This window comes from Psittacula echo (assembly GCF_963264785.1).
Source record: "Psittacula echo genome assembly, chromosome: 9".
NCBI classification, from domain to species: Eukaryota; Metazoa; Chordata; class Aves; order Psittaciformes; family Psittacidae; genus Psittacula; species Psittacula echo.
Window position 1 is genome coordinate 10,877,110 of NC_137745.1, and position 144,179 is coordinate 11,021,288.

Sequence of the window (144,179 nt, forward strand, 5' to 3'; positions counted from 1 at the left end):
GTGCAGCAGTGACCAGTCCCACTGGCACTATCGAGGTGTCCACATCCTTTGCTGACCCTGGGAAACGCTTCCAAGCCAAAAGTGAGACATTAATAGCACCTCTGAGAAACAGCTCCTACATGCACAGGGTGCAGACAGGCTCTGCTTGCTGAGGCAGTTGAAATAGCTGTTGAATTTGGAAAAAGATAAATATCTATCCCTTTCTATAGGATTCACATCTTGCTTCCTGGTGAGACCCAGGCTGTATGCACACCAGGGAGGCAGCTATGAGCTGTGAGAAGTCTTTGCAGAAAAGCTCTTCTCTGAGAGGGTAAGACTGTATCTAGAGATACACTGGTGTACTTTCTCCCCCCCCCCCCCCCATCATGTTGCAGCTTGACATATGTATGCATCAGATTGAAAGCAGTGCCTCTTTTTATAAAGCAGGCTTGATAAAACAGAATTAACACACATTCAGTTATATCTCTGCTAAACATATCCCTTTTTATTGCTTTTCAGGAGTTCAAAGCATTAGCATAAAACAATCGCGGAGGTTGTTTTTCCTAAGAGAGCAAGAGCCTGTTTACAAACTCATTTTATTTTCACGATATTCCATTGTTACTTATTTCAGACAGAAAGCTGTCGGATTAATGCACTCCCTCATAACATATATAACCTGACAGGCACTGCCCATGTCTGCATTCCACCAGTGGAAGGCAAATTAAGTAGAAAATGTAGATCTCCAATATGTCTTAGGGCTAAAGTGATATTAGGTTTTAACTCATTTTGTATTCATAGAGGATCCTGTGTGTTCACATCTGAAAGACTAAACTGTCCAAATAAAAAGTGTGGGTGTTTTAATTCTTATACCAGCTACCTCTGAGGCAGTCAGACTTTGGAAGCACAAGGAGGTGTCATTGAGACCCCTCTCATGAACAGTTGTCAGGTAAGAATGGAAAAATCATATTTTAAGCACAATAAACCCTTTAGATAGCAAATCTCAGGAGAATAAGGGTGCAGGGTGAGAAACTTTGAACTTAAAATAACCTCACAAACAGCCCTTGCCCTCCAGATCTCCCAATCCTAAAGCCGAGCACACCTATCGCCTCTGGTACTGGCTTGCCACAGAAGCCATTCTGGCTTCCAGAAGAGGCACAGAGAGTTGCAAACAGATATTTTTTTAGGCTGTTTCAGTTCCTTTTTCTTTGGAGTGTGTATGCAGCTGGTGGCAGGACTCTTGTCTCTTTTCTCCTTTCCACAATGACAATTTGAGTCATTGTCCAAAAAACACCCAGCAGGTTGCCCAGTGTTGTGTTGCGCTTAGTTTGCAGAGAAACCCTGTGGATGCCTCTGTGGTGATGCTGCTGTGGGGGTGCAGCACCCACCTCTCGCCCTACAGGAGCCAGAGAAAGGCTTGGCTCCTCTGTCCTGGGGTTTGCCTGTCCCACTCCCCCCAGCTTCTGTTACTGCCCAGAATGGAGGAATACAGCTACACTTCTAGGTATTGAAAAGAATATACTTTACAATAGTGTTTGTTTCCCTAAAAACTATGACTCAGTCCAACTGTTCTTTCTTACTGGATTTCGCATAATAGCAATTGTAAGTGATAAAATGTTGGCTATTTTTGGGGGCAAGTACAAGAGGAATGGCAGAAATACCCTCCCACCATCCACAGTTCCAGTCACACAAGTGATGTTACTCGCATTTTTCATTATTGTTGATTCCTTTTCTTTCTCCTCCCCAGGACTGAATTGCAAACCTTGGTTAGTTACAGGAGCTGCTCTGGAAAAGCCTGCACATGGTTAGGCTGGCTCAGGAACCTCTCCCCTCATCCTCTACCGGCTGTTCACCTTTTCCTCTATCCTTTCCCAGTGACAACTTACTTTTACTTACAGAATCAAGTCTGTGTCATTACCACAAATAAACATTGACCAAATTAACATAAGGTGAGGAACAGAGAGAGATCAGTGTAAAGGAAGACTAATCTGAACATTGGGGGAAACAGAGCAAGGCTGGTGCCCACCAAAAACCATCTGAAAGGTAAAACCCTCTTGAGAAATTACTTGTCTTGCATATACACTTGTAAATGTGTTGAGATTGCTATTAACCCTTACTGCAGCATTTGGATCAGCTCCCTATTAGGTAGGTAGAAGCAATGCTCTAAAAGCTTGAAATACATAGTTCAGATTTGCCTGTGTTCCCAGTGAGAATGTTTTAGTGCTAGAAAGTCTAAGGCTTTAAAATGGGAAGCTGCAGTATGTAAGGCATAGGCAATCTGCAGGGGAAAACAGTCCCTACGATTTAATACTACAGAGTGAGACACTAAATACATTATTATAAAGAACTAACTCTTCAATAGAATTACATATGTTTTTTTCATTGTAAACAGCCTGATTGGATAGATGGGAAAGAAGTGGCTTTTTGTCCAGTGCAGCAAGCCTGTGAGCAGAGGAAGACCCTCAGCAGTTCAAGCACAACTTTTGGTCTCTGCCCTGTGCCTGCTGCCTCTGGGACAAGACTGGGATGTGTTTACATCCTTACTCTTCCCTTCTCCTTCCTGCCCTGCTTTCTGTACAGGTAGGCCTGGGTATATGGGTTGGGATTTTAGTCTCTTGGCAGCAGAACTACCACAACAGAAGATCTGATCCTGCCAAGAAGCACCAGTTAGCAGAAATATCATGAAGATGCTGTAAGTATCATTTTTAGATGCAGTAAATCCCATGTGTGAAAACACAGAATCCAAACAAGCAATAATCTTTGAAATAGTCGAGTATCCCTCAATGTAATAAATATTTTATTAGAGTAATAGAAAAAAATGCATACAGATAACCATAGGATACACACACAACTTGAAGTTTAAGGATAAATTTCAAACTTTTCAATATGAAACAAGGTACCCGGTACATATCTCATGGAGATATATAACTAGCAATTAACTAATACAATGTAAACTGCGTGAAAATGGCAATACAGGAACTTGGACTAGAATTTTGTGAAACAAGAATAGAAAGAGTCACCCTTTGTTGCATGAAACATAACTATATACTTACTAGTAACACCTGTTTTTCCATCTCCCACCCACCCCCCCCATTTGCAAGTGTCTGAAAACGTCACTGGTTAGCCACATTGAAAAGCAACTAGCCATTTATAACTATGTATGTACAGTATATACAGATCTTGCTTACTTCAACAGTTAGCACGTATTTCCATCTGGATGTGATACTAATAAGGTAATTTGCTATTTGAATGCATATAAGGTATTTTTTTTCTACAGTGCTACTGTAATTTCATTAATCCTGGTTCTCTCCCTTTATAGTTCTGTGTGTTGTAATAGTACTGTGAGACTTTGAAGAAAGATAAGTCTTTAAAAGGATATGATTTATGTCACATGGAACACTTGTGCTCTGCCATGTATGTAGGCAGCTCTCTAAAAGGTGTCTCAAAGGCTGATTTGACTAAATTCACAACTATGGAAGTCAAATGGACCAGGTTTAATGTATCATTAATGTATTGCTATGAAAGAAAGCTTAGATTTCTCCATAACAGCAAGCCTGAAGTGTCCTTGTGTTAATTTTATTATAACTTACAGTATTGCCACAAACTTACTAGAGTCATATGACATTAATGGGGTGCATCAGAGTGCCAGACCAGGTGACATATTCTGAATTAGTTAAAAAGCATCAGCAGGGGAGTTATGAATGAGACACTGAATTAAGGATGCATTTACAGTGTGGTGCAATAGACAAAAGAGCAAAATAATTCAGGGCTGCATGTATTTGGAAACCCAACATGACAAGGTAGAGAGGTGGTAGTAATTCCTTTTCGTAAGGCCATGGTGCAACTGCATTTTAGTAATGCTTACAACTGGGCACTTTTGTTAGTGAAATACACTGACAGGAATTCAGAAAAGGGCAATAAAAATGATTCTGAAGTTGGGGGAATTTGGTTATGAATAAAGAACCTGTTTAAGAAATACAAGGCGGGGATATAAGTAACTAATTTCAAAATCTATTGTTGGAGAGGAAGGTTAGGTATTTGAAAAGGTACATAAATATATGCTGTGATAAAGCAGAGAGCTGTGAAATCATTTCTTAAGAGCAGTAGTGGAAGCCCTGCCTCTCAGACAGCCCAACGTGGACTGTGCAGAACTAATATCCATAGTGTGATTTTTCTCTATCTTCCAGCTTTGATTCCTTGCTGTATTTATATATAATATATATTATAATTATATATAATATTTATTATAATATATAATAATTATATATATTATAATATATAATATTATAATTATATATAATATATAATTGCTTATAGAATGGGCAGCAGGAAAACTGATCCAAATCTACTGGATTCTGACACTGTCTTAAGAACAGCTGCTTCGTGGATGTGTTTGTTACTATCTGATTGAAGTGCTGTGTCTCTGATTTCATCTTTTGTATGTAGAATGTTATCCTAACAATGCAGAATGTACCCAAAACATTGTCACTGCAAAAATGGAGTTTCTCACTGAGCTAAGCTCTCCCCTGAAACTCTGATCACAGTGCCATTGCTCTCCCTCACATTGTATCTGAAGTATGTAATATGTAAACTGCTTTGGTTCAAGTATTAAGGCATTTTAGATTCCTCTTTAAAGGATTTGCTAAACTTCACATGGTATTTTTACTTCAACCTACAGTGAAATACAAAGAATTTAAAAACACGTCAGGAATAGAAGAAAAACATGCATTAACCACTGCAGGTTTCTTTTTGAAAAAGCACTTTTCTGTAATAACCAATTCCTTTTCTTTTTTTTTTTCCACCAAATGAAAATGTATCATCACAACACTGAATTAAGGGTCAGGGAAAACAGCATTGGAAAGAAGCTGGATACACTGAAGATACTCAAGACGGATGGACCAGAACCTCTTGCATCCATACCTGTGACAAAGGAAAAAGGTATGGGTTAAATGAAACCATGAGTTTCGTCTGTCCCAAATTAGTATTCTTTCTAGATACTAAGCAAAAATTTTATTGTAAATTTTTATTTCTGACAAGCAATGAAAATTTAGAATAGATTTACCAAAACTACAGTAAATATTGTAAAACTATACAAATGCCTTGCAAAACACTGAAACTGTACACATGATCCTTACTTTCAAGGTAATACTAAAAAAAAAGGTAAAAAAAATCTAATGTTTTTAATACCAATTTACATTATAATTTACAAATTCAATAGAAGGAAGTTTGTCATGAGTAAGTGCATGAAAAACCGTTAATTGCTTTTCTTTTTATTACCTTATTACCATGCAACATACAAGTATTCTTTTTTCTCCCCATCAGTAAGTACTGAATTCCTGCAAAGACAAGCTGTGACAGCTGCTGAGTGTCAACTACACATTTAGTAATGATTCACTATGCTAAGGCAGAGATGCATCTGTACTATGGCCTGTATAGAGAAGGTTCTGTCATTGGCTGGGGAGCCTATATAAGTAGCAACAAAATAATACTCAGTTTTAACCTACTAGCTAGCCTGGGAATCAGGATCTGATCGCTGCTAGTGCCATCTCCACCCTCCGTTGTTGCTTTTACTTCTATAATGTAATCTTCATTAAACTGGAGCACAAGTTCAGCTGTTGTCTTGTCTGTGTTCAGCACGTTCATATTGCTCTGACTGATGGTCCTGTACAAAACCTGCAATACAAGCAAAGAGCTGTAGTGTGACATATCTTCCAGTAGGACCTGCCCTGCAATTTATATTTGTTTCTTAGAAACAAGGTTTCAGTCTTTAAAAAGATGAGGTAAGAGAAAAGATCTGATTTTTGATTAACACATATACTAGGGCAGAATTGCATTTAAAGAAAGAAACAGCAATCAAGTGCTTTTATTCTAACTTTAATAAAAAATGACACAATGTATAATGACAACACATTATTCATTATATATTTTATATAATTTGTTAGTTATTATGATTATTATTGTTATTATTAAATAATGTAATATAACAGGTGGTGAGTCACTGGCACAGGTTGCCCAGAGAGGCAGTGGCTGCCCCATCCCTGATAGTGTTTCAAGGCCAGGTTGGATGGGGCTTAGAGCAACCTGATCTAGTGGAAGGTGTCACTGCTTATAGCAGGAGTTGGAAATGGATGAGCTTTAAGGTCCCTTCAAACCCAAACCATTCTGTGATTCTACTGACTACAAATGAATAATATATTCTGTTGAGTACCTTAATGTATTGTTCTATAAATCATCCCACTGTTTGCAGTCTGTCATTATCTAGATCAGCTTCATATCACCAATATGTAGTTTGGGAAGGAGGGAACTAATCAGTGTTACAGACTATGTTGCACAATGCTCCCCAACTGCTTAATGACTATTATGTCATGAAACTTCACTGCATTCTCTGTGGCTTATGTAACTGGACTATGTAAAAACATTCAGTAAAATTAACCAGGCTTTATCAAAATTCTGCCTATCCTTGTGTACTTAGCAATGTTTGTTACGCATACAGAACCTCTAATTGTTTTGGGAGACAAAGTATGCAGTTTGAGACTCTTCATGGTGTGGTTTTTGGGTCAGCTACCATCTATGAAACTAGATGGCTCATCTGAGCTGTAAACATGTTGTTCTTGCCCATACTACTCAGAACACTGTATTCAGATCTCCCGCATAACTCTTCTATGCAGGAAGGTATCATGTAGGCTCCAACTGTATGCAGCTCTTGAAGAACATTCTTGCTATTCTCATATTAATTACTTGTATGTTTGTGCACCAATCAGATCTGCAATAGATGGAGCAATGTATCAAGATGATGAGCATGTCCCACAGTAGGTAAGAAGAAAAAAGTTTAGAATATCAGTTAGTTAAATGTGGTACTAATAAATATACTTGGCCAGCAATGGGAATTATACCCATCACCTAAATTTTGGATTTATTTGGTTTCTTTCAAAATATTATACACTTGGATACATACATGTTACACATGATAAGTATTGTTATACGTGTTCTGACAGTCAACTGTTATATATCTGGATAAGTGGAATCTCAAGAGCTGGCAACCAATACCTGCAGCTCCCAGTTTTGTTTGTGTAAGGAGAAGGTATTAAGTGTACCAGTAATGGTAAAAGAGCCACAGCTTGTGAGACACTGTTAGAACATGATGTATAATCTATAAAAAGGAGACACTACTGAAGTGGTTTAGATGTGGTATTGTGCATCCGCTGAACTTGCTGCCTTGAAAAGAGACAAGAACAAGCAAATTGTGGATTGCTTTCAGATAGTTTTTGGGTCTGTTTCACTTACCTTATACCCAGTCACTTCAGACTCATTCTCCATAGCTCTTACTTCTTCCCAGCTGAGGATTACTCTGGAGTCGGTGACATTCCACACAACGTTTCCTGGCGGTTGACTGGGTGCTTCAAATACATACATAATAAAAGCATGACTTTAATTTAATTGGTATCAGTGATATATTCTACAATAATACAATAATATAAATATATGTAAATATATAAATAATATAAAAATAAATATACATTAATATATAAATAATAATATAAATAATAGTTGAGCTAATTGACTGTTACTGCATGTCAGATGCAAAAGCAACTCAAGGGCAGCCTTTGTAAACTTTCTGATTCAGAGATTACATTAAAAAAAAAAAACAAACAGAAGGAAAGAAAACCAGAATGGCACATAGATGTTATTTTTGAAGTTGCATTATCCATTGATGATCCTTCATTAAATACAGCCAGATAAAAGCATGTATCTTAAGACATGGCTGATCAATTAGAACAAACTCTAATGAAACTCAGTGATGGTAAGAGACAATCTGTACCTTTAGTATATTGCCAAGAATAAGCAAATACTTCATAATAAATTGTTAGACAAATGTAGTCTTAGTGAATATTCAAATCTACACGGTGCTGATTTACTGTAACATGTCTCTAATGTAAAAAAATTCTGACAGATTTTTTTTGTTCTTTTAACTCGAGGCGTGATTTTGATATGCGGTTTGTACTATTTCTGTACCTGCAGTCTGAACAGTAGTGGGCTTTGTCCAGGTACATCTATTTGGGTGCTTTTGTTCATTAACAATCTATCTGAGACTGTAATTTGCAAGGGAGGTAGCATGCCTTTGGCTGTACACTTTAAAATATCTTGAAGTTACCTTTGCCTTCCCTGAAAGCTTGGCTAATATGAACCTCTTAAGATGCCTCAAGTTGGTTTCCCAGAAGACGAGGGTCATTTCAGTGACACAATCAATGATTAAAATCTTTTCTAAATGCATTAAGGAAAACAATTTACTGTTGCTGTCACCTAGTGGAGGCAACTGCTGCTTAGGTGGACTGTGCTACACTTTGATGCTTAAGGTTCCAGCATTTAACACTGACTGGTTTTAAACACCCTGTGCATGTTCTTATGTTGTTTTTATATTTTCCCTCTCTCTTTCTCCCCCCACCCCCCCCATTACTTTAAACTCTTTCCTACAGGTAGTTCCCTACCTTCTTTCCTTGAGTAGTCAGATCAAAACCCACTTGATTATACTTCATAAGACACAAAACCTTTAAGAGTGAGACTTAAAAGAATTATTCTAAGTCAAACGACCACTCACAGGTATTTTTTTCTTGCAGCATTTCAGTTGTTCTATATATGAAATAGGATTTAACTTGATGCACTAATAGCCACTTTTTGTAAATGTAAGTAAGTTGTTTTCTACTTTACACCTGAGCATTAAGTATTACAACGTATATGAATAGTTTTCACACTGAGATATTAAAGCTGAATTTCAAAAGAAATGAGTCATTCTTTTAAATCCCCAAAATATTAATATGGTAACTCAGTGCCTGTAGCCTGGTACAGAATGATAACAAGTATCATTCTGTCACTAAGGACTAAACCGACTCAGATTAACTTACATTATCTAGAATTTAACTAGAAATTAACTAAATTCTAGATTTAACTCAGATTAACTTGCATTATCTAGAGTTTATGTACATGTATCTATATATCTAGTTTATATAGATACAGATATCTAGATATGTATAGCTTACATTATCTAGAGTTTATATATACATTTTTATATCCACATATAAACTCTATATGTCTAGATATATCTCTATATATACATATCTATATCGAGAGATATCCAGATATATATTTGAGTTTATATATATATAAAACCTCTATATAGTGTAAGTTAATCTGAGTTCATATAGTCCTTAGTGACACAATACTTATCATATTTAAACATACATGTTATCATATATAAAATATATATATGTCTAGAGTTTATATATAAACTCTCTCTATATATCTCTAGATATATATAAGAACTCTAGATTTAATTCAGATTAATTTACATCTAGAGTTGATGTATATAGATATATTTATATACATATCTTTATAAATTCTAGATATAGATATCTAGAGATACAGATCTATATGTATCTATATATAGCTATATATAGGTATATAGATCTATATCTATATAAATAGAATTTATATATAGATACAAATATAGATATCTAGATATCTATATATACCTAGGTATCTGTGTCTCTCTCTCTCTATATATATATATAAAAAAACTAGGTAAGTTAATCTGAGTGCATTTAGTCCTTTGTGACAGAATGATACTTGGGTTTTGCATATAATAATATTTGATCAAATACCTTATTTCATAATACTGAGGATGTAACTACTTTGGTAGAAGGATTTTAATGACTATTCCAAGGAATTTGACCTTTCAGACAGATTTAATTGTAGGTTCTTGTGAGCCTGACAGAAATACTTCAAGATTGATGACCCTGATTCTGAGCTGTATTACAATACAACAGCATACTGAAAATATTTCCATTTGTAGAAAAATTAGTGTAGCCTTTGACAATCTGTTCTTTAGCTGAATTTCTCCTTAATAATAGTAAAGTTGTGATGCTTCAAGAGGAAACAATGGACATGAAGGATTGCATTTCAAAAGCCATGCACTAGAGAACTTACAAATATGTTACAAAACCCTGAAAAATTCAGGAAGAAGTTTCTGGGTTTTTTTTCCTTCCATATAATGTAAATTTTTCTTTTAAAATTATTTTAGTCACTACAAGAACAATAAAGGGTCAATGCAGAAATTCTGGATCTTACTTCAGCTCCCAGCTCAACTGGCACTGTTGAGTTTTACTTACTCTTCTTGCTTAAGTCACAGAGGGTAGAAAATAGAAGACCTGCGCTGGATTCCATTTTGTAACTACCTCTAGTCTGTGTGAAAATTTAGGTCACTTACACATATTGTGATTCATATTATTTTTCATTTCCCAGCAAGTGCTAACACACCTTTATGTCTCTCTGCACTTGAAATTCAAGATACTTACGTGTCTTTTTTGTGGTAGCATTTACTGTGGTGCTGAAGGGACCTGCTCCAGCACTGTTGTAAGCACGGACAGCTGTGTAGTACGCTAAGTTGCTCTTCAAACCTGTTATTCTTACTGATGTCTCGTTCCCTGCAGCTTTTACTCTGTTTGAAGATTCTTCTTTTTCACCATTATTCCAGTACCTTACCTAGAAATATAAACCAAAACCATGTAAAATCTTGCCTCGAATGGACCATTCATCCACAGCACTGCATTTGACTCCTTTAAGTGCATTTTTTTCTCAGCTGAAAAACGTAGAAATACATTCAAAGTTCAGAAATGTTTACTGTGTAAAAAAATAAATTCTTATCCATCTGCTTCTCACACTTGCTGCTCTTTTAGTGTGACAGTAGGAAAAAGGAAACTGGTATGTTAGATGCTACTTGAATGAAACAGTGACAGGAGGAAAACCATTACTTTATCTTAAAAAGTAAACAAGTTAAAACTGTTTTGATACAGAAACCTGTACCTGACAAAATAGTTTCTTTGGAAGTAAATGTAATTCTGAAAGAATGTCAGTTTGAAAATACTGTTAGACAGACACATGGCTATCGGCACAGAAAGCAAAACACAATTTCATTCTGTGTTCTTTGGTTTCAAAGATACTTGGAAGAAAGTACCTTCCTTCTGGGTGTAGGTGAAGCAGTAAGGAAGTACGGTATCTGTTAATTTATTGTAAATTTGTGCTGCTGTCCTGCAGCCCGCATGACCCTTCTGGCTCTTTTAGAAACAGGAGTGTGTTTTAAATGCGCTTACCTCATAGCCAAGTAACCTTCCACTACTCATCTTCCAAGGAATGGCCGTCCAGGAAACCTCAATGACTGAGGATGACAGACTGGTTGCAGATACACCGGAAGGTGCTATGCTAGGCTCTGTATTCAGAAATCAATAAATGAGAGGTGATCAGCAGCACTGGTGACTGTGGAAATAAACATATCTGTATTCAAACTGATCTCATTTCTATTAACTTGCTGGATTCTCTGATGGAACATCTCAGATTAAATATCTGGAAATAAATCAATCAATCTGGTGATAACTCAATCACATACCTTCTTCAGCTGAAAAAACAGTGGTTACTGAACTAAATGGTCCTTCTCCTTTATTGTTATAGACACCAACTTTGACTTCATATGGTGAAAAGGGCAGGATGCTTTCATTCCTAAAAACGTATCTTGGTGTGTCAGGAGAGGTGACCACAGTCTGTATCCACGTTGTGGTGCCAAAGGGGCGGAAGGCAACGACATAGCCAAATCCTTCTCCATTTTGTAACTCTTCAGGGATGGGCTGTGAGAAAAGCAGCAGAGGACATTAAATCTGTGATACAACATCCAGCACTGAACATGTTTGGCAAAAAGGAAGTACTGACAGACAAACATACACGATAGTAACCAGATTCTGGTACTGCATTTGGGATCTTGCACATCAGCATGTTAGCTCTGATACTGCAGAGCAAAATGTGCTCCTTTGAACCTAGCTTAAGATTTACATTTCAGTATGAGAACAACTTTCACATATATTCCTTGTTTTCCACTAAACAGCCTGGTTTAAGACACTCTTCAGTAATGACAGTTTGTTGGTTTTTCAATTTCACAATCCACAGTTCTTAAAAAATGAATAATTAATTACTGAGTCAACTCTTACAGAATCCTTTATATAGTGGCTTATAATTTCCTCTGATGTGATAAAGACTAGATAGATAGCCACACAGTCAATGTTAGTAACAGAATGCTTAACATTTTTTTAACTCATTAAGACAGGGATACATAATATAAAGTACTATCTGATTGTACTAGCTAACACATACAGACAGAGTTAATGGTAGGAAAGCAAGAACTGCACATTCGCCCTCAAAAGCATAATTTAACCTTTGAGCAATACCCCCCTTCTTCTTCTGCCCCCTTTTAGCATTAACATTTGTTTGAGAACAGAAACAACCTCAAACTCACTGAATTCCCTACCGATTGACACCCAGCACACTAACACCTGAGAGAGGGAAGGGAAACGCACACAGCTCACAGTACAGAATGTTACTGAGCACATATACATCCTAGCTGGGAAGCTGCGGGAGCCAGGGAAATTCATCATTTAAGAGTTCAAATGAAAACAACTATTCTCTGAAGGAACTTGCTTGCCAGAAAACTTACATCCCATGTTATGACCAGTTCAGACCTGCTGCCTCCTCCTCCACTGACTTCCGAGGGGGGAATTTCAGGAACTGTGAAAAGGAAACATACAACTGTCTACACAGTGTCGGTACAAGACATGACATGATATCATATAATGTTAGCCCGGCAGTACTTGTATTGCTTCTACAAATGCAGGCAGGGTGGGCAGTCCTGGAACACCCCAGCCCTGTCCTGCATTCCTCTTGCTGCTCTCCACCACCTGGCAGGCCGATGCTTTCCTGAGCACTCAAAGAACGTTACTAGCTCACAGACTATTCCACTAATGCTTATGAACTTCTAGAAACTGCAGGCCTGCTTCATTTTTTAATAGAGTTAACTTATGCAGAGGTATTGGGCAATGGCCTTATTCCAGCTCCTGGGGTTTTAACTGATGTGTTCTTCTGAGCCACCTGCTTATTACAGGGAAGGTGTACACTGATCAAACACTAGGAATGAAAAAAACCCTATCAAAATTAACCTCTCTCCATCTATTTATACCCTCAGACTCTGCAGCTCTGCCTGAACTGACAGGCTTTGGCATACTAAATACAGTTTAAATGTATTTAGATGTTATGCTTCTGTGATGGTCAGTAATGCAACACAAACTTTCCCACAGCTAAATGGAAAAATCACGAACAAACTGGTTACAGGCTTTTATATTCAGTGTCATTTCCAAGCTTGTCTGCAAAGAGCCAAGATATGAATGCTTTATTTTGTTAATATTCAAGATTCTTGAATTAAAAGCAAATAAAAGAACCCACTAACCTGCCTCTTCAGTTCTTACTTTTTCTGAGGGTAAACTAGGTTCTCCACCTCCTATTTTGTTACTGGCAACTACACGAAATTCATATTCAACCCAAGGATTTAAATCCACTACTGTGGTTGTGAATGTTTTCCCATCGATCACATCTGGGACTATTGAAAACAAAAAGAAAGAAGAAAAAGAAAACTAAGCATATAGTGTCCTTGGTCAAAAACATTGCAACAGAGCCTGTGACAAGGATTGTGTTTTACCTGTTGTAACTCGCTGCCAGCCAACTGAAAAAGGCGTCCTTGCTTGTATGGTGTAAGTGGTTACCGGGCTGTGATTATCTGTGCCTTCTTGCCAGGAGATCTGAGCTGTGGTATCAGTTATTTCATCCACTTTCACGTGTTCAGGGGGCCCAGGTAAGCCTAGACTCAGATTGAAAAACACATGGTCTTTTGTAAAGCCAGTACCCTGGAAATCACTAACAGAGCAGTATAGATTGCCATTTTATCAGTGCCATGGGAGGAAGAAAACAATTCAGCTTGGAATAAGAACACTTGTAATTATTGTTTTACATTCGCTAAACTTAACTCTGATAATCTAATTCTGAAATACTCTGAACTGCAGCACAGGCAACAGAGTTTTGTTTTTTACCAGAACCTTTGTTCAGCATGATCCCTCTATGTTCCCTTTAATCTACTAATACATCTCTGCAGTCCACCGATTTGTTATCTACAGCTGCTTTACTGTACAATGCACTGGAGCAATTTTTCAGCACAACATCTGATCAGCACCCTGAGCAGCAATTCTGTCAGGCAAGCTTTCTATTGCCTTATGGAAAATGCCACTTCTGGGCATCCTGGCAAAAATGTCTCCAGCAAAGACTGAAATAACAGCACATCAGCAATTAAAAATATCTGGCATATTTTAAAATATCCTGAATAAGTGTCAATCATATAATGTGCTTTTTCAAAGACCAAAGCTTTTCTTTTGCAATGCAGCTGTATCATCAGCAAAGAAATCTACGGTTCTGGCTTAACTGTGAGCATTCCAGCTCCCAATGACAAGGAGTAAGCCTGCATTATATGCTTTAAACTACAGCGTGTCCCTAGGACAAAGCCTCTCCAAGGCTGTGGCAGCTGTTGCCCTATTCCGGGCAGGATTCTGGAGTCACCAACCCCAACGGTTCAGTCTGCAGAGGCAGCAACTCACAACTTGCTCACAGCTGCCAATACAGAGTTCCCTCCTGTCAGTGAGGAAAGATGTGTAGTCAAAATTATATCCTCCAGCTCTTAGTTTCTCTGGGAAAAATTAGGCTTCCAATTAAAAACTGAGCTACAGTTCTCCCTAACTGCAAGGCAGAATGATATAATTCACAGTCATTCATCAGTAATTCATGAATTGGGTTTGCAATCTGCATCAGTTGTTTCTGTAATCTACAGTATAAAAAAGTTAGAAAATATGATTCATGGTAACTGAAACTGAAATTTACCTCGTACGATAAGGTCTGCTGCAGATGCTACGCTATCCACTTCTGTCTTCACCATACAAACATATTTTCCACTATGTTTCAGCTGGATGTTTCTAATCATTAAATCTCCCGATGCACTCTGTTGAAAAACACAGTTCTGATTAACGTAAATGTACTACCTTGTAATTTAATATTAACATTGTGTTTGTAAATCGAAAAGAAATCAACCAAAAATGTGGAAGATAAAGTTGCTCAAAAATTGCATTGGCAGACAGCCTGCAGGATAGCAGGTTATTATCAGCTGCTCCATGGTACTGTAAGCATTTGCCTTACAAACATAACATAGTATTCCTCTTTTAGGCGAGAAGCAAGCTACATCATGGTTAGCTCATACTGGGAAGGCACCTACTGACTGCTATTAGGAACCATGAAGAAAGTCAGTGCCCTGGGACCAGCCGTTTCCCTCAAAACCCTAAGGAAGAGAAAAACCTTGTTTCTGTGACCGTTAACCAGTTTTTACTTCTAGACAGAATTTGCATGTCTAGTTATCACAGATTTTTAAGGAGTTCAAATGTGTAAACGGCAAAGCTGAATTTGGTCCATTCCCACAGGCTGTTGCAAGCACATCTTCATTTACAGGTTGTACATTTTAGGCTAAATTCCCCATTTTATAAATCTAAAGTTCTATTCTTTGTTCTTCATGGAATAATTAATCTTTGGTCATTTTTTCCCATTGACTTACTTATGTCATGGCATATGGTTGATCTCCTGAATGAAGGGAAACATCCATAAAACTCAAGTGATAACTGTAACTTCATATCATGTTAAGGCTACTGTATACTATTTGTTTCCTTTCAGACGAAAATCTCTCAGATCTGAATGTTAAAAAGTTTGGTTGTTTTGTTGGTTTTTTTTTTATTTTTTTTTATTTTCTGGAGAAGCAGCATTTCACCTGAGGACAGAACCCTGGTTTGTGGGTATTTTAAGCTACTCCAGCCACATGACAGATTCTGGGGAGCAGAGTAGTTTGGGAGAAAGGGGAAGACACGAATCTGGAGTTTATTTTAGTCTTGGAAAAAAAATAACCACCTTTCCAACCATCTGATTATTTTTCTTTGTTTAACACCCATTATTTCAGCAGTACAATGCCTCACTCTGTTCAACACAAGCTGAAAACAATTCTGCCTGATCCCCTTCCCTGTGTGTATAAACACAATGGCTGGTCTGTGAAAGCACAGATGTAAGTATTTGCAGGACAATTGAGCAGTGATTGTGTACAACACATGAGAAGTTGGGTTGAAGGCAATTTAAAATCCATCTAACTAGATTGGAAGTGGATATTCAGGCAATGACCAACAGCAGCAATGCATACTCACAAGCAAATCATGTTCCACACAAACTTACTTTAGAAAACCAATTCTAAAACAGCTTCACAAAGGTGACTGTCAAATAGAGTAATTTTACTGGAAATAAAACCCCATCAAAGTATTATCACTGCATTTAAATTATTTGTGGATATTTTGGGGAAGAATCCCAAAGTACTGCAGAAAACACAGAGACCTGCAGCAGCAAAAAGCTCCAGTGTAGCCAGCACCCTCACCTCCCATGGCTCTGCAGACCATCAGTGATATCTGCACTCCTGCCTAGCCAGACTGAATCTCTGTCAGCATGGACAAGTCCAGGTGACAGTACGATCACCTTCCGTTCTCCACACTACACAGAATACAAATACAGAGAAGCTCACGCAGTATGAACAGCTACTGAAATTCCTTTTGCTCCTCCTGACTGCGTAACAACCTCAGCCATTGCTGGGCTCTATGTGCAGGTGATAACCTGAAACAGTTTAGAGGCAGTCTGTTCAAAATTTGGCATCTGCTTGGCTTGCCATACTCTGTGTGTAAATCACGTGTCTAACAAAACAAGAAACAACCCAAAAAAAGAGCAGTTAGACACTGTTACATCCTATATTTTTCTGACCATCTGGAAGACCAGGTGGTGGTCCCATAACATTTCTGCTAACTACTACATGTCAGAGACCTCAGGCATGCGTGACAGGGACTTCCAAGACATCACTACATAGAAATCTATCCACTGAAAAACTATTTTCCTTTAGCCATGTCTACAACCAAGAAAGCTGAAGTTACTTTTGCAGAGAGATTCTCATTTAGCAAATACACACAGCAACTATTGGAAGGGTTAGAATATATTTATACTTACTTACTTACTATGACCCACATATAACTCCAGATGAAATTATTCCACTGACCCCAATGTGATACAAAGCCCATAAAATGTTTTTGTGGATCTCTTGGTAACCTATGAAGTTTTCTGCTAACAAGCTGCAATCCCTCTTTACACAAATAAGAGTTTTATGAAAACCCTATAACATCTATATTCCATTTCTATATGTCCCTTATTACAAACTTTCAAGTAACATGTTCTAGATGCAGAGTTCTGAGTCAGGCAATACTCACCCTGGATTTTAATTCAGCACTCACTGAGGATTTGGGGGGCTGTGGTGTGTGGAAATGTGGAAAAAAACCCCACACCTAAACATGACTTTGATTTGGAATTATGTCTGTGTTTGTTTTTAGGAAGAAGATGGAACTTGTAGTGAGAAAAAGCACTGCATTTTCCAATCAGCTTTTGAAGCCTTAATTGAGCCAGTAAAACTGTCACAAGCCAGGTTTGGGTATGTTTTTAACCTTCCCTATCTAATATTACTATTTGTGTACACAATCAGGGTACCACTGGGGGGAAATATTACTAAATAAATAAAGCCCATGTAGCAATACTGGGAGGTAACGGGCTATGAAATCAGAGCGTTCCCATTACAACATGACAGATGGTCAGTTCCTAATTCCCAAAACATTTCTGTGAGAATGTACATGATATATGAATATCTCATGGCTCCTACAAGGAAATCTCATCATCTCCACATGCACTTATACATAATCAATTGCAAACTGCAGAACGCTCTGTGCATTTGGTGCCTGCTGATTAAATGCTAAATCTTCCGAGGTTTTACAGGCAAAAAGAGTTAGGTGCTGAAATGTCAGTTTCAATGGCAGTAGTGTCTAACCCACTGCTATTCCTCTATAGCAGGAGAGGTCTTGCAAGAATATGTGAAAGGAGACTTTATGAAGGCTTATAATGGCCAGTTTCATGCTTGTTTTGTTTTCACTTGGCCATGGCTTTTGCTGTGCAAGATCTTTTGTTGTAATTAATTTCATACTCTTGATACATCCTTTGTCTGTCTTAATGGTTTACTTCTCATCTTTTCATGTTTTGATTAGAAGGCTAAATTCTAAAAACCACTGATGTCACCCTACCTGTCACAGCATCTCTGCGCTGGAAATACTTAATGAGATATATGGCTTCTCACCTTGGGAGGCTCAGGCAGAATATTGAGAGATACAATAGTGATGCAAGTACAGGAAAAATAAGGAAAGATGGGATGGTTTTGTTCAGGTTTAGGCTGAAGTTCACAAAGTCTGTGTCAAGTGCCTTAATTTCTCAGTGCTGTGTTTTATGTGATCTTAGGGAAAATCATGTGGGGTCAGATGCAGAAACAGAGGTAGGAACTTATAATACATCAGGTCTATAATATCAGGTTTCTGAACAGTAGGTTATGGGCAGCAAGCTAGCTCAGAGAATGATTTCCCTCCAACACAAAAGAAAATTCTACAGGCCCAAGAGAGGAGAAACATCCTATTCTACTGCGATGAAAAAAGAAAACAATCAAGCCTTTCTATGCTGAATACATCCATAAGGCAAATGAAGAGAAGGTGTTTGCAACTCACCCCTCCAACCTTCTCAAAATGGGAAGCGTCCTTCTTGAAATCAGTGAGCGTTCCATTGAAATACCAGGTGAAGCTGATGTCCAGTATAGGATCATGCTGAACCTGGCAAGGCAAGACGACACTTTCTCCGACAGTGACATCCATGTTGGAAGGTGCCAAAATAATCCTTGTTGGCTCTGTTGAGAGCAGAAATATCAGTTACTGGATTCCTGTACTGCTGAGCTTTGATTGCTACTAATATCCTACCAAGTCCTTCAAATTTGATTAATGACAGTCACTTCAAATTATGCAGCTGGGATATAAATGCTGCTGCCTGACCCCTCTTGTTGGAGCATTGTGTCCTTGCACATTTACCAGCAGGAGCTACTTGACATTGAAAAGGCAAATTTTGACCTGCTATGTACAGGCCAATATACTTTACAAAGCTAAATGCACTGTAACCCACAGCAATGAAACTGCTATTCAAGAGCGTGTGTGGTTCTCAGCAGCATCACCCACATTTTGGGGCAGGAGCTGTAGCAGCAGCCACTGGGAAGGCTAAGAAGTGGGAGTGAGAGAAGGAGTTAATAAAATCTGGAAACTAGAGGAAATCCACATAGGGTACAACACATTAAATATCTGGGTCTATATATTGCATAGAACATAAGTAGAGTCATTAAGAAAAGCTGCTTTTTATTCCAGAATCACATTAACGAAGAATAATGTCAAGAACCGTAAATACTGTAAATAAAATTTAATTCTAGAGCTCCTTTGTACATAATTCTATTATTTGTATAAAATGGGACATGAATCATTTAGGAGCAGAGTCTGAAAATGTGAAGCTGTTAATTCACTGAACAAAATAACTCTGTTTGGATCTATGAGATAAATAGGATATGTAATGCAGTAGGATATCAGATCATTCTGAGTTTGGAAAATCTTTCAGATATTCCAGTCTTTAAAAAGAAGATAATGAGAAAAAGAATTCTTCAGCTAAACTTCACAGTCTACTGGTCCAGTATCTCAGACAGCAGCAAGTAATGGATGATTTATAGGAAGGGACAAGAGCCCCTTTGAAAATTATGTATACAATTTGCTTTTGAAAGACTTTCTATTTTACTGCTAATGGAGTCCTTGAATGCTCCCTGCAGCTGGAGTTTCCACCACATCTTTTTCCATAAGCAAACAGCGTACAGTTCCTTTGGCCTAAACAGATTTTGGACTGGAATACAGAATTACCTCAAATATTTTTTATATTCCCATATTTCCTTTCCCTAACAAATTAAAAATGCCCCAGACTTAAAAAGCACAATTGCACTATTTAGTACTTAGATAAGGGAGAGAAGGGAGGAAAAGTCTTCAGAACTTCCTCACATCTAAGACGTACCTTTTCAAGGAAAATCCCTCAGTCTCTTTCCTCTCAACTAATAAAAGATTTCTAACAAAGATCTTCTTATCTTTTTATATTGTTAAATTTGCAACTTCTCAATCTTTACTTTCCACCACATTTAGTATCATTTTTCCAATAAGGAAACACAGACTCTACACACACAATTCTGCTGCAGAGTTTGCAGTTCAGTTTACATCACCTCACAGATGACCCTCCGTTCTGGCTCACCTACCAGTAACTATTAAGTTTGTTGAGCCACTGGCTGTTCCAAACTGGTTTGTTGCCAGGCACGTGTAGCTTCCAGCATCAACTTTGGTCACGTTGGCTATTCTTAGTCCTCCATCCTTCAATAACTTGATTCTACAAAATTATGAAAGGATTTTTAAAGTTTCAGCATTGGTTTGTAGACAAAATACTTTATTCCTCACACTGCTACACAGGTATCTGCAACTGCGTCAATCACCAACCTGATGGTTGGCAATCTAAAATCCATCTGACTAGATTGGACTGCACGCCTTGCCCAGTAACTTGGAAATAATCGTTTGCCATTAGGATGATATACAATACAACTGTTCATAAACAATCCACATTTCACTTTTCAGGATTCATAGATAAAGCCTAGCTCTGACTGCACTGAAGTCAATCGCTCATTTGCACAACTGACTCTCTAGACTAGGATTCTGCCCAAGCAAGTACAAACTCCATACTTCTTTAGAAAGCAAACCGAGACTTCACACTGCTGCAGACTTCTATCTCAGTTTACCAGCTATGCTGAGCAGGAGTGACCTGCAGACATCACAGAGGTATGCTTTGTGGAAGGACTGGAAGGAAAGAGAATTCCCTCCACCCTACATAGACTCTGCCAGTGAAAGTCACGCCTAACAGACAGATAGCATGGGACAAACAAGAAAGATGCTTAAAATGTGGACAAAATAAGACCCACAGTACTGACACAGACAGCAGAGCATGACATCCCAACAGCAGAGATGACATCCTAGACAACAGCACTGGAGGATTGCAAAGGTAAGGCTAATATGACTCTCTCTTTCCCTATTTCCAGACCTCCCATCTGTCATATCCTTAGATGCAGAGCCTTCTACCAAGTCTTCCCTAAGATAACCAGGAGCAGCTATATAACTAACTGTATATAAAAACATCCAGATTAATTAACCAAAAAAAGTAAACTTTTTCCTGATACACCTAAGTCAAAAGAGCGTCAGAGCTTCTCTCTCAGAACCCATCACTCCATTTCAAAGGCACCAAATGAATCACGGTGAGGCTATTATGTCAGTTCCCTAAGCATTTTAGCTAAAAGGTATTTTGGAAATGCCCCAGACACCCACATCCAGCTACACAGAATCAGCAGAACAGCTAACAACATTAACACTCCAGGCAAACCTCTAACCACATTAGTTGCAGTCTTACACAGCTGTCAGAGTAACTATCAGCTGAGAAGGCAGCAAATGCCACAGAACGTAACATTGCCATCGTCCCATTCTCAGAAGAGTCAGGAAGATTTCACCTTCTCACTTGCATGTACTTCACTATTAACCTGCTTCTGCATTCAGAGCAAAATTAATTAAATACACACTCCTGCTGCTTTTTGTAACATACTTGAGGCAGATGAGTATTAATGGATCTCCATCATTGTCCCAACTGAGATTCAGTTCTCTATAGTTAAATATGTACTACAAAAAGCAGGTGGGGAAGCCTACTGTGTTAGGTGGGAGCTCGGATCACTGCCTTTCTTCTTGAGGCTTGTCCCGAGCCTGGGAAAAGCAGCAGCCTCACTTGAAAACAACAGATTCCTTCTGATCTTCATGCACTGTAACTAACAGTCCAGTGTAAGCAATTCTCCATATGAAGCTCCACATGTGCTGTGGTAGCTGATGAAGGGTAACAGCTCGAAACTGCTGCAGGGCAAGCCTGTGAAGATGTGCAAGTAGCACAGCTAGGACAGCCCTGATGAATGCACCATCTTAAAAGTTAATTGCATTCCTAAAATAAAAGTTGGCCCCTAAAAGGTATATGCTTCAGTAAGCTGCATTGCCATTAATTATTTATACTGGTATATTATAAATAATACAGTGTTGCAAGGGTATTTTTTTTGAAATAGCAATTCAGCTGAATCTGTATTTCAGAGAATGATTAAGCTGGTAAACAAGGGCAGCAGCACATGACTCAAGTTTGATGGGTTCAGTGATCTCATCTTTCACCCTTAACTTCTCTGATCCTCCAAAGCCATGCTCACTAACTGCAGATCACACCAGTGGGAGTCTATCATGGCTCTGTAGTTATGCTGCTCCCTACCCTTAACAGCAAGTTCACCTAACCCTTATAGCCATGGAGAGTGCATTTTACATGGCTTCCTTCCACAGCTGCACTGCTGTTTACAATTAAACATCCTCTAGGTATAAATGCAACTTTTAGTTGCTTTTCTTAACTATTTTGAATTGAATTTTGTATTCTCTTAAAAAAAGGTGTCGCAACACTTCATGCTGTAGCTGAGATCCACTTCCTCTGGGCAAAGGTGATGCAATAATGACATTAACAGATGCAAATTACAAGATGTAACAAGTCACCTGTTAGAGCAACAGAAAAAAGCATCTTATGTGGGGGAGAAAGAGTTATAAATACATGGTTTAATCATTTGCATTTGAAAGCAACCATCTTTGAATCTTCCAAAGTACTGAGGTACCTGAGCCAACATGGTGGTGTTTGAAGCGTATTTGTGATGTGCTTCACCAGTCTCAGCACAGCCGACCTCCCTCAGGCTCATTAACTTACTTTAGAAAGTACGTAATATTTGGCTGCACTTTATATTAGATGGAACATTTTAAATTAATTAAATCTTACCATATGGTTTATGAGTATTTTAAATGTGTTGGAGACATGATTAATACACTGTACAGGTAATTATAATGACATCTATAAAAGGTGTTAAAATATATCAGTTACTGTTGCAAGCAAGCTACTGAGTTGGTGGACGTTCTAGCTATCGGTATGCTTTGCAAAACCTTGTATTGCAACATCTACTTTGAAGCAGTTTCCAGTAGGAAAAATGCAAAACCAAAGAAAACCCCAACAGTGTTGAGAAAGCCTGAGATCAAACAAAGGAAACACCGGGATCAGGGTATAGACCAGAAAATGTCTATGTTTATGTCTATTGTTTAATTAAACCAAATCACATTTAGAGTTCTCTGAGCTATCTGCAAGTGTAGCTTGCCTAAAATAATTAAGCAACAGGCTTATTAAAACCAAAATATAATTACGAATCAAGTTTTCCTGAAATTAAAACCGACAAAAAAGAACCCAAACAAACACCCCCCCCTGCCAAACCAACCGCCAAACCAGTCCTAGAAAAAAATATTGTCAAAATAAAATCTTCGCTGGTAAATTCCAAAGGGAAATGCTTTACTTTTTCAATTACAAAACAGTGAATGCAGCGCAGAGCCTATGAAAACACTAAACCCAGAAACGGCTCTACCCCTCCTGCTGAAACATTAGGCAAACCGAAGCTTTTAGTATACTTAAAATTATTAGGTATTCACACACTGTGATAAAACAGATGTACTGTGGCTGGCCCGCTGCCAGGAAGCGATCTACATCTCTTAAAGAAACTAACACATCCTTCGGTGTTCCCCGTATCTGCAATCGTTTTTTCCAATATATTTTGCTGAAGGCCAGCAATTCTCAAGCTGAATTCCATTTCCAAAACCTGCACATTTTTGATGCACTGGCAAACGGCACAAACTTTCAGCCCTGTAAACCAGAGATAATTGATGGAGTAATGCTTCGGCACATACCCATTTGCACTACTGGAGACTGATTTAGGACCTGTTCAGTCATCAGATCAAATCATTAACAAAATCATCTCTCCCTAACTCGGAAGCAAAATAATATTCGAGGAGATTTTCTCCATAGTCAAAGGGATGGCATAAACTCCCCCTCCCCCCCTCAACTAAAACCTATAAGCGCCAAATGTCTCAACTCATGCCCATGCTCTTTGAGAACGCGAAGAGGGATTAACCAGCTTCAGGGTTCCTGACATGAGAGGCCCATGTTGGTGTAATTATCAAAGTCTTTCTGTCCCACCCAAACTGGAAGAATGTATTTTGTATTACAGATCTTCCAGACAGCTGAGGGACTTTGATAGGGTTACACTCTCCATTAATTCTGCACAGTCTGTCAGGTTTTATTCGCGACACTGTTATTTGTTATTAGTTACCTTAGTCATAACTGACCACGAAGAAATCCAACTGTGAAATGAGTGCATGTACTTCTCATACTGATAAATTGTTTTACTATTGTCACAACCTGCACCAAATTTTCATATTTGCAGCTACTGAAACGAGTATTATCTGGTACTAGACAGCAAGTGGTGCTCCAGGATGTCAATCCAAGATTTATCAACTTTAGTATCTGTAATGTACGAGTATTCAAGCTATTCTGCATTCGCTGTCCCATATCCACTGGTTTACAGAGCAGGGACCTATCTGTAGGTTTATATAATACTACCTTACCAAAATCCTGTTAAATTGAATTGTTAAGTGCAGTGCAACCACATACACTGCTAAGGACCAGAATATGTCTCAGGATCCAAGACCACAAGACTGTCACTTGAAACTTGGTGTCATTAATTAAACTGTTAATGAATGAAAACTTGTTCCCATTGACAACGCCTTATTACTAAAATAACAAATAATCAAACTAAGTAATCACTGCCTTTTTTATTTGACAGATTATTCAGCAGAAAAGCCAAATATTTTAGATCCTTATTGATATAAGGACAAAGATACTGCTTTCCAGTTCATAGCACTTCAGTACAAAGGAGCAGTTGCAAAGTGGGGTGAAACTGCCTTTTATGTATCAATCAAATTCAAACTAAATTAAACCAGATTAAGTAACAAGAAAGTCAGGGGAGGGGGAAAAAAAGAAAGCTCCCATTGAAGTACTGGTAAGTAAATGCGTTAATTCCCACAATACAGCATTTCAAACTCCAACACAAAATGAAATGAAAATACTTAATTCAAACTGTAGGGAAGATACATCCAGTGACCAATACTTTTAAGAATCACACAGGATTTTATGAATTATTTCACCTCTCCCCCACCCCCTTAATTTGACATCACTTCACCCCAATTAAAGATGCTAAAACTGCAGGGTTTTTTTAAGAGAATTACACTGGAATGTCTTTCAGTTAAGGTTTTCAGCATCTTTTTGTCTTTTTCTAGTCTTGGTAAATCTAGAAACATCTGGGAATAAAGGTGGATTTGTTTACAGCTGAATCATTGCTCCTCCACATGATCTCAAAATCCCTTGTATTAATCTGTGTCCAGACAGGTATTAGAGCCAGGAACACAGGACCCACTACAGCCCACACACAGCAACTGTCCAATATTACAGTTCAGTTAACAATCATATACATATATAAAACACTTAAATAAATCTTTTAGGGGGTTATCTAGGTTGCAGCACATTTTGATATGTCTTCCGGTTTTGATGAGTTAAATGAGCATTGAGTGCATTTAACCTTGGTTAATTGTCTAATCCTCCTTTTCTGGAGAATAAGAGAAACAGAAGTTCATCCATCAAGAGATACACATGTCTTAGGCCAGCTTTTCATCACAGAGGAACACACAGGAAGGCAACTATGGTTTGCATCCTTTGTTCTCTCTACCTGGAGACCCTGGGGACTATGGTCTGCTATGAGTAGAAGCTACTCCAGATTAATTTGGAATAAACAAAGCCTAGGTGTGGCTTAATGACTGCAGATAAGAGATACTTCAGAGAAAATTTTTAAAGGTTTTATAATACAAGATGCTTGGCAATGAACAGCCTGAGTAAGTACAAGATGCTGCAAGTATACACACTATAACCATAATATGGGGTAATAATTGACCTCTGCCAGGTAAGAGAGGAGAATTCTTGCTAATTCTTATTATGCTCATCACCCCAAATTATTTATTTCAGAGGTGCAAAGCTGCATCCTGGTGGGAAGCATTTCTTCTTTCAGTAGGCAATTAATTTAATTCCCATTTTCTGTCTTTCCTTCTGCATGTTCTACAGTGACTCCTATGCTTTCACTTCTCCCTGCATCCCACTGCTCTTCACTGTCTAGTTCTCTTTATTCATGGTATTCTAAAAAACACCCTGAAAATAAAAACTGTCCTATACCTTAAAGAAAGCAATATGCACGCACTCTCCGTACTTACGTACAATGACAATTAAAAACCAACCAAACAACTCCACCTAGACAACTATTTCAATCTACAGACAACACTACTGCACTAAAAGACAGAAACAAGCTTTTTGTAAGATTAAAACAAATAAACCAATGTAACTTAATACCTTTCATTTTCGTGTAGCTGCTCACCTCCCTTCTTCCAGGAACTTTTGGCCTTAGGGAAAGCTCTGGGTCTGCATTCAAAATCAACTGTGCTGCCTATTTGAACCTGAATCAGTTTCTTCATTGGATTCTTGGAAAAATCTGGAGCAGAAGCTAAAAAGAGAAGGTACAGTAACAGTGAAATAAAGCATCTTTCATAATATTAATGCTACTACTATTCAGAGTTTACATGACACTTCTCAGATTCCAAACATAATTAAAAACTTGAATTAGTCAGTTCAAACAGACCTTTCTATTGGAGAATTATGTATTTCTCCTCTTCATACTGGTATTAAATGAAGGTCTCAGTTATGCAAAGTACATCACCTAATGAAGCCTGCACAGAAGATCACAGCAACTTCAGCTGAGGTGAAGCTCAGTGAACCCAACGAGCGTTAAGCATGTGCCTAACATTACGCTTTGCTGAACGTGAGCATACATGAATTGTGTAAGCCCAGGGAGGGCAGTCTACACCAGCAGTCCCATCAAAACTCAGGGTACTGGCTGGCTTCTAGTTTTGTGTGAAAGTGCATGTCAGATCAGGTAGGTTAAATGACATAAAATGACAGCGCAGCACATTCTGAGTGTGTATAGCTTTCATTAACTGACAGTTAGGAAAAGGCACATGGCTTCTACCTATACTAACAATGAACTTCTAAAGGAAATTCAGTATTCTAGGGGAACAAGGCTGAGGGAGCAGTCTGCTGATTGACTGTAACCGTAATGATAGGAAAGAAATAACTCATGTCCCCGAAACATGCTCCTCTTACAGGCTTTGTTTTGAAATCAGACTACACTGGAGGTAGAAATTGCATGAGCATATGAGCATGTAAGGCAGTCCCAAATTCACTGTTTCCCTCAAATGATGTCACTATTTTAGACTGAAGCACACGCTATTTGAATGACTGAGCAACAACCCCTTGTCCCCTCAATTGAGAAAGGCTGCACACAAGAGCAACCTATTGCTTTTAAAATGATGTGGCTGCCCTGGGAGCGAGCACTGGAACTGCAGTGCAGGAGGTGAGTGCAGCTGACTGATGTGTGGAGTCAGGGCTGCCTCCAGACCATGCAAGTGGTTTTAATCTTCAGGCCCATGTCCAAGCTCCCATCTCTGCTCTTCCCCTAATGAATAATTTAGCTGTGTTCTGTTTTAAAGCAATGAATGATTGGACTGCAAATCCTCTGGAAGCAGATGAGACAACTCCTTGGCACTGCAGATAAAGATATTAGGTTGACAAAAATGTTTATTTCAGTGATAACATCTGAGTGAGTTAAATTTGAGATCATAATGAGGTGGAACATAAGGCAGGCGGAGGGGGTGTGGAGTGGGAGAATGAGGCTTGTGTGTTAGTGAAAAAGGAAAATCTTACCTATAACCCTGAGCTCTGCACTGGAATAGATGAGACCATGTTTATTTTCAGCTATGCACTGGTATCTGCCAGAATCTGTCAGATTTAGATTTGATATTGTAAGTGCACCATTTTCAATTTGGATCCTTCCCTGAATATTAAGAAAAATATCTTTATTGATGATATATTCCCTGTGGAAAATTTAAAATAAGTAAGAAATATAAATAGGACAGCATAAACACAAAAAAATGGGGTAAATGTAACAGCCTACTCATGACAACAGCTCTAAAGTAAGTGACATGACTGCACCACGGTATGGCAATGGTGATCAAATATGGAGACTTGGCAACACAGTATGAAATCGATTCTTCGAACTTGCTCAGTTTCACAGAGGCTTTGCAATTGCAAATAGCCTTGTATTTCTCCAGAAATATGGACAAAAATTAGATGAGGCTCCTCATGACAGACCAGAGCATCCAAACTATACAGATGGCATTGGCATTTTGTACTATTTAGAGATTTCACACATGCCATTTGCTAATGAGCTCTCTGTAACACTATGCAGAAAAAATTCCAAGTCATTAAACACATATTTGAGTGCTTTAGAGCCGATAAAGCAACTGAAGAACAGGGAACTTCTCACCTTGTTTATTCTTGGGAAGCTGTATGAATTATGGTAAGAAGTAACTAATTTGAGGATGGAGTGAAAGGAAATGGTGAGAAAAGGAACCAATGACAAAGACAAAACCAAAGGAGCTTCTCCTTTGAGGAAAAACAGAGAAACAATAACTGACAAAACAACAAATTATTTGCTAAAAAAACATTTCCCCATTATTTCTTTTTTCTGTGGATCTGGACATGGCTTACCAGGCCTAATGCAATGGTACTCACTTTCTGCCTTTTCCTAAGGGCATGTACCTAGAGCTGGCTCCACAGCAAAGTGGCTCTGCTTCCTATGGGTAGACAGAACAGCTTAGCTCGGCTCCTTCCCTGACAGGTCCCCTCCCAGTTTAGTGCAAGGTGCTCAGCCAGTTACACCACATACAAAACAATCCCAAAGAGGAACAAGCCTGAATCTCAATGTCCTGATCCTCTCCCTAGCATCCCATGCTGCTCCTCTTTTTCTTCCTTACCAAAGATGGAGAAGGGGAGCTAAGCAGAACAACCTCAGCAGATTTTGGTGGTGGAGACCCAGCATGAAGAATTATTGCACTCAAGGAGCTGAAGAAAACTGATCACTGTACACAGAGAACTCCTCTCTGATGTCTCCTCAATGCCAGCTTTCAAAGAGTTAGTTCTACAGTTTACAGTCCTTAAATATTTCCAGAGTAAGCCACACTAATGCCCAGACATCATGCCAAAAAGCTGAACAGCAATACTCAAAAGTGGAAAAATGTGAAGACTGAACAAGAGAAGATATTTTTGTACTTACCAAGGTAAAAAAGCACATTACCTAAGTGATGCCATAACAATGCACTTAATACTCATCACCAAGATGAGATTTTGTATTTAACCTGTCCACAAAACACTACCATTCCTTTGAGTGAGCATCTAAGTATAACATTCTGACAGGAAACGTTTTTCAGTGCTTAGATCAAATGTCATAACCATCCACTAAATTTATTGGAGCAGTCGCTCATTCTTCTTCACCTGTGAGTACCAATATTGAGGACAATGCACTGGCCAAAGGCAAAAAGCCTTCCTGTGACGGGCTACTGCTCCTAGTTTATATCCCTGATAACCTGAACTGGGAAGATTGAAAATCAATATGGGTATTAGATGCTTTTCTGCATTTCTGATTTGGGAGACCAAGTACCTTATCTTCCAAGTACAACACCTTTTCTCTGTCACAAAATGCTACTCTCCATTAATTTACTTTAACAATTGTATTAAAAAAAAAATAATCTGTGTCACACTGAACTTTAGATTTCATTCTTTGCATCAAGTAATTGTGACCTTGTGAATTTTTAGGATATTTGCCGTTTTTCATCAAGAAGTTTGAATATGTTTTCTCACTACCTTTAACAAAACATAAACAGCAAGTATAATAAAATCATTTAAGTTCTCTATTGATTATTCATGGTTCTTAAGGTATAACTTCAGTTAAACTTCCCTTTCCAGTCTTTCCCTACATACTTACTTTGATGCTTCCATCATTGTTTTTGAATCTGCTTTTAGCTGGGATATTTTTGCCCAACATCATTTGTCTTTGTGCATCTGGTATTGCAATTTTGGATGTTTCAATCTGGATGCTTATTACCTAATACGCTATTAACCAAAATACAAAACCCAGTAATTCAACTAATTACGTGGACCTCTGCAAATTCTCACATAAAGTACTGTTAATTTTACATAGCATCATGTTTTCAAAACACAATGTTACCTCTATTGACAGTTGTTCTCCATTCTTCAGCCACCTATATGATGGTTTGGGCTTTCCACTTGCTCTGCAGTCCCAGTATAAGGTGTCCTCTACAGCAACTTCAGTATCTTTTATTGTCTGGACCCAGTGAGGTTTTGCTGCAGATGAAATACACATCCTCATCAACGAAGACCCTAAAAAGCTATTGTTCCGTATGAAAATCAAAGGGTTAATCTGCATGGCACTCATCAGTTTGCTGTGTAGACTGGTTTATACCAACAAACATTCTCACTGGTTCTGCTTCAAGTCAGCTGCAGAAACAAATTGCTCCCTGTTCCTTTTATACATTTTTATTACAAGCAATAAACCAAAAGAAAACTGAGATTACAGATCAGTAAAGCTGAACTAGTGAAACCAGTATTGAAATCACTCATGATTAAACAACATAACTTTGAAATTGAAGTAAATGTAAGACAAAGAAATGAGTGGTGATACTCGAATTAAAAAATTGATGTAGCTAAATCATCAAATTAATGCTGAAGAGAATCCTTTAAGCCCTAAAAAAAAAATTAATGGCATGCCAGCCTTAGGTCTAAATACCATTTAAATTGTTTTCTAATTCTAGTCAGTACTTAACTGGATGAATATGTGGATATATGAGACTGTTCTAGAAAGCATTAGTTTTATCACAGTATTTCAGTGATGCAAACCAGAATATGACCTTTAAAAAGTCCATTAAAATAGCTAATTTTTATACAAAATCTTGATCTATTAATAGCATACAGCCTTCAGAACTACCTAAAATACAATTACAACTATAAAGATAAAGTTTAAAACATCTGTTACAGCTTTCATAGGGTAAGGGAAAAAAAAAAAGTCATTTGGCAAATAGACATCACTGCATGAAAGACAAGAGTATTCCTTTACTGCTATTTCACACAACAGCACAATACTGTTTTATTGCTAATTTGTGTGAATTTCCTTTGAACTTACTCAATTTATCAAGTATTATATACATTATACACAGATATATAATACCTATATATATTATTTCTCCAAGAAAATGGACGTTGCATATGGAGAAAACAGATAAAAAGTACGATGAAACTTAGTTGAAAATATACAGCTAAGGCCAAAAGAATTTTCCAGAGTCAATCTGATTACCTTAAAGATTTTCCTAAACTGGTAATTTAGGAGAACCTCCTAGCACTCATATCAATATATGTATATAACACATATACGTCTATATAATGTATATATCAATATATAACACTCATCAATATATACACATACACATATGTGTGTGTGTGGGGGGAATAACTGGTGTTACATTAGGAAAAAATATTATTTTATAGACGACTTTTGGGAGCACAGAAGGTCAGATCAATTCCTGTTGAACTTCCTACTACAATGGAGTTACACCAGCAATTATTTCAGACCAGGGAAATTAATGACTTGCCTATGGACACAAGGGAAGTCTGCAGTACAGCTGAGAGCTGAACCTGTTCCATCGCCATAGGTGCAAGACCAGCAGTCCAATGGCTGGATGGAGGTTGGTATTAACTTCATCAAAAAAGATTCATTCTTTTCTAGTATATGAATTTTCTCTCCACCATATATCCTGCAATGCAGCGATAGGATCTCAACATCATCATATACAGTATCATACTTTTATAATTTAATACTATTTTTGATTTATGCATACATACTTAGGATTATCTTCTCATAAAAGAACTTACTAAAATGTATTCATTGAGATATCAATTTAGGAGGTTTTGGAACTCAACCAGTATTTGCTGATAGTGAAACCTTCTGTTCTTTTGCTCTGTATGTCTCTTATACCCCATGTGGGTTAACACATTTCACTGATTTTGGGGATGATCTTTATTTCTTTATCAGTGTCAGGTCTAAAAGACTAGATAACCTGATCTTTGTGTCAGACAAATGTAGTACCTTACTGGTGTTAATTCTGACTCAATCTTGAAAGTTACTGTTACAACACTGGAGTTCAAGAAAGAGCCATTGCTTTATCTCACGTTGTCATTTGCGCCACATGTGTCAAGGTGAGATAAGCCCAGGACTCCATGTCAGCATGCTTCCTGCACTTTGCATACCTAAATATTATGCAACAAGCAACAGTGCTTGAATTATTGATGAATCCCTACGTGTGCAGTATTTCACATCTGCTGCCTGTCTTCACTTGGAAGTAGGTTAACTATAGTCTATTTTCAAGTTCCAGATCTTGGATTCAATTTCATTAATAAGAAAAACATTGTCTACACCATAAATCTTCATTTTAGGACTCTTCATGTCTGTCTCCATAGTTGGGTTTCCAAGGTCTCCATGGTACATATGATAATGCAAAGTGTAGGAAAGACAACCACTCAAAGCAGAAAAGAACAGAACACAGCTTTCTAAGCCACAGTGTGAGAAATTTATGGTGCTTGTTCATTCGCAAGAGTGTTGATGTAGACTTCAGTGATTTCTTGAGGAAGGCTCTTTTTCCTCTTCAAATTACTGATGAAGGAATTCAGCAGAATGAAAAATACCCTTTTCAATCTGCCATATCTCAAAAGTCTTTAAAAAAGGCTGTGAAAGTATTAGAAACTCTTTGAAAAGGAACAATTCAACTAACCAGTTCAAAACTGAAAAAGCAGCTAAACAGGGGCAATTCCAGGTCAGAATATTGCACTGAATGCTCTGAATCTTGGCCAAGATAAACACGGTCCACGTTGCAGCAGCTGAGAAAAGTGCAGACAGGTCATCTATCAGTAGATCTACAAAGCCTCTCAGAACATAAGCATGACATTCCATGCCCAGCAATGTTGTTTTTCTTGAGCTCTGTCTGACTGCACCTAAATGATTTTGAATATACAGCTTTAATCCTCTTGAGGTCTAGCCACTATTAGGCACATTTGCTTAGAACATCTGGTTCCACCACCACTGCCACATCTGTGCTCCTGAAGGAAGACTAATGACTTGGTAACAAAGCCTCATTCTCTCATGGAACTACTGTGTTAGCTTGGTGTGTAAGTTAGATCTTCCTGAGGAGACACCATTCTTCCTCCTTATTAAGCAAGTAATATGCAAGCAGGTAACATGTTTTCATTGAGATGAAAAAAAGATGATATCCTGTAAGTCAAGAGGTTGGAAGTTAATGGAGTTTGTAGTGCAGGATCTAAGAATGTGACAGGAATGCATATTGTATGATAATATTAAAAATTCTTAGGAAACTGCTGTACGATCTTCATAAAAAATTCATATAGAGTGTTCCCTCAGAATGAAATACTTGTAGGTAACTGATTTTCTAAAGGAGGTTATCTGTCATCCTCATGGTCAGTCACTTGGAAAAGCACAAACCTGTATTTTTTTTCAGTTACTTTTGCCTAATATATTCGTTGCAACACTCGTGGTCCCATTGGCAAGAAGTGACACAATGTCGTGGTTTAAGCCCAGGCCGTAAATTAGAACCACGCAGTTTACTTCCCCCCCCACCTTTCTTCCCCCCACTCCTGGAGGGACAGGGAGGAGAATCAAAAGAATGCAACTCCCACGGGTTGAGGTAAGAACAGTTTAATAACTAAGGTATAACACAAATCACTACTGCTACCACTAATAGTAATAATGATAAAGGAAATAACAAGGAAGAGAATACAACCGCTCACCAACCGGTACCTCACCCCCACCCCACAGTGATCCAGCCCTTCCGGGCACTCTCTGTTCTACCTCCTGGGCATGACGTGCTGTGGTATGGAATACCTCTTTGGCTAGTTTGGGTCAGGTGTCCTGTCCCCGCTTCCTCCCGGCTTCTCCTCCTGCCTGGCAGAGCATGAGACTCACAAAGTCCTTGGTCAGGTTAAACATTCTGACCAGTAACTGAAAAAATCAGCTTTATCAGTATTACTCCCAGGCCGAAAGTCAAAACCACAGCACTGAACCAGCTACTAAGAAGGAGAAAAAATGACTGCTACTGCTGAACCAGGACACCCAAGTATGTAACTTCATACAATTTATCCCAGGGAGAAGATTCAGTCATCTTGTTTTTGGTGGCTACAATCACCCTTATCTTCCAGCTAATTAGACCTGGCAGGTCTTCCTGAAGAAAACAAATGTTGTTTCATTCTGCTCTAGGGCATCCCCGTAGGCCGTAAGGAAGCACCATTTTTTCAAACTTTTAAGAAACCCTTTGCAATGACTTTCCGAGGGGGTTGATGTGAACAAAGACCAACTGCAATAAGTGACTGCAATGAAGCTCTTGGAAGCAGCTGAAGGAGTTGACATCAAGATTTAGTTTGCAAACAGTTTGTGGGGTACCACGCACAGTGCACGCCAACACGTGGTTTTATACAGGATTTCATTCAGAGTCAGAAAGTCCAATAAAAATCTCCTTTTAATTTTGTAAGCCACAGAACAGCATGAAGACAAGGCAGAGCTTCAGGCCCCTGACTTTAGTCTAGGCACTGTGCTCTCCCAGAGAGTACTGAGGTCTGCAATGCTTTTGCTTGGAGGTAGAGGACTACGGGAAGCCTTTCCAGAACAGTCCCTAATCGGGGCTTGCACATAAGATGTAGTCTGCTTATGCACATACCTTTACTTTGAAACATACAGTATGAAAACTGGACTGGAAATCTCCTTTGAAAATACCTTTGGATAGCTCAGCAGTTGGGCAATAAATCAGAGTCAAAAGGAACTTTCCATAGTTCAAGAGAAAGCAGCTATGAAGCATACTGGGAAAAAAACCCAAAACAACCAGAAAATTTAACCTTCCTTTTTCTGTGCAGCATATCTGAAAGTCAGGCTATGACACTCATACCGATTACAACAGTGATGAAGCTTATCTTCAAACTCCGAATGACTTTAAGCATGAATTACACTTTTCTAATAAAATTGTGCCTACAGAAGCATCTGAAACATCCCTGAAGATGTCCATTATGTGTATTCAACTCAAAAATAAGGTCTCAAGTTACAGGTAATTGTTACATCATTGAAGAAAGTTTTAGTATGTAAAAAGAGATGTAAGATTTGTCTCTGTAGTAAGGCAATTAAATTATTAGAATCAACAATTAAAATCTATATTGATCAAACACAGAAATTCCTTAATATTATTTAGCCATCTATAGCATTGTAGTTAATGTTTTGAGGACATCTCCATTAACAACAAAAATTACGTATTACTGGGGGGGTCTGCCTCTGCTATTACAGACCACAGCACCAGAACTTTTTTCTCCCTGTTAAACATTTTGCCTTGGCAGTGTCAAGAATGAGTTCCATTAAAACAGCACATACTAATTAAGAATGTCTTCTCTTCAATTATACTTTAAACTAATTGCCTCACATATCTCTAACACGTTACATGTTTAACTGCATCTTAAAATACAAAAATGTAATTGTTTTATCTCTTCTCATTTTCTCATTTTTCCATGCCATGAAACATGTCCACGGAGTCTTTCTTCTTCTGTTATCTCTTTATCGAAATGGCTAATAGCAATAATAATGGAATATACTAATAAAGTGAAAGCAAATAATTTATATATTCAGGTTTTATATTAAATCAAAGTTAGATAATTTGTCCAATTTTTAGCACATTCTGAACTTCCCGGAAGGAAAAACTGGCATTAAACAAATGTTGGAACTGTACAAAGGACAAAAACCTGAACATTTGATGCTTGGCTTTTCTTGTTAAAATGCTTCGTAAGAAAAAATGAAAGATTAATAGCCTGTTAGTTATGGTATGAAAGAACTCAGAATATCTGCTTTAGAGTATCTGTTTTAATGATAGCCTTCAACTATGGATTGAGAGTTCTATTTAAAACCCACAATAAATTAAAACAAAAACCAACCCCACAACTCATTTTATTTTGATGAAGAGAGTTACAGATGTGCACAGAACTTCTAAACCAAACACATTTATACGTATTCTTGAGAAAATTACTATGATCATGAATAAAGTTGAGCCTACGTTCAAGTTATTTGTGGTTTCATGACTGGAAGAAGCGGCAGGACAGTATATCAACATAATAATAACATAATAATAATATCAAACATAAATGGGTTGTTTTGTTGTTTGTTTGCTGTTTTTGTGTGGTTTTTTTGTTTTTTTTTTTTTTTTTAATAAAAAATATTTATGGCCTGAAAACCCCAATTTTCAGATTTCAGATTTTACAGCTTCGGCAAATAAATGGAATCAGGAAAATAAGAATGTTTTGCTTCACAGCAGAGCAATGAAATGTTTCAAGCTTTTGTTTAGGATTGGCTTTGTGTTTCACTGACAAAGAATCTTTCCAATCTGTAAAGAAAGAAAAGCATTCTATTTCTTAATCACATGGAAAATTTTTGCCTTTCTCCTCTTCCCCGATTTATATTTTCCACATTATTTCACTACAACAACTTGGAAAACGTTAACCCAAACTCTTGACTCTTTTTTGGGTAAGCCAGAAACATGCTTTGTTCTACTGAGGACACGAAAATAAATGATGTCACTGTTGAAATAAAAAAAAATTTGTCCATTTGCAATGCTTGTATTTTTCTGTATATGATTAGCAGACATTAGTCGTGCTCTTCTACCAATAAAGTGTTTTAACAGCAGCCAACAACCACTAACATTACCACACAGATTTCTGTCATCTTTGCCAGTACTGGTACCCACTTTCTGGCAGATGGATATTTTTTAGTCTGAGTCTTCAGTATATTGCATTAGTTTCCCCAAATCCTCATCTGCTTTTAGAACAACTTCCTTAAATATTGATCTTTTATTGGATGGCTGAGTGGCATATGGTTAAATTTCTTTACCAGACAGATTTCTGAGGTTTGATAAGAGGCACAGTGACAAGCCGTCAGAAGATACTAACTTCAGCTATACATTATTAATCTATAGACAGAATTAAAATCCTCCAAATCAAAAAGTGTTAAAATGAGCCTATCCTGAATACTGACTCATTGGCATTTTATCTGCAACAACAAAGCAAGTAACAAAATAAGAAAGATTACTTAAATCTACTTAATTCTGCAGAATGGGTTTCATTAAGCAGAACAAATGAAATGAAACAGTTGGAGTGCCATTAATGCCATTACAGGTCTCATTATTCTTTTCAGTATAAACATCCATATAAGGGATGAATCTAATATGGGTAGACATTTATACTGGAATATGAACTCTATTCAAGGGTTCGAATCCCTTTCTGGATTTGTAATGAAAATGTTCACATTGTCACAAAACTGCAACTTGCTGCTTTTAGTGATTAGCAACATCCTTTATTTCAGCTCCTTTATTGAGCAAACAGAACTTTGGAAGCAGACCTAATAGATCAAGCTTGTGCACTATCGTAATTACACCCCAAGGACTAATGAACAAACCTACTCTATTTTGCATGTAGTTAACACTGTGTCTTACAACTGCCCCGATTTAAAACTTGGGTAGAAATACTGAGCCAGATATAAACCACAACTTGTTTGAAACTTTCAAGTAGTTAATAAAACTCATTTTATAGAATCAAATGCATAGTGCCAAGTTTGGAATGACAGATGACAGTGGCAGATGAAGCATCTTCGGTCTTTCACCCTATGTTATTAATAGGATTTCTCAAAAAGCAGTAATTGCAATTAGTATATTAAAAATTTAGGCTACTCAAAGTCCCCTGGTCCAACTCCATGATGGAGCATTGATTCAGTCTAAATATTAATTGAGAAGTTGGGAAGTCTTATAACCTTATAAACCTTATAAAACCTGCTGTGCCTTAAACTAAAACCTTCATTGATAATATCTACATTGCAGCAGTCCCTGTGTTCTAGGAAACAGCAGCTTCCCATATGCATGTAGTAAATGGAAAGCACATTTGCGCAAAGTTGCACAGTAGATATGCTCTGTGCTTTTTTACACAACATAAAAACCATCTCTTTCCTCAAATATTTCTACATGAGGGTAACATTTCAAAGCCCAGTCTGAAACACTCTTAAAATTGCCATTTACCTAAAGAAAATTGTATTTGCTGAGATCTGGCTTTAACAAAAATTGTCAATTACCACTTTGCTGCAAATCACTCTAGCTGTAAAACACTACCAGTGTGCTTTGCTGATACTCATTCCACTTTATAGCCTTAAATGCACAAGAGACCCTGTCTTTTTCCCAGTTATTAAATTTCATATTATTTAATTTTCTATGCTGGATTGTATTATCTCTTTATTTACTAATTTTAAAATATTTAAATTCTTTTGAAAGCAAAGAATTGAGCATATCTATCAGTAACCTTTTCCTAAAGCAAGAAAAATTTGCATTTCCTGTAAATGTGAGGCCTAAATGATCCCTCAAATAAATCCAATAGAGTGAAAATCTAAGGGTTCACCAATGGACCAATAAGTCATTAAAGTAAAGCCTTTCCATCATAGAAAAATAAACAGAAGCACTTCCTGCACTACAGTTGGCAACCCTGTTGAGCCTGGGCATTTATTAGAAATGTTATACGAAAACCTGGTGCAGAAGTTTTCATTCTCTGCGAGTAGTTAAGATGCCATGGATTTTTAAGCACAAAAGCTTGGTAGTATTGCAGAAGCTGTAAATCCCAAAAGTACCCTAGGGTAGTTTGTATTTCAAGTGCAAAGAAGAGTGGGAGAGAGGGAGAAAGAAAGTTTCCTACCGTAGTAAGTGAGACGCCCTCTTGCAATATTTTTTCCTCTTGAGTTTTCAGTAATACATTCATATAGTCCTGCATCCTCCTGCTGGAAATTAGGGATTTCAATCATGCCATTGGATTTCCTCAGCTTTATTTTACTTGGAAATGGCAGACCATCAGTTCTTCTCCAGTTAATCTGAGGCACAGGGCTAAAGGGAAAATAATGGGATTTTAAACAGCTTTGCATAAAGTATGTGATTGTCAAAATTAGATAGTTAACTCAGAAGTGACTAAAAGCTTGTGTTAAAAGTGGTATTCACACTGTATATAACAGATGGGCAGACACTATGGCAACAGACTTGCATACACGGGTTCTGTTTCATGTGCTGTCATTTGTGATACTGACTTTTTCCATGAATATCTGTGTGAATGTCCAGCAATTTCTTGTAACTCTGCACTGGCCCCCCCTAAAGACAGGTGAGATTTACCAGTGACTGCCATGGAAGAAGAATCAAGGCAAGTCTCTTGAAATTCCTATCCTACAACAGTCATCCATTTTCCGGTTTTAAAACATTCACTCACCTAGCTGGGGAACCAAAGCAATAGTATGTGATCAAGTTATCAATCTGGCACTTACAATTACAAACATCTGACAAAGCTGTCTGCAAATAAACCACAAAGTGGTAAGTAAATACATTTACCATAACATAAATGTATTCTCAGATCATTTGTGAAGTAGAAAAGATATAAATTGCGTGTGAAATATCATTCAGAAGTGAAATGCATTTTAATCTTTACTTCAGCTATAAAGGAAGAACAATATTATGACAGCATAAAGCGCATTTAACAGTAAAATAGAAACTTCTCGCAGACTTCACCTCCTTCTACTCAGAGAAAGCTGAGTTAGGTCAAAAGAGATACGCAAAACTGCACTGATATTAACTCAAAATAATTTGAAATTAAATGTAAATTCCTGCATTGGCAACATACATATTTTAGTTCTAAACAAAATCAAGAATTACTCCAAAAATCTGCCCTCTTATTCCAAGACAATAATTATGATGGCCAAAATATGATCTTCAGACCATATATGACTGCCAGAACTCCGTATCTCTTGTGCAGGTGAACTTTTATGTGCTTCAACTTTCAGTATGGATGAAGTTGAAAACTTACTTTCCTAGTGCAAAGCATTCTAGCTTCACAGTTGAGCCTTTAGCTGCAGGAAGCGTCTCAGGAAACTGAACTTCTATTTTGGGTTCATATTCCCCCATCACACCTGTAGAAGACAATTGAAAAAGGTATTTTTTGGTTTTAAAAGCCTTTTTTCTCACTTTAGTATTGCATCACATTAAAAATCAAGTTTACTTCTCTCACACTCCATTTACAGAGAGAATCACAGGAACCTGCAAGCGAACTCACTGTCAGGCTTCACAGAGAAAGAGAAGCATGCAACACAAAATACTTTATCTTCTTATAAAGCAATCACTATTCTGAGAATGCATGAAAAGTTACACTGTAAGAGACAAAAACATCCATAGATGACAACTAGATGTGTTACTTGGTCACAGTGCAGAAGGGAAGTCATACCATCAGTGCGCAGCACTAGAGGAGTTGGTGACCCAAGAACTTGGCTGTTGGTCACAGTGCTGGTTACAACACAAGTGTAATTTCCCACATCTGATGGCTCGACTTTGGCTATGTAGAGGTGACCGGTCTCTTGAGACACAAATCGCCGACTGTCCTCTTGTACAAATGATGGATATTCATTGAAGATCCAAGCAAATGACAGTTCTAGTTGGTAATAAAAAAAGAAGTAAATATGTTTGATAAGGTTTTTCACATTTTTTCCTTCAAAGATTAGGTTTTTCATTACTGTTTTGTAAAATACTGTACTGTGTAACAAATAGGACCAGACAGCTAATGACTGTCAAATCCTGTATCTCCTCCAGCACAAGAAAAAGGTAAAAGGAATTCAGTGCTTTATGCAGAGATATTTTTTTTTTTATATACTATTTGATATGCATGAAAATAAAAGCAGGCAGCAACAATGAGACCAAACTTGGCTAAAATGGAAGCATCATTCATTTGAGGGTTGAAACTAGATGATCTTAAGGTCCTTTCCAACCCTAACTGTTCTATGATTCAGTAGGTACTTAACAACTTAGCTAGATGCTTAGCAGATAGAACAGTGTAGGTGTATGCAAGTGAAAGGAATGTCAAAAGAAGCATAAATTTCCAGTAGGGCTCAACACACAACAAATCTGTATTATTAAAACAAAAATCCATTAAAATTATATTTTAGAACTCCCTATATCCTGGCAAAGCAGCCCTCACTACCCTTCATCATGGTCATTAGAAAAGAAAAACCACACTTCAAAAAGATAAACTAACATTTGGCAAAACTGCATTAGAACTCTGAGCTCTGTATGTCCAATTTTAATTGGCAAAAGCCCCTTCCTGTGTGAAGCCATGTGTTTGTCTCATTCCTATCCTACATAATCAAAGGAAATTAATTTTTAATGGTTTTCCAGGCAAGACATAATTTTTCACCCAAGTGCCACCGAGTTGAAAGTTTATAAAAAGATCACAGCTTTTGCAAGTGCTAATTGGAGACCGTTACAGCTTGATCGACCTGCTGTCATGTTAAAATATCCTGTAGCATTTGCACTGCCCCTACAAAATGGAGAGCGTCTCTCTTTGCACAGGTTTAATTTGAAAGCTCATAAATTTGGGTGCAGCCATGAAATGGAGAACAGGCATCTTCCTAACCCTCAGTGTTGAGTACAAATGCAACACTCAGGAAAAGTGCTAACAGGGCAATTTAACACAAGGTAAGATTGTGCACATGAAAAAAAACATACAATAAATGAAATTATTTAAATATTTATGGACTGGCTAATGCAAAAAGGGCACTAAATAAAATGGCTTATCATAATTGAACTTAATTCTCTTCTATCAATATTTAAACTCTTTCCATTAACATAGTTTCACAGAGGCAGCGTGTACGGACAATTAACAGGGTCAGGACTATTCTGTTGGGAAGCATTTATTGTTGAAAACCAGCTATCTACCCTTCCAGACTTGCAGCGTGTCTCCTCAGTTGAAACTATGACTTTTACTAAAAGTTCCTACATGACAAGAGAAGTATAATTTATTTATGATAAGGAAGGCTAACAAGGATCTGCCAAGTAAAGAAAGGGTAAGTAGCACAGTGGACAGTAAAACCCTAGGATCTAGTTCGACTTCAGTCAGACTTTTGACATGTGCCACAAGAGTCCCATAACAAGTCAAAGAATATTCATACAGTCACCACAACCAAGAAAATTTGTACATCTCTCCTCTCATCTTAGAACACAAACACCAAGATGTAGTTCTCAATGGTTTGCTGTTGAAGGGAGAGGGCACGTTTGGTTAGTCTGTGCAGCGGAGAGGTGTCATCTGGGCATTGTTCTGGCTGTGGTCTGGCATTATCTTATATCTATCAGTCAGTTCAAATTAATTAATAAATAATATATATGTAACAGTAATAATAATAATAAAATAATAATAATAAAGTACACGTGAAGAGTTTGAAGGGGACTGTGACCTCTTTGACAACAAAGACTATATGGTCTTGCTAAATGGGAAAGACCAGAAAATAAAGCATAATTCCATTTCTACAGAGCAGCTGGATGAAGAGTGTGAGCACAAGGCTGAGGGAGAGCCTGTAGACCAAGTCAGGTATCAATTAAAGAACTGTAATTAAAAAACAAATAAATTTACATTTTCAGCTCTACATCAAGCTCAAATATCCACAAGACACAAACGTGTGGGAAGCCAGGCTTTACTGGTTCTGGTATTTATTGACCTACTTGTTTTCCTTTGCTCAAACTATTATTTTATTCTTAAAAAACCAAAAATAAAACAGAAGACATAATTCAAAGCATTCAAAGGGGACGGACATATCTGGATACACAGCAGGAAAATAAGCAGCTTGATTTCGTTCATATTATATTCGGTTAAGTCAAGAATAAACTCACTGAAATCAATCATTATGATTATGAAAGCCATGCAAAGTGTATTCCAGTTTAATTGGAACCTTCAATAGCTTATGAATAAGCACTCCTGGAAACCTAATTTCCCATTCAAGATATATTTTCATCAACTCTCTTAAAAAAGGAGCAGGGTGTTTCTTTACCAGTGCCCCACAGCCACTCTCTCATTTTATATTTATTGTACTTTATGAAATTCTATTCTTATTTTCTAAAAAGAATTCATATTAAACAACTTGTTCTGTGATTTATTGTGTTTACACCATTGGCCCGTTGCTGATTCTAGCGCACCTCAAAGGACATAAACTCACTCCCTTTCTGTCAATTACAACTTTTCAGTTGATTTCCTGTTATAAATGGAAGCAATATGTCTCTCCTGGGCTTCCTCAAAGATCTAAACCTTTGCTTTCCAATGCATTTTTTCCTTATTTGGTGACCATACGTGGATAAGGTATTGGAAATTACAGTTATTACTCAATTTTTTATTTGCTTACTACATCTTGGTTGGCTTTTCCTCTTTATTTTGCATTATTTGATTATTATTTACTGTGAAGTCTACAAGCCACAACACAGCAGCTTCATAGTGTTAAAGGCAATCTGTTCCCCTAAGTGTTCAATTAAAAACTGCTTATAAAATCACCTGTCATTTTTTATCTTAAATTTTTACAAAATTCAACACTTAAATCAGCAAGGCCTTTGAGGTCCACCATGGTCATTGCCTGCCATCTATGAGCCATTAAAAAAAAAACCCCAACACATACCTTCATTTCCTGTGCTGTTAAAGCAACTAAGAGGGTAAGCCCCACACATTCAGTTTTCAACTGGGTTCAAAGTTAGGCCTTAAGCTCATCTCCATGCTTTTGAAAAGACTGCTTTTAATTGTATTACACAATTTCTCTGAAAGGCTGCAACACATCAGTAGGAGACTGCTGATGGAACCAGGGCAATTTCATTACTGTAAACAGAAGGATGCTGGGGAGGGACTCTTCATCAGGGACTGTAGTGATAGGACAAGGGGGAACGGGTTAAAACTTAAACAGGGGAAGTTTAGATTGGATATAAGGGAGAAATTCTTTACTGTAAGGATGGTGAGGCACTGGAATGGGTTGCCCAGGGAAGTTGTGAATGCTCCATCCCTGGCGGTGTTCAAGGCCAGGTTGGACAGAGCCTTAGGTGACATGGTTTAGTGTGAGGTGTCCCTGCCCATGGCAGGGTGGTTGGAACTCAATGATCTTAAGGTCCTTTCCAACCCTAACTATTCTATGATTCTATGGAAATCCAAAACTATAAATTAATTCAGGAATTCAGCAAAGCAAAAGTTTGGGTGTGAGGGGAAGGCATACAGACATATGACCGGAAGGAGAAGGATAAAGTTTTACCCACCAAATACACAAATTTTGAAGGTCATCTCTTGCTCCTTTTGTTCCAGACCATCATTCCTATACACCTGCTTAATAGTATCTGCTAGCCCCATAACTCACATCTAAATTAGATTTCTAAAATAATCAAAAGTAAATGCTGTGAACAATGTTTTTCTGAAACAGATTTAAACTTCTGTTCAAAACTGACTGGGTTTCAGTTAGTAAAGCAGATGTTTCCATAAACAGTCCTCAAAAGAAATTAAATCACTTAAGATTTTGAATGCATCAAGCTCACTGAAGTAGTTAGAGGTTTTATGTTTTTATGTTTCATTTTTTAAGGAAGTTTCATGTCAGTCATTGATACTCAAATCTATATTATTTCATACAGTTATCCTATTCAGATTTTACTATATTCTGTAATTGAGATATAGGGGCAAGCTTAAATATCCTAGTATTTTCTGTCTTCAACTGCCCCTCTGCCTAACTCGCAGGATGTTATATGGCTTCTAAAAAACTGTGTGCAAGAAAGCAATCAGACAAAATTTAGCAATGACAGAAAATGTAATTAAAGACATGGAAATTGGTAACAACCAGCTACTTTGAATTCTGAATTATCTACCTTAGAGTTAAAAGTAATGGAAAAGTAACACTGATTTTGAGAGGATAATGACAGATTTCATAATTAAGGAAGAAACCAATTAGCTCATCATTTGGCCCAATTTCAGCTCAAACTGTGATGAAATGTCAGAAAATGGAGAAAAGCCTCTTGCTTTGTGGATGAACATTACTCAGGAAGGCATAAGCTCAGGGCACAGAGAGAAAGCAATTGGGTACAGTTCCGTGGAGCAGTCACACGTAGTCAATACTGCTGAGGACAGCTCTGCACATCTGTCTGCAAAGGAACCCCTAGGAAAGTGCCAAAGTATTTAAAAGTAGGAAATTAACCTGCATGAGGTGAAAGCTCATCAAAATCCCAGAGGATGCTCTTAACCTTGACACAAACCAGCCTTAGTTCACTGCAGCCTAACCCTCAGTAGGATTACACTATGTTCTATCTTACATACACTACCTTCAAACATATCACTAACTACTTTTCCTACTCGGGCAAACTCTAGCTGTTTTATCCCACTCGGTTCTCTGCCTCAAGTAATCTATCCCTCCTTTGGCAAGCCAGCACAACCAGCTGCAGCTGGACTTTAGCCAAGAAAATAGGTAATACTTTATCTCTGCCATAAAATAAATCACATTTGTTTTTTTTTGCAAACATTAAAGGCTGTTTTCAAATAAAAATCTTACACAATGCAGGCATAAGATAAGGTCAAAATAGGTGTAACATCCTCCCAGCTTGGGGAAAATGATTTGGAGATTTATGCATGCTTCTGAAATTCACCCCCAAACCCTTTAGAACAACTCCCTTCTTTTGGCTGAAGATGTTTTTGTTCATACAAAATGTAAATTCCATGATGGGAATCCAAGTCCAGCTACAAAAAGTAACAAACATATCCTGAGAAACTCACTGTACTCCAGCGTGTAATGGAAACAATGATTGGAAACTAACATAGACCATTAATCCAAAATTTTGGCATAAAAGGTGAATTATTTTATAGATAAAACAGGTCAATATTCAGCATGTTCTGCAGGTAATCAGGCATTAACTTCTGTGTATGGAATAACCCAAACCAACGAGAGCAGTGCAATATACCTATGTAATACCCTGCAATTTCAATCTACACATTTAATGAGAATATTAAAATGTTTTAGCTGAAATTGCAAGGTTCCTACTTCAGGCTAATACCTAATTTTCATTTTTAAATGGAATGTGGTCAGAGTCCACTCATTCTCTCATTTAGAAGTGAGCTGGTGTGATGTAAATAAAAGACGTGATTCTTTACACATAGTTGCAGCATAAAATCTATTTATCTTTACTGCCTCCTACCTACACCCCAACCACAGAACAGGCCCAGGAGCTTGTACACACTGCTCTGTGACCTGTCACTGGTGGCAAAGCTCTGGTGATGTAGAACAGCCCACTGAAGGTCTGCCTTTCTCTACACTGGAGTTTTTACTAAGTCTTTCAAAGCAGCATCAAAAGCAAAGCACAGCACTCTAATTAAAACATAAACATTTCTAAGCTCATCCTCATGAAACAAAGATGTGCCAGCCTGGCAGCATTGTTTTGTTATTAATACCACAAAAACCCTCACAGTAAAGAGATTTCCGTACAGCACATCCACTGGAAAACCAGCTCAGTGTCACTGAGGTCTGCCTGCTGTCTGCCTTTTCACTCCTGCTCTCCTGTCACACAAGGGGATTTGACCATTAGCCGGTGTTGTTTCAAACTGAACTTGACCTTCTAACATCAAAGTGCCCCTTAACTGGCAGGTTAAATGTTCCTTAGTGCTCCAAAGGAAATCCAGATGCTACTGGGAAAGTCAAAAAAAAAATGCTTTTCTACATTTAGTTTTCAGTGCTGAGTAAAAACTCAGTTTTGCTTCCCTTGTAGTTGTGCTGGATGATGATGGATTAGATTCTCTTTATCACACCTCTGAACTAATTGTTTCAGATTAGCTGTGTCATTCAAAGTATACAGGCTCCGATCAAATAGCCTGTACTTTGGAAGTATGCAGCAAAGTAAGAAACTGCTTTAGGAAGCAATATTTAAATACATACCCATTAGCCATATCCATTTCAAATGACAAATTGTTCTTTTAATCACCTCCCTAGAACTTTACATTTAATTGCTCAGAGCATTTCTAACAACTCTGTTGTGCTTTTTCAATAGTTGAAAGTATTTTAAAATTGCTTCCTGCCTGTAATAATTTTGAGGCTAAAAAGATCACAGTTTAGTTTATTGCTCAACTGATTCCTTCTGAATGCTAAATATTAAGAAGATAAACTAAGGGAAACTAATGGAAATCCCCAAGTGTAAATTTTCAAAGGAACGCACTAATGTTGATAGGTGGAAGTAGTAATTAGTGACATATTTTATTTGGTAGTCTTGCACTGACATAGGAGAAGGTACTTGGTAAACCCCTGCAAAAAACAAAAATCATTTTCAGTACTCTTAAGGAGTGTAATGATCAGCCGTGTGCTGGGACCACAGCCATCTCCCTTCTGCCTCTTCCTAATCAATTACTCTGCTTCCAAAGGAAAACTCAAATATTTTATTAGAGAAAATAAAGATGCGGAAGGAGAAAACCCCCTCAGGAACAGTTTAGGATAAAAATAATCTTGGTAGAGGGCCAAACCCAGTTATTTTCTACAATTTCCTCCTCTTTTTCGCAAGGCAAACTTAAGATACCTGGGATGAGCCAAGTGAAAAAGCTTGACCAGAATTTTTCCTTTGCAATTTAGTTCATCCTCATCTACCTGTTCCTCTTTCTTTCAATCCCCAACCCTTTATTCCAACAAACACCCCAACAGCAAGAGGCACAGTTTCCCATTAAAATACTCTAATCCCATACTGATGCCTCTTTCAGTTTGTTCAGGAAAGAGGGCTAATGAGAGCCGGCCTCAGCAACAAAGTGCACACCCCAAAGTCTTTTGAGGTCTTCTGGAGTTCCCATGAACATTTTGTTGATGAAAATTGTGCAGTATTATTCCCACAAAAGCCTGCACTACTCTTTGCTCGCTCTGACAACAGCTACATTATACATGCTACTACTGTATGTACTTAACTCTTGGTGCATCTTTAGTGGAAACCAAATGTACTGCAGACAGGAAGAGCTGATCCAATCTTATGCAAAACTCCTCCCTGGGCTATCGGTGAAACTGGAGCACAGGTTTATCAAAAGAAAGTGTTTTTGAAAGACTGCATTTGATAAAGTGCAGAACAGACAGAGAGTCTCTGTAGTACTGGTTTGTTACCAGTGGTAAAAATAATGCTCTGACAGATAGAAATCACTGTAAAACCCAGCTGTGAATGGGTATTACTGTCCCTCATATGGACAAATGTAAGTGTTTCTTGGGTACCATTTGATTTCAAACTGTCAGCTGAAATTTGTGCAGATGAAGATGACAACACCAGCAGGACTATTGCAGAATATATTTTTAAATAAAAATACCATTTCTCCTTGGCAGATTGAGAACAGCTCGACAGCACTATGGAACCAGTTTTATGGCCATTGCTTTTACAATATTCAGCGTACTAGTCTCTTTAGAATCCATTTTTGTGCAAAGACCTCATAATATGCCTACTGGAAGTATGATTTATTGCTCTTGCCCAGATAGGTGTCATCCACAATCTACAACAAAACAAAAAGTATAAGTAGAAAACCAGGGTGTTTTCAGCCTTCTAAAAACACACTGATGGGCAGCTGAAAAGAAACCGTATTTTGGAATTCTATCAGTTTGGTTTTGCTTTGCTTTAAGGGTATGAGCTGCTTCCTAAGCCAAATTAAGTAAAATTAATTCAATTTACAGGAAAAAAAAACAAACCAAACCCAGTATTCTGATATTCAAGAGTTGCAGAAAAATAATCAAAGCATCAAAATATTTCTGGCACATGAGATACTTTCCACGCCGTGTTATTCGTGAATAGCATAGACTTTGCTGGAACATGTAGGTCTCCAAATGGTGACACAAGAGACATTAGCAAAAATTTGCAAGTCTAAATACTAATTTGCAAGAGACATGACATTATTCATTGAATGACTTGTCATACCAAACAGTGAGCAATAAATTGGGTCCTAGGTTTTCATGATCTAATATTTCCTGTTAGCATGTCACAACTTTAAAATGATATGCTATAAGCTAAATTGATCCCTATCCTTCAAATATGGCCTTGTTTATTAATTAGGTTCACATTTATCAGGGCATGGTAGTAAGATGGAGCACATATTTCTGCTTTATACGTAGGAATATCCTGGCTATGTTGCATGACATAGGAACACTGAGGCTAATCATGAATATAAGGTAAGTAGAATTTCCTTGCAACTTTCAAGCAACAGCTTGTCAGCTCCACAATGTTCTTGCCATTTACTGAAGTTCTTGTGGGTTATGGCCATACTCCATATATTAACAAGGTAACAGGGAGTATATCCACCAACATAAGTCTAATGCTTGTTTTTTCCAAGCCAGCCTTCATTCTTTGAAATAACCAAATAACTATCAAGAAAATCTTCACTTCTACCGTTAAAAAAACCCCCATCTTTTCCTCCATGTATAAAGCAGCTCTCAACCCACCACAGACAACAGAAAAGGACTATGCCTCACTGCTTCTTGCCCTCCTAAAAAGCAGAATATACCTCTTAATCCAAAATTAATGTCAGATCAGTAAAATTGACTATATTAAAGAAATAAATCATAATATAGAGCAAACAGAAATAACTGAAGACAAAGCTACATGATAATCAAGATACACACACAGTAGTAACAGTAGGTAAAACACTAAAGGAACTTGCAGATTTGCTTTACTCTGGGCTTTGTCACTCCTTAGATACTGATTTTGGAACAAATCAGTATCAGAGAAAAATCATTTTTAGATCTCCATATGTCTAGCCTTCTCTGTTCCTGGCAGGATGGAAAAAATTAGCATTGCATGAATGTTTTTTAGCTGGCTGCATGTTAAGTGTGTCCAATATTAAGTTTGGTATGTTGAGATGTTTGTTATAGCAACAGTCCTTTAAAACCATCAAGACATAACAGTAACCCAGTAAAAAGTGAAAATAGCTGTAGAGACTTCAGTAAAATTTAGTGGTTATAACAACTGAAAAAGATGGCAGGAGCTCTACATAAGTAAATTTTAGATGTCAGATTATCTTTTGAGTATGTGGGTGAGAGGATTTACTGATTTGTGGAGAACATAGGGTATTTTAACAGGTTATCTGTAGCAGAATTAAAATTATATACAGAAGTATGGTCATGTAGAACAATGACAGATGACCATCTTCATTATCCAAAACTCACTGCTTAATTATAATACAACGTACACTATCCAATATAAAACCCAGTTGAATTAGTAAGATATTTAGGGGGAAGTCTAAACACAGAGGCAGTCATTTATTCCATCTCCCATACAGCAAATTTCCAACAAGACTGTTAAAAAAGATGAAATGCACTAACTCTAAGGAAACTATTCTTGTGGTTTGCCACACAGGTCATGTTTAATGGCAGAAATGTAAAACTGATCGGAGCACCCTCAACTGGAAATATTGAGCACCATCTTCCTCCCATCGTACACAAACAGCCAACACAGAAACAAAGCTAAAATACAAGCTCAGGATATGAGTTGATGTGTACAAGCTTAAACAATGTTTAATTTTGGTTTAAATGGTAGATGCCCATACCCTGATGGAATTGGAACTGCAACCTTCAAAAGAACAAAAGTATGGCTATGCATGAATAATTTGCTCCCCGTTGAAGGGGGATATTCCTATCACTTATGTAAATACCTGTGGCTAAGATAAGCAAACAAACAAAAAAGCCAAATTGCAGAGGGGAAGCAGTTTCCCTTTTTTCCATACTATGAACTGGTATTTCTTTTGGGATGAACACTGGTCACTATTGTAACTGGGATGCTGTATATGGAGGAATAACCCTCATTTAATCCATCTCTTCTTGAAGACTTCTTACTAAGAATATAAAAAAAGTAAGTGCAATTAAGCTAGAAGGAACTTAGAAATTGCATGAACGTGACAGAATATTAAAGAACAATATTTTGGAGGCTAAAGGGGAAGAGAAAACAAAGTATTTGAGAAGGTTTTTACACTTAGTATTGTCTGAAATTATTCAACAGCTCCATTCAACAAATACAGAATCAAAGAAAAAAAAAAAAATCTGATCAAGAGTCTGGAAAGGGCTGCACAGCCCTCAGGCCAGGTCAGCTGTTCCTAAACCATTCCTGCTATTCCTAACAAACTAGCTTTGCTTAATGGATAGATATTTTATCTAAGGCTTACCAACCTGCATTCTACCACACCAGATCTAAAGGCACTCTATGTTCAATGTCACTGTTGTAGGTACATTTTAGTAAAGAAAGAAGAGGAGGGCATTCTTCCACTTGGCCCCATGTCTCCTGAAAACTTTACTGGTTAATCCTCCATCCCTCAGACGAATCCAAGGACCTTAAATAATTCTGGTACCAACCCTCAATTCCACTTGATAACTCAGGGAGCCCTCAGCTCTCTCCTTTTTTTGCACAAGTAACACAGTGTGGGGGTGTCAATCATACCCCATCTGCTGACTGCAAAATAAATTCTCACCTCTTCCACGTGTTGATTTAAACCACTGTTCTTCGCAATGTGAGCATGTTTTATATCACCTCCTGTTCAACACTTCAAACTTGAACATTGCCAGAGACACAGGCAAAGTTCTAGTCAGTTTGGCAGTCACCTCTCATGGGTGTATACCCATGCAAGAGATGTGAATATACAGAAGGCTGGGGTTATATGGTCTTTAGACTGCACAGAGAAGCAAAATTCAATCATTCTAATTCTTATAGATGGCCGGGAGAATGACCCATTTTCTCAGCAACTGAAAAGACACAGCTGTTGCAAGGCTATAAAGATGATTTAAGAGTACATATCAGTTTAGAGAAAGAAAAATTCTGCAAGCTCAGACAGTTGTAAAATTGCCACTTTATAGCTGTGTCTGCTTGGACTCCGCCAAATTTAAGAGGCCACAATACCTATATTATTCTATTCAATGTTTAGCTTGTATTACCCTGTCTTTGCAATCAAATCTAATGTTTTAACATCACAGCCCTTCAATAATGAGACTCCACATCAATTAAAAACAAATAAACCTAGTTCCTTTCAAATATTACTTGAGGCTCAATAGCAATTAGTCAAAGACTGGAGATGCAGAATGAATGATAAAGTGTACGGGTAATTTCTGGTCCAGCAAGTATCCACATAGGCAGTTTTCTCACCCCCTTCAAGACAGCAGTGTTTTAAATTATGCCAGCATCATTACATTACACTAAGAAACGTCTTGATTGCAAGAACACAGGCAGATACGGGCATAATTAAAAGACAACAATCTACTCTTTGCAATTGTCTAAACACAGAAAAAACTAGATTCATCGAGGCTTGGTAACTGTGACTGGGCAGAATTTAATTCCAGAAAAAACTCAATTAATTACTGGAAATATCATAAAAATCAGACATGTTAAGTGCACAAGAATTACTAGGAACTAGAAAGGCATTTCAAGATATAAGTAAATCCTCTTAAGTACTTCCCTCCCCCTCTTTTGGTTTTATGTTTCTTCTCTGTATTTACTTCACAAACCAGATTTCATTCTTGCTCTCTCTGAAAGATCTCCCTTCTGCATTTCCAGGGAGATATTCCACTTTACAGTCAATCCACTCTGGTTGAAGCATAAAGTCTGGAAGGTCCTTACCTCCCGCTCGGGGGGGTGGTCCGCAGAGCAGCACGACTCCCTGCCCCTCTCGAACTGACACGGCGCTTCTCATTTTCGTCCTGGAGTTTTCAAGATCTGTTTTTGAAAGAAAGGTGAAGTGGATATTAGGAAACAGAAAAGATTTAAATATACAGCAGCTTCAAGTTCTCAAATCCCAGAATCACCTCTCTTTGTGTATGCAACTAAATTCAGCAATTTCAGCTGACTGATTGCAAAAGAAATCACTGATCAACACAAAGGAGCATGACAGAATTAGGATTGAAGTCAACTGATTTATAAGAACACGATTGAACAGATAGTATGGAGAATTTTATTCTTATACTAGGCTTATGCTACTCTAATTTTGATAATGAAAAAGGAGTCATAAGTGTAACTTAATAATAGGTCCATAAGCTGTTTCTTCCAAAATGAAGGCTCTGATGAAAACAGCATCATGAGCCTACTGAGCTCCCGTAGCCAACCGTAAAATAACACTAATACCACAGCTATTCAGGAACCAGATATCTGTCTTTTAAAACAGAAAACCCTCGACCATCTCCCTGCAGCCTAATCCCCGTAACATTGCTAAACTCTGTGAAGGCACGGACTTTGCACATCAGTGTACTAAACAGTGCTCTGCTCTTCCTGGCTCTAGGTCTTCTGTGATCACTTTAAGCTGTGTAAGAGTGGAAACAAATGCTAACGTGCGTAAATAGGCAAATATTTTATCACAAATCTATACTAACTTTCCCTTTAATTGGTGACTCAAGATCCAAGAAAGTATGGCCTCATTACAGCCCTGAATTCAGCTAGATGTGACATGCAATACAAACAGAGATCAAGATTCTACACTAAGATTTTTCTATGAATAAACCACTTCTTTTTAAAATAAAACCAAAGAGAAGAAAATCTAAAAAATGTCTGTTTATAACCTTGTAAAGGACACTAACACATAGCTTTAAAATAAGGCTGTCTTTATAGTCAAGCGTAAGAGAAGTAGTGAATTGAACAACAGTAGCTATTTCCCAAAATACAGTATCTTTTAATATTGAAAAGCAACAGCTGTTACAGTCAGAAAACTGAACAAGAGCGATTAGAATTTCAATGCTCGATTTAAAAAAATACATTTAATGCTGCAATAAGATATTGCTGTATTAGTCTTTGTTACTGCACATAAAGCTCATAAGAGGGTTTCTTAAAAAGGCTATTTCCAGCTTTCCAACTTTATTTCTTTGCAGGTAGGTATCAGGGCCTACCTTTTCATGCACAGAATAAATTGTGAACCTTCTGTTGGACGTGTTGAGGAGGTCACATACAACCACAGCCGAACTGATTTCACCAGATCAAAATAGCATGCCCTGCAATTTGTTTCAGGCCCTTAAGCATCTTTCTCTGCCCTCTATAACAATACAGATTGATTACCCACCCCAATACAATTCCCCTGAGTCAGGAAAGGAAGAACCAAGAGCTGACAGCATCCCAGAGGACACACACTGCTCTATATTAGGATGAAAACAGCTATGCAGTTTGGACTTTAAAATTTACAAAAAGAAAAAAAAAATGCATTTTACATACACAATGAATTGCACCCAAATTTTGCCCCCTCACCTCACAGCCATTGCGAGCTATAAATCTTGCATAATACACATAATCTCTGTAATTAAAATGGAATTATTCCTATCACTGCTTTCTAACCACACGTGTTCATTTACTGCAAATATAGACCTTCAGAAACTCAAATGTCTTTGTGCTGCCCGACACACTGTACAAGCAGGATGGGACTGGACTGGGAGCACCTCCGGAAGGGATGTGACCTGGGAACATGCCGAGGCATTCAGAAAGGCATATCCTTATCATCCCGCAGGTACTCGGTGGGACCAACCACAGCTCTGCAGTTTGATCTGTTGCAATGTTGTACTGCAGAATTTATTAATCACTGATTGCAGGTGAAGACTGCTGTCACAGGGGAACAGATTTTTGGGAAACAAGCAGCAATGCAAAAATCCATCAGAAAATGAAGAATATGAGCTATGCTACAATGAAAAGAGTAATTTTTTACTAATTAGCAGGAAGCTCTCCATCCTAGCTTCTAGAGCAGTGCAAGTACCAGACTAATCATGCAGCTGCAGAAATATCACTTAATTCATTTATATACTTGCATATTCTCTTGACATATTGTCTGGCACCACTCTGAAAATAACTAACAATCACCATGCAAAATAATAATAGAGTTAATTCTCTAGGAGCATTATACAACAAAGTCCAAACCTCTGACCTTGGAAAGTACTTGCTGTTTACATGCAAGATTCTAGTCTGATTTTCAGGCATCTTTGTAGCATACTCAAGTATTAAAGGTCAAAGCCAGTCGTGTTTGGTAGAACAGCAGAACAGATTATTTGGTTCTGGGTTTTTTTTTTCTTGTATTTTTTTTTACTAATAAAGCCAGTGTTCTAACTGCAATAACACCAGGGAGTAGTGCTGTATCTTCTAACAAAACTTGGTATTACATGAAATCACTGGGAAGGAACATTAAGTTCTCAGAAAACTGACAGGGTAAATAAAATGCCACAAAAGATGGGCAAATAATGGAAATGACTGTTTACTTTTCAGAGATGGATTTATATCTCTGAAATCAAGAGGCTCTTACTCTGCTGAAATGTCTTAATAGATAAAATAAAACTGGAAACAAAAGATGGGGATAAGAACAGAATAGAAGATAGTTTTGAGAAGTCATGAGTGACAACAGGACTTGTTTTCCAGCACCCCAAGGGGTAGCAATATCCCATTGTTTTGTTTGAAAGAAAAGGGCAAAACCATATATATAGATATACATACATGGTTTGTCCTATCAGATGTTTAAAATCTCATCTACTTTCTCAAACTGGTCACCTAAATAAAGCTTTTTCATTAGTTTCTCTTGCCTACATTTTTTTACTTCTTGCTTGCAAATTTAATCTCAAATGCTGCCATTCCGGTAGGAAATGAGCAACTTTATAACAACTTTACGTGGCAAAGTCTCTAATCATAACATTGAAATTATTTTGGTAAAAATGTTACAAATACCTGACTACATAAGGAGGAAAAGAAAAAAACAAAACCACCAACTTAAAACCAGTCTAGAACTGTGTAATTTGTAAATTAAGTGGTTTTATTGCCTGGTTCTAGTTTGCCATATAGAAGAAAATTTAAAATTAGCAACTTACACTTTCCTGACTCATGAAAAGGCATTTTCCTTTCCCTTCCCCTGCATATTTGCTTCATTTCTTTAGTACCAAGTACATAAAGTTACATCAACTGAAATACACATACCACTGCAGTAAAATTGGAGCAAGAAAATGTAATTCAGCTTTATTGAAAAGTCTTACATTTTGGGCAAGAAGGAGAACAACAAACATGTTCTTGCACACACAAACAGCAAGGATACGAAAACCACATATTCCAGTAGGTTTTCCCCTTCCACTTCATAAGTTAAGTCTCAAGCACAATGCTAAGAACCATTCTGAAGTATAGAGTAACAGTAACATTAGCATTGTACCCTGTAATACCCATTTTATGTATTTGGAACAGAAGCATTTAAAAGTTCACATGATACTCATGACAATTAAGAGGTACAGGTTTGTGAATTTAAGAGGGGAAAAGAATACATTACATAGAGCATCTGTACAAGGTAAAACAGACCTTGTTCTTGTCTGATATCAACATGTGAGAAAGAATTAAAAACACCTTCTCTTCATCTGCAGAACGCGCACCTGCTGACTGCAATCACTGCAGTTCACTGCAAGTACCTTCTAGAACATTTCTGGCTTCTGCAATCTTGCATAATCAAGGAAGATAAGCAAATGGATCACACAAGATCAGATCAAATGTCATGCCTATGCTTTGAAAAGACACAGAATACCCTGTTAAGAAAAATCCAGAGAAGTTTTGATTACAAAGCTGCTCCAGACGCATGACTTGCAGTTTGTGGCAGCACTGAATTGTATCACATTTCCCAACTAACCTGTCCAATGTTCTACCCCTAGTTACACATATCTCTACATAGGGTTTTCAAAGGATTAGTAGAAGCTACTAAAAATATACCAACTTCTAATTATTTGGTTGTTGTTTAAGTACTGCACATGACACATTCACTCCCTGGAGAGAAAGAGGGATCAGTAGGTTTCCAACTCCAAGCCCAGTGACATCCAAGTATCTTACTGCACTTACATCAATTGATATGTATTGTCAACACACGTTTATTAGCAATCTGACCATGTATTGATAATTGCAGAACAAGGGTTCATGCTCTACGAAATAATCGTCCCAAGAGCCACTAAAATATTTATTTCATTACTTCATTAGACTCATTATTAAAAGCAGCCAAACTAGTTAAACATACTTTACGTATAATTCTGCACTGGTAGGATGTTCAAGTACCTAAATGAGTCAGACAACCAATTCTTAACTGTTTTCCTGAATAGGCAATTCTGATGTAGGGACTTAGTTTGATGTCAGCACCTAATGAAGTACTAATTCACAACCTGCTCACCCTGGTAAAAGTCACATTATTAAAAAGAAATTAAATACCAGTCTCTCAGCTCTTAAGAAAACATAACAGCCTCAGTGTGCTGTAATAGCTACCTTGGTAATAACAACTTCTGGAGAAAATAGAATAAGACAAATTTGTTTCTTCACCACCACCTAAATTGCATATATGCATAAGAAATCTTCTTCCCCAGCGTTCTACCTCCCCAAATTAACAATACAGAAGCAATTCCATGGCTATTTATTTTTATACTACTTTAGACAAATACCAGAAACTGAATGTATACTTGGCATAATTATAAGTTTCCTAAAAATACATGTATCCCCTCAACAGAATAGTTGGAATATGTGGCCTGTTAACCCCAACACATTGCCTGCAGACATACAGAACTTGGAGAAAGCACAGAGCTCACATGAAGCAAGTGAGACTTTCTGCTGCTTTCCCTGAGCTTCAGATCAAGCCCAGGGGAATCATGCTGGGGTGGGAGGGAGGGATAAGACCAAAAATTATCTCTGTAATCATCAATTTCTGGAGGTAGAGAGGAGAAAAATATTAACAGTGCAAAAGTGAACATTACTTAAAGCACGCAAGGAATGAGGGTGATTTGTCACTCAAGAAGAGATTCACTAGCTACTGGGGAACCATCTCCAGCTTCATTTTTGTCAGGCTGGTGTTGCAGTGAAATCGTATCATTTCACAGCAACCTCTACAAAATCTCTTAACGCTGTGACACACTGCTGAACTTCCATTTTATGGTACGACATTTATCTGTATGAAGGCAACAGTACAGCAGGATACACACACACAGAGTGCACTGTATTTTTAAAACCCCATTTTGGAAAGTGGAACATACTTCTGCAGCCCACATGCAAGCAGCAGTGCCCTGTGCCTAGAGCCAAGCATGTCAGAGCCATTCTAAGCCCCAGAAGCTCCAGAACAGGGCAAGCAGAAACAACCTCCCACCCTGAAGGCATGTTTTATTCACAACCCACTACTTAGACAACCGAGTTTTTAGTTTGAAATACTGCTCCTGTCTCTGCTCACATGACGCTAATCTCATTCAGCAAAGCCCATTCAAGACTGTGCTCTCACATCCATAGAAATATTGTCAATAAAATGAAATAAACTTCCACATAGAGAATGCAGGTGAAGGAAGAGACCCTGCAGGTTGTGTCCACTGCATGAAAAGCAGAAATCTAACAAGTGAATCGCTCAGGGCTTAAGGGGCTGCCGGAGCCCTTTACAGGGAACACCACCAAGAACTTGCAACACCTTTAAACTCTTCCCCTCCCCTTAAATCACTTGGGGTGCAGCAAAAAAAGAAAACCAGGAAAGAAGTAAACAGTCTTATACCAATTAAACAGGAATCGTTTGGAAGTCACACAATAAAGCCTGTGTTGTATAAAAACAAATAGGAAAAGCTAACAAGAAACTGGCACAGATGTACCAGAGTGCTTTTGCGGGCTGCGTGGAACTGAAGGAAGAGACCAGAGACAGCAGAGGAAAAAAAAGCAGTAAAGGAACATGAATAGCATGAAAGTTGAGTCAACATCTGATGAGCAGGGAATTCTTTTTTTAAACCTGCTTTGCACCAGCAAAAATGACCTGAACAGAACTGGAAAAAAATGAGTGTTACAAGGGAAATGCATGCTTTCAAAGAAAAACATTCTCCAATAGGTATTTCCAAAAATACACCTTCCATAAATTCATACTATCTGGGTGTCCTGGTTTAGCAGTAGCAGTCAGTTTTTCTACTGTTGCAGCACTGTGTTTTTGACTTTCCGCCTGGGAACAGAGCTGATAACAGCGATGTTTAGACTGACCAAGGACTTTGAGAGTCTCATGCTCTGCCAGGGAGGAGGAGAAGCTGGGAGGAAGCAGGGACAGGACACCTGACCCAAACTAGCCAAAGAGGTATTCCATACCACAGCACGTCATGCCCAGGAGGTAGAACTGAGAGTTCCCGGAAGGGCTGGATCACTGCAGGGTGGGGGTGAGGTACCGGTTGGTGAGCGGTTGTATTCTCTTCCTTGTTATCTCCTTTATCATTATTACTATTAGTGGTAGCAGTAGTGATTTGTGTTATACCTTAGTTATTAAACTGTTCTTATCTCAACCCGTGGGAGTTGCATTCTTTCGATTCTCCTCCCCGTCCCTCCAGAAGCGGAGGGAAGAAAGGTGGGGGGGGAAGTGGACTGCGTGGTTCTGATTTACGGCCTGGGCTTAAACCACGACAGTTCTTTTTGGCGCCCAACGTGGGGCAGGAAGGGTTGAGATAACGACAAATCTGACCAAGGCACAATGCTGATTTATGGGCTCTCAAAGTTGTTTCTCTTGATGTCACAGTTTCAGTATGCTGTAGCTTACTTAGAGCCGGTATTTGCTGTGTTAGTGTTTATCAAGTGTGGGCCTTGGGCTAAGGTTCTTGTTTCACTGTACTTTATGGTAATGGCTTGTAATGCGGGCGGGCTCCGGCAGCAGGGCGGGATGGATGTGGCCGTGGACTTGTACCTGGCCGTCCCGCTGCTCTTCACTGTCCTGGCCCACGTCCTCGCCTCCGTCTTTGTGAGGCTGCGGGGAGCTGAGGGGGAGCAGCCCTGGGAGCCGGCAGCGGCCGAAGCGGCCCGGGAGAGCGGCCCCGGGGACCAAGCGGCGGCGGGAGCGGGGCCGGAGACCGGGAAGGAGGCAGCTGCCGAGGAGGGGAAGGAGGCGGCTGCCGAGCAGCGGGAGGAGGTGGCGGAGGAGCCGAGCCCCACAGCCGAGCCCAGCCCTGCGGCAGCCGAGAGCATCCCCCAGCAGCCGTCTGCCGAGCCCCGTGAGCCTGAGCCGCAGGAGGATGCAGGAGACCACGCAGCATTTCCCAGCAAGGCAGAGGAGGAAGATCTGGACTCAGAAAAAGAGAAGCTGGTGGTGAGAGAGCCTGCAAGCACAGCAGCATCATTTGAGAGTTCTGAAGGCTTTGAATGGCCTTTGGGTACCCTTGGGACCTGCCTGCTGATTGTGATGGGGATCACCATGTTGGCACACACACAGAGTGTGTTCTAACCACGACCATTTTGTCTGATCCTGAGAGTTAAGCAGAGTCAGGTTTGGGTCTTGTCTGGGTTTAGACAATACAGGGGGACCGAGAGGTTTTCCCCAAGGCTGGACAGTCATGAGTGTCACGGTGTGTGGGACAGTACGGGCGAGTATCTAATCCACTGGGCCCCTCCAGTGCTTTGGAAGCGTCGGAGATGGAAGGCAGCTGTGTGGAGTCCCCGACAAGTTGCAGAGACTGCTGCAGGGGAGGGTGAATTATTTTAAGCCTGATGGGCCCATCCATCAGGGCGGAGATGCAACATAGAGATGGACTCATGATCGAGGGGTGGACTTTGCAATGGGCCTCTCCTGCTCTGAAAGACTGTTACAAGAGATGGAGCCCACCATCTTGGACCGAATGGACTCAGCAGCTTTATAGGGATTGGTCTGTGCACTAAGATAAGAGTGCACTGAGATGAGAGTGAGGGTATATTGAAAATGTGGGATCTGAGCATGACGTGAATGGTATGGAATAAGGGGTGGATACTGTCCTGGTTTAGCAGTAGCAGTCAGTTTTTCTACTGTTGCAGCACTGTGTTTTTGACTTTCCGCCTGGGAACAGAGCTGATAACAGCGATGTTTAGACTGACCAAGGACTTTGAGAGTCTCATGCTCTGCCAGGGAGGAGGAGAAGCTGGGAGGAAGCAGGGACAGGACACCTGACCCAAACTAGCCAAAGAGGTATTCCATACCACAGCACGTCATGCCCAGGAGGTAGAACTGAGAGTTCCCGGAAGGGCTGGATCACTGCAGGGTGGGGGTGAGGTACCGGTTGGTGAGCGGTTGTATTCTCTTCCTTGTTATCTCCTTTATCATTATTACTATTAGTGGTAGCAGTAGTGATTTGTGTTATACCTTAGTTATTAAACTGTTCTTATCTCAACCCGTGGGAGTTGCATTCTTTCGATTCTCCTCCCCGTCCCTCCAGAAGCGGAGGGAAGAAAGGTGGGGGGGGAAGTGGACTGCGTGGTTCTGATTTACGGCCTGGGCTTAAACCACGACACTGGGAATCGCCACTTAACTCCAGGCAAACACAGCATTGAACAAAGCAATTCAAGCAACTTGAGAAATATCTCTGGAGGGAAGGATGCTTGCTCAAGGAAATTACACCACAGCCAAGTTCCCAAATGCAACACAGATTCCTTCCCCTCTAACACTTGCCTAAAACAAACCCTAAGAATATCCTGACAGGCTACAAAGCACCTCCATTACTAACCACAAAGCAGGTTCAGTGCTGAAGAACACCAGGTTATTCATGTTTAATAGCTAAACTGATGGCCAAATGCTTTGCCAGATCTAATTACCTAAAGGTTTGCTTATTTATTAAATAAGCAGCAGTGTTTCCAAGAAGACTTCCCTCTATAAATAAATAAACCAATGAAATCCATTCTGTAACAGTTCAGTTTTGAAGAATTGGTAACACGCTGACAACAACAGGGCTTTATTTTCCTGCTACTGACTTCACTCCTTTACCTTTCCAAAGACAGCCACCTTCCTTAAAGAAATGGATGGATTCTCTCACAGATATTACAGAATATCGCTGGTTTGTCACCAGAAAGTATTGCCAGGATATGCATAACCAAAATCTGTCATTTTCCCCATCTCACTTTGTATGGAGCACCTGGCAAAATGCCCCACTGCTTTGATTAGGGCCATGTGGACTGTAACAGATGTAATGATGACAAATAACAGATACAGCAGATGAGTAAGTGTCCTATCAACAGATGTCTTACCACAGCTGCTACTTCACACGTAAAAATACACTAGCTTGTTAGTCAGCATAAAACCCCAATATGCACAGACCTTCACAATGTTTGTAATTCTTATCAAAATGCGTCCTACCCAGGTTAAGCAAAATAATATGAAATACACAAGTTTATATACAGCTGCAAACATAATGAGTTTCCTTATCTCTAACACAGCTGATTAAAAACACAACCCCTGAAGGAAACTATACCACCGTTACGGAGCTGCTTCAGCTCTCCAGAGTGAACTTCCAGTTTTCACAGCCTGGAAGCGGACCACTTCTTTGAGGAGCAGCCTCTCCAAAGCTTTCAGCCACCAGGCACATCCAATACTAGAGTCATTTGCATAGATGAGAGCAAACCTTAACCCATGACTGCCCTACTGAAGTCACCTGTGCCATCCTCTTTTCCAGAATCTGCTGGATTTTATTTCTAGCTCCAGCTATTTTTAACTTGGCAAGTTGGGAATCCTGAAAAGCTAACACCAACAGATCTGGTTTTATGTTAATAGTTGTCCAGTATATTGTTTCTCATGCTAAAATCAGGGGGGTTTCTCAGGTACATCACATCCCTTTAGTTTAATAAACCAAATACAAGGGATCTTAGAGAAGACGCCTAGATCTACATAAGCAATTTCAATAACCTCCTTGAAGTAAGCCATGGAGAGGATAGAGCGCAAGAACAGAAATTAATACTGTACCAAGAACAATATTTACAGAGGAACTCTGAGCAAATTAAAACTTTTACTTTTATTATCCAAGTTCCTGGTAGATGAAAAATGCAGAGGCAGAAGTAAAAGTGATACATTTTCATGGGAGTGCATTTGCCTGGTTCACATACAGGAAGAACAGTTATTTTACTGTATTAACTGTTCGCATCACAATTTTATAAAGGAGGTAAGTGAATTTTCACATTTGACAAATAAAATAATTCTGTCTTAGTATCCTGAATACAGCACATAATACTGACATTAATTACTTCTGTGATGTTCAAATCTAATATTTCTGCACAGAGATATAACACACTCTTCCTTGGGTGCTCCACTACAACTGCAGCAGTATGTAACAAAGACATTCCCACAGCATAAAACAGACCCTGGAAAATTGCTGCAAACATCTATGACTATAAATCTCTTGGGTTACTAGCTAGGATTAGACTACATTAACAGGCTCAGGAGGACAGGATAGATAAGAAAAATGATCTATTTCTTATCCAGGCACCGTACAGCCACACTAAAGTTGTAGCTTAATGGATGTTCAGGAGCACATCAAAGCAAACCAGAATATATTCTGTTCATTTCCTTTACAGTAGCCAGAAGTGGCTAAAGCAGATGGTCTGAAGTTGCTTTCCTTACAGACTCCAGGGGACAGGGATGCAGTGAAATGCATTTCTTACCACGATGTCATTTGCAGCTGACAAGCAAAACTGGTATTTTCTGCTGCAGATAAGGCAGGAAAAAATTAAACAAACTCCACACCATTGTGATGCTGACAGCAGAGATGTTTAAAACAGTAAGAAGTTGCCAGGTTCACATAAAAATGCAAAAATGAAAGATAAAATTTCCTTCAGGAGACAGGACACTGTGCAGTCCAAGTGGCAGAATAATTTCTTGAATGCTGAAGATGAAAGCCAAATGACTAAGCTTTCAATGAAGCCGCATCTCCACCTCGTGTAAAAGCACAAGCTTTTAAAAAACTTAATGAAAAGCCAAAAACCACTCCATAATCTAATTTGGCATTCTTGTGCAAACATATTGCTCTATGGTCTCTAATAAAATTAAAAGAACATAGCAAGGTTGTAAACTCAATTATTTACCACTAGAAAACACCACCCATCCCTTATCCCTCAGTTGTGATCATTACATTAATTACAATCAATTAAACTCTTCTATCTCTTCCCTTTACTTTTCATCCAGATGGATTTCATAGGTTTTGCTGCTGGGTATCTGAACGCAAGACAGACCATCCGATCTCAGTAGAAATGCCAGATTCCATTAGGTGAGTGTTACAGAGAAATAGCAACAATTTGTTGCAAGGGGAGAAATCCAGAGTTTGGACATGCCCCCATGGTAAGACTTCAAGTGGAGAGGAAGACCTAGAAAGGGATTTTCTTACCTGTATATAAGGTATGGAGGAAAAAAGATGCTGTAGTGAAGCTGGGAAGCTTCAGGAAGCAGAATCTCATGAAGGTGTTTCTTAAATAGCAAATACTAAAAGTCAATTCAACCAAAATAGCTTAAAGGCCACCTGGTCTCATTTTGGAGCTGCTCAGAACAGGGAGTTGATGATTTGGACCAGAGTTTCCTGCTATTAGAGCAGCCAGTTTCTTGTCTTATCTGGAATCCTCTCCTTTCCTCAAGTGCTGCTGAGTATATTTAATTAGTTTTCAAGTCTGGATACTCAGTGGAAGGTGTCAAACTATTTTGCACGTATGGCAAGCTACAGCAGGCAGAGTGCATGGTAGCTCTTGCTAAAGACTGGCTACGTGCTCCTGGTAGGATGTTTAAAGGAACAATGAGCAGCTGCGACTAGCAGTTGCTCCAGCACACACAGCAAGACTCACTGCAGCAGCCCTACTTACAGATGCTGAAATATGATTTCACTGTAAGCAACTTGCTTACCCTTGCACCTTCTCATCAACAGACTCGCAGCAGTCAATAAAAGAAATCATTTAGAGTGAAGGCACCCTGGAGGAGTAAACACCACCAGGACCTGCATGCCAGTGCTGCCTTTGCAGAGGCCCTCAGCAGCACACTGCCTCTTCACCTGCCTACTGCATTTTCATAGGGGTTTCTCTTGGTATCATTTCTTAGGTAAGACAGGTAACGTAAGACTGGTAAGTCCTGCCTAAGACTACTTCTTAGGTAAGACAAAGACTGGAGCCAAATAAACTCAAGTTAGCATTAAAAAAACAGTTCAAAAGAAGCTGCAAGTTAGTGCATACAGGATAAGGGCTTCATACAAGTGTTACGGAGTAAAACTGCACTGCAATACGCAGGAGCTCAAAACAGGTAATCTAATAGTTCCTTCTGATCTTTCACCTCACGAAGACATGAATACCTATAGCATAGCTTATTTTCTCAAACCTGAAGTACCGTAAGCACTACCTTTTATTCTAGTGAAGAACCACTCTTACCCAGCTACACAAACACACCCTTTAGACTAACCTAACTATAGACGAAGTCTGCAATTAAGACAAAATTCCATTAGCTCTGTCACACATTTACTTTGGCCCTTCATATCTTCTGTAAGATAAGAATGGCCTTTTCAGTACATCTGCCAGGTAAAAAACCTCTTTTCCAATATTAATCATTGTTTCGACCCAGATATAATAGAGGCACACATTAAAGGAAAAAAAAAGGCAGCAAGCAAACAAACCAACCAACCCAATGCAGTATAATCCCCATGCAGATAAATAATTCCATGCTTTGGTTTATAAAAGCAAAGGAAACAATCGTTATGCAATTAAGCAGAGGGTGAATGGATGATAAAATCACATTCGATCTTGCTCAGAATGAACTGGTATCTGATACTGTGTTGTCTGAAGGTAGAACTGGAGACCCTTGCAAGCCTGACTGGGAATAAATTTAATTCATTACATAAAGCAATGATTTGTGGTAAGAACTCACTCTAATGATCACTTGGACACCTTGTATAGTGACAAATCAATGCAATTCAGGGTGTGTGGCAGACACGTACCACATGTATGGTTAAGCGTCTGGCTTTCAGCTGAAAACAGCTGGATGCATAGCAGCCTTTTTCCAGCTTCCTAGACCAGCATCGTCTTCTCACAGACACTGGGATGCGAGAAATCGATTTTACCCTTGCCATAGTCAGTAAATATTGGAGTCTGGAAGTATGTTTAGGTCCCAGTTTAGACATAAAGCTCAGAATTGGAATCTCTAGACAATTTTTTCAGTAAAAGAGGATTTACTATCAGGCAAACAGGGTTTTAAAAGAAACTAGATAGCAATTCCATTAAAACCCCATCGGAAAAGCTAAGAGAAAGTACAAAATGGATAAGACAGCAATGGCTTAAACAGAAACTAGTCACTTTTAAATGGAAGTGAAAAACAGTTATACAGAAAGGGTAAATAAGAGCATGGCATATATTATTAAGAGCTGAAGTTATGAAATCCTAAGGAGAAAAATGCTAGATTCTGCTAACCAAAAAATTCTTCTGAAAATAATATGAAATAAAACTAGAAAGAACTCAGAGGTTCAAAAATAGCTGCACTTAAAGGAGTGTGAGCAATTGATAAGGAAATGCAAAACACAGCAGCTAGTATCAGATCATTAATAATTATAAGCATCGTACCTCTTTGGTACTTGGGGAACCAGTGAGGAAGCCTACCAGCAAATCACAAACCAGAGTTCAGAGAGCTGATGAGAAGCTGTGGCAGTGCAGACCCAGTCTCTAAACCAAGAAACCCAATAAAAATCACCGACTCATTTGATTGTTTAACTTCACTACTGGGTAAAATAGCAGTACATACAGAAGAAGCAATCAATATAAAAGCATGAAGAAAATACAAATCATTTGACGTTACAACCATAAGTCCATAAAGAGAAACTGCACTCACTGACATGACAGCTGCTGCCTGACATGCCAGGTTTTGAATAGATGTCCCTAGACAGCCCATCATCTACAAGCTCTTTCTATCAGCTCTGCAAGATCACAAGGAAACCCACACTGCCTGCAAAGTGCTAATATAATGCAAACATTAATATAAAGTTGAGAGGATATGTGCCTGTGTTTGCTTTTTGAAATGGTGCCACCTGTAAATGACAAATGTTTACGGACAAAACACTGATTATACTGAAGTCTTCAGTTATTCTCATACACCATTAATATTTAAAAGTGATTTAGCTGGTTTTCAGTAAAGAGATTTTCACTTGCTTATTTCCATGGTAAGTGATATTAGAAAAAAAATTTGCATAACCTTTTAGTATAAAGCTACAAAAATAAAAGTGGAAACAAATGGGTGGAGGGAAAAAGAAACAAACAAATGAAGGCATTTGAAATTCAAGTGGTAAAGAGGGCTTCCACTTAACTGTTGAGTGCATCCTTCCAGTTTACTCCACCCCCCTAAAGCTAGCGCAGATTATCCAGAACACCTTTGCTTTTGCTCTTCTTGCAGCAAGAGAGCAAAAAAAAGAAAATGCAGGGATCATTTGAGCACATTAACCTCCTCGGAAGAGGAGGGAACGGGACAAGTTCTTTAGAGAACTGCTTTCTGTCTGCCTCCACAGTAATGGCATTACACTTGAACGAAAGCAAAATTATGTAGAAGACTGTTAGTTTACTGAAGGGTCAAAGAGATGGCAGCTGTGGCAGGCGGCAGTAAACCTTTAATATGTCATGATGTACCAATGTGCACATCCTTCAATGGATGAATAAATGTGGCTGAACAAGGGATTACACCTGAGCAAGCAGCTGCACAGATTAATACACTCAGCGTCAGACCACTCAACAACAGAAACTGCGGGAGTGGAGAAAAACAACTGCCCAGAAACACCTATCTGTTCTGCTATGCTGTTTGTAAGAACAAGTACTGACGCATGTACATAAGGAGAAAACCCCCAAAACACAGTGGGACCCCAAATCGTGTTGTTGGTATCTAAGCAGAATCATTAAATGACAGATGCTCTGTGTGCAGATTGATCTCCAGCCTAAGCCAAGTTGCTCCACATAGGGTGATGTAAACCTCAAAAGTGTATCATGAACTACAATTTAATAAGCAGCCATGGGCTGAAAAAATACAGTTTCATTAAAAAAAAAAAAAAAAAAAAAGACAGAAGATCTCTCATTGCACAGGGCTGAGAGGTAATAACAGGAAAATAAAGAAAAGGTACTGCACCTCTTCTTGCAAGCAATGAGAATTTCCTTGGTCATTAAATGAGACTCCTCACAATTCACAGCCTGTGCTCTCTGTCACTGCTTGCTACCATGTTCTACTAGAACACTTACATAAATATATTATCAATACAAAGACAGAAGCAATGCAGTCTAATAGGAGTTCTGCTAGTTCCATTGCTTTGGTATTAAGATACCTGCTTTGCTTAACAAGTAGCTATTTCAACAGTAAACATCAGGAGCAAGGTAGGCAACTAGGAGCAAACTGGAGCCCTGAAAAAGTATATTTAAAGTAATAAGATACACATTAAAGACATTTAAATAGCTATTCTCAGTCCCTCCTAAGTCTGACATTTATTGTGTTGCAGCCATGGGTTACTTACACTCCAAGTTCACTACACATTTATATATTCATTGAGGGCTACTGTTATTCGTTACATCACAAGACAGCTGTGCCTGTTATACATCTTTTATCAATGCTATCCTTTCTATATCAGACCTTGTTGCTATAATATGCATTCAGAATTACTATTTTAAATATTTATTCAGTTTGAGCAGGCCCCAAATCCAATAGTTCTAACCATGAAGAGTGAAGTATGACACAGGTAACACAGATGTGTTTGTGTTAACTGAAATGTTTTTTATGTTGGATTTTCTAAGTTGTAAAGCTACAGTTGAAAGATCAAAGCATCAAATTCCTACCAAACATTCCTATCAACATCAATGGGCTTTAGATCAGGCCCTCAATGGAGTGCTAACGTAATATACATGTGTTTAAGCATTATCTTAGTGTTACCTGTAGAATGCTAAATGGGCTAATAAGACCCCATTAGGCCAATGATGACAAATAAAATAAGGTCTGAATTAAAACAAAAACATTTTTGTTTAGAGCTTTACTGGGCATGGGCGCATGCAAGAAATGCCAAACTTATTAGCTACTTATACAAATTCTAAGCATTTCAAAAGGTTCCCGTTAAAAAGATTTCAGAATTCAGGCATAAAGCCTAAATATCTAAAAATAAAATGGACCATACTGGTTTAATCTTTACATATATTGTGTGACTGAAAAAAAGCTTTTAGGTTTTAAAAGTATTTCTCTCTGAAGAAAATCTAAGTTAGCAGAATTATTAAGTCACAAATAATTATTGCCAAAATGTAGATGCTTTAGAAAAATTAACAAGATGAATTACAAGGATGAAACATGAATGGAATAATAAACAAACAGCCCATTCCTCACCCACTGACAATAACACAGTTTTGAATGCATACAGGAAGTTTGGTAGCAAAGCAGCTCTCAGCAGGACTCTGGAAGTAATTAATAAAAGGTGGTGGACAACCAAAATCAGGCAAATATCAAGCTGCATGCAAAACTGCAGCTCCAGAAGACCCTTCTTTCTGTCAGTACTAACACTGATGCAACTGGGCTGCATCTCTGGCTCACAGCAAGCTGTCACTGCCAGAACTGAGGTAGCAGAGAGTTAAAAGTATTTCCATTACAGTTACAGAAGAAGACATTTTGATTCAGATCAATTTACATAACTATCTTCTATTGCACTTTAGTTCAGACACTTATATTAAGCAAGTCCAATCAACTGGAATATGTAATAGGAGAAAGAGATGTACACAGATTAAGCAACAGCTGCTTTTTTTCAATCTGAGTGTCTTACAATGGCAAGTGGATGCAGCTAACAGAGTATGTGAACAATTCTGTACACACTGGTTTTACACTCTCACCTGGTGTGATAAGCAGGATTCAAAGACCTGTCCCAGGCCATCATATTCCCAGGCATGAAGTTTTGGACTGCCACTTATAGACCAATAGGCAGAAGGGCTGGGCATAAAGCCAGCACCCAGGTAAACCTCTGCTTGCACCCAAATGTCTTCCAAGTTACGTGAAGAGCAAAATCACAGCACGTTAAGACTTTTCTTCACTGAAAGTGGCAGTTTTCTTTTGTTACATAAGCCATAAAGTTGCAGGTCATTAAATCTGTATTTTTGGCTGGGCTTGTAGGTTGGCCTTTGACTTCCTGAAACAATTTGGCCCAGACAATCTACTAAAACTGAGTAAGTTTCAGTCTTCATGAAAAACTACACTGAAAAATGATGTAACAAAAATCTCTGAGTTAAAAAGATTTGTATAGAGAGACATCTCTCTCTACAAAACATTCTTTCCCTTACTTCCTGTGCCTGAAAGTCTCTGCTCCCTCCTCACCACACACTCCCCTCCTTCACAAGCTATTCATGCACAAGCTTTGAAAGATAGTAAGAGACAAGCAGATTTACATCAAAAAAGAAAAAAATGAAAGAAAAAAGAGAGAGAGAGAGAGATAAGGTTGCTATGGGAATAAAACAAAACCTGTTACTTAATCCAACATAAAAGGATGAGACCTGGAGCGAACTCCAATGGAATTGAAACCGTCAAGCCAAATGGTGAGGTTACGCAACATCAGTTTTTTCTCCCTCATTACTCTTTGCTTTTACGTAATTTCATTTTCTCCTCAGATACTAATCTACAGAATACCATAATTCATGTTAAGATTCAAAAAACTTTACAAATCAGAAGTAGTAGTTTCCAGTATGTTGTCCACTACTGGCACTCACTCAAACTTTAAAAAGCTGAAATATGCCCACTCTGCATCAATGCTATGGATGTAGATCCAGAATCTGGGATTAGTCTTTTGATTTTACATATAAAATATACATTAAAAATAGATTTAAGCCATGTAATTTCCTTTTAGTGTATGGTCTGAAAGAAAATTTTATATGGGCTAGTAAGTAAATTCAGATATTCGCCCCCACAGCTGTAATCAGAGGCAATTCTTATAAATTCTGAGGGCAGAAAGAGCTGTCACATTCTCCCTCACCCCCCTCCCCCCCCAAAAAAAAAAAAAGTCAAGGCACCATTTATGTCAGTAGTTTATCTCAAAACCCACTGTCTCTTATCAGAGGTTGCTGGATTCACTTCCCAGCTAGCACAGAACATTGCAGGAGGGAATGAATTTGTCTCATTTTTAAGCTGTTGATACAGGATGTTGCTTGGCATTTTGAAAAGCGTAGGGAAAATGTATTTCCTTCCATTACACATCCCCATAGCTGCCTTGACTCATTAAATAACGTATGATCTCCCTACACAGTGAAACTTAAAAATGAGAAATGTGATGAAAACTTAAAAGACCCAATTTATAAAGTCTCTACCGATGGATGATCTCTGGCAACATAAAGACCAGAAAATAATCTCCAATGAAGTAGCTAAAAAATGTCTCAAACATACAGCAGAGCTTTAAAAGATCAGTTTTCAGTTGCACTTCATCTCTTCCAAGCTATGCAAAGGTCTCCTAAAAACGACCAAGGAGCAGATTTAAGATGCCACTGCGAGATTTACATTGGGGTATATTCACATCAGTGTGAATCAAATCCTATGTTTGGTACTAAGGCTGATAGTGTCATAATTTGCCCATTATCTTCAATATAATAAAATTTGCCATTCCGTTGTTTACCAATAGCAACACCTTTATCTGCCACCTCTGAAGTATGGGAGAATCCTTACCTGTACCTAACATTAAACTACTTGGGGATTTTCTACACAGCTTTCAGAGTTATAAATAGTTGTATGAGGAACCAGGATAAAATATACACTAATTACCCTGGACTATGCAAATGATGATGTTTTTAATTCATGTTTAAAACATTGTGAAGTTCTCTTTGCACAATCACCACCAAAGGCAAGTTGACACTACAATTTCTTTGCAGTCCTTTGCCTCTTGCTCTAGAGCACCCCAAGACGCAGTGAATTATTTTACAAAGTGCCTTATGTGTAAGGCAAGATTCACAGTGAGCTGGGGACAAGGTGGCATTTCAAGGCTCTCCAGTTTGTGATGGTGGAGCAGTGGCACAGGAGTCATGAAGTATTCTGCTTTCCTAAAATAAGCTCCTGACATACCCCACTGCCTCTGCTAAACAAATGTGATGCTAATCCACCAATTCCTCACACTTCATACTTAATAAAATGTCACTTCAGAGACAGGAGCAAACCTTGATGCATATTTAGACCACCACAGTAAGTCTCAGCTTTGTAACTCTTCACACAGACCCTTGTGACTGCACAGAAAGTTGTTAAGTGTCAATATACTTATTCCTGGCAATCTGAAAGGAAACAAGCTACCTGGCACAAGGTCACAGCCATTACAATTGGAACCCAGGTCTCCTTAAAACCCACACCCCTTACACCCATTGCATGAAGCTGTTCCAGGTTTCACATTTTACACCACAGCGTAACATCCAGTAGACTTCAGTACAGTGAGTTCCTTACTTCATGTATCATGCATAAAGTTATCCTGCACCTCCCCTACTTCACTAACACTTTCTCTTCCCCTCAGCTGGATTAAAACACTACAAATACTTGTAGTGGCTGGTTCAAATAAAGTGGTTTCTATGTTCAAATGTTCCTCCACAGACTTCTCAGTTCCTAAACGTCTGACCCTTGACTATACAAAAGTAAAGGATAGTCAAGCACAAACATATTTACCTCCATGACATCTTCTGCTTTTCTTCCAAGAGAGCCAGCAGCACTTATCTAGAAAAAGGTTTACTTTCCAGCCAAAAGACATGAAATGCTTTTAAGACTCCTAAAAAGTCAACAAGAAGGTTGTAACTATTTTTTTTTCCATCCACAACATAAAAAAAAAAATCATGCTACATTAGACAGCTATATTTTAATATTCTGTTTATGGTTATGGAAATTTGGCTCATTTTAGCATCAATAAGTTCTGATTGTGCTAATCAGACAAGAATATAAATGAGCTTTTATTTGCTTAAGTTTTTGAACGTGTAAAGTAACATGGTTGAGCTTCAGGTTTTGCTTTACAACCTTGTGGTTTTTACTGAAAACCCAGTGTGAAAATTGTGTTCTAATCCCTGAAATCTCATCACTGATATGTACACCCTGTACTGGAAATGTTAAAGGCTAATATTATCCCATTTGTTATTTGGACAAGAAACTGAAAGGTTAATTATGGCAAAAATAAAGCTTTTGTCCAAGAGACTAGCAGCTGCTTATTTAAAATTACAAAAAATTAAAAAAACTACAGCATTCGAACGTTACCATTAAGAACAACAAAATCAGTCCAGTTTCTTCTGGAAGGCTTTCTAAAATACACTAAGTGTTTATTCTCAGTTCTGTTGTTTTCCTGAACATCTGCCAAATAATTCATTTAATCAATTAAGATGGCAGATAAGCAAGCCGGGGATACTTCTGTCTAGTTTGCCATCAAAAGGTAGAAGAAGAAATAGGATACCTACTCAGATAACATGTGAAAGCTTCATCTTCATTTCATTACACAAGAATAACCAGCACAAGACAGGCAGTTGGGGTGGAAGCCAGCAACAACTTCCAAGACCTCACTTCTTTTGAAGCTCAAGAGCTGCCAATGTTGGACCATGCTAACCCAAACAGCATCTGTAAAGAGGCTCCTGTCTTACCTTCACCACATGCGGTATGCTATGTTGCTATGGTCTCTGGAACAGTAGGCTGAAGTCCCACAAGTAAGTAAGTAGACATATACTAAATACCAGGCAATGATCCAACAAGATATTCGGCAAATGTAATTCCTAAGGCACTGGAGTTACCACCAGTCTTATTTAATATATATTTAGGGTTTATATTTAAGTATTCTGTTAGGGGTTAGTTACTATTCAGTGCAACCAAGCTCTATAAGCTTTACCAAGAAATATATTGGAATTACTTGCTATATTGTATTGCACTTTAAACTGCATTAGACAGAAGCACTGTATAAGTACAGATGTACAGCCTTCATGCTTAATAATATTTGCAGTAACAATTTTATTGCAAGACAAAGCACTTCAAAATTTATTCTCTGTAATTTACGTAAAAATCAGAACTGTCACTATCCCAAATGTCTCCATTCAAACGTCAGAAAATTTGCATTAAGTTTAATTAATGAAGATAAAGACAGCATTTGTCTGTGGCAATGAAGCATTAGTTGTCTGGAGGTGAGGATTCAGCTTTAAGGTTAAACAGTATCTGCAGCAAGAAGCAGCTGCTTTTCAAGAGAAGGTTTTCTTCAGTTTGGAAGACAAAGGAGAAACTGAGGATACTTCAGAGGCACTTAAGGTCTCTTCAAAAAGAGTTTTAATAACTTGGAAAGAGTCCATTACATCAATGACAGCATTTTCACCAACGTGGACCGCGACGGGTTTATATATGGCTAACAACAAAAAAAACCTTCAGATCATGACCACAGCTGGTATGGTGGAAGGTGTCCCTGCCTGTAGCAGGGAGGATTGCAAAAAGATGAGCTTTAAGGTCCCCCCAACCCAAACCATTCTATGATTCTATGAACAAGACACATTTATTCCCTTACTTAATTTCAAGTGAACAGATTAGCATCGTTCTCCACTACTCACCTTACTGCCATACTGACAAGGAATGAAAACAAGCCTTAAAAAAAACCAAAAGCCTTTCTCAAAACAAATATGCTCCATTGGTAGGCTGAAAACAGAAAACTCACAATGCTAAGGCACACACACAAATGTACAAGACTACTACACAAGTCACAGGAACTACAACTACTACACCAGCTGCAGAAAGGCAGAGGAAAGATTTACATGGTTCATAACAAAAGGTAAAACTGGGTCTCCAGTAAGCTACCACCATCTGTCAGTTTATAGGCAAAGATGTCTGCAGCAGGGCAAATTTCCTGCCTCCCAAAGTCTACATACAAGGCTTTTTGCTATATCTTTTCTTCACCATAATAGAGGAGTAGTTAGGCTTGACAGTACAGAATCATATAATGCTGGGTTTAAGTACAAAGGGTTATCTACAATGGGTGCATTTTCAGATTTACAGCAGCAATTTTGTTACCAGGTCTGTATGAAGCACCCAGGACATTAAACAATTTATAGAAAAGCAGAGCTCTAGGATCAGTTCCTCATTTTGTAACTAATTCACTAAGCAAACAGAATTTTCTATCAGTGCAATGAATCTTGTCAGCAATATACAAGCAATTCAAGCTAAACAATTCTGACAGTCACTATTGGCACAGATGCATTTTAACGTTATGACTATGCATGTGTAAAGTACAAAAAGCATATTACTATTAATATGCAAAACCATTATGGATTAAGATACAGACTAGCTCTGTCTGAATGCTGTAACTCTTAATGAAAACAGAATTTTAACAAGAGCAGTGTCATAGTGGTAAGTGATGATAGCTATTTATTTTTCCTACAAATGGGTTCTCACCCATACAGAAACTCCACACTGAAGACTAAATCAAAATTACTGCAAGTTTCTAAGAGCTATATCTGTTTTGCACAAGGGAAGACATTGTTGACATTCTGCCAACATCCAACAAGCCTACACTAGGAATTACATTTATGACTGCAAATATGACTCCTACACAGGATTATTTTCAATATAAGAATTCACCAGAAATGCAGGAGTTATTTCCTCATCTACATTAAATCAACAAAATGTTGATATTTAGTACAGCCCTTGGTTTTAAGAAATAATAAAGCCAAAAATAAATAAATAAATAAAAAGCACTCCTGTGCCTTCAAAAGATGCTTAGCCACTAAGAAACAGCATCTCACTATGTGAGCGCATACCAAGAGGAAGGTAACAGATGCATCCATGTGTATCAGGTGAAAGACTCTCTTAAACAGATAACACACATAAATACAAGGTAACACAGAAAAGAGGACCCACATCACACTGTTTTTCTGTAGGACTCCCTTTTTATCTCTCCAAATTAATATGGGACAGAAGATGTAGGGTCAAAACACTAACCTGACCAAAATCCTTTGCACGTGCTCAAGCAAATCACCCATCAGTTTATAAAATGGTATTCCAGTTGTGGAGAGCCAAGCTTTTCCTCTGAAGAGGATCTTGCTACTTTCCTAACGGCACGATTTAATAGCAACAATATATCAGTAAAAACATGGCAGGTTTCTTTTCATTCTCTTTGGAAAATAAAGAGTAAGAATCAAGGCTTTCCCATCTCATAAGTCTCCTAAATTTAATACTAAGACAGAAGAGCTGTGGATCTGAAACATGACATTGCTGAGCCTGAGGGTTTAACAGAGTTGTTTCTGTATCAGGCAGAGAAAACCAACAGAAGAAAAAATGAAAATGAAAACAGTGAAAACACCTGAATTTACATTACGAAATACATAGAACATGATCTAGTCTTAAACTCAAATAGACTATTAAATAAGGAATTAGAAGGAAAACCTCCCTCTTGGCAAATGTCAGCGTAAAGGGACAGAATAGGAACTAGGCTTCAACGTCCAAAATACTTTCTGCATGCTACAATAGTCTTTTAGGTGGTGGATTTTTGGGTGCATTTCTTTCATTTTGTTAGGGAGCTTTTGTTTGGCCAAGGCTTGTAATGGCTGGGGCAAAAAGTTTGTTTGTTTGGGGTTTTTTTGTTCTGTTTGGATAAAAGTGCAGTCAAGACAGAGTCAAGATACAGTACTTGTGGTGGCAACAAGTTAGAAGTTTACCATAGGAAGTTAGTCAAAAGGGATTCTACAGATGTCACCCTGGTCATGCTGTCGGAGATGTGCCCTTTCATCTCCTGAAGAACAAAATTTTCATGCATTTGCACACATAGTTCTCCTTGTTTCATTTCTTTGAACTTTCTCTTTATTCACAGCTCTCTTTCCCTTCTAACATCCTTCAAAAGTTGTTTTTCCTCTTAATTCTCAGGAGAAACTTTAAAAAGATACCTTTACAGGGAGAAGAAGAGTAGTCCGTTTTAGCAGTATAAGCCAGGTGAAAACAGGAGAAAATTAGGAGAAAGCAGAAGAAACTAGTGCAGTGCAAGCACAGGCATGAGGTGCCGCTGTGAAAGGCTGGGTGAGCAATATGCAGAGCCCTCCTGCCAGCTGGGGCTGCTGGGGGCAGCACTCCCCATGGAGCTTCCTGCTTCCCTCAAGCTGAGCAGTGCAACAAGCTGTAACAGGAAAATTAAGCCAAAATCAGCAACAGTGGTAAGAAAAGCCAGCTGTCATGCAGACTGCAGAGACGTAGCTGACACACTTATGTGATAAGCGTTTACTGTAATTATCTTCAATGTTCACCATATTCACCAGTCTCTGCAACAGCAGCACATACCAGTCTGCAGTACGCTTACCTTCCTGCATTCTGGAAACGTAGGCAATGACCCAGTTCACCAAAAGAGTAAATGAAATCAGGTCGGGAGGGGTGAAAGTCCATACAAGTGCCAGAAGTACCACACCCAGAATCAATTCCTGACTTCACCAAAGCATGGCACTTCAATTGTTCATAGTGTTCTGCATGTTTTACTCATTTCTATCTCTGAAGTTGTTCTTCAGGGTAATTTAAACATAGTATTACTGAAGTGTTTTGAAACTCCTTTCCTAACAAGGTACACATTTTGAAACTCCATACGTATATATATATATTTAATGCTAAGTAACCACCTTTTTGCTCCCCAAGGTAAATGGACAAAAAGACTGCAGGATCATTAGTAATACAGATCTAAGCATACATCAATAAACAAAAACCCAAGGGCCTTTTTTTTTTTTTTTCATTAGATACTCTCACATCCCCACTTTGATGAACTATGAAGATGCACATTAGATAAACAGAAAACAATTCAATAGAGGCTACTGCAATAAGGGAACTAGTTTGAAATACATTATCTGCAAGGACAGAGAATGTCAAGGTTTATAAGTCAAGATCAGCAGTATCTCCATTTCTGTAGCTATGACGTTATTTCATAATACTGAACTTCAAACAGGTCTTAAACAGAACTGTCTTTTTGCTTATAAGCAGAGTATACGACAAATTGTTTTCTATAGAGAGTGTCAGAATACCTGCTGATCTATCTTAATGATAGGCTAAAACTAAAATGCTCAAAACTCTTTAACTCGTTTTATATTTACAATGTGCTCTTAGTAAAATATCTTGAAATAAATTCAACTACCACATTCCCAAGTGAATTTTAGAAGCATACTGTTTCAAAGGTCCACTAATAATATTCAAGCAATTGAAACAAATAGGTAATATTAGCATTAACTACATGCCCAGTCTCCAAATAGCAGAAGATCTGTATGTCAGTATTGAGAGCTTCCATGGAGCTTCAAGTGAGATGTGTTAGGCAGCTGGAAATGCTCCATTCAGGCTGTTCAGCAAATTACACCTGGCTCAAACTCTTGCCTCTGCAAGTGCTGACTGTAACTCCAAGCAACATTCTCAATGAAGGCAATATAACAACATTAAGTCAGGGATATATATCAATTATGGGCACTCAAGGCTTCCAAGCAGTCCTGCTCCATCGAGCCATCTGGCTTTTGGCAACGTGAAAAATAGCTTTTCCTTGACTTCTTGCTGGTCCTCCAGTCTAACTCCCCATGGTTACTAAACTGACATTTAGGAAGTACCCTAACTGAAGGAAGATGACATGAAATAGATGCAAAGAAGAGCTACCAGGATGAACATTGAAAGATGCATTTGCACTTCAAAATATTAGCAGTATCTTCCTTGTTACTGCAATGGTCATTGGAAATTAAGTATTCTACTAGTAATGAGCTAATCAGCAAACATTATTAGCAAACACAATGGTAGTGAAGGTAAACCTTGACTAAGGCAGCCAACTTTGCTACTGAAAATACTGAACTTTGAGAGATGCCAATTGCTGAATTTGCAGTTAACATCATCCCTTTCATTCCGTGTCTCTTTGTACAGCTACATTTCATAAAATCATAGAATAGTTACGGCTGGAAAGTACCTTAAGATCACCTAGTTCCAACCCCTGTGCCATGGGCAGGGACAACACACACTAAACCATGTCACCCAAGACTCCGTCCAACCTGGCCTAGAACACTGCCAGGAATCTGCATAGAACCACTTGCTTATGACTAAATTTTTTTGCAGGAAATCATTTGCTACACTTGGTTTAATACATTTGAACATAAGAAGCCTTCCCGTTCATCCCAGATCCTTAAGACTTCCCTTCTTCACAGGCAGCAAAAACAAAACTTGCTTTCATCTAAGTTGCTTTTAAATCTGACCCAAAAGAACTGAGGTGACATAAAAATCTAAGAGATTAAAGGAGAAAAAAAACCCTTCAACAGATCAGTGAAAATCTTTCATCCTTGTAGGAGGAGGTTATGTACTTCTCCACACAAACCATGACCCGAGCAATCTGAGCAAAGCTTTGAGGGTGGTTCTGCACATGTTGCAGCTCACACTCCAAATATTTGTTTACAACTCTCCAAACACTGATGTTTACAGACTTCTCTATATTACTCCTCATAACAAATCAGCAGTGCCTGGGGGACCAGGAGGACCCTGTGCTTTAAAGTTAGCCTCGCCTGCTGGGTCTGGATGTAAGTCTCATGTAAATCCCAAAGAATTCTATTCCATTTTGAAAAGGAGCATATTGAAATTCAACACATCAAGCCAGAAGATTTGCATGCTTCACAATTTAAAAAGATACAACTTCAGTAAAGTGCTGTTTTTCAAAAGAACATCTTACTGTATGTTATCTATAAATGGAATATTGGGCCTTTCAGCCTTCCTTCTCATACTACCTGTATCTCAGATGTATATTAAAATTCAAAGGATAATAACTATTAAATTGTATGAATGTCACTAAAAACTTCAGCAAGATAAAATTGTTAGTCCTTATCTTCCTTACATTTTACCAATCAAAAAACTTAAAAGAAATTTTTACCCAATTAAAAACAGCCTTTTTTTTTTAGCATCAATACTTATCTGACACTAACATAACCACACCAACATAACCACAAAACATAAGGAAGTCATTCACTCTACTACAAATAACATGCGTAATGCCAATTACCAATATCACATAAAAATTATTCATAATTTACATTGCAATACTTAACTAAAATATAATAAAAACCATACCCAGCAGATCAACACCAGCAAGGCTACACTCTGAGAAAAAGCTTTAAGTAGCTAATGATTTTTAATGTTTTGATCTTACCTGTTGGTTCTTTTTCCCTACAGTATCCTTCATTACATCAAATAAGCACCTGAAAAAAGTTTGGCTTAGTCTAGATTTAAATTAAAAATAATGTATCTCCTTTGAATGACAGCTCTACTGAACAGTCAGCAGAAATCCAGAGTTACACATGAGGGACTCAGAAGCACATACTTACATTCTGCAATAACAAATCATTTTGCTGACATTTATAATGTTGAATTTTGCCAATTCAGATGTGGAGTGGCTAATTGGCCTTGTAAGTAACTCACCAACAGTAACAGAGCTATCGTGGTAGACATTACAGAGAGTGGACTTATTTCTTCCAAGACTTCATTTTAAGACTAAAACCACATCTTCAACTTCAAGTACTTCCAGATACAGCCCAAAAGAGAGGCACAGCCCTGACTGGGACATTTGCTGCTACAAGATGAGAGCTGGAAGTACATGAGTGGCATCGAGAAGTGCAATGTAACACTACCTTTAATCCTCCCATAGGGAAATAGCACCCTGTCACATTCTCCCTCTCTGTTTTGGAATTTTCGCAGGCTCAAAGGAAGTCATAACTTACTGTGTGGCTTCTGCCACAGCAGCAGGATGGGCCAGACTGACACAGGCAAAGCATGGATCCTGCAAGCAAGGCAGGATCTATGAAGACAGGTTTGCTCCCAGCAGTTTAAAGGAGAGAAAAGCTAAGCCCTTCTATTTCAACCAATAATTCTGTGCAAGTCCTGTATGATTGTTTCAGTACCACAAATGGCCAAGACACCTTTCAGAGAGCAATCTGTAAAGTAGTCCTGCGGGAAAAATAATTGGTATTTTTGAGTCTCTCAGGATTTTCTTTTTCTAGAGAAACAGACAGAGACAATTTTAGTGCCTTTCGCTTTACAGATTAGTTTAACAATATGACTACCCTTTCTTCAAAGTTTTTTACTAAGGCAAAAGCAAATCCTGGCCTTCTCAATCTTCATATAAAGCTAAATCCACATATACTACTCGGAACTGCGTTTCTGAGTATGTCATGCAGGAATTCAATCCTCCTGAGGGCAGCCAGAACACAAGCACTGATTACAGAAGAGAAGAGAAGAGGCTGGCACAGCACAGGCTGCAGTATCAGTAATCACAGCTGGGTGACTGCACAGGCCAACCACAGCATCTCTCTATTCATCCCTGCGTTAGAGTTGTTGCAAGGAAAATGCATCTATTCACAACAGACCCAGGTTATAAACTGTTTGATTTACAAGTTTCAATTTAAGAACATGCACATGTACTACCCTTCTTCCCAAAGTAGTGCTGGACTTTCTGAGGAGATGCATGCAGGTAATTTGGGCACTATCAGTTATACCTGCTCTTTGCAACCCTGGCAATGCCAACATGCACTGAATAACAGAGACAGCCTCTGAGAGCAGAACAGGGGCCTCTCCTTTCCCACTCACACACACTTTGGCATTACTAGGGATGCTCAAGCAGAACAGATGCTGAGCAAAGGGATCACTAAGGAAAGCGAGGGGCTTCTGCTGCTGCTTTAAGCATTGACCTCAATAAGGTAATTACTCAGAACAGCTAATGCAGCAGGAAAGAGAAGACCTGAAAAGCAGTGCAAGTTCCAAACACTGAACTGTCTGCACAGCAGGACAAGCAAACCTCTGAACTGCAGAAATGGTGCAGCGATAAGACAGTGCTACTCCTTGTGAATAAGCCCATTTTTGAGTAAACAAAGTTTTGACAAAAGCTGCAGCAATCCTTCCCAGTTCTAGCGACAATTCAAAGTTTCCAGTTAAAAAAAGCACATGATCACAGCTATTAAATCAGCATACCTACAATGCATGCATTATAAATAATATACTTAATGTATTCAAATATCTTCCACTTGCTTTGAAAGCATATCCCTATCTAGTTACTTTGGAAGAAAACTGTTATTTTAATTCATTCAATGTTAACATTTTGGAGTAAGATATATATTGCACACTCGGTTTCTAAACTCTATATAACATTTGCATTTCAAAGCCTCCATGATTTTCTCAAGCGCAACTCAAATCTGGAATCTGGAGGCTTATAGAATCATAGAATAGTTAGGGTTGGAAAGGACCTTAAGATCATCTAGTTCCAACCGCCCTGCCATGGGCAGGGACACCTCACACTAAACCATGTCACCCAAGGCTCTGTTCAACCTGGCCTTGAACACCGCCAAGGATGGAGCATTCACAACTTCCCTGGGCAACCCATTCCAGTGCCTCACCACCCTTACAGTAAAGAACTTCCTCCTTATATCCAATCTAAACTTCCCCTGTTTGAGTTTTAACCCGTTACCCCTTGTCATATCACTGCAGTCCCTAATGAAGAGTCCCTCCCCAGCATCCTTACAGGCCCCCTTCAGATACTGGAAGGCTGCTCTGAGGTTTCCACGCAGCCTTCTCTTCTCCAGGCTGAACAGCCCCAACTTTCTCAGCCTATCTTCATACGGGAGGTGCTCCAGTCCCCTGATCATCCTCGCGGCCCTCCTCTGGACTTGCTCCAACAGTTCCATGTCCTTTTTATGATGAGGACATATGCATGGCTCTAAACTAAAGTTAGAGATTATTGTACTTTGTTACCTCCAAGACAGCCAACAAATGATACCAGGAACAACTGTTGCCACAGCAGCAGCATCTTCAGTCAGCTAAATTCAGTAGTTCTGGTCCAGTCTCAGGTAAACCGTATGTGTAGTCTTTCAGGTGGCAAGGTTTAACCTGTTAAAAAACCCAAACATAAAAATGAATCCTTTGATGATCCCCAAGAACTTGCTTGTTAATGGCGGTTTTAATAAATACAAAGTTGACAGATCATCTGATGTTCGTCTTTTTTCCTGTGATTTAACCCTCAGCAGAAGGGTACGGGTATATATCACCTTTAGGCACATGTATGAGATAGCAGACATTACATTGCCCAGCAGAAGCAGAGCTGACAGATAAGTGGATTTTGCAGTTCCTACCTCCTACCAATCTCCAGCTTTAATTTATTTGTAAAATACACCAGTTTTAAAGGAACCCAGAGTACATGAAGTGCAATCATACGCAAAGCTTAATACATATGTTACAAGAGTAGCTTGCATTGCACTCGCACACATTCATGTTGTAGCTAGCATGGTGTATCCAATGCCATAACTGATTTAATTAAAGCCATGTCTAACCCATTGCTTTTATTTTCAATACTGAATCTGTACTTGATATGCAGAATGGCACTGCATAAGTCTGAAGAGGAAGAAAAACTGACGCCACCACCAGTGAACATGTCGCGCTCTAGTGCGTCAGGTATAACAACATGCTATGAGCTAATTTACCGTCTTCCATTTCTACCTTTGTTACTGGCTAGATGATAAACTGTTTGCCAAGGTCTACCAGCCTGTGTGTGACATGTTATTTTACCTTTATTTTTTCCTAAAAAAGCTTTACAGTAAGTTTTCTGAAGTTGTATGACAACTGCAGCCTTTATATTGTGCGTGTGTTGCTTCCACAGCATCCTCCTTCTTCAGAGGAAGGACAGCCAGGCAAAATGTGAGGTTCTGCAGTACATAAAACCAGACCAAATAGTTCCTTCTGGAATTAGCCTTCAGACAATGCATAGAAGTATTATGGTCAAGAAAGCAAACTCTGAGGAACCAAATCTGAGATGCCTGAACTTGCTTTTTCCACGTGATCTGTATTTCACATTACAGTTACAAGTGTTTGACAATTCTGTAAATTGAGTGTCTGAATTTCAAGCTAAGTACCCCAGAAAAAGAGATCACAGAGAGGGTCTCCTCTGATACATTCCCACCCCATGATTCACCAGGAGAATTTAATCTCCCCCAAAAACCCATTGCAGGGCCCTTTGCCATAAGAACCCTATCTTTTCTCATCCCTGGCTCACCCAGAGGCACTATCAACTTCCACAGCAAGACATACGGTGCTGGCAGCAGCATCCTCTCCCCTGTAATGTCAGAGGTATTGCTTTCTTATTTTCTCATGTGTTTCTACACCAGAAAATAAGCAAAACCAAACCCTCACATTTCTATCAAGTAATAGGTATTGATCGCTCAGCAGGTAGCTGCCAGCAAAGAGGAAAGCTTACTGTAGGGGTACAGCAATTCCCAAGTGACTAAAAAGGGAGGGAATAGCCCACCCTCAAGCAGCTCTCAGGATCAGACAGTTTGAGCAATCGCACATAGTTCTCAGATTTAATCTCTGAACAAGTTTTACCATATGCAACTAACATTATTGGCTTCCAAAGGAAATCATGCAACTACAATCCATTCAGTCAAGCTTGCATGTTAAAAACACCGCAACAGTGCTTTCGCAACATTATAATTCATCATTTCCTTGAGCCAAAAATCCCTAGAGGTCAGACACACATGCTTGAAGAGAACACATAAAGGAAAGTAGAAACTTGTTTTGTGTCAGATTCACAGTTATTTTCTTTTTTTTTTTTTTTAAGGAAAAAAACAAATGACCAACAAAACAAAAAAAAACCCCAAACAAACAGAAAACGAGAAAAAGACTTTTGGTTGAAACAGAAAACTTGGGTTTGGGCATTCCCTGCCTTGTGTTTTCAGGGCAGCCACAGAGGAGCAGTTGGACAACTAAGCACCAGTCCAGGACATAGCCCCAGATACTCCCACAGCCATGCCAGTGCCACACCAGCCTGGTACAGGGACATCTCAGGATACCCCCAGGTTTAGGCTGCAACATTAAATCCTGCACAAGCACTGTGATGCTAGCCCATGGAAATCACTGATTTTAGAGCTGCAATGTTTGCCGCGAGCAGTGAGGATAGCCAGAAGGGCTAGGAAGAGGAGAGAGGAAGAGGTAATACTAAAGTAGGAATACTAAAGTAGGTCACTCTATGTTAGCTTTCTTGCAGTCTTACAGGGAATTAATGAAAAAAACCAAAACCACGGAAAAGCTCAAATTAATTTAATTTTGTTCTTTTAGTGCTCTGGGCAAAGCAGAAAGTAATAGATTCAATTCAGACTGGGGAAAGGGGGCCGGGGGGGGGGGGGAAGTGCTTTGGTAGAAGCTAAAAAAATTGAGAAGTTTTACATGTGGGTATAAAATCATAAAAAAATCCCAACCTCTGCCTGCATTATATGTTAATAAATTTTAATATCTAAAATAGGCCATGCCAGTTACCAGCTAGCAAACATTGTAAGATTTAAATTACTTAAACTGCTTTATTTTCACTCCATTCTGAAAGATTTTGCTAATCTAGGATCTATTCCTGAATACCAAAATCTCATTTTTAAACTGTAACACTTAGTAATGTTCAGATTTATAGCTTTAAGCCATATAAACATTTTTATGCTTAATAACACGTCAGTTCTTTACAAAGGCAGATGCAAATTCACATGCACAGCCATGTAACACCAACCAGACACCAAAGTATAAAAGTCTTGATGTTTATCCTCAGTTTACTGTTGGGCAACAGCCTTCCCACTGAAGAATGGAAGCCAAAGGTGATTTTCTCTGCTGACACCATCCCAGTGCTGCTGATTTGCTTTGCAGCCCTTCAAGTACCTTAGACCCACCATGAGCTCCCTGCCCTCCCCTTGGCACCAAGGTCACCTCTGACACAAGCTGGAAGATGGTATGTGGCTGTTTATAGACCCTCAGAGACTATTTGTAACTGGAGTAAGCTCACTGCTTTACAATTGCTCCAAAAAAATCATGTACTGAGTACCACTGCAGCTCAGCTTTCCTATAACCACTTCAGAATAAACTTTACGAAATGTTACTGTATTAATGTAAAAATTAGATACCCATCAGAAGTAACAGAGGAAAATCCATTATATTACAAAGGCTGCAGTGAGTTACTGTTCATAATATATGTATTCCAATTTTCCAGCACGTGAAAGTAATCTGCATCAAAGTTATTCACTGCCAATGCAGGGATTCAAAATCAGATGACAATGTTGAGCATCTCTGTCACCTTCAAAGCTCCTTAGACAGCCCTGGTTATATTTCAGATCATCCACATTCAGAAAGTGGTGAGGAAGAGAACAAAAAAAGAGGTCCCAGCTCCTTTCCACTTGACTGTAATGCTTCAAATATATCAAATCTTACAAACAGAGATTAATGTAGTATCAATACCAAAGAATAATTTTACCTCCCCCTCATTTTGCAGAACCGAAGGGGTAGATCCACATCATCATTTTGATGGTTTGGAAATAACTGGACTTAAAAATTACCTCCACAAAAATTCAGCACTTTGTATGTAAAGGTGAAAAAGAATAGAAAAGGCAAGCAGCACCTACTGTGGTTGGAAAAGATGGTAAAGAAACAAAGAGAGGAACACTCACAGAAAATATAAAAGGAAATATATTTTTAAAAGTAGAAAGATTCCTAGTATTAGAAAGTGCTCTGGTTTCAAGAAAGGCCAAAGATATTCCAAAAAAGTAAGAAAGCAAAACTGCACAGTGGTGAGAACACAGCAGGAAAAAATAAGATTTAATTTATTATACATTTCTTTGACTTTCAGAGATAAGTAAATTCTTATGAGTTTCTCTGAGCGGTCTGTTGAAGACAACCAAAGCAGGATAGCGAGTAAGAAAAAAAAACCCAAAAGCCAAACAAACCATCAGACAAATTACATACAATGAACACACACCCATAAAAAACCCCATAAAACTAGCTGTCCCAAATCTATGCACTTTCAGATCATACAATATAGCAAGTGATGGAGAGGAATGTCTGAAAGAAATAGAAAGATCAGGTAAGTTCAAGAGTCAGTAATTTTATTCAATGATCTTAATTTGTACTACCCACAGCCAAGTGTAAAAAGCAGTAGCTCCCTATAGGTGGAACTTTTATCTATATATATAGTATAATGGAACTCATCAGATCTAGCTGACAAGTTCAAGTTCGAGTTTGAGCTAGAGGCATTTGTAGCACCACCAAGTCTAAATTTCTCAGAAATCCCTGGAACTTCGGAGAGCTAGAGACGTAGAACTTACTTCTCTGCATTGATCACAAACCACATCACAGAACAACTGATGTACTGACACTAGAGGTCAGCCTATCTTTGCAAAGGGAAAGAATTATTAGAATCTCATCTTGATGAATTATGAGATTAACACTCTAGTTAAAGTCATCTCCATAGGGCATCATAAAAATGAGATGTACTGATTACTGTATAACACCTCTCAGCAACTTCAAGTGTCCCATTTCTACTTTTGAGAGGGAATATACATTTCTTGTTTCCCTCAAAATGAAATTACTGGCTGTGAAAAATTACCCAATATCTTTTGTTTCAATGAAGAATACCTACATGGTGGGCTGTTACCTTCCACATCACTGAATCAAGCCTCTGCCTCTCAGTCCCCACTCTAAGACTAAAAGGAACCACTGCCATGATGAAAATATTGGAGCTTTGTATGGTAACAACACACTTCTCTATGCTCACTTAAAAATAAATAAATAAAAAATGCTACAATTGTAGGCTTCCGAAAATCCAAAAGGAAATACAAAAAACCAACTAGAGAAGTGTTACATTTGCACATAGTTTATCAAGTTAGTCCTTCTCTAATAGCTAACGTCTAGTCTGTTTTGATACTAAGAGAGCCCAGTTCACTTAGATTCATCTCTGTTAAATGCAAGTTAAGAGTGCTAAACACATATGAAAGCATCAAGTCAGGAGCAGATTTATCCAATGCCAGAGTAGACCACAAATTTTATTTTTTTTTAATTATCTTTTTATTCAAACCAGTATCTGTTATTTGTTCCACTGATGCAGACATGGTGGCAGCTCAAGAGAAGATCTCAGAAGGGATTTTTGTCACTTGAAAGAAATAGTTAATTCAACTCTGACATCATCCAACAGGCAAATCTAGAGAGTAAGTTATCCGGGTAATTTGATGTTAGAGATTGGAAAGGCTTTGGAAAAACAAAATACAGAGGAAATATTTAATATTATGGAGCCAGCACTGGCAGCATATTTCTGAAAGAAATGCAAATACATCTAATTTACCTGAAAGACTGTAAATAAGTAAGAATTGACTTGTTAAAAGCGAAGAGCAGAATGATAAACAATAGAGTTAAAAAAAGAAACTGCTAAGCAATACCCATGGCTTGTTCCAAAGAAAAGTTTAAAATGGTGCTCCAAGGAAAACTGCGGTTGCTCTGACTCCTTTGGGGTCTCATTAAATCCTTCTTCCATAGCTGCATGGTAGCACCACTCATTAGGAAGTAGCCTTTGCAGGTAGCAGTTGTGAGGCTGCCTGTGGCTCTTCCACAGCCTTCCCATCCCTACAGGGGCATCAAAAACAAATGATTCTGAAGAAGCTGGACTATAAGGGCAAAAGGAGGAAGAAAGTTTTAGAGAAACTTCACCATTACCAAGCACTAAGTAGGATTAAATTCATCTCCAGTGTGTCACTAGCAGAGATTTCATTAAAAGCATTATTTTAAACAAAATTAATTTGCAAAAGCTTAAAACAGAAGCAGCATGAACTGTTCTGTTGAGAGTTGTAATACAGCTTCTCTTGTCTCACTGCATTTATCGACGTTTTCAACCACAGTCCCCTGCTTCACTTGCCCATCCAACCTTGGCATTTTATCTAAATCTCTCCAGTACATGGACCACACTGGTGGTTCTGGTTTACAGAGCATCTTCCCTAGCCCTATACTTATCTTAGTCCCTCTCCTTTGCTCACTTGAACAATGAATGTTTGTAGTAACTGAATGCCCACTCTCCCTGTATACTAACTAATCTTTCTACAGGGTCATGAGGCATGTCTGCTTTATACCTTCCTATTTGTTACAACCCTCTCTGAATACACCCAAGTTTACTGAACTCAGTATCTGCAGATCTTCCATTTAAGAGCTAGAAGCACTGAAGAAAGCTGTAACTCAGCTGAGTCTCTTACCACAGGGAGTTATTGAACGTTGACAAAAGCAGCAAAGTTGCAAAAAGAAAATAATTAAGGAATGGCATTTATCTTAAATTCCTTGGGAATCCTCATTTATTTTAAGGCCACCACCTTCTACAACTCTGTAACAACAATTTGGGAGGCTCTTTAAATCTAGCCAGAGGTCTTTACTTCCCAACACCTGCAGACACAGTCCGCCTCAATCAATTTTGGGACCCCCATGGGAACACTTCACAGAAGAACCAGCTTTGCATTTTCCCGTAAGATTACAGGAGAATGTTTATCAGAATCTCTTAACTTTTTCAATTAAGCCAATTACGTGATACAACTTAAAATTAGAAAGTCTTTTAAGCGACAGCAACTCCAGGCCCAACATACACGGAAGATCCATTCTAAATGCAGTGAATCAAGTTTGATGACACATTTAGTTACTGTCATTAAAAACTAAATTACACCTATTTTTGGTGTTGGTATAGTGAAGGCATTATGCTGATAGGGTAGATTAATTTTGCAAATTCAAAATACAGGTATTAAAACCCAATTATATTGCTCTGTTCCACATTACTTCATGAAACTTCCACACATTGGTAAACATAAAAGTTGATTAGACGAAGCAGACTGGCAGAAACATTCACTTTTGAGACCTTAAAAACTTATCAACACTATTTGCTTTTTCTATCCTGCCAGTCAGCTTGTGATCAACCAACTTAAAAGAAATAAACAAAAATATTAGATGTTTTCTACCCATAATACTTTGAGGAGTTCTAGCTACATTAGCTGCTAGTATTAACAAACAAACAAGACCTCTCCTCACAGAAGAAACTGAATTAAAGACACCTTTTAGACAAAACACTTGCTATCACAATGGTAACTACACAGACATCAGTCAAGACATTTGATTTCAAATGGAAAAACATGGTCCCCATATGAATGCAAGTGCAGATTCTGTCCTTGCTGTTGAGGGATGGCTCTCATACCCCAAGGAGTAGACTTGGGGGTTTGCTGCAGTGTTCATCTGCATACAGACCCGATGTGCCTTAGTTACCATCAAGCTCACTTCCAGTTTCCAAGCAAAATCTTACTTTCAGTGCCAAAGCTGTACTTCCAAACCATATAGGAGGAAGGGGCGTTTTACAGTGTACCAGAACATTAAGGCTGCAACTTCTTGATCAAATTCTTCACCTACAGTCATCAGGAATCTTGTCTGTTTAGCACAAAGAAAAGTTGGAAATTCCCTACAAGTGTTATTAAAATTTAAATACATATATTCATATTCAGTCATTGCCAACTTCTGCTGCTACTTTAAATACCTCCATTTATTACCCTTACATAAACACATTCCTCTATACTTCAGTAGGTTATTAAATACCTTCCCAACCCATGCTACACAACGTCAGTGCAATAACCTCTTGCATTTCAAAACCCTATGATTAATGTACCACAATGTTTAAAATTGCAATGCACCCTTGATGACATGACCTGCATTCCGTCCATTAATTCTTCCTTTCTTGGAATAATAGTATTTCAATCCAATAACCAACTTCAAAAAGCCTTTTTTTTTTTTTCCCTCCACAAGTGTGACCTGTCACAAAGTATTTCGTCCATTACTTTCAGATCCCCATGCCTATAATTTGTATGCCTGAGGCTTTTCCCCTGTAACTCACCAATTTCAGACACCCTTTTGATAATACAATTGGGTCATCACCTTCAACCAGGCATTCCAAGACAGGTACTTTCAGAGGTCAGAAATTCTTTGAAGCCAGATCACAAGATGTCACAAATCACTTCAAAATAATCCAAGGCTCTAGAATTACGATAAATATATAAAGCTATTGGGGGAAGGAGAGGGAGAATCAAACATGAAGTCAGATGAACTATGCCTTGTGTATCTGCAGTGGTGGGAAACCAACCACCTGTCACAGTTTAACCAATTTCTACTTCCATTTCCATGTGATTTCTATTTCCATAATTTGGACAACTATGTCTGCATTTGCATTGCTACTTCTCCAAGGTTCCTGGAGTACATGCTGACCTTTACCATGGCAAGCCTTAGGATGGCAGATGTTGCTGATGAGCCATTACTTAGTGTCCTAGAATAAGACTGACCTTTGGCAGTCAGGGTTACTTTTATTAGTCATTCCTCATTCTCACATAAGGAGCCTTGGTATTAACATATGCATAGCAGTCTCTGGAGAGGTACAAATAATACAGTATTTCTTTCAAAACACCTTTGGCTCCATCTCCTACAAATCATAACTTCAAAAGCTTCTTGTATGATGGATGGTTGCCTATATATAACTCATCACTTTCCATTGCATGTATAATTTCACTTTGATACTCCTTGGCCAGAGCAAAGTTGATCCTGCTGCACGGCAACACCTAACCTAGCTGCAGAGTACCACAAATGCTCACCAGGGCTTGCTGACCTGGCTCCAAGGGTTACCTACAGCAATTTGTCATCAGTTCCCTCTTCATCAAAAATTTAAAGACTGCTGAATTTCAATAATCCTACTGCCCACAGTAATACCATCTCGTTTCCCCTCACATTTCTCCCACACAAGTGCAGCATCTACATAAAATCAGGGTATAGGACAAATAATGCTCATCCTACCCTTGAGGTGGACTTCAAATCCCAGTAACTGAAATTCAGGTAGTTCCATTTACCTGAACTGAGACATCTAGAAAGCAAAAAAGTACCACAGAGTAATAATAGACTGTCTTCAACCCCTTGCAAAAACAAAACAAAATCCAATACAACCCTCAATCATTTCCTAATCACTGTCCCAACACAAAAGATTACAAAACAAAACCACAGACAGACCAATAAACGCCACCAGATGAAATAGTAATGTAGTCAACCCACTTATAAAAAGTCTTGACATTACTGTCAGGACACTGACAGTACAAAAGCTTATAAAAATCAACACAAATACTCTCAAAACCAGACCACACCAAAATTACCACCAACACAACCCAGTCTTTACCTAACTTTTCCCAGGAAGTTCCTCTGATCTACAAAGCTTTCTGCAACAAATATTGCTGCTTTTAGACCTCCAAAATACTCATTAAAATGTGTGCTTTAGCCTTAAAGGTCTCCCTCACTACAGAAGACCTTAAAGAAACTCGACATTTCTGTCCTGTTAAACTTGCCCTTAAACTGAGAATTTCAACTGCAACACAGGAGAAAAACCATTTTGTGCCCAGTAACTTCATAGCTGATAAACTCAACACTCAGGGCACTCTGGGCTTGAAAAAACTGAAGAGATGTCTAAGTTAAACAGTAAAACCTGTTGCTAGCTGTGTATATGTATACATATATACTTACAGCTATATATATATATATATAAAAAAAATATATGCAACAATCTAATAATATATACTAAACAGAATTGTAGAAAAATTCCTTCCTTCTCACCCTCTTCCCTCCTTTATTAAAATTCAAGTAACTGGAAGAAAATTTCCTCAATTTTAATGTCATTTTTGATATATGCATAACAATACAGGCAAGAAATCCTCAATGCACGACCACTTCCATAGTTACTCAAAACACTCAATCAAATCTTAAACCCATGACCTATGCACAGCATTAAGCAGGCATCTCCCAGAAAAACCAATGCAGTTACTTCTGTTTCCATCAGAAAAGGAAACAAAAAATACTAATGAGATTTGAGGACAAGAGCCTGTACGTGCCTGGGCACCAGCTGTACCTCTCTCATCTGAATACCATCAACCACAGGCCTTGTGGCTTCCCACAAAGGTTTGGACTCAACTTTGCTTATAAATGGAAGAAGTCTCCAAGATTTCCTACTTTAAAGTCTTTAATAATACATTTTAATGTAGGCTTTTATGGCAAATTTACTCAGCAAGAAAGGAGAGCCTTTCCCACACTGTATTTCAGAGGTCTTACAGTAAGGTTTTCTGCAGGGTTTGGGTTGTTTGTTTGCTTACTTTTGGTTTTTGTTTTTTTCAACCACTAATTCCACTTTACGCAACTTAGCGGGGCAACATTAGAGGGTAATATGTCAAAAACCCAAATAAACAATTGTATTAGAGGACTCTAAGGCAGATGATGGGCCCCCCCATGGTCCTCTGGCACCTTTGAACACTTGTGCATAGGTGTGAATTTAACATTTTACTGTTTGTATTTCTATACATTTGTTTCTTATTGACTGATATGAAGAAGAGAAACTCTCTAGACCAAAACTGACATAAAACTGATGTAAACTTGTTGGTGAGACATGCTGTTCCATATGAGCAGTGATGGAAAGTTTCTCTTCTTTCCACAAGCAACACACACAGGGCTCTTTTTTCTTCCTCTGAGCAGACACAAGCCAAGAGGAAGAGATGACCTATAGGCAAGCTGATCTGAGACAGATCCCACAGGCTTTTACAAGGCTGAGGTGTCATATACATCACAAAACCAGCAGTAAATCCTTGTTTTTAAGGTCAGCGAACATTTCTGAGTGTAAAAGTCTAGAAGTGCTGGACAGATTTTATTGAAAATGGCACTCAGTGTTGAGAATGGAGAGTCTGAGTGCAGAAGCCAACATCAACAGGGTCCTCTGGACAGTCTTCTGCTTCAAACCTCAATGCATTCTTCAAGCTACCTCCAATGATGGAGAAGATAAGCATAACACTGGGCATAGCACTCTGTGTCAAGGCAACTACTCACACGGAGTAACTCACGTCAAACCTTTTTACATGGTTGAATGGCCAAAATCAGCACTGGGTGATACACCATTGCACTTCCCCAAGCTGAGATCCCACCCCACAAGCTGAAGGACCAGCCCCACTCCCCACAAGCTCCAACCCTAACACTTGTTTACATTCTGACAACTGACATACAGTGGATAAGGAGATGTATTGTCTCTGTTTACTTGCAAAAGAAAAATCAATTCCCAACAAGGGCAAAACAGCATAAATGCTTCAGGTATATAGGTAAACCAACAAAGGTTTAAAAATGGGAAATTTACATTTTATATACAAATTCATCAACCTTTTCTTATTCTTTTGAAATATCTGTAACTTGGAAATGGAGGAGCTAGATAGAATTCACCAATTTTAGCAAGGAACTGAGCTTCCAGAGATACAGCCACAGGTACCCTTAATGTAGCCTGTCTGTGACTATCTCACTTGAAGTCACATGCAAGAAAATAATTCCCTGCAGCATAGAGCACTGGTGTGAAAGGAAGAAAAGCTCAAAGACACAGCTAAATGGTTACAGCAGAACCCCTTTCAGTAGGTTTTTTCCCCTTCTACTTCTTACTTGAGACCAAGGCAGCTTAACCTGCATTGATGTCTATGAAGTTTCACTTTAAAAGTTATTCAGCCTGAGAGACTTTCCTCTTATGATTAGAAATAAAATGCTCAAATATTTTTATGCATAGCTTTAACAAAAATAAAATAAAAACGATGGGATATTGCCTGAAAACTTAAATACTGCACTTCACTCAAAATTTCAAACTAGTAGCAGAGATATTAACCCCAACACGAGATTTTAACAGAAATGAACCACTTAAACTGACCAGCAGGCAGAATAAGAGCCACTGGAGAATACGATAAAGCCATTACAGATGTTCAGTTGATTAGCAGGGCTGATTAGCTTGCACACCACAATGCACTGTTTAGCAGAACCAAACCATTTTCTGGTTACTATTAAGACCACAGAATATGGTATTTTAAATTATAATTTTTATTTTAATAGAACACTTCTCCACTTCTTCCCACTCCTCATTTTCTGTTTTGCCCCTCACACCACGCTCCCCTTCATTTACTGCAAAAGAAATCTCAGTATTAGCTTAGATTCACACTTGCTTCGTTAACTCACCACTAAAAAAGGACCTCTGTGATGGAAAGTAAAACAGAAGGGGAAAACACAATGAAAACTAAAGTGACAAGAGGTAATCTCAGTTTTGCATAATTACATGTGTCTCCAGGCAGAAACCCAAACCTCAGCATAAGATAATAAAATGGAAAAAAGCAGAATACTAAAAGTTAAAGAGGAACATTAGGGCCCACCCCAAGATTAATGCATGGAACCACAGTTTCCCTATGGCCACAAAAAGCAGTAAAGTACCTACTAGATTTGTTAGCCAAGCAAGTGTGAAGCACCTTTTTAGCCAAGCAAGTGTGAAACACCTTTTAGCCTTCCCACATAATGAGACCTCACTTGAAAAAAAGGCCTTGACAAAAAGCAGTGTTTAAATTACTTAGCAAGATTTCTTTAAATGTCAGTGCAAGGTTAGATTTGATAAAGGCTACACTGGCTTTGCAGGGTAAGTGTGATAGCTTTGGTTTAAAAAGAGCCCAAAGAAAACTGGAAGGGGCAGAGTGCTACACTGAGACAGCATTCAGAGGTGATGAACCCAAGAATATCTGAAGTACTGAAAAATCAATTTCTTAAATGAAGGACTAAATTCAAGTAAGGAAGTCTCTGTCCGACAGAGGTTTGAAAACCACTAAAGGAAAAGAAGATAGGAGAAGATTAATTGGCTTGTAAAGTATTAAGAGCACCTTGATACATGATGCCCTGGCAGGAAAACAAACCTGCAGAAGAGTCATCCACAGAGAGCATGTGGAGCTCGCACCAGGGAAGGGGGATGGAGAAACAACCCCAAATTTAACTTTTGAGGTTCAGAAATTTTATTTCATCATCATAATACTACTATTGCACTGGCATAATCCATGGCACCAAAGCAAGTTTGAACTATCAGCTTCAGGAAGCCTACACTTGAAGCTTTGCTCACCAAAAAGCTCCACTTCCCAAATGTCACTACCTTTACTCCAGACAAGAAAAACTCTTTTCTGCTGAGTCTAACAGGAATGTAGCAACAAGTCCCAGACCCCAGAAGATGCTGTTTTTCTTTCTGATCCCCAAGGTTCACTTCATGTCTTAATGCACTTGGAACTGCTCTCACTATTAATCGTGTACTGCAGACTAAGAGATGGCGCTTTTCCAGAAATGACCTCAGACTAAATTCATAATTAAGAACCAATAAACCCAGCGAACCAGAAAGTTCAGCCCTTCTGCAGTGGGCTACAAGCAGCCAAACTTCTTTACTCCCTACAGCAAGATTCACTACCACCTTTCATTTAAAGCACTGAGTGGAAACTGCCTATACAGTTTAACAACATACCTGTGTTTTGAGCCAGAAAAGGAAGGAAGAGGCCAGAGGCAACTGAAATGCTTTAGGCACAGCTACACTACAGACGTGCTATGTAACTTTGATCTGTCACAAGATTTGTATTTTCCTGTGCTACAGCCAAAGAAGCAGAAGCTCCTGGACAGTCCTACCTAATACTTTTTTTCTAATACTCTAGGACATAGGGAAGCATCCCTTAGCACTTTCCAAACATTCCTAAAGAAATCAGTATCTTCAGCATGACATTTTTCTGGAGTTACCCTCATCAAAAGGAAAGAAGATCCTCTATGAGGAATGAGTATATGTGTGTCTCAACACATTTTATATATATATATATATATAAGCGGTTCTTACTATGCCTTGCAAGGAGAAATGATTCTAAGTTGAATATGAAATCTGAATGGTCAGATCTAGATGCATAGCATGAAAGACTCTTCAATTACTAAAACATTTAGGACATCTCTGCATCCTTCATTTCACAGCAGAGAGAAGGTGAAAATTGGAATTTACGCTGAAACAGGGCCTTAAAGAACATACTATGCCTGGCTTAATTGCTATCATTAAAGCAAGAAAAAGTATATTTATCTGTGAAAAGCCTTGTACAAGAGTACTTGAAGCTGTGCCTACAATGCATATGTTTAAGTCATGAAAAGTAATTTTAATTTTACAAAGGCTTTTGGAGCCTTTTTGACTAATAAGGCCATTAAAATTCACCTGACCACAAACAATGAATCCAGAAAGCAGGATTTTTCAAAGCCTAACATTAAAGGGGGCTTTCAAGACTTCTTTCACATTCCTATAATACTAATTGGATCTACATATATTTGACATAGAAGGGAAGAACACCACCATAATAGAACTTTGACAATTGATGATAAAGCCTTTCTGGGATTTTGTTTCCAGAAGTACCAGCATTTTTTAGACAGACAAGTCTAAGATATGTAAAATATATCCCAGTGAAACAAAGAAGCGTATTCTTTAGAAGTCCTCCACACAATGCAGAGAAAATTTCTGGACTTTATCAGAATAATACATCACTCAGGAGGATCCACAAAGGAACCAGGTAAGTAACAGAAATCACAAACGCAGGCAACTAAATTCTGGGCTTGCCTGTTAAGTAAATAGGGGCTGGCGCCAGCACCTGGTAGATGCCAGAGGCAGAGGGAAGAACCAGCTATGTAGAGCAGTAGCTGTAGACACAGAGATCCTCATGGGGAATGCTGCTCCCTCCTTTAGGTGACTGGGGGTGGGTGTTGGCTCAGAACATCCACCCAAATAAGGGGTGTGACTTTGCGTAACTCAGACTTTGACAGCAAGTGGTGGCAAAAAGCAGTTCTAAGATGACTGGGAAAAGAAAAATCACTGCTATTTTTGTTGACAAAGCAAAACTTAACCTGGTTAGAGACAAAAAAAAAAAAAATAAACACTACCACTTTTCTACCCCTAGTTCAAGTAACACGATGCATTTTCATAAGCCCATTATGGGTTATACTTAACAGGTTAGATATAAGGAAGAAGTTCTTTACTGTCAGGGTGGTGAGGCACTAGAATGGGTTGCCCAAAGAAATGACAAATACTCTATCCCTGGCAGTGTTCAAGGGCAGGCTCGACAGAGCCTTAGGTGACATGGTCTAGTGTGAGGTGTCCCTGCCGATGGCAGAGGTGTTGAAACTGGATGACCTGAAGGTCCTTTCCAATCCAAACCATTCTATGATATGTAAAGTGTAAAAATCTGCTGCATCACAATGTTTCTTTTGTGGAAATTACAAAATAAATAAATAGAATCAGCTCTCTGCTGCAATATCTGTTTGTATCTCAAATGCTTTTCACATGTGAAATTTAGCTGGTTCAAATGACTAAATAATGCTACTGCCCAGGAAGTATAGGGATAAATTAATCTATGAGCACCTTAATTAAGCTTATTGGACAAGTTGCTGAGTCTTTCAGAAATGAAAAATGTAGATCCTTACGAATTCAAGATGCGAGGAAATTCAAATTAGAATTGTAGACAATGAATTGTCTGCAGTGCTTATTCCCCAGACTTTAAGCTTTTCTGAAAACATGGTGGAAATGCTGAACCTTCCCTCCCTGCTGCACAGAACCAAGGACTGGGAGAAGACCGCCTTAGTTACAGTATTGCAAAGGGTCATAAGGATAAGAGGAGATTATTTTCTTCCACTTATTTTGCCAAGATACCTGCAGAGAAAACAGGATTTTCCCCTTCCAGATGATGTTGTATGCATCAACTACAAATTACAAACCTGGTTCTCTCAAAAATGTCACTGCAGATTGCTATCTGCTGGAAAGAGAGCATCCTTAGACACAGAAGGGTAAGTATGTCTAAGTTATTAGTGATTAATGCATGTGAGCCTTTTATGTAATTTTTTTCACACTATAGTGTAAAAAAAGATTCAGGGAGCAGCTGGAAACTTCTACCATGACAGTATTCGAGGTTCCCAGGAAGGCAGCAGATACCCAATGAGGAGTTAAGGGGATCAAATGACCCAGACAAGAACTCATGCTTACTATGCATTAAGCGATCAAGAGTCCATCTAAGACTGAAGTCAGACTAGAGAAAACTTCAGGTGGAACCTCACCAAACTTTACTACGGTTTTCTATCAGTTTCAGACATTTTACCAATATACTTGGCTTTTTAAATCACAACTACATGAGAAGTCTGGGAGCTTTTTTTCTTTCAGGATAACATAAAAGCATAAGCAGCTAACTATGCAAGTTAGCAAAATCTGTAACATTAGGATGTTCAGATGCTGGGGAAGAGAAGATTGTGTGTTAAAATAGCTCAACAGTAGGAAGCACAAGGTGATGGAGCTTTGCAACTTCCTTAAGCTGCTTAGCTTCAGATAAGGAGCTTATGCAACCTTAACTCTGGAGTACATTCAGCAAGTGGTATCAAAATAGTTTTCAAGTTAAGTTACACTTGGGACAGATGCCTCTTGAGTAGTGTCATTCTGCCCTCTTACCAATGAAAGCAGTCAAAAATATCAACACCTCCCCCCCCAAAAAACACCCCAGGAAACACTCACCAAAAGCTAGGCAACATTTAGTAGAGGAGGTAAGTACCATACTTGTTTCCCTTGTTGTTTCCTTTGCCTGACATAGTACATCTGCACAGGAGTCCAGCTTCTGAGCTTTGGCATATAAGCAAGAATGTTTCACAGTTTCTAAGTGGACCCTGACTACAAAGAGGCTGCTTTACAGTCATCTGGAAATACTTGTAGAAATGAGTATAAATAGGGCAGTTATTCTAGTCAGAAAGCAGACTTACAATAAGATGTTAAGAATTCTTCATCTGAAAATAAACCAATCTACCCACAATAGACCTACTCAAGAATATTCTTGGGATGGGATAGGGACAAGGTCAAAATCTTAATGCCTTACAACAGTCTTGATTAAGCTGCCTCAAAGCTGAGACTTGAATAAATAATGACCACGAAAGAGATGCTACACTGCTCTTGGAAGCTGTTGAAGAAAACATAGAAAAAGCTGAGTAAAGTCCATGATCCTCTTCTGGACCCCAGCACCTTATGGAAAGGCGCCAAATGCCATCACCACTTCCAGAGGAATCACAACAGTGGTGTCCAACACCAGGTCAGGGCACACCACAAGCCAGAGCAGATGCACAGGGGCCAGGTCACAGAAAGGCTGGGACCACTTGCCGCTCCAACCAGGCACTTCTGGGGGTTCTGCTTTTGAAAAGGATGGTGTGTTTCTTGATGAAAATTCCCTTATTTCAGCTGTTTTGTAAGACAGATCTGCAGAATGGCTTTCCAGTCTGCAAGTACACTTCATGGAGCTTTCTAGTACCTGGATTTTGGGGTGCCAACCACAGTTACATGGCAGAGAAGAACTTACTACAGAACAAAATGACAAGCAAGACCCACAAATCCTTTGTTATTGTCCAAAGAAGAAAAGAGGAGCAAACCCTACTTGTTCTTCATGTAACAGTCACAGAAGAATAGCATGGTTAGATATAATACCACCTCTGTTTATTTTTTGAGCTTATCAAGGCAGAAAGATGTTCAAGTAGGCTAAGCTAAACGGCTTTTAAACCATTCAAAGCATCAGCTCTGCATACACAGCCATACAAATTTTAATTTTCTTTAGCAATACAACAGCAAAGACAGTCAACATAAGATTCAAAATCCAATAAGTACAACAATTACAGTGAGAAATTGATAAATTGCAAGATCTATAAACAGATTAAGCTAAACATATAAAAGGAAAACTACCACATATATACAACTACTTCAGTAATTGTATTTGATTCTACAAATCGTTTACCAGTTCATAGCTTTTTGTCCCTGCAGCTTCCACAGAGTCTTTAGGAAAGGAAAGATGCAAGAGCAGCTACAAGAGGAACAGCACTATGTGAGAGGCAGACCCTCAAAAGCAGAAGAGGAAAGTAACTCCTATTTACATTAATTTAGCTACTTCTGGGACAAAAGCTAACTCTTGCTTAGTCAAGAGTAGAAAATGGACAACAAGCAAACATCCAAGAATGGAAGAAGTGTTACACATGAGCAGGTGCTGCTCTTCATGTTGTCAAGAAGAAAGACATTTCAGTGCACTGCCATTGCATATGGACAACAACAGCAACAGAGCCCACCAGGGCTGCACGCAGCGGCGCTGGGCTCCAGCAGCTTCTGCAGGCTTCAGCACCACTCCAAGTACAGGTCCAGGTAAACTATTACCCCACCCAATCCTAATACTAGAAAAAAGCTTTCAGCATTAATTTAGCCAGCCACCTTCTACCAGTTTTAACAGAGATGTTTGGTCAAGTAAACGTATATACATCTTTCTTCTTTGGGTATGAACCATGAGATCAATAGCCTATAGCAACAAAACATACATTTTTCTCCAGTGCAAAAAGTCTGGTATACAAATAGAGGCTTTTCTAATGACATGCACACAAACCTAACGAGCACCTAGAACATCTCTGTAGAAGCAATAAATCTTTATCTGGAGGAGGCGCACACTGCTGAAAACATATGCTTAAATGCTCAAACAGATGCTAGGGACTGCACGGTTGAAGATCTCACAAGAAGGACTACAAACCCTAGGAACTTAGGGACTTCTGGTCTTAATAACGGAAGGAAAAGACTCAAAGTGCATGCACATACATGACAGTGTATATGCCAACAGCTCTTGATCACTGTGCTAGGTTTCTTGAGAGCATTTGTTTTTAAAAAGCACTACAAATATTTTACTGTTATTACTTTATTGTCCACCATGTTCCCACAGCATAACACAGTTAGTGGGAAACAGGTACTGGTGTCAAACAGTGACCTAGCAGAAATGCAGTCAACCTATGCTCTGCTTAAAAAATACCCTAATAAAGCATACACAAATACACAGCCATTTTGTCATTTGCAATCTACATCACCACACTTGCCTCAGGTGTTAAATAACCCAGGTTCCTGCGGAGAGCTTTCCTCTCACTGGCAACCTCAGCTTCCAACACAGAACCCGCATCACACATGTAGCAAAAAGCATCAAAATGTTACCATTTAAATAAAGTCCCCACAGTAAACAGTGACATTTTTGTCATGAGCTTTTGATGTGAAAACTGCACAAGATCCTGCACTTGTATGTTCTACCAACACACAGTCCCAACACCCAGGAGTGCCACTGTCCTGCACCTACAAGTTCAGGACCACCAAGGGTTACTACCTGCTTCAGCATCTAATAAGCATCAAGCCCACCCTGATGCTTGTTCCCCTACTGAAGTGAGAGCACCAGCAAGTGGCTGGGTTGTAGCAAAGACAGACCCAGTTTTCATGATTTTAGCAACAGACTATCCTCAATCAGCAGGACACACACACATTCAGGGGACTACAATAAGGCTTCAGAAGCCAGGATGAAATCAAAACATGATTATATTCAGGAAAATTAAATTATGGTTGCTGCATCAACCATGCCAGTCCAATTTCCCAGTTTCTCCATGTAAAATATCTCCACAGTAATATGCCATTAAAACAGTATTTTTCATCTCGCACATTTTACTGGTAAGAGACTCCGACTTCAACAAATGAAGTATCTTCAAATGCAGAGCTGCCTGATTCTTCTGTAAATGAACTATGAAAATAAGTATGCTTGCAAGCTAACCAAAATTCATCAGTTACTGACCCGCTCTGGATTGGATTAGATGGGATTGCTTCTTATGCAGTCAAGTAGCACAATACACTGAAAATTATTGTTGTCCTGACCGAAGCACAGGCAAAAGGGATGCTGGCCACGCTTTATATTAAGTTAGATTGTGGAAAACCAACTGATTTTCCCCACCAATTTACTCCAAAGAGAGGTTTACATCTACAAACAGCTGTAATTTATTAGGTTTTAAATTTCATAAAAGACCTAAACATGTTGAGCAGCAATACTCTTCAGAGCAGTCAAGGCCTATTGAACCCAAGCATACTCCAAAATTATGAACAGGGCACTACGATTTCAGCAGTGCTAGAGAAATAACACTTTTTTTTTTTTTTTTTATTTTTTTAAATTAGTTGGTACACAAAAAATGAGAATAAAGAAAAGAGCATTTTTTAAGTAAAAGTAATGCCAGGGTGGGCCATTACTGCTTGGATTAAGATATAGATGGCAAAATAATCTGGATTTAACCATAAATCTTCAATGAAGCTCAAACTACTGTTCTAAGGCTACAGCAAAAATCAAGATTTCTCTCTTCATTATAACTGAATGTACAAGTATCCTTCCCCAACTACACATCTCAAACCCAAAGAAAAAGCATATAGGAATATGTCTATAGCAATAGATACAAAGCCTGCCCCATACCTGATGCCTCTGGTGCTTCTTATGCTGTATCCACCTCCCTGAAGCAAAACATATCTCAACTCCACAGCTTCCCTGGCACCATGCTATACAAGTGACTAAATATGGTAAAAAAGACTTCTGCTGCAAATAAGCTGCAATCAGAGGAGCTGAGATACACCTGCCACAAGCAGACACACACCTGGGTGAATACGCAGCATAGGGGCCTTGCTCCATTCTCAGCTGCAATGCGTTAGGATGTTCTAGCACAAGCCCCAGCATGACAGGAGATTGGTGGCAGCTGCTTGTAAGTCAGATTTAACTTGCACAAAGATTTTATAAACCCCTTCCTGCTCACATTTATTAACCCCTTTTCATTATAACATGCATTTCCTCCTCAAACAGCAAGTCAGAATTTTAAACAATATGCACTGTATTACCGAGACCCTCATGCCTGCCCTCTGCCCATCACAGCAGCACACAAGAAGGAACAAGCCTTTAAATGAAAACAACTTTTCCACTGTATCTTTACATTGTTGTTTCAGCCCCTGTATGCATACAGATATATTTGAAGTCATATTAGCACTGCACAGCACATAATCTGATGCTGGGAGACCTTTTTTTTTTTGTGTGTGGAGGCATATTTGGGTTTTGTTTGGGGTTGGTTTTTGGGTTTTATTTGGGTGTGGGTTCTTTTGGGGTTTTTTGGGGGTTGTTTCCCCCCTCCTCCATTTGGTTTGCAGATTGGTTTTTGTTTGTCTGTCTTGGAGGTTTTTTTTTGGGTTGGGTGGTTGTTTTTCCCCAGCATTTGGGTTCAGCTACAAGACTTCCAGACACAACAAATAAAGCAGATAACAGCTCAGGGGAAGAAAAAAAATAAAAAAGACAATTCAGTCAACTGTTAAATTTCAATAGCACGCTCTTCATAACCGTAAATGTCAGCCTTCAAGTCTGGAATTAGTCTCTCTGACAACAACTTGCTTATTTCCAATATTTAAAGAAAAAAGAAGAAGTTAACCTACTGCTGTGAAAGTACCAGTCAGAAGAAATACTGGTCTGAGTTTGGTGCAGGGGTGTATGAGTTAGCAGTGTAATTCTGAAGAAAAACCCTTGAGGTTTATCCCTGTATTTTCCAGCACGCCATAACTGACCAATCAATAAGAACCTCCCAGACAAGTCCCATTACCTCTTGTCTTCTCTTCCTATATCTGAAGCACTTGCTTAAAAGCCCTTTACAACCCATGTTGCTGGCTGATTTTCTGAGTGCCCACCATATTGGTTGCTCTGCAGTACCTGTTTTAAATGCTCCATGATTTACAGTCAAACACAGACAAGGTATCTCCTGTGTGCAAACAGGATTAACACCCCACTAAAAGACATATCTAGTTTAAAATACTATCCATTCTCAAGAAGTTTCTCCTGGTAAGCACATGTAGGCTTCAGATGTGATTGTTCAGGGCTGAGCACAACTTCAACAGCTCTGACTGCGGTCTGGCTCAGCTCGAAATGCAGCAATTTTGCCAGTTAATTATAGTTTACATTGATCAACAGATACATTTTTCAAAAGAAAAATACTTAAAAGTTATAGTTTAGGGGAAAAAAATCCCACATCCGCTATGAAAAATTAAAGTATCATTGATTTTTTTAAGAAACCATATACTTTATTACACTTTAAAAGTGAAACTTTAAAATTATAAAACTGTTCTTTCAAATAAAGCCAATGCCATATACATTGAGTTGTACTTTAAGTGATCTTTTCTTACACCAGATTTCAATATGCATATTTTAGTTTGACGTAAACTACACCTCTATTATCTGCATTATTTCACCGCCTTCTCTCTTCATTCAACCAAGTACAAGACTGAGAATCCACTGAGTATTTTGGAACTCTTGCCACTTCCCTTTATTCTGTATTAGCTCCTCTCTTCTTTATATGAAAGAACACACTAAACCCAAAACCGATGTATAGTAAATTTAAGTTGACTGCAGTCAAAGAGCTCTCCCACTCCCCCTCCCATTTTTGTTATCCAAACAGTACTCTTCCTGGATACACTTTCATTTAAAAGGCCTTCAACTTTGATCTGTTTTTCATCTGTCTCAATGGACACAAGAACAGTGTGGCCGTTTGAGCACTGAATCAGTACCAGTAAACAAGAAAGTACTTCTCGGTTTGCGCAAACCCGCAGCCTTTACCTAATCCTTTCCTATGCTAAAGCACATTATGATGATTCTTTTATTTTTTCCTCTAATGCATTCCCCTGAACCACATGCTATAAAATGTGAATATTCAAATCTACATTGAGACATTAGGGCTATGACTCTAAATAGTTTCACCAAATCAAAGGTAGAGACATTAGCATGAGGAAAAACTGCAGCTCTGTCAACTTCATGTTTCTGCATTTTAATTGTTTTTAATTGGGATAATCACTGACTGATCTTTCACTGCTTGGGCTGAAACAAGCTGCCTCTGAGGGAAACTTAAGCTGTAGAACTGCAAGGCAAAACAAAAAAAGAAAGACCTGGGAAACGACTTACTGTCACTGCAGATGTGTTTTGTTAAGGAGAGCAGCAACAGAGTGACCATTTCAGAGCATGAGCATCAAGGTAAATCTTCTGCTCCACCATTTCCAGAGACAGTTACTGTGGCACATTCCATTTTGAAGAATTAAAACAATAAATTTCTAAACTTCTTTAAACAAAAGTTGATTTCGAAGTATCTTCCTGTTTAATCCATCCTGACATCACCCCTGTACAACAGCAGCTTAAGCAATGCATTCATCACAAAAGCATCTTGAGTAAGTCATTTCCCATCACTTGTAACTCTAGTAGCGTTCCACTTCAACACATGCACACTATAATCTAGTGTTTGCTCGTTTCCAAATACAAACTAGGTTACATCTTCAATAACAGAACAAGACAGACCTAGCTGCCAAAGCCAGGACATGCAGGATGAAAATTAATGCACACAAAAAGTACCAACTATACAGATAAACAAACCTCCCATTTTCCTTGCATTTTCCAGTAAATCAAGCCCCATCTGTAATTATTTCTCAAGTCATCCAAAGTGTTCTTTATACTCAGAAGAAATACTCACCACCAGTCATAGTCCTTCCTCATCACTATTAACTTCTTCCCTCTCTCTATAGGCTTGCTGGCTCCTCATACAGCAGCACCACAAAACTGTGCCTTTCATAATTTCAAATGCATGAAAATCTTGTTTGCAGACTGCAGTTAACCTGTGTCTTCTGGTATCAAAGTAAGACCTGATAATTACTTATGCTTATATAAAATCACTGCCTTATGCCACTTGTAAGAAGTGGTCTCTTCCAGGAAGAAGAGTAAGAAGATTGAACCTATCTGCAGAAATTCCCCATTAGAATACCACAAGAACCGAAAGATGTGGCACTAAATGAAAAACAGTGAACTTTGCTCAAAAAATTAAACCCAAAACCAAAATACCCCAACCCTCAAACCACCAAACTCATCCCGCCCTGCACAAGGGGTTGGAAACTCTCATTTATGAGGGGGGGAAACTCCAATAAAAACATTATAGAAAAGTAACATGAAAACGTGGCATCACTATGTAGCTGCAGTGACTTGCTCTCCAGGAATTTAAGAAACAGGTTGTTTCAGTACTTCCATAACTCACACATTCATAAGTCTGCAAGCACACGGATTTGCAAAGCATGCAGCCAACACACAAATTTCTGTGCAAGACCCCAACTTGCACAGATGGTCACCAGTATCAGAACTGAACTACTGCCAGGGCTACAGGAGCTATGCGCAGGGCCAGAGCTTACTGCAATGGCTCCAAACCCCACAGGCTCTCTTAAAAAGCCCTATTATTTTTACTGCCCTTAACATACCGAGTTGCAGGTTAATCAGACAACCCCTACCTGATGTGCTTGCTATTCATTAAGCAACAAGCCACAAAAACAACTTTGGAAAAATCCAGCAGCAAACCCCAGTGCCAACTCGCAGCTTCTCTGCTCTGACAACACGGACCGGAGTGGCACCTCCTACTGCTTTACACATGCCTTCAGTTCAAAGCCTATCGTTCATTCCCACAGCAAGGCAACGCCAGGAGTAATTCAGAGAAGTCAATACACTAAAGCCTGCAGGAGCCCTGGTGAACAAGGAAAGAGCCTGAATAGCAGGACAGAGAGCTCACAGGGAAGAGCATCAACATGCCTCTAAACTGCAGCAGCGTTCTTTACTAAGAATTATACACCTGCACTAAACCATTTTCCTTACATGCTTTCATAAATTCATTTGCCACATTAGTATGGAAAGTCCCTCTCATTATAAATAATTCCCTAGAATAATTCTACACGGAGTAGCAATACACTTGCAATGCTTAAAAGTTCAGCATTTCCACTACAATTTTAATTATTTGTTCATAACTTTCCATATACATTAAAAAACTACATAACTGAACTAACCTGGCATGCAGCTTCAGCTCTAGCTCAAGCTTCTCTCACAAAATACTGCAGTCAGTACTTTGTAGAGTTTGCTTGTCCTTCATAAGGTCTTGATTTTTATATTTTTTCACTAATAATAAAGATACTGGCATTATTTCCCCTTGTGTAAAAGCACCACTTTGACACACACACAAAAAATCACCAGCATACTGATTTCTAGCTGTCCTCAATGTCATTCGTAAGGTAATCACGACTAACCAGTTAGCACCCAAGGCCATAGCTGGCTCATTTCACATCCGAAATGGACTGATCTCCCTCCGATGCATGCAACAAAATGGTGTTTGGATTTAGGTTAATCACAGCCAGGCACCACGCTTAATTGGCAACAAGGTCACAAAGGGATACTGAGGACATAAGCAGATAACACCCAGTAAGGTAAGGTACGAATCAAATAAAACCCAGAAAGTTCCAACCGAGAATGCAAGTCACTAGTTAAGGAACGAACACACCAGAGCAAACGAAACCGGCTGAGAGGCTACTGCAGGGAGCTTCAGAAGCAGAGGGAGAGCAGAGCCCTCAGCTGTTCACATCACCTTACCGCCGACAATATCGAGAGACCTCCCGGAAACTTCGTGTCTGGCTCAGTCCTTTCCCCGTGTCTGACGGGAAAGTTCTAGTTTAGTCAGAATACAGTCAAAACTGAACGGTCCCGAATGATGCACAGAGAGAGCAACGTTATTATCCAAGAGCAAAAGGAAAAGGAACCCTCTTCACTGGAGTGCTGTGGGGTTGTTAGGGTTTTTTAAACCAACATACTAGCATTCCCACCGACTCGCAGAGAGAGGTTTGACAATTGACAAAGAGAGAGGTTTGACAAAAAGACGTTTGAGACAATTACGAGTGCTTAATGAAAAGCAACGCTCCAGAAGCACAGCTTAGAACTTGACTAACTCCAGACCCACTTAAAGCGACGCTCGGGGAAGAACGAGCATGCAGACGAGCGGATGTTCCGCGGTTTCAAGCAGCCGGGTCTTGCGGAGCAGCGGCAGACTCCCGGCCCCGCGGCCCCGGAGCGATCCGATCCGAACGCGGCTGAGAAGCCCGGGAGGCCTGCACTCGGGGGGGAACACTCAAGGAAGGAAAGGCGGCGCAGACTGGGAGAGCTGCCTCGCTAGCGCGATTAGCGGAAATCAATCAGGCGGTGCGCTCGCACCGGCGCTGCAGAAGCACCGCGCCTCACCTGGAAGAGCCTCATTTTCCACACCGGACTGTAGATGCGCCCAGCGAGGCAGCGTGCTGACCGCCACCGTTCCCCCAAGCCAGACGGTGCAAGTAGCGCCCGCTGGCTGCGCAGCCCCACGGGATGACGCCGGCGGCGATCGCAGCCGGGGCCGCTCTCCCCAAGCCGGCCGCCGGCACTGAGCGGACCGCGGCCCCGCTGCCCCCCCACAGCGACTGCAACTTGATTTCCCACGAGGCGGCCCCACGCGCGGCGATGGCCGCGGTTCCCTCCCTCTGTCCCTCCGCTTCTGGGGGCGGGAAGGCTGAGGGCAGCCGCGGGGGGCAGCCTCCACCACACCGCTCCCCTCAGCCGCGACCCCGGGCCGGCCCCGCCAGGCACTCAGCCCAACTTTGTTCCCCGAAGTTGCCCACCTCGAGCCGATCCCTTCCCGCGAGCCACCCGCCGTAATCCTGCGGTTCCCGACGCGCTCCGAGCCTAGCCCGAACCTGCGAGCTCCGCGCTTCAGGCGGCGGGGCGGGGCAGGCACAGCCCGGCCTCCCGCCCACTCGCTCTCCTGCTGGCCCGGGGGCTGCGCAGAGCCCGGCCCATCCCAGCCTAACCCTGCCCAGCTGCGGTGCCGGGAGGTCCGGCTGGGGCTGGTTGCAGACGGACCTGTGGAACACTACGGCGGCTTTGCCGAGAGCCCGGGGAAGCTCCACCACAATGTACCTGGGGCCTGAGGGGAAGAGAGGGTGATACGCGCGTCCTGCAGTGAGGGCGGCCGCGTCGGGCTGCCCCTTTCTGCCCGGGCTGAGCAAGTTTGTGGCTGAAGGAGGAAACTGACAGAGGAGAGCTTAAATAAAAACTCCGTCTAATTTCTGGGCTGGAAGCCCAGGAAAAGAATCTGGTTCACGTAGGTCTCTGTGCAGAAGCCGGATGGAGGTTTTATTGAATCTGGCTCCAGCGGATCACAGCATTATAGCTGCGGTGCTGTAATTAAGGCTGAGCAGAATTCCTCCAAGTCCCTTTTCAATTTTTTTAGCAGGTTATATAACAAATAGTAAGAAGTTTCCTGAAGCCTCTATTATCTTTCAGGATCCAAAAGCACAGTGGAAGTATTACATTATAATCAAGTGCACATTAGCCTGCTCTGCCTCGGTGGAAGCCGCGAATTACACCCAGGACAATTTTGGCTTTACAGACACAGTGAAGCTGTTTGATGCAAGAGAAGGGAAGAGCTTGGAGACTGCCCGGCTGCACAGAGAACTCTTAGGCAGGGGTAGTGATCTCCGGGCATGGAGGCGGGGGAAGAGCAAGAAGAAAACAAGTCTCCTGCAACAAGTACGGGTTAAGTTGCTGCCACCTCTGTTTCCCTTTCTGGTTTTGTGGTGAATTATGGAAATGTGCTTGCTAGCTGGGAAATGGTGGCAACTCCTCTGGGAACTAGTAGAAATAAACACAGCGTCTGTTGACCGAGACTTAGTGTAGGAGCCCTGACCTGAAGAGACATCTTGCTTTTTTATGCATGTGCAAGTCTACAATTAAGGAATGTCCATCACTGAAGTGTAGCCACTTCTGTAATAAACATAGGCAGTGGTCTGATGAAGGGATGTCAAAGAATAAATTATCTCAGAAAAAACAAGATAATTTTTAATTAGCAGAGTGTGATCACACAGGACTCATAGAGTTGATAGAATAACTGTGATTTAGCAAGCTACTGTACATGAGCTGGGTGATGAGATTCATACTAATATGGTTCAGCTCAGCTTTGGCACTGAGCAGAAGGGTGCACTCAGCCTGTTACTGTAGCTCAGCTGGTGTATTACAGTATAGTAACTCCATCACATCTCTAAAACTCCACTTTGGGCTTTTGCTCGGAAGATAATATGAACTTTTTGTTATTATTACACAGAGTCTCATGGTAGGACTAGGGCTGAGCCTTAGTTTTACAGCAGACTCAAGCACAGATAGGAGCACAGTGGCTGTGCACACCTCTGCAGGGCACAGACTGAGTATGAACCCAGGAGCAAAGCCCAAAATGCAGATTTGGCTTCCTCAGAGGACTGTGGTTCACATATTCACTGTACCCGATTCACTTGGGTTTATGAGAGCTGACAAGGTCATGGACCTGTGGCATAGTTCTGCACTTGGAAATACCAGCTTTAGCTGTGCAAGACCACATGAGAAGGATAGCCTGTATTTTTATGCTTGACCGACCACAGGAGCTGTTAAGGTTTTGAAAATGCATTTTGCAGTTTGCCCTCCCTGCTGTCCTCTGTCACCTCCAGCCCAGCCCCCATTTTGTCTACTTTGGCCAAGTGATATACTTCTTCAGTTTCAGTTAAGTCAAGGTCTTCAAATTCCTATCATAGGTATCACGTTACACCAACTAAAAGATGCTATTTTTTTTTCTTAGTTTGTCAGCAAGGCACTTTATGAGATTGTGAGGTCAAACAGATGACTCTAATCTTTATGATGACAAGTAAAAAGGGACAAAAAACACTCTTCCCCTCACCTATTTTATAGCAACCCTGGCACATAGAAATAGTGGTTTTGTAAGTGCTCTTCCTGTATTCATTCCAGAAAACACAGCAAACATGCAGTTTCACCATGTACTTACTGAAGATAATCCGTTTGTAGACGGTACATTCTCTGAGGCTGGGTGGTACTTTTTTAGACAGTGCCTGGTACTGGTGATGCCCTCTGCCTTCTGTGGCTGCTGGACCAACTGTAATACACATATTCAATAATAACTACTTAATTGCAATTCTCACGCTACTTCCAGCTAATGATTTTTTTTCATTTCCACTTGTCATTCAGACATCACTGTCAACATGTCTCAGAAATTATATGAGAAGAACAGGGATGCTTTGACTCTAATGTTGTCTAATTAATGCTTCCTAAGGATTACAGTGGAGAAAAACCCACCTTAATTCATGAGCAGGTGTAAGCAGGTAAATAAATATGATATTTAAAGTTCTTAATAAATAATTTGCTCAGAAGACCCAATTTAACCCTGTCCATTCTGGTGCCAGCTGGTGTAGACATAAACTATCAACTAAGACTCAGATCCATCATAATTTCCTCCAGAAAAATCAATCATCCCTTGTTTCCTGAATGCTTTTGCTTTCAAATGCTTTCTGTTACCACCAGCAGAAATACAAACTATCTCACCTCAATCTTAAATTGAACTTGTTTTGCAAAAGACCTCTAGGATGTTGTCAAAAGGGAATGTAGTCAATCGGACTTGATGGACCATTAGTCTGGTCGTAACTACTGTAAATCACTGCAATCAGTTTCTTTGGAGGTTGGTAAATCAAATAATTTAATCTGACACAGCCACTAGACAGTAGAATATTAAAAATAAAAGAAATAAAAAAGAGTTGGAAATTCAGTTTTCTATCTTTCTATGTGTAAGGGTTGTAGTAGCCCGCCTTTTCCAATCACACTTTCAGGCATAATAATGTCAATGATGAAAATACATGGACAAAATACGTGATGCATTGGATGCAGTTAAATGAGTAGAAAATCTACTTTTCCTAGTTACAGGAATTTTATTTAAAGTCTTTAATGTAAATTTAATCTTTCTAACTTTTAATATTTTAAGCTTCTCTCCTTAAGCCAACATTGATATCAACTTATCTGAGGCCTTGATCTGCAGACTCATTTAATAGATTCTGCATTTCTTTCAAGACCAAGGTCAACTGTAGTAACTAGATGGTATTTGAATATGTATATCACAAGATAGCATGCCAGTTCTTTAAAGCAGAGGGAGATTCCTTGTTGTAGTGGTATCGGGGAATAAGCCTCATTCACTATTATGCCTGGTCCAGCAACCTGACCTAGTGAAGGTGTCGCTGCCCATGAAAAGGGGTTGGAACTGGATGAGCTATAAGTCCCTTCCAACCCAAACTATTCTGTGATTCTAAATATGTGCCCATGGCAGGGAGGTTGGAACTAGATGATCTGTAAGGTCCCTTCCAACCCAAACCATTCTATGTTTCTATGATAATCCTGCTCTCCGTAATCCTATGAGACATTATTGTTAAAAAAGGTAGTGGTTTTAGAAGCATCCAGCAATGGCTAAATTTCACCAAAGTTCAATGGTAACACTTCTTTTAGCATCAAAGAAAATCAGTTAGGTTGCCAGCATCTTAAACTGTCCATTTCACTATCTCCATGAGCTCCTGTTCATGCTAACAAGTGGAGAGTATAACTGGTGTTTGGAGCAGCAGAAAGGACCGGAACGGGAAGGCTAATGAGAGGCCCTCTCTGTAATAAGAAATTCATAATGTGACTGAATTAAACTGCTGCACTGAAAGCCTCACTTTGCCCTGCATGGACTATATGCATTAAAGGTTTACACTGCTGTAATAGCTACAGAGGTGTTGTTATATGGATGCAAATTTCCTTAATGCAGACAGGACTTAGATCAGACCACAGTGACTAATACAAAACCAATAAAAGAAACTGAATTATATGCAATTGTACTGGAGAACGTGATACAGGCAGAAAATGGTAATAGGAAGGTTAAGTGCCCAGTGAGTGCAAACTGATATACAATATCTTAAAATCACAGAAAGAAAAAATGAGAATGGTGAAATGATGTCACATATAGGTAGATGGAGGCATAAAAGCAATCTATGAACTATGGGAGGGAGAACAGAGTGAGAGCAGGATTTTTTCAGATGGACAGCTTTTGACTATTAGAAATTAATAAGTGATTGAAGGCTAATTCCAATAAACAAACAATTTTGGGTTTGTTTTTATTTAAGGTTTTTTTTTGGCTCTGCTTTTATGTGTCATTGAAATATTTGTGTTTTAATAGGTACTCATTTTAATAGCATTACAGTAATCTGAACATCTGCAGCTAGTAGGGATTAAAATACAATTACTTCCCTATATTTCAAGTTATTTTTGCAGTACTTCTGCCTGATTTTGTCATAACTATTAAAATGCAATGGATCAGTTCTTATCATTACCTATTAACTGGCAACCTTGAGCTGAAATGTTAAGCAGAAACAAACCTGATGCCTGAAGGCCTGGCTAGCAATTCAGTGAAGGCAAAGATATTTTAAGTCTGTCGTGAAAGCTAAATGACAGGCTGTGTAACTTTCCTAATCAAATAGAATTAAATACAAAATTATATTCCCACCACCCCACCATCCTTTGTTCAAACAAATTGCCTGATGTACTGTTCAACAGTTTACTAAATATAGAACATTTTGTAGATTGGAGGTTTTAATTCTACCAAAAACTCAGCTTAGTTTATTAGAGAAATGAGATACCTTGTTTAGAGTGCTGAGGAGCTCTGACACAGCATGAGGGCTCTCTCAGGATGAGAAATGATTCCTCTTCTGGGCTCAAACTGGCTTCTGAAGAGGTGGACACCCAGAGGATAAATGCATCCAAACCACAACTTTGAGTTTGCTGTTAAGAGTTGGAAGACAGAGACCAAAGCACAGGCCAATAAAAATGCAGTTAGTTAATTTTTGATCAGCAAAGTAATACTCCTTAAAAGCACTCTGAAGTGTGCTCACTCTCACTATCATGCTAACGGGGAGTGGAGAAAACAGCATGATACTCCTCCTTCCCTTCTTCATAGCGTTACAGTGATTTTTCATTCTAATCAAAAGAACTTTAAAGAATCCATATTTTAAAAGTTATTTGTGTAATGGTTCAATATTTGGTTCCAAATGCAATGCTGGATTTTAGTCATCTCCGAAGCTGTGAAATTCATGGTGGTCATGACTGTCTTCATTGTATCGGCCATCAGCTAGTGTTTCTTATGCAGCACCCTCCATGCATTCATGGAGTGGTGCTCCAGCAACTTAGTTTGGTAGGTAGAACTGTAAAAATCATCTGACATTTTAAATTTTAATATGATGAGGTAGGTTTAATATCATGCAGTTTCATTTATGAGCTAGCTCAGGCATCCCAAACATGTCCAGGAGTAAAAAAAGGTAAGTGCACTTAATCATAAACTTTGTCAGCGGTATCAGATGCAGCCAAATAAAACAATGAGCATAAATAACACTGGCTTATGAAGAAACAAAATGAAAACCAGCATACGCAAAAGATGAACAAGACAAAAAAATCCCCCAAGAGCTTCAATTTGGTGAAGTGTTTCAGCCAGTATTTATGGTTGTCTCTGTATAAATATATGCTTTAACTCCTTCCTAGGTTAAGAATACTGTCCTAAATCCAGTACTAAGAATTCTACAGATCTATAAATACCCTGATGGGAAAACTCTGCATCTGTAATGAATACAAATGACCCCATGCAAAGGCACTTTGAGGAGAAAGAATAAAGAAAACAGTATGTCAGTGACCTCCCACCAAAATGTTATTGCATCTCAACATGAGGGCAATTGTGGACCTTAACATATTGAAACCAAATTTAAAACTCTTTAGAGAATTCTAAAATAAAAAGGAAGAGTCTGAGAACATTCAAGTTGCCAGTATTGTTGATTACCAATCCCCCTCACGCTAAATGGCTGGAAATCCTTAAGGGTGGTATTGCCACCCAACTAACACACCTCCAAATATAAATGTAAGTCACTGTTGAATCAGCACACAATTATTTTTTTAAAGCTGCCAGTTGCTTTACCTTCAGTGCTTTACAGTTCTATTAGTTTCACATGAAACCTTCTATAATGTGAATGTTAACGAATAGTAAAAAGGGCAGTAGCTTGGATGTAAGCCATTATGTTTAAGGAGAAGGTGTTACCACTCCTGCAGGTCACGTTGGAATTTATAGCCTGAATCTAAAGGGATGATTCTTATGAAATTTGATAAGATCCTTTTTGTAAGCAGAGAGCTTCTTTCAGATACAGGGAGACCATTCCCATAGTGCATGACTCTGGATAAAGCTGATCCTGAGGGGCTGAGGACTCTGACTTCTTAAGCCTGCTTCTTTTGCCGGTTAATATACTGATAAAAAGCATTTCCAGAAGGCAAGAAATGCACACAGTTGTTTCTTAACTGTTTTTAAGCCAACATTTGGAAAGTCATTGTAGCTCTATCTAGTAAGGGCATCTGAAGATCTCTTTCTAGATGTCATCTATGATTCTACAATTCTAAAACTGAGGGAATTTGGAGATGTTGGAACTCACATTTATTAAGGATGCTATTGCTGACTCTAACTTACCCTGCTGCTCACTTAGCTACATTGAATATTGTAAGAGCAACTGCATGCACTAAGAGAAATCTGCTCTTCATCTGCAGCACACAAGCAAAAATAAGCCATGAGACAAAAGGAATAGTTTTTAAATTGTGAAGGGAAAAGGTTTGCAACTCAAAAATTACTTAGAAAAGTTTGCACAGTCCCTGCTAATGCTAGCTCTTTTCTAGTACATGCATTACTCACTCTCCATCTATATGTTATTATTATCTCTTCTAAGCTCACTGCAGAGCCAAGGGTCTCTGGCTCAGTTCCTGGAATCGTGCTGAATGATTCAGCCTTCCTGAGGATGTTTTGGTGGGGTCTTGATACTTTTAGCTATGTTGATCTTTCTTGTGACCTTATCACAAACAATAATTCTCTCCACAGCTGGCACTTTCCCACATTCTTCAATAATTTTGTCAAAGTTTTTTCGACAGCAATGTGCTGGCTGGATAGAAGATAACATCTTTAACTTGAAGGTTAGAATAAATCAAATATTAGGTTTTCTACACACTGAAATCTTGCACATAGCTATCTTCAGAAATTTACAAATATCAGAAAGTGGAAGAAAAGAAGTTACTGTTTTTTCTATATTTTGTTAAACTTCATTCTATTGGATACTTTTCCTGTTAATTAATTTTTCCTTTACAAATTCAGGTAAGCTGTTATTCTGTTGAATAGAGAATGTTTCAAAGCCTTTCCAGAAATAAGCACTGGAATGAAAGTATCATAAGATATGCATGAAAAGCAGAATTGTTCTTTTGTCATTTTCAAGCCCATGGTTTATACTTAGTTTTCTGTCATTCCCATCACATGGATGTCAGATGGAATAATACAATGAAAAATTATCCAGAGATTTGTTTTCCTATTGCAGAGATGTTTTTTTCTGTAAAGCTTACCAAGTTTGTATATAAAATTTGAATTAAAAAATCCCAAACCTTCCAATCCCTATTATTTAAAAGCAGCTAATCAGTGCAGTTTAGGTTTACATCAGTACTGGTTTTATACTAATCACACATGACCATCTCTTTATCTTTTGTTCCCTTAGTCCCATTGCCCAAAATACTGCTTTCTGATTGTGAATACTTCAGAAACATGCAAACACTCTCGCAGTTCTGGAATGCAAAATTATTGAAATAGCCTTCTCTTTGCTATTAGCAGTTTCTGGATAATGCAGTCAATCTTCACAAAAAAGTTCATTGTTGGAAATAGAGGTATATTGCTTTTTTTTTCCTATGAATTTTTAAATCATTTTTATTATGTCACGCTGTGTATGAAATAAATGTGATTTAAACAGTTGTGCCCTCTACTGGCATAAAGGAAATAATGGAAAAAAAGCAGGAAGAAATATCTTGTTTCCAGAAGTATCAAACCACAGTGTCAAAATCAACTTTTCGTTGTTGGGTTTGTGTTTTGTGAGGTTTTTTTGCATTACATGTTAGTCACATTTCAAGGCTGGATTATTTTCAACATTAAATCTCAGCACATTCATTGCTCAGAGATTTTTTTTTAAATTTTTTATATTTTTTTTAATAAAAAGAACCATTTACACTGTTAAGGCAGTATAAGATGGCCTTGCCATAGATGAACACAGTGGTGTAGATGATCTGTTAACACAGTTAAGAAAAGCTTCATTTTTATGAGACTTTTAAGTCAGCTAGTGAGTATGAGAACAAATCCATATGACAAAATCCCTTACAAAGTTCAGCAAAACTTTTGAGCTTTCAACTATTTAAAAGAAAGTCTGTAGGAGTTGATGCATAATGTGAAGTAGAATATAGAATTTCATATAATACAGGGGCATTAAGACTTCACCTCTGCTGAAATGCTTCTAGCCAATCCTTCATCTTCCATTAAAAGGAAAGCTTATAATTTTCTGTCCTATGCCCCACTATTGAAGTTGTCAACTGGCATTACACTTGAATAACAAAGAAACAAAAACATACCCTTTGGTAAGAAACTTGCATACTGCACCTTCCGAGCGTGGGCAGGATCAGTCACCGACGCTAATTGAAATACTAATTGACATATTTATACCATCATATAAAATCCATTCAACACAGTGGCAAAAATGTTCTTATCTAAAATAGCTGTAGCATCCATGTGTAGAACAGTGAGAGACCGAAAGTCAGCTCCACACTTATCTTTTATCCTAATAGGAACATTTCAGGTTCCTCGTTTTTCACCTTTTATAAAATGTGGTAGCTATGGACTACAGATTAAATGGATACCAGACTCCATTGATCAGAGAAGGAAAAAGAAGAAAAATAATTACCTTTCAGAAAACTTGATAATTAACAGATGAAGAGGCCAACATACTCTTAGCCCTTCTTTTGGCTCCAACATCATCCCTCTGTAGTGTAAAGGGAGTTTATTTACCAGAGGCAGCAAAATCATTAATCACAGAATTAAGTCATAACATACCCTATAACTGGCTTTATTCGTAAGTAACTGCATCTGGAAATGAGGTAGGTACAAATAGCATGGGGTCAGCCTTTCAAAAATCTCAATCCACTATTAAGTGCTTCATTGCCAGAGAAAACTACACTACCAAAATGAGCTGTAATCATACATGAAAACAGAAGATAGACTCCTGTGCTTACAACACAATTCTTTCTGCCAGCTTCTCTGCAAAACTGTGTTATAATAAAAGCAAATATTAGTATCTGAGGCATGACTATTGCTTTGAACAGCTATGTGTTTCTGTTGTGTGCTTAAAGCTAAAGATGCAGCAGTATGGGTGGGTAAAACAAAGGATAATAGCCCAGAAGAGAAAGCAGGAGGACTACGCAGAAAGAAACAAAGTCAAAGAGGCAGATAAAGGGATTTTAAATGGTAGAGGCACAAAATAGAAAACTACACTATACCCACAAACACTGCCACAAAATTAATGTAGGAATGCTGCAGATGCACAACTTTAATATGTTTTGTATGAAACTATAGAGAAGGTTTTAACTGAAGTCAAAATAAAAGGCGAAGGGGATAAAACTGGAAGAGGAGGTACAGAAAACAGCTGTATTTGTGCAGCTAAGAACCCGGGAAGCCCATGTACAGAAAAGGTGGAGAAGAAAGGTGGTAGAAAGGGATGTCCGTTCAAATGGCACAAATAATTGCCAACTGCCAGGTCTAATGTGCTCTGTGCTGCTCGCGAAGTGGCAGCCTGGACCACCAGTCACCTCCTGGGCACTCAAGGTGAAGGCTGCCATGACATATGCATTAAGCACGAGAAAAGAAAATTGGACTCTGAGAACCAGGATCCCTCATTGCTCAGACTGCTGCATAAAATGCTCAGGACCAAGAGCAATGCCAGCCAACCCCAGGCACCAGGGGAGCCCTGCCTGCCCCAGAATGGGTACCTCCTATAACAAGGAGAGCAGGGGATGATATCAGTCTGGCTATGACCTTCTCTGCCCCAAGCCTGGACCCCCAAACACTCCCTGTCTCTAGGCAGCTTCTGCAGACAAGTTCAGTTCTTGCTCTTGAGCTGCATGGGACAATATGAACTTCATTAGTGGACTCCCACTTATTAATTGGTGACAATAATTAGCCAGAACACCTAGATCTTTAGGTGCGTTGATTATGTGCATGAGATGATTTAAGTCTTATATATATTCATGCCATTTCCTCCAGCCAAGAGCTGCTTCCTCAGCCCTCTGTCTGGCTCTTGCTTTCCAACACACACCCAGCCCACTGTGAACCATGGGGGAAATAAGTTTCCTTTCACTTCCCATTGAAAGCACGCATTTGCTGTGGCTGTAATTCATGCAGTAGAAATGCAGAAAAGCACATGTGAGAGGAAATGCTAAACTGGCCTAGCCAAACCTTGCTGGTGCCCTAAGAGGTAGAGAGAGACCATGCTGGATCCTCCTCTGCAGACACATGGCTCAGTAAATTAACCACTGTGATTTACTTAGATGGTTTGATGAACAGAAGCATCTCACTTCCAGTAACAGACTCACTCCACTGGACCACCTACGAGATGACTCCTGTTATCTCCTTAGTAGTATATTTGTGACTTTTATCTTGCACTGTGGTGAAGCTGGAATTGCGCCACCTCAAATGTCAGCCACACTCACATGGTCAGTGAGGGCAGTGCTAGGCTATGACAGAGGCGCTGAGTCAGCTGCTTAGAGCATATGCCTCTCAAGGGAGCTCAGATGAACCTAAAACCTACAAGAAAACCAAGGCCCCATTTTGTGACCACCCAAAAACCAACAGATGAACCTAGAAACCACTGCTGCGATTACCTGAGCAGCCTGTTACACTGACTTGGTGCCTTAGGTGAGCTTCAAAGTGCCCAATGGCACTTTGGACCCAATGGCAAAAGCCTGCAGTACGCCATAGCAACTTCTAGTACATTATAATCTATGACTGATAAACCTTGATCTCTCAATAACTTAATTCAAGTACTCAGCTATCTGCAGCTTGCTTTCTTCCTCTTTTGTCTGGTTCTTGTCTTATAATTTTTCCCTTTCTGTTGCAGTGATTTTGGCTGTTATGAGAACTTTGCAGAAGAGGAAAATAAACAGATCAGTGTCTGATGTTGTGCTTTCTGTTTAGAAGTTTTTTTTCCTTTCTTCTTCCATTGCATCAATATTAACATGTTGATTCATAAGTAAAATAAATAAAGCCTATAAATACATTCTTTCTTTCTTTTTTTTTTTTTTTTTTTTAATCATGAAACGTCAAAGTTACAGTTCCCACAGCAACTGCACAATGTGCACATACATTAAAGGCAGGGATATTACCACCTAAGGCAGCAATCAAATATGCATGAGGGACTTGGAGAACTGTGCAAGTTTGAATCCCAGAATCATGTCCCCTCAGTTCTGTCCATGTTAGTACGTTGGGAGATGTCAGTCCCTGTGGGTACAGTGGAACTGGATCCTGCATACGCTGAAGGAATAATAGGGTGGTGGTACTTTTACTATTGAACCAACTGGCCTCAAAGTCATGCTTGAGCTAAAGATGCCCTGGATAAAATCATTACTGTTAATTAGCTGAAATCCACAGCCAGAAGGTGTCATAACAACCAAAGAATTATGAACAGAAATTATTGTTCACAGTCCTGATGATCCTTAAATGCTATGAATTAATTTCTTGCGGTTTGATTGAACAGGAATGAAGAGTGCTCTCTACATTGTTGAAGTGTGCTCTGTACATTGTTGAAGTTCATGCCATCTCTTTGCTGTATCTTTTACAATCCATGAAATTATTTCATCGAATAAAAGCATCCTTAGCTTCCTGGTTTCTGGATCTCCATCAGCTACTGGCTAATCAAAGGTTATTTTTCTAGGTCATGAATTCAAAATCTCAGCACCTAACCATCCCCGGCACTGGCAGCCCAGGTCTAAGTTTGGACTGTTGACTGCTCCCTTATAACTGATGTTCTCTTCTCTGTGCCTTGCAATTTAAGCCAAAGTTTTCAAACTGTATGCAGTGCTGTTATTGTACCCTGAGCCAGGAATTCCGGCGTCTCCCTTAGCAAGTCTAATGTTGCTTGGTAATCAAATGCATCCTTCCTGCTGGCTAATGAAAAACAGCCCAGAGACCCCAGTTCTCTGCGAGGTGCCTTCAGTGAAGAACAGTGAATTCAGATTTAAAAATTTAACAGCACAGAGTATTTTCTTTTCCATGGTCTCTTACGACAAAGAGTAGGAACTGTGAGCATCAAATTTCAGTGATAAAAAGAGAAGCAGCATGCCATCAAGTGACTAAGTGTCTTGGTACTGTTAATCTCTTACAAGCTAGTAATTAAAAGGAACAGGAGGATCCCAGAATTTGAAAACAGCAGCCATTAGCATGTTTAACTATAAGCAGCTGGATATTTTATTGGAAAAAGTGGGCAAGTGGTTAAATGTCAGGATGGGACTTTAAATACTTTTAAGCGTATCTATTCCAGGTGTCTTCTTGAACAGGTACCAGGCTGCTTAAAGAACAATTTCTTTGTAATTTCATTGAAAATTTAGGAAGTGAAAATTAAGACATCATATATACAGAGATTTTTAGCCAACTTAATCTTTCCACTGCTTGAATGACTTCTGGATTTGGCTGTTCAAGTTGTGCGGTCAACAAATATCAGTCTCTAAATCTGAAAAATGATTGGTTTGGGGTTGGTTTTTTTCAATTTTAAAATGAGGAAATAAATGAATTCACAGTGGACTCAGGATGAAGGACAATTAGTTTGTCTTGTTGCCGTAGCTTCCAATGTGAATAATGTGTTATTTAGACTTTTGCTCTATGTCAGTCTTCAAAATGAAAACCCCAGGAGGTTCCATAAAGTCTATGCCTTTAAGACTTCCTGCGAAGTTTGTTGTTTTTAGATGGAATAGAGAAAGTGACACTGTGGAAAACAAATAGGTACACAGAAATCACTATGACAAATTTGCCATGTACACACACGCAAACATTTTTTCCTCATGGACAGCAAGAGAGAAGAGCACGTACAGGAAGTCGGTATTGCTTGCTTCATTTTCATGCTCGATTTTTCAAATTATTAGTGTTCAGGAGCCACGTGTGCATTTGCATACCATCTCAATTGCAGGACATCTACTCTGGCAGTATTCCTTCAGAACACATACTCAAGAGAGAAAGGAGAAAGCTATCTTGAACTGCCACCTTGACCTTGCACATAAGAAAGGAGTTTTGCATTATCAGCCCTATTATTATATTCAACATCAACATGTGCGATGTTTTGTGAGAATACCAGAGCCTGTGGTCTGTTCTGTAGAGAACATATCAGATTTGTTTTGTTAGAAATAAGTGCGATTAGCATAAATTGACCTTAACAACAGTAACAAAATTTGAAAGTAATTGCATCCAAGCACCATCATTTTTGTGGAGCAAGTTTTAACTGCACTTTGAAATATGCCTTTTTAAATGCCTTTTTTTTTCCCTCTGAAAAGCAGCACGTATTGCCAGCCAGATAATTTTTCAAAAATGTTCCAGGATTTCTTATGGATATTAATTTCTGTTTAAGTCTCTCCAAACTTTGGCAGAAAGACAAGTTTCATTTTTCTTTAACAAGTCCTTTAGTTGTGCAGATGTTGTAGCCAGATTGGCAATAAATTTTGCTGTAACAGTTAATTCAACTTAGGGAAAGATGATGTTATTTAATATTCTGATTCTGTGTCACCTTTTGAACCTTAATTTATAGGTGATGTATTTTATAGTTAGCATTCTGTAGAAATCTGCAAAACCTATTAGATTTTTATGTTCTCTGCCAATGAAAGTCTTATTGTTCTAAATAAGTATCTTCAAATTACGAACATTACCCATTGTGTAAAATGAAAAGACCATTTTGATTACACCTCTCAAATGTCAATTTTGTCTTTCTTTTATTGACTTGATTAAAAGCTACTGAAATGAGAGAAAAATGAAAACTCTCACTGACTTAAGTGGCTTTGGAGCAGTTTTAGAATAGTTACTTCACATTGGTTCCTTATTACACTTGAGAAAAGATGGGTTTTTTTCCCTCAGTTTCTGTTTTGCCTTGTCACCAGTATTTTGCCTAAAGATCAGGAATCTATCTTTGCACTCTCATAACCTCCACCATCTGCACTAGTAACAGCTCATGAACTGCAACAGTTCATTTTCAGTTCAGAAAAAGACCTTCTGACTTAATAAAATGCGTTTGATATTCCTATGAAATGGAGTGTGGCCTTTACCCTGGGCATTGTACGTGTCTCTCTAAAGTCAGTTCGGGCTGTGTTGCAAGCAATGCTCAGGATTTGCCTTTTTTCTTTTCCACCCATTCAGCAGATAATCTAGGTCAGTGATTTTCATCATCTGTTCCACTGACTGTTGGGAGTCTGTGCATGACTTCTCAAAGCAGTAAAGCAAACCAAACCTGCTCCCGTTTAGTCAACATTCACTATACAGGGCTCTGCATCCTCCACAGGATGTATTTGGGACGTCCCCAGATCCCTAAAGCGCTATTCTGGCTGTAGTGTTCCTGCCAGACTCTGCGGGAGTGCTTCCTCCAGTCTTGGCATCTGCTGTTGGCTGATGCACAGCTGATGAAGTTATGATATTTAAGCTGCCAGTTTTGGCAGCTGTCTTCTGTAATTCAAAGACTTTGAATTTGGGGGTTCGGATATTTGACCAGCAGTAATATAAAATGACAAGTGATTGGTATAATTGCATAATACTCATGACAACTAACATTTTCAAAGAGCACATCAGAACCTTTACATCTGTAGAACTGAATCAGAGTTGCAAAGCGTGCTTACTTTTAATAGCTGGTTTTGCTGCAGCAGCCAGACTTACTGTGATCTCAGGGAATTTTGTTTTACCTTAGTGCTTCAGTAAGTACAGGATCTGTCCCAAACACAGAAAAATAACATTCATGCTGCAGACAAAGCAATCCTATTGAAAGGGGGTGTTTGCATTCTAAACACAAGCCTTTCTGCTGGAGGAAATTCCTGTGAGATTTCTGTTGTATGAATGATGCTGAATAAGAACCATGCTGGAGGCACATAGATCCGGTTGCTTGCAACCAGATGTTACAGTCCCAGGCTGGTGCTTGCTTTCCTGGGTAGGAACCTTGCTTTCCCTAGGTGAGTGACTTCCTCTCCCCTTCCTTCCCCCTGCTCAGGCTTGGACCTACAGCAGCTCAGGTTTGTGCTCTCCAGCTCCTCTGCAGAGGACGTCTCTATTATACAGTGGTCATTAGATACTAGTGTTTATCTTCTGTGGCATCTCTTTTTCCTGCACCTCTAATCCTGCCTACCAGGCTGTCCGGCATCCCAGATGACTGTATGATCCCAGAGCACAATGCTCAGTTGCATTTTAACCGAATTTCACCTAAAAGTCAGGTGTATCCAATGTTCAAGATATTAGGACTGTGGGAAGAACATGGAAGCGAACCTAGAGGTTTATATTCAGCTATTGCGCTCAGAGTTACCAGCAAAAACTTGCTCAAGGGGAAACAGCACACACCAATAAGTGTGTAAACAAACTCTCAGCCCATAGAAATTAGGAGAAAAAGAGAGATATAGTGCTGCTGCAGTCCCTAGTCAAGCCTCGCTTTCCTGAAGCTCAGAAAATAGCAGCTTCTTGCCTTAAATGCTTGTTTGTTCTCACAGGGATTTAGGGAAGCTTCCATGCAGATTCTGAATTGCACCTACTATTCATCCTTGCAAATTTTTTACAGTCCTTTTAGAAAGCCAAGCTGAAAGAAAAATAACTGAAGGTTTCTTACATGGCAGATCGCTTTCTGTTGCACTGCAGTAAAATGGTTGGCACTCAGTGGAGCTAAATTAATAAACTTTTTAGTATAGCTTGAAGTTACAGCTGCTATATGCTGGAGTAGACGGATAATTGGAGTGGTCAGAGTTGTATCTGCAGTGCTGTGAAATTGATGTAGTAATTCGGGACCAGAAATTATCTGAATTTAGGAGAAAGCTTGAGCATATGCATAATGTATCTTCCTGAATTGTGCTGAGACCTCCAGGGAATTGGATTGTGAGTTAATAAACTGTTAATTAAAATTCACAAGACAAGAAAAAAAAATTTCATTAACTAGGTCTATTGACAGCTTCCATGATAAGGTAAACAACAGTCTATAATTGTTAACAGATCGTGCAGAATATGCATGGGTTTGCTTATATGCGTTCTAATAGAGCCATAGGAAAGGAATTACAAATATAGGCAAAAAAGGACATAGTTCTCAAATGTCACTTTTTATAGAGTTGATTTGTATTTTGATTCCTTTTGCTGTGAAGGTTGCTAAGAGTTATGGCTGTCTGAGGGTCAACAAATTTCAGAAGGAACTAGCCCTCTCCATCGGCCTGAAAAAAATCCCAGACCCTTGAGCTTTGCAATTCATGACACCCATATGGAAAAGTATCATTTGCAGTGATTTATTCTGACAGTTACATTATTGGGTGCATGTTAACCAGGACAAATAACTGTACAGGAGAGGAGTACAAGGGGCTGCAAATTACACTTTTAGAAACTTTTCTCTGTATTGTATGCTGGTAACAGAGAACAGGCCATGGCTTTTTATAGGGTAAGATTTCATCAGCAAACTTGCATCAATCACTCCTGGCTTTACCAGCCATAAATAAGTGGACCATACCAAACCTCCACTGCCAAATCTTTACACCAGGCACCCTTCACACCAGGCTGTTCCATTGGGCTCCTAAAAGCTTTAACTACATAGTAAGTTTGAATGCACAGAAAGCAGAAATAGCAAATATTAATGTGGTGTCACTGTAGTCTCTTTCATTACTTCCTCCTTCAAGGCTATTGCATAATCTTGCACAATACAGTACATTGCTTTATATTTCCTCTTGTACAAAATGTCCCTTTATGTCAAATTTGGTTTGCAGACTTACAGTCATAGAGCAATTCCTCTCACCCAGAGAAACAGTGAGAGTGTGAGGTTGTTGGCACATCTCCAGTATCGTTGTTAACAATTATGACATGACTGTCAAACCTTATTATCAGCTTTTAGGAATCTCTGTGAGATCCTGTAAGCACAGCTGTTTGGCTTTTCTCTGAAACACTGCTCTTGGAAGGCAAGAGAAAGAGAGAATGTGCTTTCCCTTTAGGAGGAATCATCGAATGCTTGCACAAAGCCACAGCAATCAGGGTTTTTTGGGGGGTCCACCCTATCTCTGGTTATTTTATGGTGCCATAACTTTGTCCCCAGCCTTGCAACAGCTTGGTTGCTTTTTAGATCCCTGTAAGAGATGTTTTGGCAAGTGGCTCATAGCAGCAAACCAAGAAAGGATGCTGGCCCAAACTGAAATTTCTAAATGGAAAGGAGAAGGGAGCAGAAGAGGAGAGGGTTGGGAAAGGGCTGTGCAGTGTTACAGTAACCTGCATTCCTTGGTTTGACCTGACTGCCCCAATGCTTTCCACCCTGTAAGGCAGAACCTACCTTATGTGCTGACAGAAGCAAATCCTACCCTTGGCCCCCATATCACACCTTGTCTTACATCGCAGAGCACTTTCACATTGCATGGATTGGTTCTTCCTAGATGAAAATAAACTGGAAAATATCCCCACAGGAGCACACCTAATGCACACCTTCAGGAAAGAGTCATTCAGCCCATGGGATGAGACTAGCCCTGTTTTGCAGTAAAAAGCCCCAGGATGGTGCAGAGCAAACGTCAGGTCCCACCCACCAGCTGCAGATTGGCCCAAGATGCTGGTGAAGACCCAGCCCCATGGACCAGAACGCATAGTGCTTAGCATGACAAGAGAGAGACCATCATGGTGAATGAGTAAGAAAACAGCAATCCTCATGTTGAATGGTAGTTTCAGAACATAAACTTATCCATTGTTATATGTTTTTCTGCATTACATCCAGAGGGAGATTTTACAAGAGGTTTGAAAGGCTGCAATGAAGAGGTTTGAAAGGCTGCAATGAAGAGGTTTGAAACGCTGCAAAGAAGTAGCATTGCAGTTGCCTACTGAGCAGAGAGGTAAAAGTCTCACCAGACAATGGAGAGTGATTATCACATGCATGTATAAACTGAAGTATTTGCTTTGTATCACCACTGCTAATCTGCCACTGGAGAGGTATTCTGTAGTTTTAAGATAAGATGTTCAGCAGGCCTCTATCTCACACCCTAATGGCACAAAAAAATAATAGATATTACATTTCACATGCTGTTTCTTGAAGTCTGGAACGTCCCTCTCCTGCTGGCCTTATCAAAACTCCTGCTGTAATTGGCAAGTTTTCATTTCAGTGGGAATCTTGTGAGTGGGGGGGAAGGTCATTGATTTCTCACAACAGATTCAATCTTTTTACATGCTTGACTGCCCTAAATCACTACAAGTAGGAAACTATTTTCAGAATTTCTCAAGAGCCCTGAACGTATTGATTGAGTCTAACTTTGACTTCAGACATTAAACTCCTTCTTTTCCTTGAAAAAAACAACCCCTAACCTTCTATAAGGCTACTTGGTTTTAGCTGGCAATCTGTTCTTGCTTCATTTATTTATGCTTTTCTCAATAGCATTCAGTTTAAACCTTTGATAACTTGTTCCAAATTTCCTTGTATCTTTTTCACATTTGCCAATGAAAGTTAAGTTTGAAATTTCTCTCTTTGTGTTGGTTAAATTACTAGCTCAAAACAGTTGCTTTATTTTGTGCTAAATAGTAGCATATTGCCTGTGTAGTCATGTTTGGAATTATTTCTGCTAGATCTCACTATCCCCCATTAAACTGCAAGAACTTTGAGACTGAAGTTAGTTAATGGGGAAAAAACCCTTCACTGTTGGATAAACCTTGTTGGTAATATCCTCCCCTGCCTTTATAAATATATTCTGAGAGTTAATGCAGTTAGCACAAAGATTAATTATAATGTTTTACCTCATTTCCCCCAATCTATTACAGTGAACAGTTCTATTAGAATTGTAGATGTGGTCCATCACTTCAACGGCCTCCAGTTTGGTTTTTAAGCTGTGCAGGTGCTTAGGATGCAGAATATCTGAAGTCTACAGTGTTCCACAGCAAGAAGGCTTACAGACTTAGAACTACGCATTTTGAAAACCAGCTTAACTCTATGGAGTTTACTCGGAGTACATGGAATAATTTACAAAATAGCAGCAAAATATAGAGGAAAATGAATTCTTTCTTTCAGTTAGGCTGGAGAACTCAACCCTGTTATAATGTCTTTGTCACTCAGAAAGTTGAAAATTGCTCTCCTAGTCAGTAGTTATTTGGGGGAAAAAAAGTAATGCCTATTATAAATGGTAAAAGGAACAAACATTGAAGAAAGCCTTTCATATGGAATAGAGAGCCTTATGTTGGTCACATTAATTATTTTTTTTGTGCCCACTCTTTTGAATGGAGTTAAGCCAAATCTCAATTATCAGCTTTACGTGCAATTTAAAAAAAGTGGATGTGTTTAAAAAACATTATTTGATGATTTTTAACAAAAAATAGATGACATTAGATAGTCAAAGGCTTCTTCTTATAATATAGGGGAAAAAATGGAAAATTTGCACAAAATAATTTGAAAACATCTGGAAATGTGAAGCTATTTCAACAGATAGCACTAGTAATTTTTGTTCTCCTGTGGCTTCCTTTTGTTCCATCTACTCGTGTCATGCTTTAACCCTAGTTGGTAACTAAGTAATAGGCAGCTGCTCACTCACTTCCCTCCAAGTGGGACTGGGAGGAGAATCAGGAAAAAAAGGTAACATCCATGGGTTGAGATGAGAACAGTTTAATAATTGAAGTTAAGTAAAATATAATAAAAACAACAACAATAGGAAATAAAAAAGAAATAAAACCCAAGAGATGCACAACACAATTACTCACCACCATTGACCGATGTCTAGCCCGTCCCATCCCCAAGCAGCAGTCAGTTCCTTCCAGCCAACTCCCCCTAGTTTCTATACTGAGCACGATGTTCTGTTTTATGGAATATCCCTTTGGCTAGTTTGGGTCAGGTGTCCTGTTCTTGCTTCCTCCTGGTTTCTTGTGCCCTTCCTCACTGACAGAGCATGAGAGACTGAGAAGTACTTGATTAGGGGAAGCACTACTGAGCTACAACTAAAACATGGGTGTGTTATCATCACTGTTCTCAGACTAAAGCCAAAACACAGCACTGTACCAGCTTCTAGGAAGAAAATTAATGCTGTCCCAACTGAAAACAAGATAAGGTGAATCGGACATAAAATGCAACCATAACATTTCTTCTGCCTACAGCTAGTTAAACCTACTCAGAGAAAACACATGCTTTCACCTTGCCAGTATGTGCACATTGGTGCCACGCTCCATTTCAGCACCCGTCAAGCCTCTGACATCTCTAAGCATTACTGTGACCAGAGACCACCACAGTGGCATTATAAATAGCTGTAATATTTGAGCATGAGATTCTAGATGACTTCTAGATGACAGCTTCTCCATGTTTAGCAGTGGGGATGTCACTTCTCCATCTTGGTACCAAGGCTTTCATGACAGTTAATAATCAGATCTCAAAATGCAATAAAGCTGTCTTGTAAATAATGCTAGAAAGTGGCCAGTTGAAATCCAAGGCATCAATTACTGCTGTAGCAAGCTATACTTTCTGCTCCTGGATCTGCAACTGGAAACAAAGGAAATTTCACAACGTTTTGATCCAGCTTTGACAGGCTATGAGCACACACAAAAAAATTAAAGCTGTCAGAGATGTAATAGCAACTTTTTAATGACGGTTATTTTAAACAACTCTGTGAAACTCGGACACTGAGCAGAAGAATGAAGGAAGAATCAGAACAATGATTCAGTTTTCTTCCTTTTCCCTTCATAATCACATTTTATGTTTTGTTTTGGATTAAAGGTCACTTGAATAATGTAATTGCTGCCTTTTTTTTGGTTTCAGAGTTATTTTGTTGTTTTGTTTTGCTTCTTTCTGAGATAGGCTTATTAGGCTGGGAGGTTTCATCAAGAAGAGAACCGCAAGGGCTGCAGTATTGTCCAGAGACTCGGAAGACACACATTTTAGTCTCTGCCATGAATGCTGGCATATCTCTTGGAACTCATATCCATTTGTATCCACCGTAACAGGAAAGAAATGGATCCTAGTAGTGAGCAGTCACTGAACTCCTATCTGTAGCTTCAGAAAGTCAAGTATCTTTTGCCACTCAGGCAATTCCTTCCAGCAGTGAATTGCACTATTTGTATTTTGCACATTGCTTTGCTTAGTCCTAATATAATGAGGAGGTGGAGAGGACAGAGCATATTTAATGGCACTGGATGAATAGATTGTATCTAATCACTTCTGTCTCCCCCATACAGGAGCAGATTTTGGAGAACATCCCTCCTGTATGCACATCCGTGTGTAAGGCTACAGCCATTGTTCAGGTGTAGTTCCAAAGGCTTGTGGGTGCCTTTACATGCAAATAAAAGCTATGAGCACACACTGCAGTTTACAGTGCTCATATTATGGTGAAGCCTGAAACACACAGATATCTTTGCAAAAACTGAGTCCCTGGTGGGAAGCAGTCCTTATGAGCACTGTGTAGAGTGCCATAACATGACTGAATGGAGCTACAATCGAAAATTGTTCTGGTAACTTTGATGCAGAAACATGAAGCCTGTAGGAAGCTGAACTTCAAAAAAACATGCACTTAGGCACACAAACTGTAATTTCCTCTGAAAGTTAATCTTTTCTATTACTCTTATTACATTTGTAAATGGAATGCTGCTTTGAATTATGGCCTGGTACAGTACTACTTTTATGCTTCAGTAGTCATTGCTTTGGTATTTCAAGTATTTATTGTACAATCTTGTCAACTCCCATTCATCATACACCTGCACACCAGTCCTGCACAAGGATAGTTTAGGACCACAGAAAACTTGCTGCTGGTATATTTCAAGTCAGCATTTATTGCTTCTCTGCAATAAATTAATTACTAAAACATAACCAGCAAGTAGTTAAGCACGTATTCGAGTCAGTGGCATTACTTACGTGCTTAAATGTAAGTACTATTTGTGTTATAAGCTGAATCTTGCCGTAGTCGTAAAATATATTGTACAAAATTGAATTTTGCCTTACATATATGATAACATTGATACTATTTTTATGATGGATCATCTGCATGAAAATACTGCTTCCTTTTCATGCAGAGTTTTTATTCTATGGGTACTATGGTGAATCTTTAAAAAGATTCCTGCCAGCTGTCAGTAACTTGTAGCAAATCAATGTAATCTGCATTACAATACTTGCATCATGACTTTGAAAAGGAACTTCTTTGGCTGCCTATGCATCCAGAATCACTTTAAAGATACCTTTTCTGACATTCAGGGTTATCTTAGGCTTTGTTCCAATTCATTTCATTGTAAACTGAATTCAGGACAGCAAGAGCAGAGAGCCAACGACATCGCGACTGACACCTTCAGTTCATATTACACAAAATGCACAGTAGCACAAACCATGTCCTTGCATCAGGCTTACAATCTAGCTATGTTGCCTTTGTAGGAAGGCAGAAAGGGTTAGAACAAGTACTTATTGTATCATTTAGGTGCCTACAGGCTTGCTAACCTCACATGAAAAATCCTGCATGATTCAACAGGAAAGCGCTCCAATTTATCATCAGTCATTTTTTAGAGGCTGTTGAAGAACTGTTCACTGTAGCAACAGAAGACAGTAATGTCACATACTACAGATATTAATATCCTCGCCAAGCCCTGGAGAAATGTAGAAATGTGCTTTCATGCACATTCTGTAGTTAAGACCGTCCAAGCACAAATGAAACAATTTGTGCAATGTTATACTGAAAACAAAGCTAGTTGTGGAACCCAATAGCTAGCATACCCCCTTAAAAAAATCTCCAGCATACATGAAAGTCCTCCAAAGGCAACTCCTCTACAGATCTTGTCCCTTAAGTTGGATTGTTGCATTGCTGCTCACACATTAATCTTTCATCCAATCCCTGTGACATTTACAGGACATTTTAGCAGGTAATTTTTCCAGCTTCTGCTGCTTGATGATCTACATGAGGAGAATTTCTCCCTTGAAGCAGACAGGGTTGAGCATCTCATGAACAAAGGTAATGAGAGAGCAACAGTCAGAAAGACCCAAATGTGTATAAGCCATTCTCTTCCCTGGAAATTCCTCTATTCTAGGAAGCCTCATTTGAGAACTTCAGGCATCCCATAGCAATGTCTAATTGATTCTGTATAAATAGATTATGTTTTTATTCAATTACTTATTATCCTAATATCTCAGGAGCTGTAAGAGTCAACACTTGAAAAGAAAAACCATTCACCAAATTTAAGATTGGCTTCTATGTTGGAAATTTCAATGTGCAGGCGAACATGGTATCAGCCACACTTTTGAAAGTGTGGGTATTTCTGCTAGCAGTTTATACTTAAGACTTCACATGAATTAATGTAGTAAGGAAATATTTTAGTGGAATAAAACACAGTAAGTAAAGCTGTCCTAGCAAAATAAGTCGTCAGATTTCTTTGGTAAACAAACTAATCTTGGCCTTTCTAGCACTGGCGACACTGCTATTGCTTACATAAAGACAATGGGATAGAATATTTTTTTCTATATTAAGGTGGATCTACTGAAACTGAAAACTTTCTATTGTCTGTTCGTGAACAAGTCAAGTGTATTAAAATGGTAATTCTTTCCCATATTTCTAATCCTCCCAATGTGTTTCCTTCACATATAGTGTGAACCAAAGATAGCAGGATTTAAGAGAACAAGTGATCAAGACCAGGTTAGATGGAGCTTTGAGCAATCAAACCTTTGGTCTAGTGGAAAGTGTCCCTGCCCATGGCAGGGGGGTTTATAGGTGATCTTGAAGGTCCCTTCCAACCCAAACCATTCTATTATTCTGTGATTTGCAAAGTTTATTTTGGCATATTGTGTAACACAAGTTCAGAGTAATGGAATAAATTACAGATCCTTGAAGAAAAGAGAACATTGTCATTTCTGAAACTCAACTGTTAGAATGAGGCACCCCAATTATGTGTAATCCTTTATGAATTAGTAACTACAATAGGTCCACTGAATAGGTCAAAACTATTGCAAAGAAACAGACTTCTGCTTGGCATTGATTTATCCCTGCTTTTAATTAAACCACCATGAATAAATCTGGTCCATTATTTTATGAAGTTACCTATTTACTCATTCATTTCCTTTGATCACAATTTTCAAATCATTTTGTCCTCCCATAATTTCTTCTACCACTTACGTGGCAACCTTCTCCATACGCCAAAACTATTCATTCGTATTTCTTGATGTTTAGATTTACCATCCGTGCTAACGTTCCCACTTTACAGGAAACAGCAAACTAGTGCATTTTATCCAACACATGAAATTGTGTTATGGATGGAGGACAATACCTGTTCCTAAAGGACATAGAACACTTAAACTTGATACAAAATCTTTGGGAACCCTCTTCCTCTTGAATAATTCATGTTTTCTTTGATTCTCTATCAAGCTGTCTGAAAAGATGCCATATAGATGTTGTTTTGAAAAATGTGATCTCAGAACTCTATATGCTAACATAAGGCTGATTGTTATGAAATGTAAAATTTGCTTCTTGAGTATAATTTCTATTTGAAATTTACTAGTTGCAATGTCCAGCCTTTTTGTAGGGCCTATGTTTTCATGATCTTGCACATTCCCGGTGGGAAATGCAAGAAACTGAATATTTTTCGTTGGATTCTCAAACTAAGGCTGAATTATATACAGATGTCTTTGCCAATGGCAGAATAGCAAGAGCTATGGGTATTTGCAGCTTCTATTAAATTTAAGAACCCAAGGTGCTGGCCTGTATGATTCACAGGGCTCAGACTGGTGGAAGTCCAGATTCTCTGTCTCCCATGGTAGATCCTGAATTCTGCTGCCATTCCATGCCCTAAAGTGTTCTCTGTTACTTGGCACAGCAATACTGCCACTAACACAAGGAAATGCTTTTTAAGCGTGTTTCCTCCAAAGTTGACTCCCTTCAACATATTTTCATATGGTAGCCCTACCCTACCTTCTGCACCTCTAAAGATCCAATTGGTGCTTATGAATTTATGAGGATCAAAATTCCCTAAATTGTTTTTTTCATGTTTTATTCATGTTTTCAACCTCTCATTTTATTTACCTGATACACTGTCTGCCAGAAGTAGTTTTTGGCAGAGCAGATAATTTGTTTTGTGGACATCTGCTCAAAATGTTTTGTGAATAATTAGAGAAGTCTGTAGGGTCCATTCAATGGGATTGCGCAGTGACAATATCAAGGGATTTCTGATCCTCCACTCCTCCTCTTAATAAAATAAAGATTTTCTTTAAAAAAGAAAGTTTCTTCAGTATTTAAGTTATATTGCTGTAACAGAGCAAAAGAACTTATGTTATGAGCTGTTGGGCTTCAGTCATTTTGTGACACATTTCACTGCCTCCACTCTGATGGTGAAAGAGGGAATAATTCAAAGCTGTATATGAAAGAACAGCTTTATAAAAAAGGAGTAGGAGGGAAATAGCTGACTGCTGTGTGAAGATGATGCTACATTTTAATAAAAGAAATGCTAATTTTTAAGGAAGGGATGAACACATGCTTTTTCATTAATGTATTTTACTTGCCAAAATAAGCAAATTATAGTGAAGTTTTTCAATGTATTATGTGCTTACCTATCAGTGCAGTTATTCATGCTCATTAGGTGAGGGTTATCCAGAAACATCCGGTGTAGTTTAAATACTTGTACCATTTTTGCTCCAAACCAAATCAACCTGGAAAAATCACTGTTTGCTGCTGGTGGTCTGTTTCCATTTCAGTGGTCTTTGTTTTATGAGAGAGCTCCATTTCAGTGGTCTTTGTTTTATGGGAGAACTCAGAATAATTATCTTCCACAATATTTTAAAATACCTAAAAGCATCCAGTCTCTGAAAAGTTTTTAGATATAGCATATTGAAAACATATGATTTCAACATCTTGATGCCTTAATTTTTAAGATTTTTTGGCATGTTTTTAGAATACTCAGAAATAAACAAAATTAGCTATGTAATAAGTCATTCTTTTTCCTAGCTCCTTGGCAGAATAAATATTTCATGTTGTCCTCTATTTATGTTTCTCTTAAAAAATATTCTCATTAAAAAGTGGTAATAGCATTTAAATCTTACATAATTTCATACAATGTGCCATTGTATGAAATGCTTCCTTTTCTTTTTTCCTGAGCTGTACTCAGGCTCCCATCAGCCATAAGACTACTTTTGAAGACAGATCGGTTTTTGTAAATGGTATTCCAATTGCCAACTCAGCAAATAAAAGTTACAGTTTTGGAACTGGAAGACAATCCACTTCCAGCCTGGGGTTTATGATAGCTGCATACGCTACACAAACATCCTCATCATTGTGGAAATACGTATCATAATCACAAGCCATTAACTGAGCCTATAGATGAAATTATGATATGATTGTCTCCTATATCAGGCTTCTGAATTGCCTTTTGAGGGTTTTGTTCACAGCAAAAGGCACAAAATGAGCCTTCAAATAGTTAGCAATGGCATTGTTAACTACACTTTCACCTTGCTGCAGAGCAATGTTCATACGATAATCAAATCTTTATTTTCTCTTCATCAGTACATTTCTTGGTTTGCCTGGGCTTAAATGAGCTATTCTGTAGCTATTAATTGAGTCTGTCTGTCTTTTTTTTTTAATAGATTTAACTAAATGAACTGGAAGTTCAGGAACAATTCCATGTATTTCATAATTTTATTTTCTTTCAGAAAAAAACTTGTGATATTTTTGTGTTCAGTTCTAGTTTATTCACAACAGGACAGAATATATTCCAGCACAGGGTAGCTGCTCTATCAAGGCCACTACTTCAAGACATTACAGGCAACTTATGAATACATTTTTAATTTTATAGAAGCATTAGTATGTTGCTTATATCAGGGTAATCCAAGAATTAAAGAAATACAAATAAATACTATATTGAGTACTTGAAAAGAGACAATTGACCTTAATTCCTCACACTGAACTGCTTTGCCATGTGTCCTGAGGCATGATGCCTATTTTGAACTCTGCTGTTGACAGCTCATGTTAAAAACTTCCTTCAGAAGCAAATAGGTTGCTAAATCTGTTACCAGCAGTTTTGTCTGAGCTGCTTCCTATTCCTTTGTCCCTTTCTGCTTTTAAATTATTTTTCTTTTTGTGCATCTTACTACATGTATCTTTTACATATATTTACTTAGTTTATTTTTACAAGTGCTATAAAAGTGGGAAACAACTATCTGGCCTGGAAAGGGGAGTTGATAATTTGTTCTGGATGTCACTAGATAGTTCACTTTTCAAGGTATTTGACTGCCTGCAAACCTTAAATATTAACAGTGGGTGTAAATACTGAAGAACGAAGATTTATTGCAACATAAATAGGTATCAGATATAAAAGGAACACTGAAAATGTCATACCTGTTATTATTAAGAGAGTATGTGTGATCTTTTTGGACATTTCTCAATTTCTCATTGAATAGGATGCCTGATTTTCTCTTTTTGGTTTACACCTGAAAAAAAATAAGGCAGCTTAAAACCTAGTAAATGACATGCACCAAAAGCTTTGAATACTACATTGCTTGTATTGTTAGACATAGTCTACTAATAGAGAAGATTTGCAGCAAATTTTAAACATAAATGAGGCTTGCATATAATGAATTGTATCCTTAGTAACTATATTGTTATACAGTTAACTCTCAGCTAGCTTTAATCAAAGATTATGTGCCTGGTTATCTCTGTAGCTAAAGGACAAAGACCTCTATTGAGGGCGACTCATCTAACATAAGGAAAGTTGTTGGAGAAGGCAGAATAGGGAGAGGACCACATTTTACAGCAGAAAGCTTGATGGTTAGACAGACAGTTACATGTAACCAGGGGCGCAGCATGCTGATATGTAGCTGTATTTATTTTCTTGATAATTATCTTCTATTTAAAAAGGACTCCAAGTGACAACAGCACAAAGTTAAGCTTTGCATCTAGTGGCTGGAGCAGATACTTGCAAGTATTGTTGGCTCATGCTAATTGTAAAAAGGAAGAGTATATAAGAGAGCTTTCATGGGAGGGTTCCTCCCTCATGCCTAGTGGGCATTACAAGCATGCAAGTGAAAGAAAGCTGAAATAAAACACCACTACTAAGGATTTACTGTAATGTCAAAAGAACCTTAATTACAGTTGGCTCCAGGACTCTTTCTCTGTAATTGTGCATTGGAGCTTTCCAGCAACTGCTCATCAGCAATATATTCAGCAAGAAATAGATATTATCTCACTTTTCTCCTTCTCATAGTGAATTATCTGTAGCTAGTTGAAAGCATTTACTGGACTGCTTTATGAAAAGTTCAGGATAAAAGGGAAAAAATATCTTCTTCCCTCCCCAATGAAGTATTAGTGGACCTTTCTGCTGGGCTGTCTGGGACCTTTCAGCTATGCATTGCTTTTGCAGGAAAGTTCACATCGTGTTAGCATATTCTCTTGGAATATTAAAATACAGAGGTTGAGACAGTCTAAAAGCAAGCAAGCTGATTGCCATTTCAGGTCTTCTGAGGTCAGATTGCACCGCTAAAACAGTGAGAGTCCAGGACAGCTTTTCAATAGGAGTAACGGGAACAATACAGCCTACCACAGCTTAGGATGGGACAGCATAATTTTGTAAGCTATGGTTGCCAACCTAGCAGGGCATAGAGTTTAGCTTAATGCACAAGGTTTCTTCCAGGCCATGTTTCTAAAGAGACTTGATGCCCCCTCGCCCCCCCCCCCCCCCCCCAATTAACAACAACAATAATAATAAAATCTCAGCTATTTCCTGTGCTGGGACTGGCAGAGTTCATGTTGGTGCAGAGGCAGAGGTGACCACTCTGGCTGAGGAAGAGGGGCAGCTGGCAGTACCCAGACAAGGCAGCAGCAGGGGCAGAGCTGGCTGGAGGCAATCTTCATTAGGCTATTGAGGAGCCACTTTAACCACTGATGACACTGGAGCATCTGGACATCTCTCATCCAGCCCCTGCGTCAGGGACTGGAATGCAACTACCTGGAAGATAAACTGCAGTTACTGTCTAAAAGCACACAGATGGTTTAGTACAAGAAAATGAAGAAGAGTCCTATCAATATCAAACTGAAAATTGACATGTGAATTTTAAATGGACAGAATGCAATTACCCAAATAGGAACTTGGTTTAGGCTCCAAGCAATTGAGGGTTTCAGATCTGTATTTTGGAAGTTTTATGAGCTTACACAGCCATGCCATGTAAATAGCAGAAACAAAATAATAGCTGTACTAAGAGAGCTGCTCAGACTGTGCTTTTATGTAGTGATATAGTGAAATCTCCCTACTTTAAAACTGTGCTGCCATAGCACAGAGACTGAAGCATTCAACTTGCTTTTTGCTGATTTAACAAAAAAACAAAACCAAAACAACAAACCCCAACCTAACAACTGTATGCAGACAGTTCCCATCCATTCAGATATGAGGTATCTAACTAATATTGTAAACCTGATATATAATTCTAGACTCCTAGTGCAGTCCCTGTTAAAGCTCAGTGCACATATCTGGGGGAACAAGTGCCATTTATAAATCCAAAGCAACTTAGCAAGCTATAGTACTTTATCACCACCTCCTGCAGAGACGTGAGGTTCAGCTGCCTTGGGAAGCTCCTGGCTTTCCCTGGCGCTGCTTTGAGCAGAGTCACTGGGGAATGCTAACAAGAGAAATACCTGCATGTGACTAAGGCTGCTTTACTTGGTCCTGCGTCACTTGGTAGTGAATGTTCACTTTTGGCACAAGGTACACCTACTGAATCACTCATTTGTTGCCTACAAAAAAATTAAGAAAAAATTCTTTAGAGCTCTCCTCATAAAAAGATAGAAGGACACTGATGTGTTTCAAGCATACTTTTTTCTTTTAGCGCAAACAAGAATATAATGCAAGATAGCATATTTAAAGAGGTACATTTTGTCTTTATAGTTTCATTTCTCCCCCTCGCACTGCCTTCATAGCATCCCAGTAGTGCTGTCAGATTTGCCACAGATACAGAATGATTTAGCTGTCTGCATGGGAGGAATTTAGTTAGGAAATGACACAATTCCCAAGCTTATCTGAGAGTTGTCCAAATTATTAGCTCTTGTTTCCTGTCTTTATTTAGAGAAAAAAGCACAACAAAATAGAAGTAATTTTTATTATGTTCTTCCTAACTACCTTCAACAGTGTTGTTGCCTCACCTGCCTAAAGTTTTAAGCCACTAAGTACATAACTGAATTCTCATAATGCAATTTCTTACTCATTTCAAGGAATTAATCATAAGAATTTTAAGTAATCCTATGGAGAGATTCTCTTCTCATGTAAGATCTGCCTCGGATGCTAATTCCAGTTCTGACAGAAGCTAGATGCCATAGCTTTTTTCTTCTGCCTTTCTTCCACTGTAGCTTTCTCCTGTGTTCCCACCAGTGTTGCCACATGGGTTTTTTTCCCCTTCTTCCTGAATGGAGTTTAAGTACAGAAGTACTGGGCAGGCTGAAATCTTAAGATAATAACCTTTGAAAGTACCCAGAAGAAATCACCAAATTCTGAAGTGAATACTTAGATTTATTTTTTTCTATCCTACTCTATGAATTAAGCCAAGGTTAACATACTTAAGTCCCATTCCCTCACTGTAATTCCAGCTTATATGAGTAATGTTTCTATTTTCACAGCAAGCCTTCCAAAGTAACATCAGCTAAAACAAGTTAGCACCCTGTCTGTTGGATATATGCATTCATTTTAGGACATAAATTGCAAAATAAATATTGGTTGTAATCCAGAAATGCCACTTGCTAGTTTACTGCATGATGCTGAGCTGAAGCAACTTGCAATCTGTGTGCTGCTTTAGAGGTACAGTTTGGCTCTTCTTGACTTAGAGGTTGGTACTGGGAGCTGTGCCTGGGAAACCATTCATAGTTACTAAGCTACTCCGGGGGCCAGGGTTAGTTGAAATTTCAGCAGCTTTTCTGTCTGCAGATCTATGCAACCCTGTAAGACCAGCATACAGAAGGGGGTCCTGAAGTGTTCTCCTAAAAATAACAGGATGTGTAGAGCATCGCACAACCTAGCTCATAAATCAGGTTTTTTGTTATGTTTATATGTCATTTGTAAATTCTGTGAAGAGCTCAAAGCAAACTAAATGTCATAAATCTTGAAAGAAGCTAGTAATGCTTATAACTTATGCACCATGAGAGGTATTGAGTAGTGTCACTGAGTTTTAAGAGACTGAAAAGGGAAGCAGCCTGGATACTAAAACCAGAACTGGACTCATTAAAGGAGATGATAGGTACTTCTCCATGAGCAGAGGGTGTTCACAGACTGTCACCAGCAGCCTCAGTCAGATGGGATGAGCAAGGCAAGAGCAGAAGGCAAACGAAACAGGCTGAGATGTGCCACCCTGGGCAATGAGGAGCAGATCACACCAGCCCCTTGAGCAGGAGAGGCAGAAGGATCTGCAAGATCAGGCATAGTAAGCAAAGGCAAGTTTTACAGGCTTATGAATACTAACTCAAGACGGTCCCCAATGCATTTTTGCTTTGTATAACACTGTTCTTTACTACAAATCCATCCATGGTTTTAAGCAAATGCAGCAAATCTATCAAATATGCACAACTGCTTAATGAAACTGTTTTTCAAAGGTGCATAGTAAATATGCAATGAACCTGCCATCTTATGAGACTTGGATTCCCAAGAGTACTAAAGATAATAGCAATTATAGATGTGAAACAAATTGCTGATTTTGGAGACATTTTTTTTTGACAAACAGAAAACTTTTGGTGAAGGAGTGTGAGACTGGATGACCCACAAGGTAACCTAATACACATGCTCACAAGCTAGTGCTAGTCCCGATTCTGACCTGAAACAGAAATACCGAAGATCCCCTAGAAATCTACAGTGGAATAGGAAGCAGGGGGAAACCTCAAAACCTCACCAATGAAATCTACTCCATGCAAGTCATTACAATCAAGAATAACAACAAAGAGCAAACTGTGCTTCCTGGAGATCATAAGTGTTTTGGCAGGTTTCAGGCTGCATAAGCATAGTCCTAACAGCCTGTTATTAAGGGTAGTTACTGGAAGATGCTGCAACATTGGGAAAAGTAGGAGAGAGAGGCTTAAATAAATAAATACAATCTGCTCACTTCTGACAGTGTTGCACAGGTCATCAGAAATAAAGGGTATCAATGCATTAGTGCACCCCTGAGAAGTCCAACACTACCTGTGTCTGTATCAGGCATAATCAAAAGTATGTACCTAAATGGAAGATATGATTTACCCCACAGTATTTCAATTTACAAGCATAGGTGTCGGTCAAAGTGAGCAGCAGGAAGAGAACATCTGTGATGAGAGTCCCTCTAGAAAGACTGTAAAGGTAAGGTCTTACTTCTTTCTAAATTAATTTTATAATAAGAAAGCTATTTGAATTCTCAGAAGGTTCATCTCAAAATAACTAAAATACAGCAGAGTTCCCTACACTAATTAATACTTTATTAGTAGGAAGGAGATTCACCACTATATCCTTCCATATTGATACTTAAAGATCAAGATTTGTTTGCATACAATGAGACAGTGGTTCCTTACTGAGGATTCAGATTTATAAGACAGTAGTGTCAAACCTCTGCAAGTCCCAGGACTGAATCAGTCCTTACCAATCATGAGTTGGAGACAAAACAAAACAAAACAAGGTGGGGGGAAAGCGGAGTTGAACATCTGTGGACTGTATAGGGATTCAAAATTTATATCAAAATGGAGCCACCGATGCCTCTTTAAAGTATCACAAATCTAAACCTAAGCCTGGTGGGTGTCAGAACACACCATCTGTTAAATTAATACAGTTTAATTAATCAAAGTTAAATGTTCTTACTTTTTTTCACTTCTGTAGCTGAATCCACATTAATTCTACAGAATAGTGTATATCCTGCAACTGGATCTGGGAAGAATGCAGGATGATTAATGTGTTTACACTGAGCATCCCGCCAATGGAAATGTTGAATTCTAAGATATATGGGAAAATTTGTAAAAAACAAAAAAGCCAAACAGCAGCAAATTTTTAATGTACCATGTAAAGTAACGGACAAGAAGAAGGCCTGGGTATGGCTGCTGCCATGCAAGTAACCAAAATGGACAACATCTACATTCTTTGAACAATCTGCTATGAAAGATTTTTCCATGTGAAGAATGACCAGGTATTATCACCTGTAACTGTCTTCAGCTCCTAGGTAATGTTTACTGATTTTGGATAAAAAGATTTTCTAACAGTGCCTTTGCAATGAGTACAAGGGAGAAGACCTGCACTGAATTAGGCCCCATACAGATCTAGTAACATTGGGCCAACTAGCTTTGAATTCTCAATCCGATAACTGTGTTATTTGCCTTGAACCAGCACACAGAGTCCCATCCTGAAGGGCCTCATGGTGTGATATATATAATATAGACACCTGTCCTCATTGTCTCGTCCCACAACAAAGGTTTTCCAGATAGCCTCATGAATGGTTAGTAATATTTTCATTTTATATATCACTGCACTTCCTCACATTGCTACTCAATCTATGCTACGGGTTATCACAGAACAATTACCCCATGAGTTACTAGTAGTTCATGCAAAATAGTATCATTAGAAAAATATACATAGATGCAATCTACTTTCAGCAAGTGGAAGTTTTTTGCATAGCATGGAAATCAGATATTATTTTTGAAATGCTATATTGAAGCAGGGGATTAATCTTGTCAATTAAACCAGATGTTGGTGTTTCATAGCAACCCCTCAGACAGTTCACAGGGCCACTGAGCTGGAGAGCTGGGTTGGACATCCCTGCACTGAAAAATGTGGTGTTCTTACAGGAGATTAGGATGTGAACAAAGCTTATTGTGTTCTTCATTGCAAACTATGCCAAAAGACTACTCAAGGGGACAGAAATAGATTAAATAAAAGGAGGAAACAGCCATAATTATGTTAGAAATAAGCAAAAAATATGAGCTGAAAGCTGAGAGTCACATTTTAGAAGAAAGCAGGTTAAAGCCCCAGAGGGTCACAATAGAGAAGTCCTGGATTTGTAGTTAGAAACAAACACAGACACCATGAACAGCCCTGAGCAAGGGTTCATCGGGGGCTTTGCAGCTCCTCACATGAACACAGTCACCACCCCTGCTGCTGAATTAGGAAATTACTGGGAGGAAGCCTTCTGCTCAAGCAAAGGGAGCTCAGAATTGAACAGAAGATGAAGAGAGGGAAGAAAAAGAGAAAGGGAATGGCGTAGCTCTGCATGTGTAGATGCCTCATGTCCTCAGAGTATTGCAACACAGAGCTTGCACGCTTTCTGCTGCCGTGCCACCTGCAATGGCTGTAAGTAGCAGTGTAATAAGTTTTCTTTGTTAAACCTACATGATACATAAAAGCAAGTAAGACAACAGAATTTACTGAGTGGCTGTGCACAACAGAAGTGGACTTAAAAAATATATATATATTAAAAACAAAAGGTAAGATCAGATAATGCAACTTATTTTTCAGGACGTTTAGCTCTCTCACCAGTGGTGCCTTCTAGGGGACACATGGAAAGCATTCCTGCCAGACAGAAATTGCACTGATGCTTCTGCTTCCTGTGAGCACTCCTTCCTACCCCATCATGACGTAGCTAAACAGTGCTTGTCTGTTTTCCCAGAGAGCTGGGAAAAATCCATGATCCTAAACAATGGCTTTTGCTTTGCTGTGCCTGTTTACATCTCGTGCTTGTAAGATCATTGTCGCCATAGAGATCTCAGTATGATTTGACAGAAATTTACATAGACAGCACCAGAAATATAAAAAAAAAATGGTAATTAAACTCCCCTTAGGTCAGCAGAAATCATCTACCCATGTGCTATCATTGCTCAGTACCTTTCGTGGTGTTCAAGGCAGGCATAAAAGGGACACATAGTGAAAAGAAAAAGCGTAATAGCATAAAAAAAAACCCCAAAACCAACCAACAACCAACAAACCCCCAAAACCCAAAAGAAAGATACAGAGAATGCCCCACCTTCCCCTGGGTGAATAAATCCAGACATGGTGGCATAAGCTTCCACCTCCTCTTGCCCCACAGGTGGCTCATAGCTGCACAGATATTTCTTTCTCTGGGTGCTTCCAAACAGCCCACATGCAGCACTTCCCAGAATGTTTCCTTCAACAGACACCAGGCCAAGCTTGCATTTACAACAATCACATTAGCAGAGACTTAATCTGGTTGCAAATTGTTCCCAGGATCAATGGAGCACACAATGCAGTTAGCTGTTGAAACAAGGCCAAAAATGCAAAAAACCCGAGCTGGACTGCTGCAGTCAGACTGACAGTTTCAAAAGCAGCTCCATGTTTTGCCAGACACATGAGCTTATGCAGGTGCACTTGTGACCACTTCCTCAAAGGCAGAACAGGTAGATCAGGCTTTTTATCCCAGTCTCTTTTCCTGCCCCATTGACTTACACACCAAGAAGCTGAAGGACTCTCTCTCCATCTACCACATGGCTCAGCAATGCAATCACTCACCTCAAAACCAGCTGTCTCTAGCCTTCAGTTCAATTCTT

The 144,179-nt window shown here is 38.9% G+C and overlaps 1 protein-coding gene across 1 annotated transcript; it reads right to left on the reverse strand.

Annotated features, from left to right (window-relative positions):
* Positions 1-4,795: 4,795 nt before the first annotated feature.
* LOC308225188 (contactin-3-like) lies at positions 4,796-82,207 on the reverse strand (the record flags this gene model as incomplete). The annotated part of the gene is made up of 20 exons (XM_080625754.1): positions 4,796-4,896; positions 5,481-5,649; positions 7,261-7,373; positions 10,326-10,512; positions 11,121-11,236; positions 11,414-11,648; positions 12,509-12,579; positions 13,295-13,444; positions 13,544-13,702; positions 14,770-14,887; positions 18,552-18,727; positions 20,153-20,280; positions 26,272-26,422; positions 27,679-27,808; positions 30,041-30,177; positions 38,650-38,834; positions 39,799-39,901; positions 40,213-40,416; positions 52,359-52,454; positions 82,153-82,207. The coding sequence occupies 20 exons, from the start codon at positions 82,205-82,207 to the stop codon at positions 4,796-4,798; spliced, it is 2,784 nt and encodes a 927-aa protein (XP_080481880.1).
* Positions 82,208-144,179: the final 61,972 nt, after the last annotated feature.